At 38.0% G+C, this 144179-nt stretch overlaps 10 protein-coding genes and 3 long non-coding RNA genes across 24 annotated transcripts; 9 read left to right on the top strand and 4 right to left on the bottom strand.

Annotated features, from left to right (window-relative positions):
• Window positions 1-32089: 32089 nt before the first annotated feature.
• On the bottom strand, window positions 32090-33799 carry LOC6566288 (myb-like protein O). The gene has a single exon (XM_043215997.1). The coding sequence runs from the start codon at window positions 33797-33799 to the stop codon at window positions 32090-32092; it is 1710 nt and encodes a 569-aa protein (XP_043071932.1).
• Window positions 33800-39049: 5250 nt separating this feature from the next.
• On the top strand, window positions 39050-44748 carry LOC6566330 (transmembrane protein 132E). The gene is made up of 14 exons (XM_032738795.1): window positions 39050-39212; window positions 39377-39717; window positions 39778-40986; window positions 41056-41261; window positions 41506-41665; window positions 41743-42143; window positions 42237-42616; window positions 42676-43073; window positions 43161-43191; window positions 43257-43395; window positions 43468-43591; window positions 43747-44215; window positions 44287-44609; window positions 44681-44748. The coding sequence occupies exons 1-14, from the start codon at window positions 39164-39166 to the stop codon at window positions 44693-44695; spliced, it is 4245 nt and encodes a 1414-aa protein (XP_032594686.1). The 5' UTR covers window positions 39050-39163; the 3' UTR covers window positions 44696-44748.
• A 6344-nt stretch (window positions 44749-51092) lies between these two features.
• LOC6566329 (protein YIPF1) lies at window positions 51093-53517 on the top strand. Its single transcript, XM_001992020.2, has 4 exons — window positions 51093-51686; window positions 51762-51968; window positions 52057-52149; window positions 53067-53517. Exons 1-4 carry the CDS (start codon window positions 51234-51236, stop codon window positions 53364-53366), a joined length of 1053 nt encoding a protein of 350 aa, XP_001992056.1. The 5' UTR covers window positions 51093-51233; the 3' UTR covers window positions 53367-53517.
• Window positions 53518-55712: 2195 nt separating this feature from the next.
• Window positions 55713-56521, top strand: LOC116805636. 2 transcript variants are annotated; one of them, XR_004365312.1, is made up of 4 exons: window positions 55713-55827; window positions 55903-56047; window positions 56100-56210; window positions 56276-56521. It is a non-coding gene; the product is annotated as an uncharacterized LOC116805636 (long non-coding RNA). The 2 variants fall into 2 exon arrangements; XR_004365311.1 differs by having other exon boundaries at window positions 55899-56047.
• Window positions 56522-60251: 3730 nt separating this feature from the next.
• Window positions 60252-61178, top strand: LOC116805635. Of its 2 annotated transcripts, none has more exons than XR_004365309.1 (4): window positions 60252-60484; window positions 60559-60704; window positions 60757-60867; window positions 60933-61178. It is a non-coding gene; the product is annotated as an uncharacterized LOC116805635 (long non-coding RNA). The 2 variants fall into 2 exon arrangements; XR_004365310.2 differs by having other exon boundaries at window positions 60350-60484; window positions 60576-60704.
• Window positions 61179-89176: 27998 nt separating this feature from the next.
• LOC6566328 (ELAV-like protein 2) lies at window positions 89177-93920 on the top strand. 2 transcript variants are annotated; one of them, XM_001992019.2, is made up of 5 exons: window positions 89177-89883; window positions 90241-90285; window positions 90356-90613; window positions 90693-90936; window positions 93079-93920. In XM_001992019.2, the coding sequence occupies exons 1-5, from the start codon at window positions 89694-89696 to the stop codon at window positions 93401-93403; spliced, it is 1062 nt and encodes a 353-aa protein (XP_001992055.1). In that variant the 5' UTR covers window positions 89177-89693; the 3' UTR covers window positions 93404-93920. The 2 variants fall into 2 exon arrangements, with proteins under 2 accessions (XP_001992055.1, XP_032594646.1); XM_032738755.2 differs by having other exon boundaries at window positions 89177-89892; window positions 93079-93744.
• A 6580-nt stretch (window positions 93921-100500) lies between these two features.
• On the bottom strand, window positions 100501-107776 carry LOC6566327 (calcitonin gene-related peptide type 1 receptor). 4 transcript variants are annotated; one of them, XM_001992018.3, is made up of 10 exons: window positions 107758-107775; window positions 104028-104192; window positions 103398-103755; window positions 103085-103175; window positions 102919-103010; window positions 102720-102846; window positions 102365-102466; window positions 101707-101825; window positions 101407-101480; window positions 100501-101246 (listed from the first exon to the last, which is right to left on the bottom strand). In XM_001992018.3, exons 2-10 carry the CDS (start codon window positions 104155-104157, stop codon window positions 100867-100869), a joined length of 1473 nt encoding a protein of 490 aa, XP_001992054.1. In that variant the 5' UTR covers window positions 104158-104192; window positions 107758-107775; the 3' UTR covers window positions 100501-100866. The 4 variants fall into 4 exon arrangements, with proteins under 4 accessions (XP_001992054.1, XP_043071970.1, XP_032594689.1 ...); XM_032738798.2 differs by lacking the exon at window positions 101407-101480 and having other exon boundaries at window positions 101093-101246; window positions 107758-107776; XM_032738799.2 differs by lacking the exons at window positions 100501-101246; window positions 101407-101480 and adding an exon at window positions 101491-101620 and having other exon boundaries at window positions 107758-107776.
• A 2457-nt stretch (window positions 107777-110233) lies between these two features.
• Window positions 110234-110727, top strand: LOC122322825 (gamete and mating-type specific protein A-like; the record flags this gene model as incomplete). The annotated part of the gene is made up of 1 exon (XM_043215996.1): window positions 110234-110727. A coding segment is annotated over exon 1 (426 nt), but the record flags the coding sequence as incomplete, so codon positions are not given.
• Window positions 110728-119684: 8957 nt separating this feature from the next.
• On the top strand, window positions 119685-122192 carry LOC6566324 (uncharacterized serine-rich protein C215.13). Its single transcript, XM_043215995.1, has 4 exons — window positions 119685-119893; window positions 119956-121263; window positions 121459-121571; window positions 121647-122192. Exons 1-4 carry the CDS (start codon window positions 119686-119688, stop codon window positions 122097-122099), a joined length of 2082 nt encoding a protein of 693 aa, XP_043071930.1. The 5' UTR covers window position 119685; the 3' UTR covers window positions 122100-122192.
• Window positions 122193-123648: 1456 nt separating this feature from the next.
• Window positions 123649-127030, top strand: LOC6566371 (dentin sialophosphoprotein). Of its 3 annotated transcripts, none has more exons than XM_043216029.1 (4): window positions 123649-123870; window positions 123951-124097; window positions 124282-125146; window positions 125543-127030. In XM_043216029.1, the coding sequence occupies exons 1-4, from the start codon at window positions 123657-123659 to the stop codon at window positions 126906-126908; spliced, it is 2592 nt and encodes an 863-aa protein (XP_043071964.1). In that variant the 5' UTR covers window positions 123649-123656; the 3' UTR covers window positions 126909-127030. The 3 variants fall into 3 exon arrangements, with proteins under 3 accessions (XP_043071964.1, XP_043071963.1, XP_001992050.2); XM_043216028.1 differs by having other exon boundaries at window positions 124282-124942; window positions 125147-127028; XM_001992014.3 differs by having other exon boundaries at window positions 124282-127028.
• Window positions 127031-127048: 18 nt separating this feature from the next.
• Window positions 127049-129181, bottom strand: LOC6566370 (mucin-5AC). Its single transcript, XM_032738988.2, has 3 exons — window positions 128659-129181; window positions 128426-128596; window positions 127049-127858 (listed from the first exon to the last, which is right to left on the bottom strand). The coding sequence occupies exons 1-3, from the start codon at window positions 129005-129007 to the stop codon at window positions 127095-127097; spliced, it is 1284 nt and encodes a 427-aa protein (XP_032594879.1). The 5' UTR covers window positions 129008-129181; the 3' UTR covers window positions 127049-127094.
• A 744-nt stretch (window positions 129182-129925) lies between these two features.
• LOC116805638 lies at window positions 129926-130851 on the bottom strand. 2 transcript variants are annotated; one of them, XR_004365314.1, is made up of 4 exons: window positions 130588-130851; window positions 130400-130507; window positions 130165-130312; window positions 129926-130092 (listed from the first exon to the last, which is right to left on the bottom strand). It is a non-coding gene; the product is annotated as an uncharacterized LOC116805638 (long non-coding RNA). The 2 variants fall into 2 exon arrangements; XR_004365315.2 differs by having other exon boundaries at window positions 130400-130513; window positions 130588-130793.
• Window positions 130852-137191: 6340 nt separating this feature from the next.
• LOC6566369 lies at window positions 137192-138005 on the top strand. Of its 3 annotated transcripts, none has more exons than XM_032738893.1 (2): window positions 137192-137679; window positions 137811-138005. In XM_032738893.1, exon 1 carries the CDS (start codon window positions 137269-137271, stop codon window positions 137596-137598), a length of 330 nt encoding a protein of 109 aa, XP_032594784.1. In that variant the 5' UTR covers window positions 137192-137268; the 3' UTR covers window positions 137599-137679; window positions 137811-138005. The 3 variants fall into 3 exon arrangements, with proteins under 3 accessions (XP_032594784.1, XP_001992048.1, XP_032594785.1); XM_001992012.2 differs by having other exon boundaries at window positions 137789-138005; XM_032738894.1 differs by lacking the exon at window positions 137811-138005 and adding an exon at window positions 137744-137782.
• Window positions 138006-144179: the final 6174 nt, after the last annotated feature.

The raw sequence follows: 144179 nt of genomic DNA, 5'->3' as shown, positions 1-144179 counted from the left end.
AGCAACCCCTAACAAAACACACACACAGAGAACGAGAGAGAGAGAGAGAGAGAGAGTTGTTGCAGAGTTGCAGCAAGGTGCATCCTTGATCATCATCATCATCATCATGATGATGCATGGGGCATCATCAGCAGGAGCCTGCACCTGTCATGTTGCGGTAACTGGCGGCTGTTGACTCTGCCCAATGCAGTCTGGCCAACAAGCCAGCCAACAAGATCAAAAGCGTCAGCGGATCATTGTCTGGCATCAAATTACCCACCGCCGTGCAACACCGGCCAACACCGGACCTGCTCCTGACACATTTCACATTTCACAGAATCGCCAAGTCGCTGCATGGAGGGCATTGAGGAGGGTCGCTCAGCGTTTTTTTGGATAAAAGTGTTTAATCAAGTGGAAGGCGGCAGTTAAACTTCGTTGCGATCGACGCACACACAGACAGATGAGGAGCACACCACCGGAGGAGGGGTGTGGTTCTTGCGACAGTTTCACTTTAGAGGGGTAGCCCATTGGCATTGCTCACATTTCGGCCGTAATATGAGACTCGCATCGGAAGTCGGAAACGTGGCGTTCTTGTAATGCTTGATTGGACTTTGCACTTGGATGCCGACGACGGACTGCTTCCTTTTTTTCCTTTTTTTCGTTTATTTCTTTTCTCTTTTTGTTTAAGTCAACCAGCTCCAGGAAGCTTTACAAGGCTCATATCCCATGTCACACCAGCTGAGGCTGAGGCTGAGACTGAGGCTGCTTCTCAGGCTGACATCAGTTTTACAACTTGGCTTGAGCAAAAAAATAAATAAATAAAATCGAAAATATAAATTCTTGTTTTCCGTTTAAGTCTCCAATATTTTCTCTATAATATCGAGCAGTTATTAAATGATCGATAAGATGAGCATCGAAATTTATGCTTGGGTATCATTTACACTATTTCAAAGTAGAATGAAATCATAGATATTTCTACATTTAAGATACTTTCTGCTATCTTTTCACATTTCACATTTCGTTATGCATATTTCTGTAGATTACTCTAAAGCGTGATAAGATTTTAGTGCAATTTTATTGGCTAGAAGTGATAATCGGAATTTTCATTTTTCATTCATTTCTGGCATCGAATCAATATTGAAGTTTGTTGTCAACTAAGTAACTGGAGTATTAAGTGCTAGTTTCAGATGCATTTTATTTTTATTTTTTTTGATTGGTTGGCTTTTAGGCCCTCAATCACTGGCTAATTTCTACAATTATCATATTGAAACCACATTCAATCAGTGCTTATGTTTTTTGGGTCAGAATCGTGTGCAGACAACTTTCACGGTCCACCAGTTCGTTGACCATAGCCTCCATGGTCTCCATAGCCAATATCCATACCCATACTCATACTCATACTCATACTCATACTCATACTGATACTCATACTGATACTCATACTCGCACTCATACTCATACTCATACTTGTACCCATACATATCTCTATGCATGCTTAATTTCTCCGCCTTCGTCTCGCATAATGAATTTATTATTAAACAAATCTTCAACACGCCACACACCACAAGTACATATAATTTTTTAATAATGCATAGTTTGTCAATAAATTTCTTTTATGAGGATGGGACACAAAATTGAAAAGTAACTCGACTTTGTCACTATTTTTGTGCGTCGTCTGCTTTAATCGATTTGCCAGAGTTAAAGACTCTTAAATTAAATGGTTTCTAAATCGATTGCCATATAGCATTATGTAACTTAAAGGCAATAAATAATTATATATATATTATATAGTTAATATTCGTCTAAAGTTGAGCTGTCATATTGATGAAGATCGAGTTTGTTTATAAATCTGAAGACGATTTCGAATCACTTTTAATGTAGACCAAGAGTAAGTTTAAATTGCTTTTCTACTTTTTATTGATTTTGTGATAGAGCATTTGGATGCCGGTTTGTTTGAGTTTTAGCTTTCCATTCTGGTTTTCTCAATGCGCTGCTCAGAGACGCGTCGGACACGATTTCCAAATACATTAACATTGCGATGGGTGCACGATGGGTCTCTGTGTGGCTTGAGGGCCTCTGTCTCCCCCCCTCCAGCCACCCTGCTCACGATCGCCAAGCGACAATCGACAATCGACAATTGACAATTGACAATGGGCTGTGTGGTTTGTTGCTTTATGGTAGAGCTATGGCTGCTGGCCGCCGGTCTTCAAACGCCGCGCCAAATACGAAATCACATCCAAAATAACAACAACAACAACAGCAACAACAACAACAACAGCAACAACAACAACAAACACAACAACAACAAGTCGAATCTTACGGCTCAATAAAAGAAAATGTGCGGCAACGTTTATGGTCGTGCCCCGAGTGCCCCAGGTGCCCGGGCACCCCTTCCCCTCATCCCGCCGCACTCCGCCAAACTTGGTGATTCTTCATTAAAGATTCATGATGTGTGTTTTCTTTCTTTCAGGCAAACGTACGCCACGACAACCAACTGGGCCCCCAAAACGATGGCGAACCATTCCAAGCCGAACACCATTCCAACCATTCCAACGGCAACCATTAACCAACAGCTCCAACTGGAACCACTTGACGGTCTCTCCAAACTCGGTGTCTCGATGTTGATTCGCTGGCTGCTGCTGCTGCTGCTGCTGCTGCTGCGCCGCCAATCTTCAATGAGTGATGGGCTGTGAGCCGACAATAGTGGCTAACGAAAGCCAACCAAAATCCAATACCCAACCAACTACAACTATTAAAGCAGCGCAGCTCGACTGAGAGATGCCCTCTCCAATATAAATCGAACATTTCTAAGCTAACAAATAATGGGAATGTTTTTCAGGATATGCTCCTATATAGCAGGATAAAAATATATTTGTGATGTTTTTTAATGCTTAAATTATAATTCGGACTAGTTCATATATCTTTACATAACTGATTTTGAGTGCCAACTATTTGGCCTATAACATTTTTATCGTATTATATATATAATATATATATATTTTCAACTTTTTTTTTATGTTTATCTCTCTTTTCACATCGTGAAGTCATCCCAAATTTAAATTGAACCCAATTTGTGTCAACTTTATATTATTGCATGAGCCGAACCTTAAACGAAATCAATTCTTCAAACATCATAAATAAATCAAATAAACATTTATCACTTAATTGCTATAGATATTTGTTGTTTAGCTCTCGCATACCCGTTATGCTCGTTTTTCATTGCAGGGTATACACATACAGACATAAATACATATATACGTATAAAAGCAGCGACAATGCGACTTTCTTTTTGACCAAATTGTCGCCGCTGTCAAGATTCAACATTAAAACAATATTCATGCGCTAAAGGGGAGTTGGGGTGATGTGGTCGAGGGGCAGCCCTTCTATGGCTCTCTGTCTGCGTCTGGGAGTGGGACAGAGGGACAGACGTACAGGGGGACAGGGGGACAGGGGGACAGAGGGACTGGCCAGGCAGACGGACAGACGGATGGACGCACTGTCGATGGTCGATGGTCGATGGTCGATGGTCGACGGTTGATGGTTGATGGTCGATGCCTGTTCAATGGCTGCTTGCAGAGCGCTGTGTGGAGCTGAGCTTTGGCTTTTGTCTGATTGGCTTTGGTTGCGAGTTGGAATTGGAATTTGGAATTGGATGTTGATGTTGGCAATCGACGCAGACGCAGACACGAGACTAAGACGGCGAGAGACAGAGAGAGAGAGAGAGAGACAGAGGCAGAGACTGAGACTGAGGCCTCGGGGCCGTTGTAGGCCGTTGGCCTAAAATAATAAGAAAATTTCTATATTAAAATGCTCAGCCATGCCTCAGCCTCGCACGCAGCAGCAGCAATAGCAACAGCAACAGCAGCAACAGCAACAGCAACAGCAGCAGCAGCAACAGCAGCAAACAGCAGCAACAATTGCTGTTATTATTGTTGTCAACAGTTGTTGCTGCTGTCTTTGGAAATCTTCAGTTTGGTTTAGAGATCTTCGAGTGCGCATTACCTAATTGCCCGCACTGAATGTATAATATTATGTTGTGGGCCAAATTAAGATAGTCAGTCGGCAACCGGACAGCAGAGCATACCTCATAGATAAGGAAACAGAGTATAGAAATGGACGACTGACTATCTGGATGACGATGCGGTGAATGGCAAACGGAAGTCGAGCTCGAAGTCGAGCTGACTAATGTGCTCTCAGGTAGAGCCAATCTGGCTGATCCTTGTGCCCTTCTGCGGTTGACATCTTTATCGAAGGTCACGGGCCTGCATTTACATTTCTACATTTGGACATTGGACAATTATGCACGGGAGCAGGGGAGCGGGTGAGCGGGTGAGCGGGGGGACTGGAACAGGAAGCACTTCCCTAGCACGAGCACTTAACGCCAACATAAACCCAAAACATCAACAGAAAATAGATAAAGCGAAACGGAAATTCGATTAGCTTCAGACAATTGGCAATTCTATAATTTCTCGTACTCATTCTCATTCTCATTCTCCGTTTTGTGATTGTGATTGTGTTTTTTTTTTTTATTTTTTTATTTTGTTTTTGTTTTTGTTTTTGGTTTTGAGTTCGGTCTGGTCTGTTTTGGTCTGGTCTGCATATTTTAAATGTTCATACAACCTTACACAGCAGCAGACGACGCCTCGTAGGGTGTCGACATTGGGATAGAGGGTTGGTTGGGGGAATTGGCGAGGGGTGCTCAAATTGAGTGCGTATCTCCATAGGCCAAAGTGTCGTCGTTGCCCATTTGCATAGATCAGCCAGAAGCAAACAGCGAAGAGACCCCACCACTCAGTACCAGAGGGCAGCCAAGGCTGGAGAGCGGGGGGAGGGCACTCCTAGAGATGAGTACTTCGCTCGTGAGTCGCTGAATATGTCTTAATCTTTTTCTTTTTTTTGGGGAACGTAAAATGGCGCAGCTTGATGCAAGAACTATTCATTATACAATATAAAATCTGAAATTGAAAACTTGTTTTAAGTTTGTTTCTTTCTCGAATTATGTTCCTTATCAATTCATCGGGGGTGGTCCAAATTTTGTAAAGGAATGTTGGGCCTCACTATAATTGTGAGAAAGATTTTAATCTGCCAATCGAATATAATGAAATATAATATATATAAAGTTGAGATATATCTCATGCAAGAGTTCGCTGCGATTGGTAGACATTGATACAAATGTGAGGAAAAGAAACATCGTTTTTTCAAGTGCACATCTCCAGATATATTAAAATCGCATTTGCGATCGTCTCCCTGTCCCTTTCTTTCCTTACAGCTGGACAAATGGGATCTTGTGTTGATGTTTAAAAATTTGCACGCATTCATTTCACTTTTATATTTTAATTTACATTTTCACAGTCTCAGTTTTAGTGCTAAGGTCCAAGAAAAAAAAAAAAATAAATAAATAAAAAAAAAACTGGAAATGTTGGCTGATTTGGCATTGTGTGTGTGTGTGTGTGTGTGTGTGTGAAAGGCACTTTAGTCGCAGCTCGTAAATATTGAGACTTAGTCTCTGGCTTCAGGTCTCTCCCCCCACCCCTCCCTTCTCTCCCTCTCTCTCTCTCAACAATATTGTAGTTGTCTATCTGCGCACATCAGTCCCCTCTCATCAATATTCAACGCATTACAATTGCAATAAGTTGCCACATTTGCCAGCCAGCAAGCAGTTCCCAACCGTTTCAATCCGAACCACAATCCAATCCGAAACGATCCGAAACCGATCCGATCGGATCCGTTGAAATCACCAGCCCATCACATACGGATTTTTATGCTGATTTTGACCCAATTGAACCCACCAACTTTGCCAGTCCCCATTAATAAGCAGCGTAATGCGTCAGCTTAAGTATTAATCGTTGTTGTTGCTGTTGCTGTTGACTTTGTTGCTGATGTTGTTGTTGTTGTTCTTGTTGTTGATGTTGTTGTTGTTGTTCTTGTTGCTGATGTTGTTGTTGTTGGTGTCGACACGCGACATGCGATCGCACATTTATGCGCGTGAACACAAAATCTATGTGGTGTCCATAACTGATCCTCCCTTGCCAGTTTCAATTGATTTTCATATATTTATATATTGACATATTTGCAGTGACAAACTGATGCTACTTATATATATATATATACATTCAGACAGAAAATCGCCTAGGGGCAACTCACCTTATTATTTTTAATGCATAATTCTAAAAATCAGCAATTTTCTTTTCTCAATTTCTGTTTAATTTTTTCTACAATTTACAACAACAAAAAGTCCAGTTTTCAACGTGTTTTATCAGAAAAAGAAAAGAATTTTAGTTAGTTTATACATTTGCATAATTTAATATAAATAAAAGTTATGATTTTAGGAAGTTTCAACACTTTGTTCGTTGAAAGACTTTGCACTGAGCTACTCGGATCAACTCTTATATTGCATTTTAGAATTGCATTTCTACTTTTTATTTCTCCAAAAAGAAGGCAAGTTTTTCCAATTTTTAGAAAGAATAAAAAACTTTCTAGTTTTCAGATCTTTATTTGAATGAGTTGATCTTTATTTGAATGAGTTGATCTTTATTTGAATGAGTTGATCTTTATTTGAATGAGTTTCAGCTGCGGTTTCAGCATCGATTGTATTATTGCCCAACTCAAGCTGAACTTTGAATTGCAATTGGGAGAGTGATCTTAAGTTGTCAGTTTTACAGCATTCACAGAGCTGGCAAAGTGATCTTTCTGTTTGGTTTTGAGTGTGTTGTGCCAAACAGGAACCAACAGGCCATAAAAGAGCGTTTGTCGCGTCGGCCACGCAATCATCTTGGCATGTGACAAGTTCCGGCCATAATGATGATCAACATTAAGCTCAACTCATCTTTACGATCATTATTATGATGAATATGGAGCATCACAGTGCACACACAGAGATAAAGCACAACAAAGATGAAAATGCCGCCAAAGGCAAACACCGAAAACAGCAACAGAAACGGCAACGGCAACAAGTACATTAAACGGCGTCGAAGCTGCCCCAACAGAGATAGACTGAGACAGACAGAGAGAGAGAGAGAGAGAGAGAGAGAGAGAGAGAGAGATGTTTAATATTTGCTCAGACACAAGATGTGATAACCAGAGCAGCAGTTTCTCCCCAACTCCCCCCCTCGTCCAGCACATATATAGAGACTTCCCAGAGACCAAAGCAGCCGACGACGAGTGATCTTCAACTGAGATATTTATCAGTTGAGTATCTCTGATTTTGGGCCACCCGTTTAGACCCGACTCACCTCTCTCTCTCTCTCTCTCCCTCTCACTCTCTTAACACTTTGTAAAGCCGCTAAGGCCGTTGGCTCTTGTTGCTGTATTTTATGAGCTTGTGCAGCCTAATCATCTTCATAAAAGTTATGACTGAGCTGAACAATGTCACCAGCTAACCAGCTACCGGTCTATTCTCTAACCTCCTTTGATCCTACATAATATATATATATATATGTGTTATGGGGAACTTGTTAAACATTGCCACAGTTTAGCTTGGTTTTAGTGTCCTCTGTTTCAATGAACTCAACACTTTGGTGGTCCAGAAATGTATTTTGCTGTCTGTATTTATCAATTGATTGTCACCCCTGCTCACTCTCCCTCTCTCTCTCCCTTTCGCTATATATATATATATATATATATGTGTATATATCTGTGGAGCACTCTCGTTTTCGATTTCGCCCCCATTTCGGGCGGGGGCTTTCTGGGCAAAATCGCAGCAGCAAATTGGTATGCAAAGTGCGCAGTCCGTCTCAGCTACTTGGCTTAATTTGAAGTCGTTTCGTTTAATTGCTGGGCCACATTATGTGACAAGAAGCAGAGCACAGGCCCAACAGCCCAACAATCCACCCCCCTGTCCCCCTCTCCACAAACTGTTCTACAGTTTGCGTTGATAATACGCCGGCAGGGCAAATAACTCATGTAATAAAATGCCATGAAACATGAAAGCCAATGTCAAATGCGGCACACCGAACCACATTATACACTTTGATTTGTGTTGCTGTCGAATTGAATACAGCAAGAAAATCCATAAAAATAAGAATTAAGATTTTCTTGATAAGGCCAAAAATTGAAATGCAAAATTATTTCAATATAGAAAAAAAAAAATGTTTTTAATGTGATTCTAAAATTGTAAAATTATTTTGTAATAGTTTGCCATCACTTTTAGTTAGCTGCAATCTGATTTTTTTCATAATATTAGCAACAACTTTATATATATATGTATTTAAACTTGGAAATATCAGCACAAATTTAAATCGGCAAACAAACAAGTCGAATTCACAGTTCGCTTATCTCAGCCAAGAAACTGAATAAATTGTTTAGACTTGGTTTTTTATATGCCACATTGAGCATTATAAATGCGTCGTTGCCCCAAAAAGATAGGGTATATCGAGAAGCCGCAGCCGCTGACAAAAGTCACAGCCGCAAACGTTTTGATAAAATAATTAAAATAAAATTAATCTTGCCGTTTCCCACGGTCTCACACACAGCCCATTTGCTCCAGTTTCTCGAGTTTTGGCTTGGGTTTGGGGTTTAGGGTTTCCACAGTTTCTCGAGAGATTTTTGTTGTTGTTGTTGTTGTGTTTTTTTTTTTTTTTTTTTTTTTTTGGTTTGTCGCCGCGTCGACAATTGGCACAATGATTATAAGTTAATTTTATGCTAATTAGACAAAGCACTAAGCTGGGCTGCTTTTGTGGCATTTTCCATTTTCCAATTAGCATGCAGCGTGTCAATTGTTATATGGACTCGTATCGGCCATTTCTACATACCTAAGCAGATAGTCAACTAGGTCTGGGTTCAGGTTTGGGCTTTGGGCTTTGGTCTTTGCGCTTTGGGCTTTGAGGCCGGGTCTTATCGACACGAGGCTCTTGCTGCTTGTCACTTGGTTTTGCTCCAATTGCTTAAAGATATTTTCATAGCACTTGGCGTATTAATGTGCATGGCTCAGTGTAGAATATAAAGTAGACATCAGCTCTGTTTATTATCAATTACAAGCACAGACACACCACTGATAGCAACTTTTCCAAGAATCCTTAACTAATCGATTTAAATATATGAATCGATACACCTGTAAGCTTGGAATATACGAGTCAGTTTCGGTCAGATTGGATCAAAGCTTTATTTTCTTGCTTCCCAAGATGTTGTAGCCAAACAATTATCAGTGTTAAAATGCGTCTCAAACATCAACAACTCTCTTTTTGTTGTTGTTTTAGGTTAGGGATCGCAAATCGCAGTCCAGTCACACCTGATAAATGTGGAGAAGAAGGGGAAACCCTATGCTTGCAGATTCCCAAGCAATACCATGTCAAAAGGTTACATGAAGAAGAATAAGCAGAGATGAAGCAGAGAAATCCTGGGCTTATCAATTGAGATCAGGTGTCGCTAACTAACCACACAATACATGCTGAGCAAGGAACAGACGAGGTGAGTGTAAAGGGCAAGCGAAATCAATAAGTCGAAAGAAGAAAAAAATCATTTAAAAAGAGGCGACAATAAACGGAAACAATTAGGCACCTGACTTCCTCAGGATGGGCCTCTCAATGAAACTGAGCACGTCTCTCAGCTGGGATTTGGATTCGGATGAGTTTCGGGGGATGTTTGAACTCCATGGTATTGCTGTTGATCAGTCAACGATCCAAACGATCCAACCGAGTCTCTTCGTCGTCGTCGTCAACAAGCTGCTGATGACAATGGACAAATGGACAATGGGACATGGCGTGGACATGGAGATGGTTAACATCCAAGTTGAAGAGGGGTAACAGGGAAAGAGAGGCCACATACAGGGGACAGAGCATACGATCATACGATCATGCATACACAATGTGTATCATATTTCAACGGCGACAACAACGCACCTGATGAGAAAACACAATGAGATACTCACTGGCCAGAAGACCAAGGCGAAGAGCTGCTCGCAGCATTGGGCAATCACTTGACCTCTTTCAGGATGTTGTTGTTTCTCTTGTTGCTGCTGTTGCTGCTATTGCTGTTGCTGTTGCTGTTGCAGCAGCAGCAGCAAACGGTACTCGCAAGGTTCAAGTGCGTATCTGAGCTCTGCTTGCTGTGTGTGTTTTATTACCTTTTTATTTTTATAAATACCCTCTAGTCATTGAAGTAGGCATCTCCGATAACTATGTCTAGTTGTGACATAGTGTTAAATTTTTAGCTAGGCTTTTGTATTATGCGACCCGATTGGGAAGCAAAACTGCCGTCTGCCATTCTGTAGAAATGGACAGTTCTGAATTCGAAAAATGTTTAGCACAAAAGCAACCCATTTTTATGGACTCCAGCCACATTCTAAACATTCACTCCAACGAGTGTAAATCAGATCTTTATACAGAGTATCTTCATGTCAAGCGCAATTCAAGTTACTGTTGATTATGTCACATTGGCATTGCTGAAGCTCCGAATCTGAATCCGTAGCCAAATCCGAGTCCGAATCCGAATCCGTGTCTGAATTGGAATTGGAATTGAAATCCGACAGTGAATGTCAGTTTGGCATTATGCGCGTTATGAGGGCCATTGATGATCCGGCTGGCATATAAATAAGCCCAAAAAAACAAAAAAAAAAAACAATACAAAAAACAAACTTTGCCCAGCAGCGAGTGAGAGTGTGTGCGAGAGAGAGAGAGTGAGAGAGTGAGAGAGGGAGAGCAATAGAGAGGTTGAGGCATCCTCACGTTTAACACATAAAATACATTTTCGACCGAAATTCGGTTTTGCTGGTAGCTGTTTTGCCTCTTTAAGTGATTCCCACGACGAGGCAACGCTACCGAGCGTAGGCGGTCGTCAGAGTCGGAGACGAAGCAAAAATTAAAAAAAAAAAAACAACAACTAAAAAAAAGACATCTCGAGTTGAGGCCTAACGCATCGCATCAGTGCTGAGCTGAGCCGAGCCGAGCTGAGCGGATCGGATTGGAATCGGATGCACAGATCATGATCATTCACAGACGCAATCACAATTAGTATGCAGCACAGGCAAACGCCTCGCAGGCCATTAAATGTTGCTGCTGCTGTTGTTGTGCGGAGAGAGACGCAACAGCGACCTCAAAAATGGCAACGACAACATCAGCAGCAGCAGCAGCAGCAGCAGCAGCATTATGACTATCATGTTTATGATGATCATCATCTCCTGCCTCACATCAAGTACCAATTTAATGGCACAGACTCAAGCGTCCAACTCCATGCCATGCCCCATTCCCCCCAATTAGTATGCCAAGTGCAGCGTCAACACGACTAAGTCGCCAAAGGAAATGGCTTGCATAGCTCTTCCCGAGGATCATCATCGTCACATGATGCTCTCTCTCTCTCTCTCTCTCTCTCTCTCTCTATGTGTGTTGCTGTCTCGTTCTGTGAGTCTGCCCACGCCTTGACTGGGGCTGGTTCTGGTTTCTAAGGCTGGCTGCGTTTTATGTTTGACACGTTCGACGCTTCGTTTGCTTTAAGTATCTTCAGATGCTCAGCGATAGTTTGTGCTTGATGCATTTTATTATCCGCATTGCAAAGTGTTCTAAGCTGGGCCCACACATCCAAACATAAAACTGTAACCAAAACTAAGCCAAATATTTGCTTTGGATTTGATCTTAAGTTGACTATCTATCGAAACTAAGACTTGGACTAGGTTTCGTTAGCCAGATTCCAATTTTCAAGAGATCAACAGACCAGATCTACTGCGAGCTGTACAGGACAGATTTAAATACAGAGCTTCTCGTCTGGATTTGAGAGCAAAGAGTTCGTTTTTTTATATATCCAAAAGCAAGCAAACTGAAGGCTAGGCAATTTTATATTATTTTTATTTATTTTGTTTTTGTTATTTTGTTGTTTTTTTTTGGGCAGTGTTGGGCAGGCTGCCAGATACAAAATACTCTTAGACCGATCCGAACGAGCCGTGCCTAATCTGAAGAGCCTATTTAAAATTCTGAGAGCAAATCAGAGACCAGACAAAGCCATTGGGGTCTCTATGGGCAATGCTCAATGGGTAATGGGTAATGGGTAATGGATAATGGCTTGCCGCCAAAGTGCGGAGAAATTATCAAAGTGAAAGACGAGGTGAAGACAGGCCAAGCAACGAAGAAGAAGAAGAAGCAGAAGCAGAAGCAGAAATACAAGAATGACAAAAGATAAGCGCACTGTGCGTGTGTGTGTGTGTGTGTGTCTCATGGGTGGGGGCAAGTTGGGGAGGTACTTGCTTGCTACCTCTTAAAATGGACTTTGTGTGCACGCACAACGAGAGAGAAAAAGAGACAAAGAGACAAAGAGAGAGAGAGAGAGAGAGAGCGAGAGAGAGAGAGAGATGGAGCTAGAGCGAGCTGTGGCGATGTGACAATGGGACAGGAAATGCTCTTTGCCTCGATCAATTTCCATAATTAAACGGACGCAGGCAGCTCCGAAGACATTGGTTGTATTGTAGGTTAAATGGGTTTGTTGGCCCCGCCAATAAACATACTACTTAGCAGCTACTATATAAATATATAGTATATATATATATATATATATCTAATACATATATAGCTAAATATATTGTTTATAATTGTTTAATTGAATTGTCTTCTTTCGCAGCTTTAGCAATGACTTCGATTTACTTCTGCACTCTCAGCGCTCTAATAACTTCAACATTGATTCTTTTAAATAAACTTTTAATTGAATTAACAGCCAGTGCAGACAAACATTAAAATACTACGTGCAAGAATGCTCTATGGTGCTCTAGTGTATGCTAGACCAATAGATACCCTACACTCACAGCTCAGTGCTCCCAGCAGGCATTCAAAATAATGTTTCAGGCCATCAGAAATGACAGAAATAAATGCTTAAATATGTTATTGATGTAGGTCAGGATTATATGGGCTTGATCGTTGCAGAGATGGATTCAGATCGGAATAAGAATACCGAAAAGATTTCTGTTCTTCCTGGCTAATTCAACAGTCGCTTGTAATTCATTTCGTTAGCTGATATAGTCATAAATAAGTTGAATGTTCCAAAATAATATTGTTGACTCCTTGATCCTACATACAATAATAATATCCATAGTCATATTTTATAGGGTATACATCGTTATTAACTTTGGGAGGAAGGGTAGGAGGAGCGTAGACCCTTGACTTGAACAGCAGCAGCGCAAATCCATCGATTGCTTCGCTGGTTTCTCAAGGCGCCGGCAATGATTCACTTTGGATACTGGCAGCTGGTGCTCTCAAGTCATCGTTCTTCGTTCTTGGTTCTTGGTTCTCGGTTCTCGGGTGGGCGGATGTAGTTGCTTGTACTAGGTAGCTGCATAGCTGCATAGCTGCATTAGCTTTGACTTGTCTTGACTTCGATTGGCATTGCATGTGCAACGCGAAACGCGTTCAAGGCGCTCAATTCGAATTCGAATTCTGTGAGAACCAAGAACCAAGAACTAAATAATGAGAACCTTCGGCTCAATTAATTATAATAAGTGGAGCTATTTCAACAAGATTCCATATGAATATGGCAAATGACTTTGGCTCAGTTGACCCCAAAATGCTGACCTTTAAGCGATGAATGCACTTCATTGCAAACTATCGAACGCAATTTTATACATATGACTATTTTTTCCTTAATTAATTTTTGTAATCGACTGTAATAGCTGGAGACTTCCATTTTGGAAAACATGCTTCTGCGTGTCAAGTTGACTTCATTATTTTATCGATAACTCCGCTAGCAATCAAAGCCACAATTGTACAGGTATATCTTTCTTAGCGGATCTGTATGCACCATGACATAATATTGATCATCTGTCAAAATTTCAACTAGATTGGTTTGGAAACACGGGAAAAATCATGAATTCATCTATACCATCTCACTCAGCTTACTCTTATGTTCTCAAAGGGAATATAGATCTCTCTCTTTCTTATATCAACAGCGTATTTCATTTAAATACATAAATTTATAAATATTTCTCAATTTACATTTTGTTTTTTTTTTCACATTCTCTTACTAAACGAATATCCTTTGTTATCTTTGATTATTCTCAGCCCATCTGCCCATTTTGACCATCTGCATATATAGTGAATGGCTTAACTAACCCCTCGACACTCCCCTTCACCCGTTTATACAAATGTTGATCTATGATTCGAATCGCAGTCGTGTTTTATTGACACTTTGGCCCAGTTGCGCCAGTATTTGTGTGTGTGTGTGTCTGTGTGGGTGCTCGATAAGCTGGCCAAATATTGAATCAACTGAGTCCCGGGTCGGGGTCGCATCGGGTCTCAGTTAAGAGCACTCAGTACCCAGTACCCAGTACCCAGTACCCAGTACCCAGTTGCCAGTTCTCAGCTCTTCGGATGGGACACCTGCATGTTGTGTTATCTCTTATCAGCAGCGTGCCAGAAACAGAAAGTCAATCGAATTTGTTTGAGTTAACTCAACTGCAGTCTGTGGTCTTTCAATAGCACGATTATATATTGTATTATCTATGTATCCATGCTGCTAGGCATTGGCATCCCAGGTACACACATCTATATATATATATATATATATGTATACATATGTGTATAGCCTCAGATCGTGTGAATAAGGCAAAACCGAATTATTTTTATGGTCGGTTATCTTATCGTTATGGCTTGTATTTATGACGCCTTGAGAAACAGCTCTGAGCAAATCGAAAGTATTGAAGAATCTTCCTCTCCCTCTCTTTCTATCTATCTCTGTTCTCTCTCTCCCTCTCTCTCTCTGTCTCTATTTGTTAATCTTTGATTGCTCTGTGAAGATCGCAGCACACGAGCGCATTTCATCCGGGCGGATGTGAGCATTACTTTTATGGATATTTATGTAGGGAACGTGACAATCGTCGTCGTCAACAACAAAATCAACAAGGCAACCAAAATTGTATTCGAAACCAGTTAAAAGACTCTGGAGAACTCTTTTTTGTCTTTGAAGAGAGTTCTTTCATTGATGTTGTTGTCGAAACGCCAGGCGATTTTTAATTTCGAGTGCAGGAAATCCTCACCCACCCTCACAACATATCGGAAATCTAGCAAACCAATCGAGAGAAAGACAGAGACAGAGAGCGAGAGAGAGAGAGGGAGAGAGAGAGAGGGAGAAGAGATAGGGAGACGCAGATAGTAAGACAGATCGATTATGATAACTGTACAACACACACGCCTCGTGTGCACACCCCAATCAAAATGCTTCCCACCAAGCACCTCAGCCCAGCTCACTTCGACTGTCTCTTATCCAATCACAAAAAAAAGAATAGAAACGGGTATTCGAAGTTGACATACCCTTTTGACCAATTGTTGCTAAGGTAGTCAGTAGTGATATAGTCGTCAGATTCGGTCAACAGCAACACGGGTACTTCCTGCAGCAAAAGGCGAATAAAAGCCATTTAAAACTGACAGAAGGACATAACTGTAACGCCTCATCTAGTGATGCTGAACAAGAACATATATACCTTATGGGCTTGACGATCTACCCCTTCAATGTAAGTGTATAAAAAATAAAACTCAAACACAAATAAGCACAACACACTCGAACTTGAATCCCCTTTCCTAAAAGGTAATTAATAAAATATAAATGGTAATTAATAAAATACAAATGGTAATTAATAAAATATATAATTTTATGCCAGCAACTTGAAGAAGAAAATAATATGTGTTTGGTTGGCTCTCAGGCTCAGATATGTACATAAAAAGTGATAGTTAATCTAGTAGTAGAAAGTACTAGTTAAGTACACTCAGACAAAAGTCGACAACGTTGTCCGAATCCATAGTCAAGGCTGAAAATCCCAAATCTAAACTTATATATAAAGTTGAAGTGCTGAATACAAAATGGTAAAATGCAGCCTCCTGACGTAAGCATCAGCATCGTCTTACCGAAGCCACACGCTTCGTAATCCTAAGCCTCTCCCAAGGTTCTTCAGGTTCTTCAGGTTCTTCTTTTAAATACCCAGCAAAGTAAAATGCAAACTCAGCGAAAGCAAATTACCTGATTATGCAAGTCTAACATTGAAAATGATATAAATATACCTATATGAATAGCATATGTTTCATCCTAAACTAAAGAGCGAGATCTCAGCCCAGATTTTATTTGATATCCCAAAGTAAAAACAACTAAGTTTGTTGTCTGTGACTCTAGACTCTAGATAATAGATTGTAATTGAAAGATTCTTTGATTCTAGCTTAAATGTGTTGATATTTATATACATGTATATTATCAGTGCAGATCGGTGATCATTCGCAATTGTTGCAATCGTTTGCTGCGCAAGAAAACGCAAAACAAAAATAATAAAAAAAAATGAAAATGAAAACTCAAATGAAATCATAATATAAATCTCGCGTAAATGCAACAAATTTGTGGCGCATGCGCAACCAAACAGCAAAAAAAAAAAAAAATAAAGAAAATGAAATGAAACAGAAGCAACGAAGCTGCCTCCTCCGACTGCTTCAACTGACGCCCCAGCCCCCCGTCCCGCGGTTGCACCACCCCCTGCATGGCGGTGGTGCTGCAGCTGCCGTGTGTAATTAATAAAAACAACAGGCAGTGGCCGCTCCGCCCCCCCGTTTTAGCCACAATGTTGCCGCCTTCACAGTCGCGATGAGCTAACAATCATTGCTGTTTTTTTTTTTCATTTTTTTTTCAGTTTTTTTTTTCATTTTTTTCTGGTTGTTTTTTGTTCGCCTTTTAACTGCCGTTTGGCGCGCACGGCGCCGGCACGCGCTGCGAAACGCTGCCAGCGCCAGAAGCAGTTTGTATCTTGTAGATACAAAAATTGCATCGCAGCGCAGTTTGCAGTTTGCAGTTTGCAGTTTTCAGTTTGCGTTTTGTGTTTTATGATTAACGCTCGTTTCGCTTTATATAATCACAATCACTGCACATGGGCGCACTCCAAAGCCAAATAAAACCAGCTCAACATTTAAAAACAACAGCAACAACAATAAATATTTCATAATTGAAAAATGGCGCAACTATTTTGGCTGCTCTTTTGGGCCTAACTCCGTCACTTACCATCCATCCATCCATCCATTCATCCATCCATGCATCCATCCATGCATCCATCCATCCAGCCATCCAGCCATCTGTCTGTCTGTCTGTCTGTCCGTGTTGCATGTTTGATTTTAGTTAATGCAATGCAACATCTTGCTGTTGTTACTATTGTAATTAAACAGAAATGCAGCAACTCAACTCAACGTTAAGAGGAAGTATACAAAAAAAAAAAAGCAAAAATAAAATATAAAAAAATCAAATAAAACCAAACTAGGCAAGCGATGAACGTTGGCTAAAATAATGCAATTTTGACTACCGCATCGGAGTCTGGAACATGACCAAAGACTAAGCTCAAGTTTGCCATCGGCTGAAAACTGATTATTGACCAGATCTAAGACAAGCAAACAAAGATTCTTTGCATGACTTCCCTGATCACTTGTAAACTGGCAGTTCGAAGAACCTAATTGCTAAAAATTAAAAACTTATTCACATGATAAAAATATATATCATTTTTCTTCTCTCTCTGTCTCTGTCTCTTTCTATTTATTCTTAACATTCATCTTTTTTATATTACTAAACATAATTAGTGTTTTTCTGGCTCTCCTCAATCCATGCAATAAATCATATTTTTATATTTTAGCTTAACCATTTCTTTTAATTTTCAGCTAATTATTTTTAATTTAATCGTTAATTTTTTATGTGCAGTCTACATTAAATAAATAAATGTATTTCCTAGTTGAGCTCTCTCGGTTTGAGCATTTTCAGTTGTTTTATAATAAACACAATTTTGTTATAGAAGTAAAAACAATATACATTTTATGGAAGATGAGTTAAAATTATATAGCTTAATATGAGCAACTTAAGAGACAATTTTGTGACAGCTTTTCAAGTCTTTTGATTTATCTGCAAGCTTTTGCTTTTGTTTTTTTTCTTGGGTGTGCTGACCTTCAATTTGAAGATGAAGATGTTATCGGCAAGGTTCCCAGCGTTGACGCAGGTTCAAGTGCCAGGCAAATGGAAAACACAGACAGACAGAAAGACAGACAGACAGACAGAGAGACAGAGAGACAGACAAATATCTGACACATAATTAAATTTCTTTGTCATTTCATTAAATGTTTGTTGCTGTTGCTGTTGCTTTTGTTGTTTTATGGCTAAACGAGACGAGCTACAAGCGGGACAAGTTGGAGAGTGCTAACGGAAACAGTTGACCAAGCGACCGCCCAGTTGGTAGTTGGCCAGTTGGCCATTTGCCAGCGGGTAGCTGGTAGCTGGTAGTTGGCCAGTTTCAGTCAGTCAGTTTGGGGTCAGCTCGGCTAGCTTTCATCTACAATATGAGTATCTTAAACATTATGAGTATCTTTTTATGGCTATAAAAAAAACAAACATGTGAGCGCAAAATATGTGTCCGCTTCAGAGCTGTGCTACCTGGCAGTGTGGAAATGAAATGAAACAAACCAAAACGACACTACACACACTGGGTGGGTCAAAAGGTGCTGAGAAAGAACCACATCCGACTCAAGTCCATCAAGACCCATCCAATGATGCTGAAATGTTTTTGGTGCTGTGTCCCAAAACTTGTTTCATTTACTAAGCAATTGCAATACGGCTTTTGAGGTGGGGAGGTATGTTATTGCTGGGGTTTATGTCGAAATTGGTTGGCATACAGTTTCCAGGTGAGAGTTGGTGTGATACCCATTTTGCAACAACAGTTTCAATTTGTGTCCGAGATTTGTGGAAAGGTCCCGTTTGACTAATTAGGCATTAGACAGCTGTAGCTGACCCCCGTAGGTATTACGTAACCAAATTAATCGCATGGAAATCCGTATAAGCCACCACCCCAAACAAGACATTTTAACACGCAGCATCTTGTGGCCAGAAAGTGATGCAAGGGAAGGGGGTAAGCGCGATCTGGAGATCAGGCGATCAGGCGATCATCAGTCCAGCATCTTGATCTACTTTCGCTGCAGGGGCACGGCTCCTTCCTTGAGAGTGCCGAGTCAAAGGGTTGCGAACTCATAAATCAACAATTGTAGCAGGAGAAAAACCAGTTTAGCGGCTTAACCCTGCTTCCCTCCATGCCACCTTTGTAGCTTTCTTATGCCAGCTTAAGGGTTGTTAGCCAGTTTCCATCCTCCTTAGGTTTTTTATGGTTTTTTGTTGTTTTTTTAGTTTTCGTCACGCTGGACTGACGCTGACCAATGTCCAGGCAAAAAGATGAACTTTCTAGCTAGAAATTAATTGAATATGTTGCTTTTGAACTCTTGATCTGCATCTTGATCTTGGAAAACATTTCATTAAAAATGTCTTCTAAGTGATGGGGTGGCTTTTAAGCCCCGGCCCCGGTCACATCCCCGTGAACTTTGGCAACCTCCAGAGGGTTGCAAGCCCAAAAACAATTAAACATGGCACATTTTGGGTTAGAAAATGTCAGTTTCTAACCATTTAGCATTTAGCAAGGATTCTGGACCAATCGACGCTTGTCGAGAGTAGAAAATGGCGTATATTCAATTTGACTGGAAATTGAGTTTTGATTAACAGCAAACTTTAGTTATACTCAACATAAACTATTTCGAATGCTATTTTAGATTGTTATTTCTTTCCCTGTCACTCGATCTGTTCTTTGTTTTCTTTTCTTTCGGGCTGACCGTTAGAAATTTGTTGCTTTTTGTTAATCCGAAGGAAACCTGTACTGGCTTGATCTAATTTTTGTTCCTTTCACTGGACGACACGTCCCGTTTGGCACAGAAAACCGTTACTTCTTCACACAATGCCCCAGGGAACTGCCCTTGCGCTGTCTGCCCTACGCTGCCTGCCAGCCTGAATGTCCTGTCTATCCCGCACCTTTCCTTCTTTTTCTCCTTCTGCTTCTGCTTCTCCTTCTCCTTCTGCTTCTCTTTGCTGCTCAGTCACTGACCTTATTTCGATCGAACCCAGGCCAAGTCCTGCTGCTGCTCTTTAAATTCCCGACTGGCTTCCTTGCTCGAGAGCGAGCAAGAAAGAGAGAGAAGGAGAGAAGTGACTGAAGATCTGAAATGCACTCAAAACACATGCCATCAATTAGTGGAACATATACAGATAAAGAATACAATCAAAAGTTATGAAAATATTCGTAATTCAATTGCAATTAACTCAAAAATCTTCGACCAATTGCACATATTCTTCGATTGTGTTCGTTATATTCTAGATCAAAGTAACTTGAATCAAGTTTATTGTCTAATGAGTAACGAATATGAACATTTTTAAGAAAACTTTCTAGATTTAATATTGATCTTAAATTTTTTTGAATAGTGATAAATTATTGAAACAACTTTAAATGTAGTGTTCGACTAGAGTATAATTCAATATTAAGCGTTATTATCTTTGAATATCCGTTCAGTTTTCACAAAGTTAAGATAGTATACATTTTTGCATGATGTTGAAGTCTTAGCATAAGTTTATTAAAAATTAAGATGGATCAGTGAGGAAAAACACATTTATTTTTACAGATATTAACTGTCATTTAACCAAGACTTTGAAAGAGGTAAAGATCAAATATACAGTTATCTTTTAAATCTATTTGTATATGCATTAAAAACAGATGGTATCTTCCCAGAGTCCCAGATCTCAATTTTATCTAATCAAGCGGAATTTGAGGCGATAAACCAGAGCTAAAACGTAACCAAGGTTCAAACTCTCATTAACCCACAAGGTAAAGGCAGGCCCAAGGCAAGGGCCCATCATCATCATCCACATCTGACCGATCCATAAATTATAATTTTAACGGCCACACACACACACACACACTCACACACACACACACACAAACATCAGCGAAAAATTACGCAGTCATAAAACAAATTTTAATCAACTAAAGATTCACGGGATCAAATTGTAATACGCATGTTGACCAAACGCAACGCTTTCGAACTGGACATTTGCCATGAAATATGAGTTCAGGACAGGCGGGCAGGGAAGGGCAAATGCAGAAGGGCCAGCGGTTTGGTCAAGCGTGTAATGCCAAAGGATGTGAGATGTTTTGCTGCCGGCACCAGTTTCTTACGGAAGACGTCGGGGCAATTTCACAGCAGCAAATCAAGATGATCATTGACCAGCCCAACTAATATTCAAATGAGGTCGACCGGATCAGTTCCAGGAGGAGCTGGTCGTAAATTAACAGGCGACTTGACCAGTGAATGCAACTGTTCGCAGAATGCGAAAGGGTGAAACAAGCGCAACTCATTACAATGGGAGCAAACGGCAGAGGGCACAGGACATCGAATCGGGACAGAGAGCAGAGGGTGCAGAGAGCAAAAGGGTGCAGAGGGTGCAGGGTGCAGGTTTTAAGATAGGATAAGGCAGCACGCAACAAGGAAATTGCATTGACCCAAAAGACGTAGCAGGAACCACCCCATTCTCCTCGAAGAAGAAGCTGCTGCTGCTGCTGCTGTTGCTGGACAGTGGTCAGTGGCTGATAGAAGGAACCGACCCTCTCGCTGGACAGCTACTTAGTGGCAGCCGAGAGCCAAAAGTTCGAGTTCGAGTTCGGGTTCGGGTGCGAGTCCTGGCCTCATTTGCATTTGCGCCTTCGTCTATTTATTTATTATTATTATTTACTTAGTGATGGGAACCTTTTGCGCCTCGACCGTTGGTCAGCCTCTATTCTTCTATTCTATTCCTCTCCATCTCCATCTCCTTCTCCTTCTCTGTCTCTCTCTCACTCTCTCTGTCTTATGCTGATCCCTGCTGATTGCTGCAGTTGCGCTACATACATCTACATATATGTGGCTCAAGTGCGCATTGTCTGGGCGCCGCCTTTTGTTTTCATATGTCATGTCGGACAGGACACTGGAGCGGACACTGGACACTGGACGCTGGACGCTGGACAATGGACAATGGACAGTGGAGAGTGGCCACTGAAAGGGGACGGGGACAGCAGCCAGCTAGGCGAACTCGTTTTGCCTATTGCCCAACAAATAAGACATCGTATTTCGCGGCAATCAAGAGTCACAGCTGTGTTTAGATCTCAGCTCCTAGTCCTGCTCCTGATTCCAGTCATCCTGTTTCTTTTTTTTTTTGCCTACACACTAATTTTATGCTTTGATTCGATTTTGGCGCCAAAACAATATACATATGTGTATATATATTAGTAAATAATATGCTAGCAATTTTATATTATTAGCAACTTGGAAGAGTTCTTATTCAGAAAAACTTTGACTTTGGCATATTCTATTGAATTATGTGTTGTCTGTCGATTCTCTGGAATATTCCAATGATTTCATAAGGCATCTAACCAATTCTAATAGAATCGGTGTTACATGTCTACAACTTTCATGAATTTAATCAATTACATGTTCTTTGTTTTTGGAAAAGTTTACAAATAAAATTGGAATTTTCACTCTCATCAAATGGGCACTGATTAACATTATTGAGAGTGATCAATGTCGGTTCAAAAATTGGCTTATCAAATATCCAACTCAAAGTCTATTTAAAATGATTATTTCTATGTTATTTATGTGCACAGCCTCCAGCAATAATTAATTTCGTTAGTCAAAATGTGCATCATTAGGTTTCTTTTGTTTTGTTTTGTTTTTTCTTATGATAAATCTGAGGGTATTTATCAAATTTGATGGCTTTTCGCCACAGGATGCGACCTGAACTTTACACACAGTTAATTGCTTCATTTCACGCAGTTGATGTCCCAAAAAAAAAAAAAGAAGAAAGCCAAGCCCAACCCAAAACCCATAATACATACAGCAAAACACCCCCCTGGCCAGGAGTCAATAAACTGAAACTGAAACTGAAACTGAAACTCGTCTCCCGTAAGCTTGTGGGATGTGCAGCATTTACGGGGGAGGAGTGGCTGGCAGTGGAAGTGGGGGTGGATGCGTTTTGTGTTTTTATATTATTTTTTTCTTCTGTTTTTTTTTTTTTTTTTTTGCTTAATCGTGACTTTTAACGCTCTCGCCAAGGGGTAAAGGTAGTAAGTAAATGTTTGGCATTAGGGTGCCGGACATGAAACGTGGCACGGGAAATTGAAACAGGGTGTGGCAGAAAGCATCTGCTGCTGCTGGCAACTAAATAACCAACTACTTAACTGACTGACTGGCTGAGTTGAGTTGAGTTGCGTTGAGTCTGGGATTGGGCGTGGGCTTGTGATTGGGATTGAGCTTGGGGGTCCGACTGTCTCGTCCGTTTAATCCCCGAGGTGCTGGCATTTCAAAAAAAATGCAGACTTTGCATTGTAATTGCATTTAGCACGGCAGCTGAGCTCTACATATCTCTTGCGCTCCATCGTTAAGAGTATTCCACCTATTCTAAACTCGGGGATGTGCCAGACACAAACAACAACAACAACAATAGCAAGATGGGGAAGTGGATCTTCCGTCCAGCCGATAAACCCACAAGTCGACCAGGAAACGGTTTCCTCTTCGCATTTTTGCAGCTCACATTTTTACGCTACAGAGCTTTTCTATATATCTTAATATACAAAAACATTCACATACATACATACATACACACAAAATGAAAATGAAAACGAGATAAAAAACGCAGCAATAAAGCAGGAACAGCAACAAAAAAATCATATAAAATAAAAGCAGGCGGGCGGCAATTATCACGTGCAAGCCATGAAACTGGTGCACACCAGCGCTGCGAGGAGGAGATGCACATGGAAGGGGCTGGGGGCACCAGGAGATGCCACTCACACATACCTAAGTGTATGTCTATATAAATATATATATATTTATATATATATACATATATGAAATAAAAGGAAAAGTAAGAGGTGCTCGTAATAAGTAAGCAAATTACCAAACCAAACTAAACTGAAAGTAAAGCTGATGCCTGATTTAGTCTGCTACTCGACTGAACCAATTGAAAAACGTAAGCAAAATTATCCATAGAAATATAACCAGATTTATAGTTTATAGAGCGGGAAGTAAGGAGTTGTTTTACTGTACCTAAACTTAAGCCGGCTACTTCCGATTTGAATTAAGAATTAATACATAAATTGAATTTGGTAAATTGAAAATTGATCGTAATCACGCCTATTTTACTGTCCATTGAGTGTATTATTAACTTAAGACTTGAGCAGTAATATTTACTTAACTAACTATTGACCAGCAAGTATATCAGTTAAGCACCAAGGCAAGATCTGTTCTTTATTCACATTATTTTACTTAGAGACTTAATTCAGTACGCTCATCTCATCAATTGAGGCGAATATCAAATCAAAATCAAATCGAATGGACTTCAAACAAAATCTTGATTATAATTATGAATTGTCCTTGCGTTTGTTAACCTAATAGCATCTGACTCAGTTTAAAAAGGAAGGCAAACTCTAAAATAAACTAATACAGGGAATAAGCTGTTGTTCTTATTCCTTTGTGGAATTCAGAACTAGCCAGCAATATCTGTACAAAGTGGTATACCCACATATGAAGTCGGGGTTCTAACTTATGTATGCACAAATGCAGATAGGGAGTTTCTCACAAATTGGGCGTCTGATTTTCCCACGCGCCGCTTAGCTGCAACTATGCAGCCCCAAAAACTTATCGTTTGGAGCTTTCCACACCCGCATAAGCATATTCCCAGCTGCGTGCTTGTCACTGATAAGAAGTGCGGCTCTCTTTCTCTCTTCTCCCCTCTCTCTCTCTCTCTCTCTCTCTCTCTCTCACACACTGTCTTGTGTTGCTCTCTTTTCAGCCGCTTCGTTGCTCAAAGGTGCTGCTTTGGATTTTTCCCGCCATTTGCGCAACGAAGCGAAGACAACCGCCAAGACAGTTGCCAGCCCTCTCTCTCAGTCTCTCAGTCTGTCAGTCAGTTAGTCAGTCAGTCCGTCTGCCTGTTGATAAGGCTGCCTTGTGTAACGGCTACGCCTGTGGCTTATTAAACGGAGCAGCCCAGCTCAGCTCAGGTCATAACTTGTGAAACAGGAGCAACTCTTCCAGCTGACGCTGTGGCGCGTTCCAATGCCAGATTAGAAGCATGCCGTGACAAATCAACTGGATCACTCAAGCGTTCCTCCCCCCCCCCCCCCCTCCTCCTTTGGCCCGTGAAGACAAAGAAGAACAAGAAGCAATACAAATTACCCCTCATCGAGCCAGTTGACCAGCTGCAAGCAAGGCTCGCGACCTGAACTCATTTCTGGTAAGGCGACATTTGTGTCATCTTGATAATTAAGCGTCAACATCGCATGTGGGTTGCTTGCTGCTCTACCACAACCCTATAAGGCAATGTCGCATGTGGGTTCTCTCGCAAGTTGCAAGAGTCGAGTTGGCAAACCCTCTAAGCAGCTTAGTAGCAGCAGATCGCCAGCCCTACCACTATCTACCCCACTCCAGCCGTAACGAAAGACACCTGACCTCAGTCGCGCACCACAGCACCACAGGTCTATCGCTACCACCAGCAGCACTCACTGATCTCGATCTTGATCTTGATCAGGGGCCACTCACTAGTCTCTCTTTCGCTTGCCCATGATTGCTGCAGATTACAAGAACCCCCTCCTAGTATCAGCAGCAACCGCAACAGCAACAGCAGCAGCAGCAGCAGCCAAAACTGCATCACATCAAGTAGAAGCCGAAGTCGAAGAAGCCGAAGTTGAAGTTGAAGCTGAAGTCAAAGCCGAAGCCTACATCTGTGTGTGTGTAGCTGGCAAGACGCTTCCTCTTCTTTAGTTTAGGGACAACGGAAGAACAATACAAAAATGTCATGTGGGTTCATCGACGACGACGACGATCAAGCAACGGGGGCCAGTGGCAGGGCAGGGCACGTGCCCTCTCAAGCGCGAAATGCAGTTACGAAGCGAATGACTAGCTAAATGACGAAGATGCCTCAACGGCGATGGGTCGATGGGTTCCTTCTGTTTTTGGCCTCTGTTTCGGCAGACGGTATCTTTCGCTCTGTAATTGTGTGTTGAGCACGTGTCGTGACACGAACCCGAAGACAAGTCACGACATTTACCAATTCTCTATTATTTTTTCAATAAATTAATTTCAGTTACTTCTCTTCTTCTCAACAGTTAGATTCCTTAAAAGATCAAAAGAAAATAATTAAAATAAATATATATATATTTATTTTATTACTATAGTTGGCAACTGTGGTGCTCGTGAGTTGAATGCGTGCTCATCTCTAGCTGGTATTATATACAATATATATGCTGCTCGCATACCTTTTTCCACTACCAGTTCTTCTTAGCCAACTTCTGCACTCAGCGCCTGCACTTCCGGCGCTGCGGTTCACTGTCTTCCTCTCTCACCCGACTTGTCGACTTCATCATCATCATCATCATCATTATCATCATCATCATCATCATCATCATCATCATTATCATCGCATCGTAGTCTGTTCTTGTTGTTGTTAATGTTGACTTCGTTTTCTTTAATTGCTCTACACTCCATACACACACACACACACATAGCTGCCTCATTCGACTGTCCTGTTTGTCGTTCCCGTAGGTTTTTCCCTTATTTTCTTACCGCTCTTGTCTTCTTTATTACAATGGGGTTTCTTCGTCGTTTCTCGTTTTTTTTTTTTTTTGTTTTCCTATTAAAAAAACCCGGACACTGCAGCTAAATTAGATTAAGCAATCATGCACATGTCTCGAGTTGCATTCGATGGGGACACATTGGGCCAACAGGCAACAGCAGGCATCAACAGTCAAAGACAACAGGCAACAGACTGCAGAGTTGCAGAGTTGCACAGTTGCACAGTTGCAGTCAGTTACTAGTTGGTTTATCATCTGGGCCCAAAGGGTTGCCTGTTGTTACTCCATTAGATTGATAAGGTCTAAGGCCTGCTCTATTTTTGTATGATAGAAGTACTCCAACAGCAACAGCGAGGGTTACTATAAATAAGAGTACTGTTCTTGCAACATATGCAATAAGGAAAACTTGTGCCCTAACCATTAAAGAACTAATCAAATAATTAGTTTTAGGAAAAACAGTTCAATGGGATTCAACAACATATTTGATTCAAGGCATTTCAATCTAGAATCATACTCGCACCCAGGCTGATAATATTGAATAATATTCTTTGTTGTAGGTTGACAGTTTCTTTCTAAAACTCCCACTCTCTCCACAGGGACTTGGCGACTAACAGATGCTCTGCTCTCGCCGGTGACAGTGCAATGAACCTAATCGATGAACGCAGACTCAGATGATTGTTGTTGGTCATTGTGTTGTTGTTGTTGTTGTTGGTATTGGCCCTCTTTAATAGGCCTAACAGGTGCATTGTGCGGCGTCTCGACGACCCTCGCTCGGATGTTGCAGTCCTTTTGCATCCTTGCAACAACCAGAATAACAACAACAATAAACGAGAAGCCTCGCATCGTAAATAAAGGAGACACAGGTCGAGCGCAGCAAAAGGCGGCACGTGCCCCTTATTTCTGTTCATCTGTGCTCCCCATCCCTGCCGCGCTGTCGGCCCTGCCCCGTTTTCCCTTATTGTGGAATGATGATCTTAAAACTGCAACATCATGTTGCAGAAGGCATCATCCTATTACCTGTTAGCGTCTGCCTGTTTCTTACCTGTTACCAGTTTTCCCCCGTTTACCGTTTCTCGTTCCATTTGCAGCAGGCACGCTGCACTCCGGCAAGCTGCATTTCGACCAACTCCCCCCAACAACAACAATCCCCTAATGTCTCTTCCCTCCACTCGAATTGGGGGCATCAATTTTAGCGCGTAGCAGGATCAACTAGGTCCTGCCAAGGACAGCCAGCCAGTCAGTCCTGTGTGTGTGTGTGTGTGTGTGTTGTTTGTTGCCCCGCTTTATAATTAACTTCACGATCGGTTTGTGCAGCTTCTGCTGCCAACATAATATTCTTCTTTTTCTTCTGCTTGCAGCATCCAGCTACAGCAGCAGCTGCTGCCGCGTTGCACAGTTAATTCCAAGCCAAACCGCAAATTAATTGAAATGAACCAAGAAAGAGTAGATATCTGATGTTAACTTCAACATATAGTTGCAGACCTGAGCTATATATACATATATTAGTCTAATGTTAATCATTTATTTGTTTTTCAAAACGTCAACTGCTGAGTTTGGCTAAGACATCCGAAATAAAGAAAAACTTATCTCCACATCCAAGTTCAGTTAAATTCAACACAAAATTTGGGGAATCAATGGGAAACATCTTCCCAATCAGCAGATATATACTACAGCATATAGTATATATCTCGTATATCTTGACCTTAAAACTAAACAATTCATTCAATCTATGCAATTGAAGTACACATCTAAACTGCATTTAATCTATAATCAGGAAAAACTTACAAATTCCTATTGTTATTGAGGTGATTACTGGACTCAAAGAAATTTTCTACTTTTGATAACTTTTTGTAGTACAAGTTGGCAGTCTTCTGTACGATCCTTGAGGTGTAGGATTAAGAACTCTAAGAAATACAAATTGTGGATTTCACTCTCGTCCCGGCTGTTAGCTCTACTAATCCCTTGCCTAATCTTTTAGATATTATTTTTAATTTCTTTTAAATAACTTTCTCTTTGTTTTTTTTAAATTTTCATTATAAATATTAAAAGTTGTATCGTACAAAATACACAATACTCGCTGCGTTTTGTGGATTAGGGAAGCACATGTTGTAAGTAGCTAACTGAATCGTTAACTGAATTGTTCACACCTTTGATACGCGCTAATCCCATCAAGTTGAGAGCTCATAAAATGCCTGATGAACCACATAAACAATCTTTATCTGCCTTTATCCCTCTCGTTGTGACTCCGTCTCTCTCTCTCTCTATCTCGCTGTCTACATCTGCATTATCATCGTCATCAGTTGGCCAATTACGCATCCAATTATGACTAAATAGACGCACCTTTTTTTGTGTTTTTATATGTTGTTGCTGGTCCTCTATACCTGGGCCGGCGCACACGCCCACGCCCACGCCCTCGCCCCAGAACCCCTCGAACTTCGAACCGGAGCAGACCAAATCATTGCGTAACTAGGCGAGTCAGGATAAGAGCAAGAAGAGCGAGAGAAGAGCAGAGAAAAGTAGAGAAGTGAAGAGGACAACAACAACAACAAAACAAAAAAGGAGCAGCACGTTAAAAACCATCTGCCTGAAACATCTCATGCCTTCGCACAGAGCGACGAACCCTTCGGCAATCTGTCGACAGCAACTGGCGTCAAATGAAACTCGCGGCGAGGGTTGCGCCTCACACCTTGATGAGGAGCACTGAGCAACGGGGTTTGGCTAAAGGGGAGGCGGAGAGGGGGAATACCAAAATGAGACGACTTCGACACTTAATCAATACGCTGCCATAAATCAGTAGAAACTAACAGACTGTGCCGAAAGCAACTCGACTTCGACTTCTTTCTATATGGTTATTGTTGCTGTTGTTGTTGCTGTTGTTGTTACTGTTTTTGTTGTTGTTGTTGATCCTGTTCGTGGTTTGGTCTTTTGGCTCGTGCTCCTTTGCAATATGTGGGGCAACCGCAAGAGAAATCGAGGACCCGTTTCTTGTCCGCATGCCAATGACCCGCTTGCAAAAATAAAAAACGAAACATAAATAAAACAGAAACGCACAGCTGCGATGCCGTTCCCGAGGACCGTGCAAGGACCTCTCCGTCAGTTAGTAATTACAGCAAGTAGCGATTTTGGTAAAGTGTGAAGCCAACTGACAAACAAACTCCCCCCCTCTCCCTTCCTACACACGCCTACACACGCCTATGCTGAACGCATCGACCTCTTGAGCAAACGCACAGAATGCCGCAAAAGAACGTTCACAGTCAGAGCGTAAATATTTACTAAAAAACCACACGCAATATTAACGAAAAACAAAAAATGAAACGCGTGCCAATAGTGCAAAAGTAACGAATCATCATCGCACGATATCAATGACGCAAACCATCCAAGACACCCACACACAATCCACAACCCCAACAGGCTAACAGGCCAACAACCCACAGCCAGTCAACCCCTAGGAGAGCAGAGCGAGGCGTGAGAAAGGCAAACTAAATGGGCAATTTAGGTGTTTGATTTCCAAAAAAATAGGATTCACCAATTTAGAGCATAACTCAAAAATATTAAACACATGAACAGAACAGCTTAAATAAAATAAATTAAATATTTCACGATGAATTAAATATTTCAAAAGATAAACAGAAAAATACAGAATAAATTCTTGAATTGAAATTTGAAAATTTAGTTCAAGATTTCCTTTGAATATATCGACAACTGTCCCTGTTGCGAGAATATCGATTCAAACCAATTTCTGATACAAGTTAAAGATGAATTTGTCAAGATAAAGTACTCCGTTTGATATAATATTTATAAAGTATCAAAATTATGTGAATATTGGATAACAAACACACATTTTTCCAACTAAAAAGTATCTTTATATTGACTAGTTGTGGTTTTGGATTTATGAAACGTGCGAAAAGCATTTAATATATTCAACATTAGAACATGCCAAGTTGTTATTAATAATCCTGTGTGAGAAGAGCTTAAGGTTAACCAAAAAACATTCGCATGTCTTCGGCTGGTGTGCAACCTTGCTACATATATCCCCCTCCTCATCCTCACCTGTGAGGAACTGTGGCAGCAACCAAAAAAAAAAAAAAAACAAAAACAAAAGAAGAAAAGTTGATTGTCGCAATCCGCAGAGGCCCGCTTGCTACACTGCTCCCAAAAACAGATTCAATTCCATTTGTGTGCTGTATTTTGCAGTGTCCATTTTTCAGTTTACCTTCTTTGTTTTGACACCCCAACCCCCCTCGATGCCACCACGACCCCTTCGGTGTATTCTGCTCTTTTGTGTCCTGTGCGCGCACGCTTTTTATTATTTATACAGCAAAAAGCAGCAGTAAAAATGTGAACTGAAATGGGCGGAAGCCAAACTAAATGCGCCCAGCAGTCAGCACGGTTGCTTGCTGACATATGTACATATGTATGAATGTATCTGTGTGTTTTGGCGTGTGTATCTTGTAGATACATTTTTTGCTAGCCACAACTCGCACGAAGTGTTCCTCGTCTGCCTGGCTGCCTCGCTGCCTCGCTGCCTGGATTCTGTTGCCGCTGCTGCTGGACGCCGAATATCGATCGACTCCAACTTTACGCCTACAACTCGTAAACACATACACACACACACACACACACACACACACACACACACACACACACAGAGTAAGGAACTTTAGTAATTTTCAGTGCAGGAGCAGTTCCCAAATTCGTATTCACACAAAACTGTTCAGTGATTTCAATTTGCTTTTGCTAAACCAATTTTTTCAGGTCGTTTGGAACACAAAAGAATGAATTTTCAATTTGAATCATAATTTCGTAATTTCAAAATAAAGCTTAATTTTCTTAAACATATTCAAGAGTATATTTGACGATGTCAAACCGAAATTAGACGATTTCAATTAGGAAACGGCATCGAAATGAAAAACTTAAAATTTTTAAAGTGAGAAAACTGCAACTGGCAATTATTATAAACCGCTAGATACCCTGTTTTAGATATTAGATTAGCGAACTGCAAATGTCGTTGCAATTGTCGCAATATTTGAGTTCAGAATATCGCCAGGAATCACATTTTGCGGCACAGTTTATGAGTTTATGGTGGCAGCAGCTGCACTTTGCAAATACTTTTCTTACCCACTGTACAGAGATAGGTAATTGTTGGTAGGGTTGCCACCCACACGGGCGACAGGAAATGCCGCAGCGTCAGGCAGCGATTGTTGCAATCCGTTGACATTTTGAATTCCGATTGCTGGCGCCATCTAACGGCGGAAATCATAAACAAGCGCACACTACACACACTCCACCCCCCCACCCTCTCTGGTGCTCACTCATGCACATATCCTGCGCCTGACCTCCACCCTCCCCCCCCCCAAGCCCAGCCCAGCCCTTAAGCCAGATATCATTTGCTTGGGGTGGCTCCGTTGGCCACGTCAGTCTCGCACTCGGCTCGCGGGACGTGGGAAGGGCTCGTGTTACACACACCTGCATGTGTGTCGGGCGTAGGGGTAGGGGTAGGGATAGGGGTAGGTGTTGAGGATGACAGAAAGGACATGTTGCAAGCTTAGAAGAAACAAATTATTCAAGAAAATTTAATTGCCAATAGTAATACAAAAAAAAAGTACATTTAAATAAATAAATAATTACAAAGCTAGACAAAAAAAAAAATCATAATGAATGTGTGTGTGTGTGTGTGGTGTGGTGTATCTGTGTGTGTGTAAATAAATTATTCAGCGTTCGATTTTAGGCGACGAATCTGAGATTGGTGCGCTTGCGATTGCCAAATTCGGCATTGCGTCGAATGGCCTGGAGCAGAGCCTTCTCTGTCTCAAAGTCGCGGGTGGGCAGCTGCGTATCCTTGCCGCTATCATTGACGGAGCTCGCATCGCGTCCGAGGATGTTCCAGAAGGGACGCTGCGTTGTTGTCGTCGTCGTTGTCGGATCCTTGTTGATGTAGATGCAATTGATGATGGGCTCTTCGTTATAGTAATCCCTGCGATTGCCCTGCTGCTGTTGTAGCCTGTTGCGGCGACGACGACGTCGCTGCTCCAGCAAACGGCGACGCTTCTGCTGCTGCAGGCGGCGGCGTCGCTTCTCCTCGCGCTGTCGCTCGCTCTGCGGTCGGCGACGTCGATAGCCGCCCAAAGGACGATCGCTCAAGCTAGAACTGGAGCCGGAGCTGGAGCTGGAGCTGGGACGACGACGACGCTTGTTGACACTGCTGCTGCTGCTGCTGCTGCTGCTGCTACTGCTGCTATTCTTCTTCTTCTTCTTCTTCTTGTTTTTGCTGGGTGCAGACACTGATCCCGATCCCGATCCCGATCCCGATCCCAATTCTAATGGCTGCTTATCATTGTTTCCAAAGCTTTCGTCCAGTTGCTGCTGCTGCTGCTTCTTCTTCTTCTTCGTCTGCTGTTCCGTTAGTTCAGGACGACGCCTCTTCTTCTTCTGCTGCTGCTGCTTTCGCTTCTTGTTCTGCTTGCGCCGCTTCATCTGCTGCTTCTTCTTCTTCTTCTTCTGGTTGGGTCGCTGGTTGGGCTCATTGATGACGGGATGGATGTCATCGTCAGCGTCAGTGCTCCAAATGGCCGTAGTGCTAACGGGACTGTCCTCCGATATGAAATGATCCTTTTCCTCGTAGAAGCCTACTGGCTGATACCGATCGCCATAGTAGAATATATCATCTTCATCCTGATTGCCGGCCACATCCACATCGTCATCGTCATCCAAGTCCGCAATCTGTGGCCAGTAGGCCACGTTCGAGTGTGGCAGCTGTGCCAGCTGTGGCAGATGCGACTGGGACAGCGGCTTCAGCTCGAAGACGGCATGTGTGCTGGGATTGACCTTGGGCGGCTGTTGCGATTCGACGACCACAATGCCCGCCTCCCCGCCCACATTCGCATTGGTGGCCGCATTGGCCACAACACTGACGCCCTGCGACAACTGCGCCCGATGACCCTGAGCACCATCGTTCACATCCTGTGCCGTCTGCAATTGGATAAAGTGCGTCTGCTCATCATTGTCATTCTCGTCTTGCTCATCGTCTTCCTCAGCATCGCCATCATCGTCATCCTCATCGTCTTCATGGAGCTGCACTGTTGCCAAGGCAACATAGCGTCGCTTGCCGTTCGACTGTTCCGATTTAACGGGCAGTGGAATGGCGACACCATCAATGCCGGCAGCGGGAGTCAGGGTCAACTGCTGGGAGTTGACGGTGACGCTGGCCGGCAGTGGGGCCATCGCACGGCTGGCACGCTTGCGCCGGGTGACCACACACTGGGACTTGCTGCCTTGGCCATTCAGCTGGCGTCCCTCGATGTGAAAGCGTTTCACTTCGTACTCATTGCCATTCGCGTCCACCTCGATCCTCGTGTCGCCGGCAACGCTCGAGGCGATTGTTAGCCAGCAGACGACGGCAACAGAAATTAGCAGCAAGAGGCAGCGTTTCCCCATCTCGGCATGGAATCTCTTCGAATCTCGCGACTAAACTGAGCTGCCAAAATTTGGTTGCGGCTTATATTAGCTCGCCGCAGACCTATTGACCCACAGTTAATTGCTCTGCATTATTCATCAGCTAGATCTTTAGCCAAAATCTAACTAACACACACACACACACATAGATATATATATATATATATGCATAAACATACACTCAGAAAAAAAACAACAAATTAACCTGTTCGCTTTGTAGTCTAAAGTTCAACAGCTTCAATAACTATTCTCAGTTCATCTTGATTGCTTAGAGTTAAGGATATGCGCGGAAGGATATTTTGTGAACTGAAGTTCATAAATCAATCAATCATAAATCAATCAACTTTAAATAAAACTAGTTAGTCTTGCATCAAGAAAGGAACTTAATCGTTTTTTTTAATTTGGATTTTTTGCTTGATTTATTAAAATATATATTTTTACATAGATGAGACGATAATAAATAATAATGCGAAAATAGCATATGTTTTCTCCAAGTGTACATAGCATTCACACACGTATGTATATTTTAGCTATTCATAATTGGCTTTCTGACTTCTCGCTGCCAAGAACTTGTTTTCGCCAGCTTTCGGCCAGTCGATCGGTCGATCGATCGAATCTTGGGGTCAATGGTCAACTAATAACCCCGAAAAGAAATACCAACGACAACAATAGCGACAAGATGATCCACCAAAAAAATTGCCAAATAAGGCGGAAGAAAGTTTGTAGTCAAAGGGCAAAAAACAAAAAACCACCGCATCTAAATCATTTAACTAACCATCGAAAGTTCGTTGATTCCACGTAAAATGACTGTGTTGGCCCAAAAAGACCCGGTGTGCGGGTGAATAATGAGTCCTATTTTATTGATTTAAAAAAAAAAAACCTTTAAAAAGTATAAATATATATATATATATTTATATATATATGTATTTATAAATATTCATTCATTGTCTAGAACAACCCTAATTATTGAGTAGAAAAAGGACCTTCATCCGTTAGTTGAATGCTTATTAATCAGATCTAAGCGGTTTCGAAGAGACACAGAATTTTATCTATATATATATATATATACATATATATATAGATATAATTTTATCTATATATACTGATCATGGATATATGTACACTTTCTGGGGTCAGAGTCGCCTTTAACTATTGAAGAAGTTAAAAATACTCCTCTTTAGATACTTGTTAGTTACTGGGTGTGTCCCATATTCATGAATACATTTGTGCTCCCAAAAAGCTAGCAAATTGAATAGATTTCCCTCCCGTTGTTCGAAATGAGAATAAAGAAAGCGAATTTGACCTCTGACAGCAAAAATAAGTGGAATTTTGAATTTTGAAGATTTCTACGACGCTGTCTGCTGCAAAGCGACAAAACAATCAATTTATTGCCACACAATAAATTTCCATGGACATATACATATTCAAATGGCTATAGATTTAGATATTTGCTGCTGTATTTTTTGTTTTTATTTTGAGATTAACAAGCCTCAAAATAGAAGCAAGAATCAGGCCACAAAAAAAAAAAAACAATAAAATCGCTCTATTTGATCCGGCTTAAAAGGCGGTTGCTGCTTCAGCTCCATCCCAGCTCCACACCTACATATGTGTGTGTGTAAGTATGTAAGTATGTATGTAAATATGTATGTAAGTATGTATGTATGTATGTAACACACACACACACACACATGAGTCGCTTAGTCGTGGCCATTTGGTGTCCACTCTTTTTGCATGCTAATGATACATCATAAATTTCCATGCAGCCGAAGAAGCTTTTTTTTAAGACACACTCGGAAAAAATCAAGCTATGACTAATAGCTTATTTATATTTATTTAGTTTTTTTGTTTTACATATATTTTTTTTAAATTTCTAAATTTCACAAAAATTGCGTGGCATAAAATAATTAAGTTAAATATGTGAAATCAAAGCGAAGAACAAAGTTTGTGGGATTATTAAAATGCATTTTTATAAAATTGTAAGTAAATTTCCTACATAAATTGTACAATTACCCAGTGAAAGTGTCTTAAGCAAAAATATATATATTCTTTCATTAAGTGCGCTTAGGCTAGAATGAAGAACCTTAAATCATCTCTGTTATTGTCTTGCTTAAAAACACTTTCTTCTTGGGTTGGGTGTAAAAATACTTAATCTAAGAAAATGAACAATTTGATTAATAGAATGAGATTTTCTAAATACTAAAACACATTGTTTCGCTGAGTGCACCATGGAAGAAATAATGGACGAGCCTGGGTGCAAGCGAGACAGAGAGAGCGAGAGAGAGCGAGAGAGAGAGAGAGAGACTATTATCAAGAAAAGTGAACAAAAGATCAATTGACAGAGAGAAATGTTGGCTGGCGGCTGCGCGAGCACTTCTGAATAATAATAATGTAAGAAAAATAAAGAGGCCATTAAATTACAACACATCTTCAAGCAGCCGCAGCAACAACAACAACAACCAGCAGCCGCAACAACAAGAACAACAACCAGCAGTAGTAGCAGCAACCAGCAGCAGCAGCAGCTTCTATTGGAGTCTCCACATCCAGTTGATTTGGTATGGAGAAGGTGTCGCTGTGGTCGTCATTCAAGAATGGCCCCCACAATCCCCAGGCAGCAGGCAGCAAACAGCGAACAGCGGCAACAAACAGTGGCAGCCAGTCAAGTGCGTTGCGCGTGCAGACATGCAACAAATGGCCAACAACAACAACATGGCAACTTTTCTCGTCAATTTCTGACGATCGTATCTCGTTAATGTGTACCTAAGTAGAAGTGGGCGAAGCACGGTTGGGGGGTAACACACATACATATGCACATCAGCTACACGCAGAGAAAAAAAGAAGATTACAAATAGAAACCATCAAATACTCAAGAAATTATTTAGACTAAGTTAACTTTTACAACAGTTTTGGTTTATGGAATAAACAAAGAGTTGCTTCGATTTTAACAGCAGGCTTTTTTGCGCAGTGCATTCGACCCTTTATGTGTGTGGAAATTAATGCACGCCCACAAGTTCAACTGTGCATGTGTGCATGTGTGAGAGTGTGTGTGTGTCCTTATGCAATTAGAACTAAATAACTGTGTATGCACTGAATTTATTTATCGGTTGATTAATCGAACATCGACGAATGCGCAGTGTTGCCAAAAAACCAAAAAAAAAAAAAAACCAAAGCATAATTAAAGAACTTTCATTAATATTGCTCATAAATGAACAAAAGGTGGAGGCAGACAACGAAACGTTAAGTTAGACTTTGATATTATTATTATTATTGTTGTTGTTGTTTTTGTTGTTTTTGTTGCTGCTGCTGCTGCTGACTTATCAGCCTTTGCTTATGTTAACCACTTTCGCGTAGCGGGCACCAACGGAATTTTGAATTAATTCATGCGTTCACGTTTTGCAAATGTGTGTGTCTGTGTGTGTGTATGTGTGTGTGTGTGTGTGTTTGTGTGTGTTTTCTATTTATTCACAAATCAATAAAAAATTGCTGCTGCTGCTGCCAAAGTTTCTTTCAAAATATGCATGATTTGTGCTTAGCTCTTGTTGTTGTTGTTGCTGGAATGTGTCTGGTATGCGGCACGAAACGGTAGTTGGTCACCAAAAAATTTAATTTAAATAAAGCAAAAAGAAGAAGAAACGATCCTCTGTTTGTCTGAGCAGTCTTCATGCTGCTACTGAACATAATCAGTGCTTGAGCCAATCAGCCCAATCAGAAAGCAAGAACTGCTCACACACACGCACACAGGCACAGACATGCACATGCATTTGGATGCTGCAGATGCAGTTGTTGTGTTGCTAGCTCTCTCACTCGCACAATCGCACACTCGCAGACAGCAGATAAAATGGCGGCCATTTCAATTTCAAGTACGGTGTAAATATTTTTCTTTGTCTGCTTTATGCTGCCGAATTTACAGTTTCGTGAATTATTTTGCAGTTGTAATCGTGCAAAGTGGTCAGCATTAAAGCGGTCAGCGCATTGATTAATTTATTTGCTTATTTTGCTGTCTTGCAGGCAAATTAGCAGCAGCAGCTGGTGCCAACCTGCAAGATAAATCCAATGGGAATTTTGCTTCATGAGTACTTAATTGATGTCATTGCCCAATCTCGAACTGTTAAAACTCCTACAAAAGCTGTTAAATAAAACTAAAATGTTTCTTAAAGTGTTGTCTCTATTTTCATTTAAAATTAGTTTCTACTTTGAATTACGCGCCAAGAATTTCGAGTGACATGTGTCGCCATCTATATGTCAGCGTAGTCGTGCAGCAGCTGACATTTGGCGGGCTGCCACTCGTTTCATTTTGAACATAGACATATTTGTTAATATCGATGCTCAAATGCGATATCTTATCGAAAGCAAATATTTTACAATTAGCTGAATACATCGATAGTTTTCACCATCCCTAGTCCAAGGAACTATTGGGGTGTTTGGAAATGTTCGATATTTGGCTAAAAAAATTGTATAGTTAAACCAAGAGCAATGTATTAATGAACTTGTTAGCTAGTGCTAAAGAAGTGGCAATAACCATTTCAAACAGTGCGCCCCAATCGCATCAAGTGCATTGCTAATTCGACTTCTGCAAAAACCAAAACCAAACCAAAGAAAGAAAAGTAAAAGAGACTCCCCGAAGATGTGTCTATACCACGGCCCAAATGAATGAAACTGTGTGTGTGTATATGTAGATGTATATGTATATGTAGGCGAAGGCGATTGCGACCAAGGCACACCAGCTAACTGTGCATGTGTATGTGCTACTAGTATGTGTATGTATGTGTATATGTATACGTATGCGTATTCGCCTGTCTCTCAATGTGTGTGTGCGTGTGTGTGTGCACACTGAAAGAATCAATAAAGGATGTGCTGTAGATTTTTGCAGCTGAAACAGCAGCAGCAGCAGAAGCAGCACCAGCAGCAGAGAAAGGCAAAAAAAAATGCAACTGTTGTTAACAAATTGCATATATGTATAAAGTATAAATATTCGGTATAAGTTTCTGCTCAAATCGTAACGGTAAACGGTGTGCAAAATTTATAACTGTAATATGTGCGTGCGTCTGTGCAAAACAATTTGTGAACTTTAATTCAGTCCAAAGAGAAAAGAAAAACTAAAATAGAAAAAAAGACTGCGACTGCAGTGAAAATTAACAGTAAACCATTCAAACTTCCATTAACTGCAAAAAAAACAAACAAAATAATTAAACAGTGTGTACACAAATCAATTCAAAATAACTAAAAAAAAAAAAAAAACTATCTGAAAACGCATTTCAATCAACACACACACACACACACGTACAGAAGAGGAGTCCAATCAATCCAATCGGTAAACAAACGAGCGCAGGCGTCATTGAAATCCACACCATGAAGTGCTGCGTAATTATTACGATGCTGATGCTGCTGTCAATTGCACGTAAGTCGTAAAACTAATTAAACGCGCGTGGGGCTCGTGGAGGGGGGGGGGGGTGTGGGGGAGGTGAGAGGATGTCCAACTCTCTCTCTATATCTCCTTCCCAGTCTTCCACTCTTGTGTGATTGATTACATACAATTATCGATTGCACACTTATCGATTGCAGAGCACATCGCCACCGTCGAGGTGCACTTTGAGGCGCCGGACAGCGGTTTCTTTCTGAAGCACGCCAGGCAACCACCTGTGACGCCGGAGATTGCAAACGTGCAATCGCCATCGATGGGCTCGATGGCATCATCATCATCAAAGGCACGCTCCTCGTACGATTCGGTGTTATCGCTGGATCGCTTCACCGTCGTGGAGACAACACAGCCCGTCTCCATACGCGCCAGCTACGGTCCGTTCTCCACCAAGCAAACGGTGCCCGCACGCTACATTGTGCCGGACACAATGGACAACAACAATAACAACAATAATAATAATGGACAAGCAGGCGATTATGTGAACGTAAGTCTTGGAGAATCCAGATTCGAGAAACAAACTCATTCATTCCATTCCACTCCACAGAACTCAACGGCCACGCTGCTCGAACTGCAGCAGCCCAATATGCATCTGGATATATCGGCGCATTTGGTGCGTGGCAGCGTTTCGCAGGATTCACCAGTGCTGCGCGTCCTCTTCCATGCCGGCGCCGATCCGGGCGGCCATATGCAGCGGCAGAAGGTGTGCGTCCTGCTGCACGTGTCCATGGGCAATGAGCAGCCGCTCAAGGGCCGTTGTATGCCCGAGGGCGAGGATGGTGTCTGCGTTGCCGAGGTGGTCATTCCACTCGGCTGGTGGCCACCGCTACCAGCGCCATATCATACCAGGGAGAGCATCAGTAGCAGCGGTGGTGCCGGCGGCGGCGTTGGGTCTTCATTGCCACCAAAAGTGCCGCAGCGATATGCTCAGGTCTCGTACAGTGTGTTCGAGCCACCGCTGCGCAATCCGGAACAGTGTGAGCCCAAGGTACAAATCCAACCGTTGACGACATTTGCCCAGGTGCCATTGATGGCGCCCAAGACGGCGTTCAAGGAGCTGCGCGCCGACGATTCGGTTACATTCCTCCTGCCCCAGCATCCCCTGTATCCCATGTCCAAGCTGCATGTGCCCGTCTTTCTGCATCAGTATGCAGATCAGGAGCAGCGTATCGCCGCATTGACGGTGCGCGCCCGTGTCAAGGCCGGTCTGCGGATCATTGGCGCCAGCGCCTCCAGCGATCAGTGGAGCATCAGCATTGAGAAGGAGAATCCCAAGCATACCACAGCCCGAGTGACCGCTTTTCGTAAGGATGCCGACACCCCCTCATCGGCCGGTGCATCATCCAGCATGGAGAGCAGAGGCAACTACAGCAGCAGCAGCATCTTGACCAATGAAGTACATGAGATCTTCTCGTGGCTGCTCGAGGTGGCCGACGATAGCAATGACATTATGGATGGTGGCAAGATCGTGTGGTCCGTCACCCACATCTATGAGGCGCCCAAGGACAAGGACTCCGCTGAGGTGATGGCCTCCGATGATTCGAAGAAACGTTTAATTGCCAAACTGGAGATTAACAAGGATGACATACAAGCGGTGCTGCCCATGGCCAAGATCTGGGAGGTGATGAACACAGCGGTCCTAACTGGCCGACAGGTAGCCCAAGCCATGAAGGTCTTCATTGTCTCGCAGGCGGGCAAAGTGGCCGATGTAACCCTGCAAAGCTCCTGCCATGCCGAGGACGAGAGTGTCATCAAGGTGAAGACCACAAGAAAAACCAAATGCATAAATACTTGCTAATCTTTTATGTGTGTTTGTGTTTTGTAGGTATCCTCGTCGTGCAGCTCCGTTTATGTTGATGGGTCGGAGCAGCGGGGCTCATCGAATGCTTCGGTTATTGTCAAGTATGGCACCTATGTGGGCGTGGCCAAGTTCATTGTGTGGATGCCCGAATTTCCGCTCGAGGTTTACATAGCCGATTTTCGACTATCCCAAATAAAGGGCTGGAAAGTCAACGACGACAATCATTATCTGTAAGTAACGAGTAGCAAATAAGATGCAATGAGTAGCAAGTTGCAAAATATCAGAAGACTGATTAAATAGAAGTTTAGAAAAGTTCAGTTAAATAGTATGAAATGAATATTCAGAATTGTGCTAGCTACATTTATCGATTAACAAATGAGTAACGAGTAAATCAATATTGTTATTATTATTATTATATATATGTATATATTATTGTGCTCTAATCAATTCCATTCGAAATTCACGTTTTGACAGCAGCAATAAACAGTCGCGTCGCCGCAAGAAGCGCTCGTATGTGTGGAGCCAGCACGGAACCAGCTACTACAACAATGTGGGCGCCGATAAGAGCATCTGTCGCGCCCGCTATCAGCAGAGTCCCGTCGAGGTCTATGCCAAGTTTTTGGCCATCGATCAGGTGAGAATCGATCGAACCTTAAATCTAAAAAAATATGATTCAAGCAGCCCGTTGACATGTTGACATTTCATTTACAGAACTCGGGACGCATTAGTTACTTCATTTCACGGCGCACTGGACTGCGGGTTACGGATCTGGTGCAGCCGCTGTTGCGTGTGGCTGATCCGAAGATAGCATCGCTCAAGGGCCGCATACTGCAGGGCAAGTCAATGGGACGCACCGATGTCCAGGTGCTGTCACCGATAACTGGACGTGTCATTGGCACAAAAGAGATACGCGTCGGCAGCGACAAGGTCAACCTAAACAAACTGATTGTGCGCGTCATATCCGGCCTGCAGTTGACCATCACACCAGAGAACGCTATCGAGAATGGCTATTTGGCGGAGACATCCGTTACGCACAAACTGACGGCACAATACCAGGAGGGTCTGCTCGACATTGATCTGGCATTCAACGATGGCTCCAAGACACCGTTGCGGTAAGCATCTATTTCGATTCGAATTTTGAGATTTTCATGTGTATTTTATTGTTTGATAATCGTTCAATTTGCTTGCTTGGTTGCTGTTTGCAGTGATATTGCTGTGGAGGACTATATTCTGCTGGTGGAGAGCCTGGACACGGAGGTGGTGGCCTTTGCCCCAATGCTGGCCTCGCATCATCCGCGTGTCATCGCCGTTGGTGAGGGCAATGGTAATCTGTTGCGTGTCACGCTGCTCCTCTCCGATGAATGCCGGATGCGACGCGGTCCAGGAGCCAGCTCCTCATCATCCTCATCCAGTGGCAAGCAAAACAAACCGAATGCGGCGCCGCTCGCCAGCGCTTTGGCCTCCATTGAGGTGGACTTTAACAATGCGGACATTGTCAGCAAGCAGGAGTCCATCCAGAACGATGGCACCGTGGGACGCGAGCGCAAAAACTATCGCACTAGCGGAGATTTGGCAGATATTATTGGTGAGTTCAGTCGATCAATCAGTCATCCAACCCAATCCATACCAACTTTTGCCTTATAGTTGGAATACCACTGCGCGACTCGAGTCAACAGTACGAGCCGACTGTGCAGGCACGACAGCATCGGGCAAGCATCCAGGCGGTGCACAAGACGCACTACGGCAACAGGGCAAGTGGTTTTGGCAGCGGCAACATGTCATCCATGGAGCTGGGCATGTATGTGCTCCTGACGGCCTTCTGCTTTGCCATCATTGTGTTTGTCATCTCGTGTGTGGTTTACGCCTCCAAATTTCGACCAGTCATGATCGAATCTGGCCTGGATCCCCTCACCGGTGCCGGTAAGGGCAATGCAAATGGCGGCGTTGGTGGATTTCGTGATGTACGCCTCAAGGAGTCTACGACGAATGCTCACGACTGGGTCTGGCTGGGACGCTCGACCATTGACAGGCAATCGGTCGCCGCCATCAACGAATCGACGAACCCTCAGCAGCAGTCCCAACAGCAACCCCAACAACAGCAGCAGCAGCAACATCAACATCAACAACAGCAGCAACAGCATCAACATGTTAATGCTCGCGGTAAGCAGAACTTTAGATAATCATCAACATATGTCGATTATAATGCGAGTTTTGGTCTATCGCAGATTCGCGCATGCGCATCACCAGCAATCCCATAATTAACTATGACAACGGCAGGCGCATCAGCTCATTTGATCAGCAGCAGCCCAAGCTGCAGACGCACATTGTGCCCGCTTCCAATCTGCACAAGCTGCATGCCGATCAGTAAGTATCGCAAGTTACACAATGATGCACATGCCAAGCTCTAAACTCCAAATCTATTACACGCTCTCGCAGCTATGTGGCCAACGATCGCAAGGAAGGCAATGCTCTGGACTATAAGCCGCCGGTGCCGCCACATCGTAATGTGGGCACACGCGCCATGTTGCCGCCACAGCTACCGCAGACAGCTCCAGGCAAGGTAAGCAGCAGCAGTAACTCTACAACTACATTTGGACTACTCCTCAAGCGATTTTCATCAAGTATCAATTTCATATTAGTTTCAATGATTTATCCCCCATTTTTCTGTGGTGTATCTCAAACATGTCCTCTTTTTTGCTTGTCAACTATTTGCAGGATAAGGAAATGATTAACAAACGGCACAGTCAGAGCTACAAACGCGAGCAACAGCTGCACAGCGATAACAACAACCCAGCACAACAGCAGCAACAACAACAGCAGCAGCAACAACAACATCAGCAGCAGCAGCAGCCAGAACGTCAACATCAACGCAGTCACAGTCATAGCCACAATTTAATCCAAGAGCCAGCGCTGAGGTCGGCGCACTTGAAGCTCAAGCAACTGCAACTGCAACAGCAGCAACAACAGCAGCAGCAGCAGCTGCAGCAACAACAGCAGCTGCAGCAGCAGCACGAGGAGCTGCACAATGCTGAGAAGCTAGTGGAGTACACAAATCCGCATCAGAAGAATGCCTTTCAATTCGATTCGCTCACACCAAAGAGAGTAACCAAAGCAGCTGCTGTGGCAGCCACAACTACATCATTGGCAGCAGCCCCAGCATCGCCGGCCATAACACAAATAAAAGGTAACACACACATTCGCACACTCGCACACTCGCACACACACACAGACGCACTAATTGTGTGGCTCTTGCAGAGAATCACAACCACAGCATATTGAGCATCGTGGCGGATGCGGCCAATTCGAATGCCACCGATGAGATTGTCCGCCTGCCGACACCACCGGGCCACGCTGCCAACACCACCATCACCAATAGCAACAATAGCAACAAAAACACAACCGCAACCACCATCAGCAGCGAGCCAACAACGAAATCGTCGCGCATCAAGCGTGCCACAGTCGTTGGCAACCCGATGTTCTCGGCCACCGTGGACGATACGGCACCCGGCGAGCGTCTGGGTCTCGACGATCTGGACATGGACTACGAACAGATCATGCACTATTTTGATAACCTAAAGGTGAACTTGACTGCTTTGTTGACTTTTGTTCATTTCGGTTAAGCTACAATTTTGAAACATTTATTTTGCAGGAATCAAATGCCTGAGTACAAGAGATCATTGCTAAAATTCGCGAGATATTGTCAACATTTCATCAACGATATCAGAATGTCGTTACGCCCCTAACAACGCCCACGCGCAAACAGATCCAAATGCTTGACGAGCTCGTCGGCGTCGGAGTCCAGGTTGGCGTTGGAGTTGCGGTTGGTATTGGAGTTGGAGTTGGAGTTGCAGACGAGAGCAAGCATTGTCTAAAGCAGATGCAACAGCAACCGCAGCAGCAGCAGCAGCACTTTCAAATTCCAAATAAATGCAACTAAAGGGTAACTATGCAACACATATACACACATACATACACACACACACACACAACACAAACAACATATAACCGCAATTCTAGCAATCCAAAACTTAAAGAATACTCACATGGAAAAATCGATTCCCAAGTTAAATGAGACACTGAAATCAAGTCGAGTCAAACAAAAAAAACCAGAAAACAAACAAATATTTATTGCCTAGGTTAAGCTCATACATATAAAGCGTATATACACACACACACATACATATATATATATATATATATATATATATATTATATATGCAAATATATACATTAGTGTGTCGCCAACCAGCTGCAACCCTCTCCCTCTCTCCAGCTCCGCCTCTTCTCGAGAAGAAGAACAACAAGCACAAGTGGGCATAAAGCAAGGCGGAAGCAAGAGATTGTTAATTGAGTACACCTAGAGTTAAGAATATATATATACAAACATATATATATATATATATATATCGATATGTGTATATGTATATTTATATGCATATGTATATGACAGCATCAAAGCATAGCTTGTTCAAATTGCTTTCCAATTCTTCTGCTTAGGCGCTTTGCAATCACCCCTAAAACCATATATATATTTATATACATATACATATATATATATATGTGACTAAAAAACCAAACAAACTTACTCTAGTAGCAACAATTGCGCGTGTGTGTGTGTTTGTGTGTTTCATACTGCAATCAACACCGAAATCCAAGTATTTAAACCGAAAAAAAATTTAAAAAAAAAAAACAAAAATAAGTAATATTTTGTACGAGATCTCGGCTTCATATGCATATCTCTTATTAGAACTATAAAGAAAAACAACATTCATGCTGAATTTTTGCATTTGTTATTGTAACTCGTGTTTCTGCATTGTTTTTTCTTCAACTTTTAAAACCCTTGTTCCCCTATCCCCCCCACTTGTGCTTCAACAATCGAAAAGTATATATGCCCATCTAGAATGGAGGAGGAGAGTTGGGAGAGTGAGAAAAACGACACTTGAGAAAATCCATACACATATAAAATTGCTAAGATATCTAAGTATACAATAAATAAAACGCATACTAAACACGTATTAAACAAAACAGAAAACAACAGCAAGAACAAGAACAAGAACAAGAAGAACATCGCTTTATAACTGTATAAGTTGGCTAGCAAATGCCTAATATCGCAATCATAATATAATTATTATTATTATTATTATTAATGTAATCACTAAGAACGAACTACATACAACATTATAATAACAAAGAACGAATAATAATAGAGAGAGACAAAGAAGAGAATACAGAATACAGAAGGAATGGAATGGACAAATATCACAGAAAAGAACACGAAAAGTATATAGACGCTTATGAGCTTTATTTGATGGATTGCATAAAACGGACAGCAAATAAAGTATTGGAAATGTGTAACCAAATATTATATGATATTACTAAGCGATTAAGCTTTACATAATATTAAACATATTTATAGAGATACGCGCATATTTATTATTGCCATTACAATTATTATTATTATTATTACTATTATTATTATTGTCATTATGGATTGTCTTCTGATTACCGATTACCGATTACCGATTACCGATTACTGATTATATTTATATTTATGAAGCGACAGTTTTAACCTAGAGAAATGAGAAAGAAGAGATTAACAAAAAAAAAAAGAAGAAAAACAAACACAAATCAATTAGAAACATAACAAAAAAAATAAGTGCAAATTACAAGTTTTGAAATGAAAAACTAAAGAAAAAGCTGATGTGCAAATAATATGATAGATACGACAATTTCGCTATAGCCGCATATATATCGTGCAGCTCTTATACTTAAACAGTATGAATATATATTATGTGTAACTCATGCGCTCTCTCTCTCCCTACATATATATATATACATATGTATATGTACAACCAATTGCATCCCTATATGTATGTATCTGTCTGTCGTAGCGAGCTAACTGAGCTCTCTTCTTATATGATAGCACCCCGAGCTAATTCATTCCATTAGCAAAAGTTTTTTTTTTAATCATGTCTGTTTTTTTTTTGTCGTTTAGTGTGTTTGTTTTTTTTTTCTGTTGTAATTGAATTATAATTTTAGAGTCTCATTCGTAAGGCATTTAAGTATTACATTTTGTTAGATCATTAAATCATTGTTTCATAATCATATGTTGTAAATTGTTCCGTCCAACAAAAAAGAAAAAAAAAAACAAAAGTAAAAACAAATTAAGCGCGTAATGCAAAAGCAAAAGTAAAAACAAAATAATAAGTGATGCAATTAACGTTTTTTGTATACAACATATACTTAACTCAGCAGCCATATAAAAAAACTAAAAAGAAAAAACAAAAAAAAAACTACTACATAATATATCATTTTTATTACTTATAGATAATATACTGGTGTATATTTTAGTTATAGTTGTTTTTATTATTATGCATCTAACTCTGTAGTTCCTGCACAAGCAGCTTACTTTCCGATCAAAATTCTTGCTCTATATATATACATATATATATATATATAGATCTGCACATATTGTAAATAAGACGATTAAAATATCAATTTTAACTTTGTTACCTTTCGCCTCCTTAACTTTCTATCTCTGTCTCACTCACACTCCACGCGTTGCTGTCAGGTTTTTGAGTTGGTTAGTTGTGTAAGGACTACAGAGTGATATATTGATAACAATAATCTATTTGACACCCACACACAACACTCACTCAAACACACACACACATATACACATTAGAAACCTTTTCTATTTGTTTTCAATGTAATTATCAGTCTATGAACTATTATATTACTTGTATCCTTAGACTTTTTGGCATATCTTTTTATAAACACACACACACACACACACACACACATAGAGAAACACACGCACACATGCAGAGTCCCAGTGCTAGTTCCAGTGCCATATTTCAATCAATCATTAGGAGTTTATGTCAATCATCAATCATTTGGGGCATGCCTAGAGCTTAACACGAGCAAAAAACGCTTGTTCTCTCTCCCTCCAACAAAGTACTATAGAATGCGTAGACTTATATAGAATCATTTCAAACTCCGAATGCAACGGCAGATTGACTGACTCTGACTGACTGACTGATTGATGTTGATTGATGAAAGCCAAAAATCGTTCCGATATGCGCAATGATTGTAACAACTTAGCAAATTTTAACATATGTAGTACTAAACATAAACACACAAAAACACACACGCAACGCATACACACAATTTGAATGATGTACACCTGGATGTAAGGTGTACATACGTGCGTACACGTGTATCGATTCCAATGCAAAGACTTTATATTTTATTATGCTTAGAAATATATTTTAAATATGTATCGAATTATTTAATTATTGATTACAAATTTTGTTTAGCACGTACATCATGATTGATTGATATGATAAGACATTTTTCGAATTTCTAGTCAGTTCGAAGCGTACAAATCGTTTTGTTACATCACAATACACACACAAACACACACACACACACGCATACACCCACAACAAACATCATATACATCTTTTATACACTAGTAGCAATCCAATCGAACTATTTTTGCCATGCTTTTTACCAGGCCCAAAAACAAAGAAACAAAAACAAAAAGAAAAACAACAAAAAAATACAAATAAAAACCATAAACAATCCTAAGGCTAAGCTATATATGAATGTATTTGTATGTATTATCCAAAAATTTGAATATTACGAAAGAAAATCGATTAAAAAATAAAAAGAAACCGAATGCACACAAATATTAAAGAAATTAAAAACGAAAAATTGCATTTTCTGTTTGAGTTTGATTTTTTTTTAAAGCTAAACTTAATAAAAAAAATCATAATTATAATATAGTTAATACGAAAGAAATTATACATATATATATAAATATACAAATATAAAGAGGCATATGAGAATACAAAACGGAAATAATATAAAAGGGCAGCAACCAGATTTCTCGTAATACATCCAATTATATAGTATATATATATATATACACATACATGTATACCAACTACTATATAGAAAGCAAGACAATGCGAATACGAATGCAGATTGTTTAAGCTACTTTCAAATGCAAATGCAACTGATATTTGTATATGTATGTAACTATATAAAGTGTGTACACATGTATAGTTTACACACACACACGTAAATATATATATATATATATATATATATATATATATATATATATATATATATATATATATATATATTATGTGTATCTTTATATGTATTTCGATAACAAAATTCGCTTGGCACACCAATAACAAAAAGAACAAAATCTATAATCTAAGTATTAAATAAATAAACTCCTTCCTGTCCCCCACTCAGTCTCTCTATACCCATTTATCGATATCGATATATCATAATTCGTTATGTAAGTTCTATGAATGTCCCACCTGCCTGGTCATCCCGCTTCCCTCCCCTCGCTGCTAATTTGCACTAAAGCCTAAAACTAAAACACCAAAAATTAAAACAAAACAAAAAAAAAAAAAACAAAAATACAAAAAAAGAGAGAACGTTGGAGAGGTAAAAATTTAAAGAGCCACCGCCGCATAATTGTTAACATTGTATCAGTTATTACGTAGTTGTTGTGTATGTATCGTATGTATGTGTAAGTCAATGTAATCGATAATGTTGATTGATCGATAACGATATCGATTGCGCATGTGTTTCATTTGAGAAGCCAGCGTGATATATGATTTTACTATATTTATTTTTTGCAAGCAAACAACAAACCCCCTCCTTCCAAGGCCCAATATATATATATATATATATATATATATATATATATACATAAATATAAAGCAGTCCCTACCCTCCCACAAGAAAGAGATGCTCCACAATGCTTATAAATATAACAACGATATATATATATATATATATATGCAATATATATAAAGAATATATATAGACACATATGTATCTTACACATAGCGCTTTTACAATACTTATGCGTATGGTCTACGTACACCCGCCACCCCCTCGCTCGCCTAGCCACTCCTAACACTCCTAATAATAATAAGAAGAAAATTCGCTTGCCTTTTTAACTCTGCTCGGTTATAGAAGTGTTGCTGATCCTTCCGATTGTTTGTACCTTACAATAATAATTGATTGTGTGCTTCTTTATGTGTATTTTTTATTCGATTCTGTTATTAAAAAAAAATAAAAATAAAAAATAGTAAAAATGAGAACAAAAAAAAGTAAAACAAAAACGAAAATCCAAAAATACTGCAAAACGTATACAACAAAAAAGAAAGAATGAAAATGACACAAAACGATATGAAATGAAATTATAGTTGCCATTTAAAACACTTTAGTAGTTTATTATTATTATTATTATTATTATTATAATATTATTAAGTGGAACACATTTTGTTTAAACGAAAAATCAATTTTGAAACAAACAACAAGAACAAACAAAAAGCATTGAAAAAATATTATAAATATTCAAAAACTGAAATATTAATTTAAATAAAATAATTTATTAATAAACCACATATTATGAAATGACATAAATCCAATACACCATGCATTTCTTAATCACAATCTCTTTGGGGGTTATCTGCGGCTAAGCAATCTTTGCTGAAGACATCCCAATACAGGTATGATCTAATTATCTCAAAATATATCAAAATTTGGTGTTTTCAAGCTTAAGTGCTGAAGAAATATGGAGGAAAAAACCCTGCTTCAAAAGTGGACGGGTAAATGAAAAACCCAGCCTTTTATGAGCATGCGTGCGTGTAATCTTTCGAAAAGTGTGGGCTACTTTAACTGTCGCCCAATTCAGAAAAAACCTGATGCACTTTTTTGGGTGAAATGAGCGTATGGCAAATGGACGAAATTGGAATAATTAACCAAAGCGAATTTTTCACATAAATTAGAAGGAGAAATTTAAAGGAAGGTAGGATAAGAAAAAAGCCAGCACACAGATGTGATGATTGTTTTTTTTTCTTTTTATTGAGAATGAAGTACAAATTATTGCTCGCTTGCCGCCATGGGCACACAAAAGTAAGGTCACACGCTTTTGGCACGAACAATTTGTGATGGTAGCCAAAAAGAAAAAATGCAGAAATACCAAATAAAAATACCATTGAATTGTGATACGGTCACACCTACGCGCCAGCGCCAAGTAAACAGCTGACGTATGAGAGTAAAAAAAAATAAAAATTTAGAATAGAAGCATTGAAACGAAAAATCAACAAACTTTTAGTGCGTTAAATAGGTGTAATAAGCGAAAAAATACATATTGAAACGTGATGGAAACGCCGACCGCTGATGATTTGCTACAATTTCGGGATTACAGCGCCACGAACAGCGGCAGCACCCCAGCCCAAATCAATGTTAATTCGCCAACGCATGCCGGACTCAGCGGTGGCGGAATGGGAGGGGGACAGCGTCAACGTGGTGATCCCCTAGCCGATCTTATCTATGATATGAGCAGCACCGCCCAAACAATGATTGGCGGCGGTGGCACTGCTCCTGGTGATCAAGCTGAAGCTGGCGCTGGAGGTGGAACTGGTGGCGGTGGTGCACGCTTATCATTTCTAACCATCGAGTACTATCAGCAGTTCTTCAATGTGGACACGTACATGGTGCTGGAGCGCATCGTCAACTCAATGATACCAAAACGGGCCGCTGCCAACTATTTGCGCATGAACATTGGCGAAAATCCCGATTTATATGGACCCTTCTGGATAACCATAACGCTGGTAGCAGATTGCATCTTTAATAATGATTTCTGATTGATAATCTGTGTTCCGCTTTGTTTTCTTCCGATTTTTTAGATCTTCTCAATAGCGATAAGTGGGAATATTGCCAGCTATTTGCAGCAGGCGAGCGACAGCTATCACTGGCATTATAATTTCCATTTGGTTTCGTATGCAGCCAGTTGCATTTTCCTCTATGCCAACATTTTGCCAGCCATCCTTTGGGCCCTGTTCAAATACAGCCTCAAGCCGGTCGATGATGCGGATGCTGTTGAAACGGATAGCGTTAGTTCTCCTTCCTATAACTCATATATATACTGTTGACTCTCTCGCTCATTCGCTCAATCTGTCTCTGTCTCTGTCTGATTTGTAGGCCAGCTACACGCCCAGCTTGTTGTCGCTGATGTGCATCTACGGCTACAGCCTGGCCATCTACATACCAGTCTCCATTCTTTGGGTCATCAATGTGAGTATCGTTCCTATGAACACAAAAAAAGAAGACCCAAGAAAACTAAAGATATCTGAGATTCCAGAAAGTACATTTATATCCTTAGTCTTAGTCTGGACTAAGTTTATCTTTTAATATTAAAGAGATCAGGTTTCATTTCCATCACTTTTTTGTTTCTGCGAGAATCCACTCGTCGGGTTTATTTCAAATCCATTTTATACACTGAATTCATTGAAAATGGTTAAAACTAGTATTATAGTGTTGTGCATACGAGGTGTGTTCAAAAAGTATCGCGAATTTTGAATTTTCGCGGGTTCAGTATATTCGAATTTCGATTTTTTTGTAGCGTTATGTTGGTACTCATGTCTCTCACTTATGCCGACAAGCTCGGCCGTTGGCACAAGTGTATAATATCTCATGGGGATTACTTTGAAGGGGACAAAATAGATATTCATGAATAAATAAATAATATCTGAAAAAACACAAAATTCGCGATACTTTTTGAACACACCTCGTATGTATGTATCTCTGATCCCGCAAAGTTTATATATATTCTTGATCAGCCGATTCGATATAGTCATGTCCGTCTGCATTAATATATGCCTTTCTCTGAGACCAGAGACTAGGAGAATAGAAGTTGTCGATGTTTAATTTAATCGAGAACTGCCTCCGCTTAGCACATATCGATATATATCGTTTTCCGATACAATTTTGAAATTTGTGGCTTCTTTTTGATATATTACACATATTTATTGACTTGTTTTTGAGCAACTGATTATAAATAACATGAATTGCTTTAGTTTTCTTATCTTTTTTTGACTCATCAGTGCATGACTAATGTGGGGTCTAACAGGGTATATCGAAGTCGTCTAGGTTTCTTTCTTTCTTGTTACTTGTTTCTTGGTTCTTTCTAACTGTTTGTGCATTATTTTCAGATATCGTTGCTACAGTGGCTGCTGGTTATCACGGCCGCAATGCTGTCGGGCACAGTGCTGATTGCCGTCTTAACACCGGCGCTGCGTAATTCACAGTATTCGCTATTCCTCATTATTGGTATACTCGGTGCCCATATTGTGCTCGCCGCCGGCTTTCTCCTCTACTTCTTTCACAATCCGACGGATGTGGCGGCGAAACTCGTCGCGCCGACGCCTTTTCCGTTAGCCCATCAGCCACAGCCACAGTTGTCCACGCAGGTGGTGGCAGGCGATCTGCCGCCAGTCAAACAAACGAATTAACCGGCTAAACGATGACGGCCCCATTCCATTTGATATATATATATATATCTGATGTACATTAGGTTCCACACATATATATTTTATAATATCTTTTCTTCTTGACACCAGCTGCTGTAATTTAAAATAAATTAAATAAAATAAATAAATAATAGTTGGTCTCGTTATGAATTCAGGTTTACACGTGCGCAATATCGCAATATATATATATACATATTGATGTCTCGTTATTAGCCGTATTAACTGATAATTTACACTTTGTAAACTTGTTGCGATTTTTTTTGGCTGTTTTTGTTTTGTTGTGAAATTGTAAAAAACATTCAGCAGGACGAATAAACACTTGTATTTATATATCGGTAAACTTTGTTTCGTTTAAATGTGAGTGTAAACTTTAAAGCGTGCGTTCACTGTACCTGTTGGCTTATTGCGAATCGTTGCGAGTCTTTAAATTTGAATTTTCAATTAAAGCTGCAAAATTGGACCAGAGTTTTTTTTTTTTTTTTTGGCAATTATTGTTGTTGTTTGGAGCATCACTAATTTCCTAATGGGTGCAAGTGCACAGAGCGAGACACAGAAAGAGAGAGAGAGAGAGAGAGAGAGACAGAGAGAGAAGGAGAGAGACAGAGAATTTGGTATTTTTGTGTATAGATCCACATGGAGAGCATCCCCTGAGATGGGCTGCCTTTCTTTGCTTTTGATGCTGTCGATGGGGGTGTGGGTGGTGTATGTTGGCTAGGGTGTCACACACACACACACACACACACACACACACACAGACGCAAACATACAGAGAGTTGATTGTTTTCTTTGTGTTCGCTGAACGAATCCTCAATCGTTCCACATTCTCATTTTCCCATTTGCCGTTGTTGAAATGTGCTTTGGTGAATCTCGTTCGCTTGGTTTATTAATTCCAGCAATGTGCAAATTATTTGCATGGCAGCAACGTCAACGTAAACAGGGTATCTCAACTGCTACAATAAAATACATGAAATTGAAAATGGCTCAAAATGCTGAGGGCACAATGAAGTTGTGCAAAAGTACATACAACAGGCAGTGGCAATCATCTAGAATCCCCAATAGGAATATGTGTATTCTTGTTCATCAGTATATATGTATAATACACACAACTCACAGAAAGATCTTATTAGAGAATTGCCTTAACTATAACTAGAAGGAACCAGGGTATCAAACTAAAACTTAATTTCAATTCTAATTCCAATTCTGCTTACTTTTTTTTAAAAATAATTCCCCCAAAATGGGGTAATAATTGTATCATTGAAACACAATTGAAATATCATCCTTATGCCCAATAAATGAATACGAATCCCATCCGACGATTAGTTACGACAGTTGAGATATATCATAAATGTGTCAGGTGAGTATGATTGGAGATAAGTAAGGAATTGGGTTAAGGGTATCTGCTAGGGCAAATATCTCGGATTTCATTGCCAGAATAAATGTTATCTATAAAAATTTGAGTCTTAATTTAGCCCAATTTAAATGACACCCTGTATATTGTGTACATAGTATTCAAACGCTGTGTGAATAGACTCACTAAACGAGTGCGTTTGCGTGTTTGTATATATGTATATATATATTTACAATATAGATATATGTCTGTGTGGATAAAATTGCAGTGTACACTAACAAAATGAGACCATTTGCTGTCTGAATATTTTTAATTAATTTGATGTTTACCTTCAATTATAATTAATACTAGTAAAGAGAGGAGCAGAAATTTCGCAACTTTCGCCAGTTTTTAATTTGGTAAAGCGATGCAATTAAATAGAAAGCACTCTGAGAAAATTATTTCGAACTTGTGAATAAAATGTTAATTTTAATCCATTTTCTGGTATAAATCTGGATTTCCACGAAAATATTCGATGACTTACTCCAAGAAACTCAATATATATATATTTATAAATACCTTTGTATAGTTAAGCTTTGCTTAAAAGAACATTTCTGAATGAGTTTTCGTCGAAATAAATCCTTCAGCAAAGGTCAATTGTTAAGTTGGTGCTCTTTAATTTTCCGCAGTTGTACATACATATACATACATATACATAGGAGTTATTTGCTTTTGCTTCCTGATATCCTTCATTGAAGCTTAACAATACTAAAATAGTAGGCTTTGACCTCAAACTGAATATACCTTGGATTTCTGTTTTCCAATAATCCAAGTAGGCTTTCGATTCAGATTTTCCAGCTAGTAATGGAAACAGAAATATATTTCAGTTTGCTCGCATATCTCATCTGGTCAACAACTTGTTTTGTTCGGCTCAAAATTTCAAATTGTGAAAAAATAAGTTTTCGTTTTAAAATAATTATTTTCGGCACAAAAATTTAACATGTGAGAATTTTTTTTTTTTTTGGGAAAATATTCTATAATTTTGTCACGAATATGAGAGTCAAATCTGATTCAAAGTTGGAAAATAACGATTTGTTATTTTCATTTAATAAATAGGTGAGTATATAAATGTAAAAAATTAAAACATCATTACTTTAATTATCTACAAATAATTCTTTTTACTTTAGATAGCTTTCGTTATATTCTAGCACATTGAATTTTACATACTACATACCAACAATGTTGCCTAAACTATCTTGGAGATACATTGAGAAATAAGGAGATATATTGATATATATAGTTGCATGCCATTATTCGTGAAGACACTTCTTTTCTTGTAAGCTGCATTACTTTAATGATCTATAAATAATTCATTTTACTTTACATAGCGTTTGCCATACACTAACACATTGAACTTTACATACTATGATACCAATAATATTGCCTAAACTATCGTTGGAGTTACATGGAGAAATATGGAGATATACATATATAGATTGGTAAGCATGCTGTTCTTGAATACCCCTCTTTCCTTGTATACCCCATCCGCCTATTCTCCTTATAGAGGACGACGGTACCACGCCCTCTGATTGAAGGACGCGCAGTTTGCGTCGCATAACGCTGCATGCCAAAACAGAAAGAAAATACATCGATGGACTGAAAATAGGTTTCTGCCCATCAACAGAGATTAGGCACCGAATTTTGCAAATATCCCAAACGGAAACTATTGAAAAATGTTGTCAATTCAGTCCAGCCTGCCTACACCATTGAATATTATGTCGTTATATATAAATGCTGCTTGTATCCAATATTTCTTTTCACATTTTAATGAGCCCCTAACTACATTTATTTTCCAAGTGATTAGCACAGGGGATTTACATACACACACGCACACACACGTGCACACACACACGGGCACACACACACGGGCACACACACACGGGCACACACACACTGGCGCACACACACACGGGCACACACACACCCAGGGGCAGTACTCGTTGTCGTTGTCGTTGTCGTTGCGGAAACGGAAGTCACTCGACGGCTGCTGTAAATTTTATACCCTAAACCCATTAAAGATGGTTAAACCGGGTATAATGAACATGTTCAAAAGTATGTGACAAGCATATGTACTCTATATATATATATATATACATATATATATATATATATATATATTTTATTTAATTTTACTGATAATTTGCCCTGTTTCATGACAGATAATAGACACGATTCGATTTCCGATACTCTTCCCCTTGGGTGTGATTGGATGCAAGTTCGTCCAAATTTGAAATATGTTTGATTTTTATGTTTTATGTACCCCGACTGGCGTTCAACAGGATTACATGTGTATGTCAATTCGGTTTCAAATCCCAGAAATATCGTACATTTTTTTATATGAATTTATGAACTATCTACAACGTTTGTGGTTGTCAAATCTTAAATTATTAATGTTTATTGATATTATAAACAACAAAAAATCGATTGTGTGAGTAGCATTTACACAAATAAAAAAAACAAAAATAAATAAATGGAATTCCGAAACTTATGTTATTTTTAATGTACGCTGAAATGAAGTAAATAAACATTCTGATTTTATGAAATGTATTTTCTGAAAACAAGGTAAGTTACTGCTATCAGCCGATTCAAGCATTGCATGAAGCAAGCAGAGTATCTCATAGTCGAGAGCCTTCTCTCTCTATCACTCCCGACTTGGTTATAAATTAGCTGATGTGCAGCAGCTTGTGGCACATATTTTTTCCCTGTTGGGTTTTCTCTTCTTAAATTTTAGTGTTGTTGTTGTTGCTGTTGCTGCTGCTGTTGTTGTTGTTGCTGTTGTTGTTGTTGTTGTTGGTTTTTCGTTGCGCCACTCACTTGACAGCAATTAGTAGTCGTCATATGTGTGTGTGGGTGTGTGTGGGTTGGGATCCTTTGAGCCGCGCTCGTTCGTTACTCAACTGATGCGTTAAAATGCCACTTCAGTCAGGATATACTCTCATCGGGTTGCTTGCAACCAGAGGCGAACCATCCTGTGCTGGGTGGGGCTTTAGCTGAGTGGCATAAAATGCAAAAAAGAAATGTTCGGATGGACCTGTTGCAACATCAGCTAACAAAGCCTTAGCTAATTAGCTGGCATTTACTACCTAATTATATTCGTATTTGCATTTGATACTAATGAGGAAAAGCGCAGTTTGGAATTAAATCTCTCAACTTTGTCACTCTCCACAAAAAACAATTTTTTTCTTTTATTATTCATTGAATTGATAGGCATGTTTTTTTTTGTCCTTTCCCATTTTATGCGTCGAACTCGTTCCGGTGCCGAGTGTGCAGAGGAGTTCACGCACTGCGCAGATGCCAGCGATTACTTCGCCTGACTGCAGTCAGCCGGTTGAGGGCGGTGCTCCTCAAACAATACTGCCCGCACTGCCTGGTTCATCAGCACTCCGGGCGGTGGTTTCCAGCCACATCACTCCCTGCTCCATCTGCGCGAAGACGGCCAAGACGTCGGCGCCAAGCAGGAGGAGAAAGGTCTTCAGCAGACCGTCGCTTCTCTTCAACCAGGATATCCACGACACCGGTGCAAAAATCTTTGAGACTCGAGCGCACATTGACGCCTGTTGTCCAATGAGTCGTATCAATCATCGCTGTGCTCCGATCGGGGTCAACGGAGTTGAGTCGTGAGTTCGTACTCGAAGTCGATCCTCATCTCCAGCTGCAGAGGAATTTCAATAATGTCCTCCTTGCTGGAGGGATGTCACACCCCATAGACTATTTCGTTAATCCTCTGGGCCGATGTGTCTCCTCACATTATCCTGTCGGGCATTTATCTTCCGTGTCAAGGCGACCTTCCCGTTGGATGCTGACCTGCACTTGCCAGTTGCCTCTCTCAAAATGCTCCCTCCTCTCAACGCTGTAATTAGCTTAAGCTAGCTTAAATTTAACATAGGCGGGTCAATGGTAATTCAACAGCCGCAAGGAATTCAAGTGAAGTTTAGTTAATCAATAACTAATCAAGGATTTTTATCTACCCCATCGCCCCGAACACATGATATTAATAAATAAGCTTCAATTATATAAAATGGTAAAATAATTTGAATTTCGAATTCTAATTTAGTTTTGCACTTTTATGCACAGTCTAACCGTGTTTGTTCTAAAACTCGATTTATGCAAATTCAATACAATTTGCACAAATGTTGGCAAAATATTCAAAATACTATTCAATGACAATATTATAATGAAATTCTTATTTATTTCTGTAAAGCAACAATGAATATATAACGAGGAGGTGCATGAAAGAACTCAATTTTGTTAATGTATGTTTATCACTAAGTAAATAACAAATATTGTCCATAAGCCAGCTGGTCTTAACAAGTCAGTATACTCTAGTCGAGAGAGTTCAGCTAGGAGATACCCTTTAAATACATGTTCAATAAAATATTCGTGTATTACTCAATCTAAATGCAATTTCAAATTTTACTGCTGATCAATAATATGTCTGATTATACTATTAATCAAATCTATTATTATTGCAATCGGAAATCGATTTGTATCGGGTATCGATAAGCGAAATAAAGAGAGAACTTATATTGGCATGGCTTAAGCGACTCGGCTGCTGGTGCTGATCAAGAATCTATTTACTATTAAGATGATGCCTCGTTCTGCTTGTTGCACACTTTTGAACAACTTTATAATACCATTTCTATTCATTTTGAATGTGCTCTGTGTGAAAAAAATGTCATCGATAAAAAAATTACGAATTCTATAAGCAAAATTGTTAAGAAATTGATGAGCTGAAATATGGATATAGCATTAAATGAATTAGGCACTTGGAGTTCAGTTTGAGTTGTCTAGCAATACAATTTGATAAATTAAGCATTTCGTTTGGGTTTCATTCATTGTTTCTTTGGTTTGCCTTGGTTTGGTTTGGTGCATATTTGATTTGCGTATTTTTAGCTTGTTAGCAAGCATTCCGTACGCCAAATTCTATGGGGACATTTGTCTGTTTGTGTATGTATGTATGTATGTATGTGTGTGTGTGTGTGTGTGTGTGTGTGTTTTGCTGAGTTCGAAGCGATGGGGATTGGGATCGAGGGTTGGGCAGCTGTTGGAGCACGTGCCTTAAGGCCAACTGGCTTTAAGACTGAGCAGTTATTGTTCAAGTCAAGAAAGCTGTGCCACACTCAGAAAAATAGTCGTCCTGATTGTGCCGCTCACCTTAATACTAAGAAGTTATATTTCTAAAAAGATGGGTGCATCAATCATTACTTAATATAATTAAAGATTTTTCAGTTTTAGAAAATATATGCCTAAGTTTGTTCTATTGCACGGATTCCTCACATGAGCTTCTTTTGAAATATGTATTATTATTAAATATTATAATTTTCAGATTTAACACATTCAAACATTTTAGATTGTTTATTAATTCATGTAACTTAATTAGAAAAATTAATATGATTTTACGACCATTTCTGTTTTCCAATAATCCAAGTAGGCTTTCGATTCAGATTTTCCAGCTAGTAATGTAAACAGAAATATATTTCAGTTTGCTCGCATATCTCATCTGGTCAACAACTTGTTTTGTTCGGCTCAAAATTTCAAATTGTGAAAAAAATAAGTTTTCGTTTTAAAATAATTATTTTCGGCACAAAAATTTAACATGTGAAATTCGTTTTTTTTTTTTTGGAAAATATTCTATAATTTTTTCACGAATATGAGAGTCAAATCTGATCCAAAGTTGGAAAATAACGATTTGTTATTTTCATTTAATAAATAGGTGAGTATATAAATGTAAAATAATAATAATATATAATAATAATAATAATAAATAATTCATTTTACTTTACATAGCTTTCGTTATATTCTAGCACATTGAATTTTACATACTATGATACCAACAATGTTGCCTAAACTATCTTGGAGATACATTGAGAAATATGGAGATATATTGATATATATATTTGCATGCCATTATTCGTGAAGACACTTCTTTTCTTGTAAGCTGCATTACTTTAATTATCTATAAATAATTCATTTTACTTTACATAGCGTTTGCCATACACTAACACATTGAACTTTACATACTATGATACCAATAATATTGCCTAAACTATCGTTTGAGTTACATGGAGAAATATGGTGATATACATATATAGATTGGTAAGCATGCTGTTCTTGAATACCCCTCTTTCCTTGTATACCCCATCCGCCTATTCCCCTTATAGAGGACGACGGTACCACGCCCTCTGATTGAAGGACGCGCAGTTTGCGTCGCATAACGCTGCATGCCAAAACAGAAAGAAAATACATCGATGGACTGAAAATAGGTTTCTGCCCATGAACAGAGATTAGGCACCGAATTTTGCAAATATCCCAAACGGAAACTATTGAAAAATGTTGTCAATTCAGTCCAGCCTGCCTACACCATTGAATATTATGTCGTTATATATAAATGCTGCTTGTATCCAATATTTCTTTTCACATTTTAATGAGCCCCTAACTACATTTATTTTCCAAGTGATTAGCACAGTTATTGTTCAAGTCAAGAAAGCTGTGCCACACCTGATTGTGCCGCTCACCTTAATACTAAGAAGTTATATTATAATTTAATTGGAGATTTTTCAGTTTTAGAAAATATATGCCTAAGTTTGTTCAATTGCACGGATTCCTCACATGAGCTTCTGTTGAAATATGTATTATTATTAAATATTATTTTCAGATTTAACACATTCAAACATTTTAAATTGTTTATTAATTCATGTAACTTAATTAGAAAAATTAATATGATTTTACGACCATTCGAAACCGAATTGAGTTGCTTCCAGCTATTCGGTCTCTGAGACAGATGATAGCTAAATTCTGATATAAAAGCCGAGCCAGTAAATTTCATTAGATGTTCCTGAATTTAAAAAAGGATATTTTCTGAAAAGAAATGCTTGCATTTCTACATTTTCGAAATAGTATCCATTATTGCGAAATATATGTCTGACAAGTAGAACAAAAAACGTTCTAATTTTTAAAATTATTTTTCGTATATTTCGAAATGAAAATTTTCTAGTTTTCAGGGCAATTTTTTGAGTGCACAAAAAAATAGGGGGCGGAGTGGGGGCAGGCAGACCGGCCGGCCGGCTGCTTTTTGGGGGCGTATACCCCTCTCTCCCTCTTTCTCTCTTTCTTTCTCTCTTTCTCTCTCTGTCTGTCCTTCTCTCTCGGTTTTAGGCAGCTTGACACAATTTCGGATGCGTTCGGCGATTGTGTGTATGCCAAACGCCTGGCTGGTATCTGCGTCCTGCTCCAAATTCGCACTTTTTTTTGGGCAGGAACTCTACACGGGTTGCGAGCGTGTCGAACTCTACACGAGGCGAGGCGAGCTTTTTCCCGAGCTCTGGCCACAGTTGCATTGATTTTGCTTCAGAAGCTGTTGCCTGATTATGTATGCAGCTCAGCTTTTGGCTTGGACAAGACTGGCGCAACGGAACGCGGAATGTCCAATGCTGACAACTCTGGGCTTGGGTTGAGTTGGTTTGGGTTTTGAGTGGGAGTGCTGCCACACAAACCGCACATGATTTCATTATTTATTTTAATTAATTGAAATTGTTCAAAAAACAACTTGATTTCATTTCTGCTCCCCACCCTTAGAAAATAAAATCGAACTGAGTTTTAGAAATTTGCCACAGTATTATTGTCTTAAAAACTTGCAGAACTCACATTTCTAAATTGCTGGGTGGAGTTTTCTAAAATTAAAAGCAAATTACGACGATTAAAACCCGAGCTGAGCGACTTCCCACTGAGCTACTCATCCTCTAAGGCAGATGAAAGCTAAACTCGTATATAAAAGCCAAGCCGGAAAATTTCACAACTTATTTTCTTTGTTTTTTAAATTTCAGGGCTAGTTTTTTTTTAGTGTACCGGTCCCTCTCGCTCCCACTTGGTCCCCATCTTGGGTCGTTTGCTAATTGCAATTGGCAACCCTCCCATGCCGCCCACCCTTCCTTTTGAAGACCCTTTGTAAGCTGCTTACAACTAAATGTAGCATCTAATTAGCTAGAAATAAAAGAAAAACGAGTATGGGATGCGTATTTTGAATAGGTTTTCACGTGTGCTGCAAAATTGTAAAGAAAATGCATTTTGCTTTTGAATCCGAGATATAGTTTGAATTCAGATTAAAAAACGTTTTGATAAAGGCCAAGTCGAGTAAAATCTTTAAAAAAGAAGAAAGATATATGGGTTTCATCATCTCTTCTTGTGTATTTTTACAGGAGACCTTTAGTGGAAAGATAGTAAAGTCAATCTACCAGTCCAACTCGTCTATTAGATTCTGATACCAAGGGCAGAGTATGAAATCGATAACATCGATAAGTGTAAGTCGATAAGAGTTCATATCTTTCACTATTTTAAAGCAAAAGGATAAATCATTCCTACATAAAGTTAACTTGTTTGATTGGAAAGTAGATTACCAGAAATCTGTTACTAAGATTCTTAAAAAATTCTCAATTCAATATCTGCCATAATTTTAGAACTAGGTTTACCAAATTGGGATGGTAACTTCTAATAATCGCCTGCCACAATTTCCAAAGTTACTTTATTCACTGTCTTTTTATATGGTTGAGGTCACTGAATGAAAATGATACGTTATTTTCTAGTTTTTATACTCTTGTAGAAAGTATTATAAATTTTTCATGAAATGAATAAGTCGAAAGACAGAGAGACACACATATCAGACTTCCTCATAATATATATAATTTAAATTTGCTTTAATTTAACTCAAAATACAATATTTAAATGTCTCCGGTCTGTAAGGGTTTTTTAGCTCCGAAATAGCTCAGCATTTTCAAACATTTTTCGCAGCATTTTTATACGCTACTCCCAGAATTGTTATAATTGTCAAAACTTAACTGATCTGCGCTTTGGCTCAAAAATCTTGGAAAGCGTCGTAAAAGTTGCGCGGCTTGTACCAAATCTATTTGGTAATATTGTATGTACTTTAATACGAACAAATTAAGGTATTCGAAACGAGTTTCTAATAATTTCAAATCGTTCTTGTACGGCCATTACTTTCTTGGCCATAAACAGTTTATTTTGTGGCGATATTTTTGTGCAAGTGATGAAATTCTCTTTTTGCTTCGGTGTGGTTGCAATTAGTTGCAGCAGTTGTATTATTTGGTAGACCATTAATTAGTGGTACAACTACAACTATTTCCCAGTGTGTACTTTAATTGTTTTGAAGCGCTTGATGTGGTCACACCGCACTGCAAAACAACCGCGCCATATTAGAAAATGTACAAAATCACACAGATGTGGCCCCCTACAGAGTGACGTGGAGCAAGAGAGACAGAGAGACAGAGAGACAGAGAGACAGAGAGAGAGAGAGAGAGAGAGAGAAAGGGAGAGCAATATATATAGGTATAACTGTATGTATGTCTACAATATACTGCGTGAATTGGGTCCCTATTTGTGCCGAGCACAAATTGTAAATTATCCAAATGCATTTGCAAACATACAAATGAAATCAAGTTGTGCCATGTTGGAGACTTGGCCCAGTTGCAGTCGCTGCGACGCCAAGCGACGCGACGCGTTGTCGTGTAGAGTTCTGAAGCTGAAAGCTGTCCTAAAAGCTTAGAGCTTTAATGGCGCGCTGCCTGTAGGTTCCATTGCTGCTGCTGCTGCCGCTATTTGTTCTTGTTTACGTTGTTGTTCTTTTGCTGTTCTTTTTTCTTGTTTTCCTTTCGGGATTTTGTTTTTTTTTTCTTGGCTTTATTGGTTTGCTGAAGCGCAACCAATTCTCAACATAGGATACGTTGCGGCCACTGTTGCTGCCGTTGCTGCTTCTGCTGATGATGCTGCTGCTGCTGCTGCTGCTCTGCTGCTGCTCTGCTGCCGGCGTCGCGTTTGCAGTCGGTGTTTGGTGGACGAGCTTGGCTCTCTCTCTCAATCAGTACGAGTCAAGCAGTCTTCGGCGTATCCAGCAAACGCGGTTCTTTTTTAAGCGCGTTTTGTATTATTCTACTCATATAATTTATCATTTGCGTCGCTATATGATTTCCTCCTTGTTTCGTAGTACACAAAACAAACCAATAACAAAACGAAACGAAACTAAACTAAACAGCTGACAACAAAAAAAGAAAGAAAAAAACAAAAACCAAAAAAAAACAACAACAACAAAACCAAACGAACGTACGCAAAACAAACAAGCAAATAGCAATAAAACAGAAAGTATTTTTGTCTAGCAAGAGGAAGAACAATTTAATGCCAACTTCTAATTCGAGCTCAGGAGAGCGCCCCTCGTCGTCAGCGTCGCAGTTGCAGTTGCAGTCGCAGTCGCCTCAGTACGTCACAAAACAGTTCCAAAATCGAGGATCTGCTAAAAAAAATAATAAATATCTATATATATATACATATATACTATATGCATGCATAGGAATGTGTTTACATACATAAATACATACGTACAAAAATCAGAGAGCTTTTTTATTCGAGAAACGCACTCATGATCATTATTATCACATTGAGTAGATAAGAAAATGAAGTATTTATATATAGAGTATTATATACTGTATTTATTTGAATCTAACCTCACTTTAGTTATGAGTAGTTAAGTATCTGTATATATCGGAAATTCGATTCCAACCCAATCAATCCAATTTAGCTTACCATTCCTACGTTTTCTACATCCACAAATGAATAATATGCATTTTTATTTGTGATGAACTCAGGAAATATTTGATCATAATAATTCAGTATATATCATCTGACCAACTATTCCAAATAAGAAATATGTCAAATTTTGTCAACACTTCAGATTAGTTTTGCACAATACAATTGGGTCCTCATGATAAGCCATAGTTAGTATTTTCTATTGCAACAGTGTCCTTGGCAAATCTAAACTTTCGCAAGGTAAAACCCTTTAAAAGAAATTTACAGCCCTAAAGTAATGATCGAATATAATAAATATGAGTTTAAAGCTTGCAAAACTTTTTAAATACTATATTTAAAAATAATACGTATCCTTTGTTTCATTTCAGATAATTGCGAGTCTTAAAACAAAAGTCTGTAGCCAGCAATCACGAAATATATATATATATATATTAAATAATATCGTCGAATACTTTCGATTCAAAAATAAAAAAAAGTGCGAATGGAAATTTTTTCACGTTTACTTTGTGCATAACATTTTTATTCAATCTGAACAAAGCAAGAAAGAAAATTATTAGATAAACAATAAAATAATAATAATCTTGAAAAGAATATAAATATATATATAGATTCAAAACTAAGCTCGCGATTTTTTTGTGTGTACATTTTTTTAGGTGTGCTTATAGCTAGGTGAACAAACGAAAAAACGTGTTAGCTATATAGAAGATCTCAAGAGAATCGAAGGAACTAATCCAAGGGTCGCGGGTTGTTTTCTCAACGTGCTCAACATCTAGCCGATAAGAAGGCGATATACCACAAGGTTTTTTTTACAGAATTTACTGCGCAACAACACAGGTTGGATCATAAGTACATAAAAACATATATGTGCATATATACCTATGTATATTTATACATATATGTATATATGTATGTATAAATAAAAGCAAATGAAAAAAGCTAGGCAAGTGTTTTTTTTTTGTTTTTATATAGAAAACGAGTAAAAAATATATATTTACATTTTTAAACAAGACTTGAACTTCTTAAGGAAATATAATATTTATACAAGAAGAAAACTATAAACATAAATAAAACCAACGGACTTCCAACGATTTCAAAGAACGACGAAATAATTTTAAATCACACAACTAAAATAGATGAAAATTCTGGTTAACAACAACAATAACAACAAACAACAATAGCAACATCAACAAATTGCCAAAATAATAAAAATAAAACAGTTAAAATATAATTAAACCAAGCGAAAAAAAAAACAAAAATAAAGTCGAGCTAGAAGAATTTATACCGAAAAAAAGAGGTTGACAAAACACACACACACACAGAAAGACAGAGAGAAAAGAGAGAGGGAGACAGACACACATCGAGCGAGAAAGAGAGAGAAAGCGATCAGCTACTGAGTGATATTTTATAACCCAAAATATCATTTAAGGACAACAATTTATAAGGTAAGTAGGTGTACTATATACACATTGTGCATATATATGTCTATATACCTTGATATATACTTTAATGAAGTTGTGCAAACTATATGTATATATATATTCGTGATCCGGATCAACGATCAACGATGAGCCGATGTCCGTCTCAGAGCTAGAGACTTCAAAATCTTGAATAAAAGTTTTCGTTTATCACAAACAGTTGAAGTTTATTTAATTTGATAGCTGAGGCTTCCCTTTTCACGAATATCGAAATAAATCGATTAACGATAGCAATAAAACTCACAATTTAAAAGATATGTCATCCTCAACGTCTACACATATCTTAACGTAATATTGATCAACTGTATATACATATATATATACCAGATGCAAATACTTAGCTTTGCAAAGTTATTTTCAAAAATTAAGTCGTGTTCGTGTCACGAATGACAAGCACGAGACGAGGCCAACTCTGCTCAAAAGCAAACAATTTTCGCAGAAAGTATTCATCATGCACTGACAGCAAAAAGGGGTTCAAAAGATGTATGCTTTCCCTCTCTCTGTCTTTCTTTTTTTAAGCTGACATGCCTGTCACAGTCATGCACACACACACTTAAATTGAGAGAGAGAGAGTCAGAGAGAGAGAGAGAGAGAGAGAGAGAGAGAGGAAGAGAGATGGCGAGAGTGTGGGGCTTTCTGTTGGCATATTTTCACTTGAACTCATTCAGAAAGCAATTCGTGCTTTAATTGTAATCGTCGATTGCATTGTTGCTCCAATACTGCTGATGATAGGCATGAACGAGGCGGAAGCGTGGGGAGGGGGGTTGCTGTGGGGATGTCCTTGATTGGGTTGCTGCGCTATCCTGACCACACTCCCCCCTCTCACTCCCACACTTTTTATGCCTTGCGTATTTCCGTCTTGGCAATAATATTGTGTGCAATTAGATCGATTTTTAAATTGCTGGCAATAGATATTTAATTGAGTGGCATTTTCTAAGAATAATGCAATTACCAGTGCCAATTTAGATTTGAATTCAAAATGCAACATGATTTATCCATTAAGCAACAGAGACAGGGTCATTTGCAGACGCGATTCGAATGTTCAGTGTTCATTTAGTGCTAAACATATTCAGGTGTAATTCAACAAGAAAGGCTGTCAGGGTTAATACAAATCAAAATTAGTTTTAATATTATATCATTTTGTCAATACTAAATATAAAAAAGTACACAAAAAAAAGACTCTAGCTTCTGGCAGAAAACAAATCACGTAAGACTTCAATTCCTTGAAGCCACAATTCATAAATATAATTTACTAATCTTCGAAATAAATTGCTGAAAATAACCATTTTGAATTTAGGAAGAACTTTTCAGCTTTCAGTTTTTTTCTGAAAAAATAATAATAATATTTATAGAAGAAGAAAATCATAAATAAGAATAAAACCAACCGATTTACTAGTGTTAAAAAACACAAATAAATTGATGAAAATGCTGGTTAGAAAATGGTCAAGCTGTGAGCCGTGATTTGGATATAGACATGTGTACTAATGTCAATGTATATGTGTATAACAGAAAATAAAATGCAATTTAACTGATTAGGCAATTAATTTGACTTTAAAAGGTTTGCGACTTAATGAAACTTGCAACCTTGTTGCGGGAATAGTTAATCTTGTTGGACAACTTTAGAAATTGATCGCCAGATGAAAAGCTTTAAGGATTTCGCTGTGCAACTTTGTTTGCTTGTTTTTATGGGCAACGCCTACAAGCAGGCAATAAATGGTATTTGTCGTATTTTCTGTTACTATCGATAGAGAGCGAGAGAGAGAGAAAGAGAGAGAAAGAGACAGAGAGTAGAGAGAGAGAGAGAGAGAGAGCAGGATGGGTAAAGAGCTTGGTGAGTGAAGTGAAACCAAAATCAATTATTTAAATGTAACTTTGGTCAAAGTTCACAGTTCGATGCAGTGCACTGCAAAATGGGTTTGACTTGGTCAGCAATCAGCCACCTAAGCCCAAGCCCCTTCAAACTACCCCTCCCCCTCCCCCTTCCCCTTCCCCACCATCTCACTCCCACTCTCCTTTGACACTTGGACGCTTTTGCGCGTTGCCCATCAAATTAAAATGCAATGAAATGCTGGCGACAGTTTCTACCCGCTCCTCCCCTGCCCTGCTACCTTCATTGTACAATCAGGAAGCGTATATACATAGTATACATAAATATATATATATATATATATATATTCTATATACTTGCCTCCATATGTGGTAGTGTCATGAACATTTGCCATGACTCGTTGCAGCTTCCAAAAAAGAACATAAAAGAAACGAGCTGCTTTTGCTCTTTGTTACAATCTCTGCTTGCATGTGCGTCTGTGTGTGTGCATTACTTGTAGATACACACACACACACACACACACACACATATATACATGTATATATATATATATAGATATAGATGCAGGCACTTGCAGTTTCCCACCCCATTTGGAAATTTACTTTATGTTGACTGTGGACTATCATATAAAAGGCAGCAGCAGGCAACACCCACTTATTTAAACACCCAACTTCTTAACGGTAACCTTCTTAGCCCCACCTTCTTAAGCCCACCCTCTTAACGCCCATTGCATCCACTTACAACTTAATTTTCGCATCTACAGTTTCTCGAAGGGTTTCTTTTTTATTCCAAGTACCTGAATGTATGTGACAGGTGCATTAACAGCAATTGGAAACATTTGTGCACCTCAACTAAGCATAACTTATAAATGCATGAGTTTTCGCTGCAACTAGCTAATCCAAATGTATCTCAAAGTTTATATTAGCTTGCTAATATAAATATATCAAAGTCAGATAAAAGTATTTTAAGAATGGGCCTATGGACCTAAAGAGATGCATAGCTTTAATAAACATGATCTTTCAGATTAAAAGTATCTATCTATCTTCGTTTAAATAAATAATATTTTTAGGATTAAATGTATCTGAAATTATAAGTTTAAGTATCTTATCTTCCGTGTGTGTATTTGTATCGGTTTGTTTACCTAATAATCTATAAATACATATATTTATCTATCTATCTGTCTGTCTATCTATCTATGTATTAAATTTCTATCTTATAAAATTTCTATTAATCCATATATATCTATATATCTGTCTACCTAACTATATATCTATCTATATATCTGATTATCTATATATCTTTCTGACTATCTAGTTATATATCTCATTATCTATCTGTAAAATACCCAAGTTTAAATAAACTTAAACTTAATCTTTGAGATTGAAAGTATCTAAGAGTATATTTCTTGTGTATCCTAAAGATTGATCACTTTAACTATCAGTCTACCTATTCATCTACCTATATATCGATCAATCGAAATATCTATATCTATCTATATAAATACATATATGTATGTATCTATTTATCTTAAAATCGATCAATCTATCTACCTATCTAACTATATATATATCTATATATTTTAATCTTTATCTAACTGTATAAATGACAAGATGCACTGAATGCATCCTTTAAGTGCTTGACTAGATCAGCTTGAATTAGTGCTTTTTACGAATCCCAGCAGTATCTGTAACTAATTAGCACTCACAACCTAAGTATTTTTAATGCAGCACTCAAGACTTTTTTCTAGTTCTCCCTCTCTAAGGCGTTGTTTATCCCTACATTATGGAAACTAAGTACTGTTAAGTACCAAGAATTGGCTTTGGGGGTTTTTTCGCTTCTACAAAATCCGTTCATGGTAAACTCAGTTTATTTTTATTTTTTACTGAGAATAGAAAAAGGCACAGTTCTCTCTATCTCTCGGAAAGGGGGTGTGTTTGTGTGCCTAAGTGTGTGTGTGTGTGTGTGTGTGCGTCTGTGTTTGTGTGTGTGTGTGTGCGTTTTCCGCTTTCATTCAGCATTCTTGGAAAATGCGAGATGTATTTTCCTTGTGGTGTGAATGAAGATTTCTATCTTGAACTCAGTGCACCACAGTGGGTGGTGGATTGGGTGGTGACTGTTGTCATGGGGTTGATGCTGTTGATTGCTCTTGGCCTGCGGAATGCTATTATGAGCTATTTCTATTTTGCCCTGTTCTTTTTTAACAAGCAAACAAAATTAAGCTCGAGCATCAAAAATTAAATTACAAAGAGTTAATTTGCTGTTCTCATTCTTTTTGTTTTTTGTTTTATGTTTTTTTGTTTTCCATTGCTGCTTGTTGCTTATTTCTTATGTTTGCTTTCTTCATTGTGCTTTGTTGGCTCTTAAGACATACACAACACCCATCCATACTTCCTTTTGCGTCCATTTGCCACATAAGAGCTTATTTATTTTGCCTTTGCTTTTTATCGCTTGGCTGCCTCTTTTTTGCCCATTTACCATTTGCAATTTTCCATTTAACATTTCCCATCTGGCAGGCAGGCTTCCCTTCGTCATTTTCATCTTTCTCATCTTTTGCTTTCCTTCCATTGAATTTTGATGAGTTTCTGCCCATAGCATTTTTTTCTTCTGTGTTCGTTGGTTTGTAGCCAAATTAATAAAAATTCACTTGCATTCCAGCTAGAAAATGCCTCATTTAAGGCCGTTAATTTTAAGTGCTTTTCATTACTTCATACGCCAAACGCATGAACCGCTTCCGAATTATAACAGAATTGTGCTGAAAAACTGTTTTTATGTATATTTAACTATAGTTTATGTTGCCTTGGACCTTTTGAATATCTTTCGATTGTTTCACGTCCTGAAGATATGTAGGATACGATATTATTATATATTATAACATTATTTATGGTACTAATGACAAATTAAGATTTAGATTAAATATGGAATACAAAATTAAATCTTTCTTATATTATTAATTTAACTATCATCGAGTTCGCTTAGCCAACTTACTCAACCACTGGGAAATTTTGAAAATTGTCAATAAAATATTGTAAGAAATAATTTACATTAAAGTTCCACCAAACTTCGACCAATTCAGTATCAAAATAAGTATCGAAATAGTTCTAGTGCTTTTTTCATTGACTATCCATATTGTCACAAATGTTTTTGAAGCATTAAAATTGTATTTGTACTAGGTGTACTTAATCGAAACAAGAAAAGTCTCTAAAAGGCATTCCATTTTTTTTTCTAAGTGTAGAGTTCTGTGAAATCCAACAAAAGCTCTAATAAAAAGTACAGAACTATAAGCGAGCAAACATATTATTGATCAGAAGTGATGAAAACTAGCTTTACAAAAATTTGTATTTTTAGATGCGAACCTATCACAAATATGCGTATGCGTATTTTGCGCTGCTAGGTTCAGGTCGAGCTCTCTCGACTAGCATAAAACAAAAATTCATTGAATGCCCGTAATCTGAAATTGCTTTCATTATTTGCGTTTGAGTGCTTTGTAGATATGTGCAAAATCCTCAATGGTTTTGCAATAATGCAATAATGCCCCATTTGCGTGGCACTCAAATTCGCAATCCCCCTAACCCAAGTTCATCTCCCAGTAAACGTAGAGTGGTAATTTTTGGAGGCAGCCTTCGAACAGTATTTTAAATTGGAGATTGGATATTGATGTTGGGGGTATTGCATTTCACAATTCGTTCTTTGTTTAGTCTGTTTGTTTGATTTATTGTTATTTTGTTTTTGCTTCATTTTATTTTTTTTTGGCAAATTGGGGTTTCCTTTTTGAAGTTTTCTGCCCGGATGCGGCAAATGAAAATCAATATGACGCATGCGCTTGCAAAAATGCTCCAACGTTATTTTCCAATTCCCCAATGCTCGAATGTGCATGCGTGTGTATATATATAAATATATATATATATATATATATAAATCTATATGCATATATATAAATATATGTGTTTGTGTGGGTGTGGATGTGTGTGTTCCGGAGACACATAATTACAGGATGCTAGGGATCGGATAGCAACGACATCCGAGACATTTTCCAATTGCACTCTCTCCCTTTCACTCTCTCTCTCTATCTCATTTTCTTGCAATCATCAATTGCATTCGTTTTAACGACTAGGAACATGTTTATAGTCTACTTTTCAATGAGCTCATCCGTAGCATATGTTCACCATAATAGCATCATTATAAAAATCTGTCTTTTCATTCATACAACAGCTTTGCAATATAAACATGATATTATATGATAAGTAGTGTTGCAAGTAGCATCGTTACTCCAAGCAAATGATCCTGAAACCACTTGTGAGTTCTGTTAATAGAATGTTTTGGGTGTTTGTCCTGTTTCAAGACATTTCAACATTACATTTTTCCAGTTGTGCAAGGGAATTGGGAGTTGTAAACTTTAATCGGTATCAATCACATTACAAAAGAACTTCTTACTTTCGTCTGACCATCAAATATTTCGCAATTTCTCTTTGGTTAATTTAAGGGTCTTTCTTGTCAGTGAGCCCTGTTGCTACACTTGCCCACGTGGCAGATGAAACCCCCCATTCCTATCGAATCCGTAATTTCTCTAGTAAATCTGTTTTTACATTACGTACCCCTTTGTTAATCTTTAATAAACATTTTTCCTATCTTCTCTTATCAGGCCTACCTACTCAAAACTTATCTATTCTGTTATTCTGTTTAGTAATTAATTAAAGCAAATTTTCTTCTTCCATTTGCCTTTAACTGATGTCATTTTTTGGGTGTGCAAAACTTTTCAAAGGTAAATGGGGCAATAAAAGTTGAATATATTTGAGCGCTCGGTTCAGGGTATATCGTAGTTGAGCTCACTCGACTACAGCATTCTGACTTATATATTTATAAATATAGGTATATGTTTGTCAAAGTTGTTGTCATTAGTTGTTGTGTTTCTATTAGTATTTGATTTGCGTTCTTGCTTATTGGCATTTTATTTTGTTTTAATCAAGTTTTTATAATTAATTTTTAATGGGCAGAGTTTACAGTTAGTTCTGCAGAAAATAACTTTTGGCATGCAAATTAAATTTACTGTTATCAAAGGGTTTTTGTTTCTATTAAACATTTGCATTTATTTAATTAAATGCAATTGAAGTGCACTTTGGCGCAATGGTAAACAAGTTTTCAAACAGCAACCACCAGCAGCCGCCTAAGCACGGTCAGCCCCACCACCCAACCACCACAGAAACCACCGCCAAACTGGCAACTTTCATTACCTGCGCGACAGCAACCACTGGCCGTCGTTAAAGTGCAGCCACAGTCACCACCAAGCAGCAGTCGCAGCCACCCAACCACCCAACCACCCCACCACCCATTCCAACCACATAAAAAAATATCCATTGCCAAATCCATAGTCGCAACCATTATCAAAGAGTCGCGTAGTCGCGGATTCTTTCGACTCGCTCTCTCTCTCTCTCTCTCTCTCTCTTGCTCTCCCTCTGTCTTTCCATCTCTATTTTTGGCCAGTCCTTTCATCTGATGCGCTTTGAGCTGCAGCGAAATGTGGAGTGTTTACTGTAGCGCATTCAGCCAAGCCGAAAGACTGAATCGAATGTTTTACATATTTTATTATACCCTGTAGCCATTCGGAGCGGTCAAAGAGGGTTTCATTAAGTTGTGTAAATGTTTGCAACAAAATTGCACTGAGACATGGGACTTTATGCATACAAAGGTAATTCAACTTATTATTCAAAAAGGGTTTTTCTTTTCTTAATTACAGGCTACATTTTTCTCAAATTTGTGAAAAATATGTCAAGTTTCGGGATGTTTTTAAATCACCATATTTGCCTTTGACATTTTTATATTCTTATATTTAAATGTTATGTTCAAGAAGGAAAACCTTCTACTTTCCAGGACGATTTTCTAAAATTGAGTGCGAACTTTTTTCCAAGTGTAAAAGACAACTCACTTCTAAATTGCACCATAAGCTTAAATAATCGACGGATGTGGAATCGGAACCGGATTCGCCAATTTTGCCGATTGAGTATAGAAACAAGTACCGGAATTCAACAATTTAATTAAAAGCCAGTTACAGGAATCGATATTATTAATACAATAAATGTGGTATTAATTCAATAGCCTTACTGAAAGCTTTACATTTCACGTACAGCATTCAGTATCGAAAAATGATTTCATGTTTCATCAAATTAAAACTAAGGGACTTGTTCCTTGAGATACACATAGACAGACATTGCTCATCCAGAATATACTTATATATATTTACTACACATTTTTTTACAGACTTCAGGACAATTTAATAATACCCTTTGCAAGGATATTATTTAGTAGATGCCAGATTAAAGTGACGATATCTGTTTGCTTTAAGTATTCTCAATGGGTACGTTGAGCTAAGATCTAAGACCGATTTGAAATAGTTCAAGTGTAGAAGCCAAGCTCAGGCGTTTTGTTACAGAAAATCTGGTAGTCGAGCTCTCTCCGCTAGCGCGTTTTTACTGGCTTTAATTTTTGTATTTTCATTTTTGTAAACATAAAAAATGCATAAGCTGACAAACAACGACAACAACAACAACAACAACAATGGCTGCAAAAATTCAAAATTCAAGCACCACTCTAAAGCGCCCAGCGCACGATAATTGAAATGGACAGCATCCGGCTGGGCTGCAGTCTCCGCGCCCGCCCTTCTGCAATGGACAGGCTTAGGGTTAGTGGGGAGGAAGGGGTGGGGGAGAGGTAGGTGCAGGGGTAGGAGTGGTAGAAAGGGATGCGGGTCTGTGGGCAGCTGTAGTTCACATTTTGGCTTAGAATGACGTCTACCATGTAACTGGCTGTGTTTTAATTTCTTCGTTTTTTATGTTTTTTTTTTTTTTTGTTTGTTTTACTGTATGTTGTCGTATATAGTCAAAAGTCCTGCAACCTGGAGGAGCGGGGATCTTTTACATAACCAGAAACATACGGTTAGCACCGGAAAAATGATGACATCTGAATGCGCTTACAGAGAGCTCGACCAACAGGTCCCCAGAATTCATCTGTTAAATAGATTATTTATATATACTCGCCTTCATAGATCCCAAAGTTATGTATATATATATATTTACATAACTTTGGGCATTTCGCTTGATTTGATTCGATATTCGGTAAGTTCCATATGCGATTAATAAATGAGAACTTCTGTTCCAAAGTTGACGTCCCTATCTGTTATATATGGGAAAGGCACATTCATACAGGCAGACAGGCAGGCAGACAGACAGAAATGGGGATATTGACTTGGCTGTCCATGCTGAGCAAGAATATATATATATAAGTTAACATGATCACCAGGAAATGCGTCCCACGTTGGGCGCCAATTATGATAGCTGCTAATCCCGGGACCGGATTAATTTCACTTATACACTTAGCTGTTGAATATGCTTACTTCTGCCTACTACATATCTCTGTACAGCTCCGTTAAACCCATCTTTTGTTCACTATTTCCAATGGGTATTCAGGTTATTCAAACAAATCAAGCACCGACAATTGCAAGTCGGTCGGCGAATCTATGCAACACTATTTTGGCCTTAAGAGCATGCCTTTTAGCCAAAGACTTTCTCATCATCATTATCGCGTTGAACAGCATGAAGCTCAATCGGCTCGTAGTCTTAATTTCAATTTCTTTTTAGACATTTTCGAAACTTTTGCCAAGTTGCCAAGATGCCGATGCCGATGCCGAGTGGATGAAGTGCTAAACAATTAATTAGAAAAGTTTTTTTTTCTCTTCCTTATCGCTCTGTTTATTTCGTTTTTATGCTTGCTTTTTTGGACATTGGCTGGATTGACGTGATTGGACTTAAAAAGCAATTTCCTAAGTTGGTAGCAAATACAAAAACAAAAAATAAGAAGTGCTTGTACTGTTTTTACCTGTCTTACGCTAAGCGGCAGCTAAGCGAATCTTAATTAAAATAAACAGTTAGTTTAGATAGACAGTAGGACTTATGCACACATTTCCTACACAGGCTTTCAATTAATTCTACGCTATTTAAATGTGACTAATTTAAGTACCAATATTTCAAGCAAAAGTTTCATTTAATTTCCTAATGCCACCAATAATATTTCTTCTATTCTTGAATGTCGTCTACAGTATGTAATATGTTCCTGGGGGAACAGTCATACGACGATTAGTTAGGGAGGGAAGGGCTCAATAAAGAGGAGTCTATCGGTGTATGAAGTTAGAAATTCTTTTGCACAATTGTGGAGACCACACATAAAACCCGTGTTTCAGAATTAAACGCATGACAGAAGTGAATATTGACATGGTCGTTTAAGGGTCATCATATAGTTTTAGCTTCGATTTTCTCATCTTATCTATTGCTTAAAGCAGTGATTTTTAAATTAGATGCATTTTTAAAGGGTGCAGCAATCGCTTGTTGTGAACCCCCTGTTTGCTTTTTATCGAGTACACTTTTTGACAACTATTTAAATCTTTTACAAGAACTGCTCCCAAAACGAGTACACCTCAATTATTATTTCAAATTCTGTGTGTGGTGGGTGTGGGCGCCAAACCAAAAATATTTTTGAATTATTCTCTACCCTCATCCACGCCTCCCCCCTCACTAACCCACACACACACACATTGATATAATATATATATAGATATTTTTGCTACCCTTGGCTCAATAAATGTTAATGTGCAATTGGGAGTTATGTTTGCTGATGACAGGTATACTCCATAAGAGATAGATATATATAAATATATACATCTATATATATATGTATATATGTATGTACTATCACGAATGCCGTTTTGTTTTGCTATGTAACATACACACATACACACATACACATATATATAAACATGTATGTGCGTTTTTGTGCCTTTTCTATTGCAATTTATTACAACAACAACAAAAGGGAAAATTCGAAAAAAGCGCAAAAACATGGAAAACCATTTTATGTGCTAACGAAATAACAAAAGCCGGTTCCTTGTGTGACTGTGTGTGTGTGTGTTAGCTAACACTCTCTCAAGCATACACATGTACACATGTACTCACACACACACCCACACACACACACGGACACACCCTGCCGGCAGCCACGTCGACACAAACACATAAAATGCAATGAGGCAACTTTTTTTTTCGCTCTATGTTATTGTTCCTTGTCTGCTTCTTCTTCTAGGTTGCATACCCTGTATAAATCTGAATGCTTGAAGGCTAGCAAAACGAAGCTGTGCTCAACTTCAGATTGACACGCATCCCATTACATCTGATTGCACAAATATTACATAATATGTAAGGCGCTTGAAGTTAACCATAAAATTGAATTTAATGAAAAGGAGATCTAGTTTATCTAGGTTAGTTTGGTCGCAAAATGCCAAAAAACTGAAATCAACTCATACACTTAACTGGAAACTGAACACTTCACGTAGCGGAACCGGTACGGGAACCGGTTCAAAACATCTTTCTTTGCACCTATCTTTAACGAATAAAAAAGGTTAAAGATATCGGTTCTCGTTTGGCATTCTGTGTAGAATATCAAGAAGAATATCGATCCCAATTCCAAAATAGGCAGGGTATCTTCTAGTCAGGCACACTCAGGTTTAGCACTATACCGTTTTTATGCTTTATGCTTGCTGTTGCTTTTTGCTTTCTGCCACAAATTCAATTTCCGCACATTGTGCGAAGCTCCCCAAACGAAAAGTCCCCCTCCACATCCCCAGCCTCTCAATACCCACTCACCCACAAAAAGGACTCTCTCTCTCTCTCTCTCTGTTACAGACATGCGCAGTCTCTCACTCTCTCTCTCTCTCTATCTGTGTGTTTGTTTCCAGGATACTAGAAATAAATTTGTGTGCCGCGTAGATTGCGCAATCTATGAAAATCAAAACAACGCCCCACAAATACACACACACAAACACTGACAGAGACACGCATGGAGAGAACATGAATGAACAGCAGCGACGAAGAGAGCTCTACAGATTGAGAAAAGGAGAGAGTGGCAGAGAGAGATAGAGAGGGAGAGAAAGAGAGAGAGCGACAAAGAGAGACAGAGCGAAAGTAAAACGGAGGGTGTGAGAGTTGTAGGAAGGACCCCGGAGACAAGTTGGCCACCGGCCGGCATTTCAACTGGGGGTTGGTGTTTGGTGGTACGGGGTAAAGTGTAGGGGATAGTAATGGGGGTGGTGGAGGAGGGGGGGGGGAGTGGTGGTGGTTAGTGGTAGGGGGTGTCTGCCCATTTATGCTGCACATAACATTGTGTCAGAGTTCAATATCCTGCATGGACACAGTGCCTGCAGGTGGCAGGCAGCTTTTGAAGTCAGGTGTCACCACAGAGAATGCGCAGAATTGATGTAAATATATATATGTACGTGTGTGTGTCTATACCTATATAAACGTGTGTGTATGTGTGTGTGTGTGTGAGTTTGTATGTACTCGTTATATACAAACATAGCAGCTGCAGCATATCTGCATAAGTGATCAGCAGAGCGAGAGCTAGAAAGAGAGACAGAGACAGAGAGAGAGAGAGAGAGAGAGAGAGAGAGAGAGAGAGAGAGAGAGAGACAACAGAGGACTGCTTAAAAGCTTAAGCAAAACTCGCTGAGCTGTCTTAAGTCCAGCTTTCAACTTTTGTTGAGCGTTACGCATCTTATCTAATTATCTCTTATGCATAATGTATGCAATTGTACACTCAGCAAAAAATCGCCCTGAAAACTGGAAAGTTTTCCTTTTTCGTCAAAATAATTTCTAAATATACGAAAAAACATGTATACCAAATTATAAATGCTTGCTCTCAAAAAATATGAATTGAATTTTACGAACCTTTGTTTATGTGAAATCTTAAATGAATAATATTTATATTAATAATGTAAGCAAAAAGAAAGCTATGTTTTATAGTTGTTTTCAAACATTTGAAAGCACCCTGGAAAAGCAAGCAGCTTCTATTAGCTTTGAGTAAGCAGCTTAAAGTGCAACTTATGCAGCAGCAGCAGCAGCGGCTGGAGTGAAAGAGAATGAAAATTTCAGTTTATTGTGTCATCATAGAATTGAAAAATGTTTTTCTTCGTGAAAGTATTATAACAAAAGGTTTAACAAAAATTTTATAAGAGCTCAGTTAAGAGTGAATCAAACATTATTTAAAGCTCGATTCAGTTAGAGTTTTGAAAGCACAGCTGCGTAGAAAGCTTAAAGCCCCAACTGAACTACAGCTTGAGCTGAATCTTGGACTTTGCAAGCTGCTCTTGTCTTGCACTTAATTCAGCGAGAGAGTAGCTCAAGCGAGAGCATCTGGATTCGAAAATTGGTCAAATAAATTGTTAGTCAGGGTGCTAGAACTAATTTGAAATTTGTCTCTAATTATAATGGCTATCGAGGACACAAGGCAAGCTTTTATACCGTCTCATTTAACACTGGACACACACACACACACAGATGCGGATACAACCCTTAAAGTAGCACCCGAGAGACAGGAGGTAAGAAGCAGAAGGCGAAGAGGGTTGCTCACTTACTCAGCCGGTTCGACACAGCTGTGGCAGGCTTCACTGTACGTGGGCCACAAAAACAGCTGATCAGCGCTTAGCTGCCTGACTACCTTGTGGACATATGGACATCCTTTGCTGATTGGGCTGGTTGGGTTGATGTGCATTTTCAATTGATATTCAATTCAGTGTTCAACCTACCATTCTATGCAATTTCGGGTGCATTGAACTCTTATCTAATAGGAGCGAGAGCGAGTGAGTGTCAAAGAGAGAGGGAGACAGAGATAGAGAGAGAGGGAGAGAGACGGAATTTCGCAATAAATGGGACGCCCACAGGCGGTGTGTATAGAATATAAAAAGGGGTTGCTTCATCTCTAATGTTGAACAGCGTTGAGCTCAACAATACCTTTTGATGTGCCTATAAACGAATAACTTTAAGTGACCACTCTCAAACTATTGGTTTTAACTTAGTCTATTCCAAAATTCGCTTAACTATGCCTCAGCTTAGAATCAGAAGTATATGTGAAACTATCACCCTTTAAAAACAAACTAAACTGCGCCACTGCTCCAGCTGAAATGTCATTAGATTCCAGTTTTTCCGCAGACCCTGCTGAAAAAAGTCAATAAGTCGCTGTTTAACTAAAGATTTCACAGCTCTGAACCCCCATCCAGGTTGTGGTACACTCAGCAAAAAGCCGCTTTTAATTTTAGGAATTCGCCATAGTTTTGGCGTCAAGGGTCCTTGTCTCATTATTCAGAAAGTAAATTTCTAAAGTGGTTGAAGAAATATAATAATATATAACTTAGGGCAAGCGTAATTTTAAGGAAAATGTTTTCTTTTTTTCAGAACTTATTTCTAAAAACTAAAAAAAACTTTATAATTTGTAGGTCGGTTTTATTTGTCTTAGTGTAGAGCTGCTGGTGTCGGTACTGCCGCCGGTACTGGTAGTGCTGCTGGTGGTGTAATTGTTTTGTGTTGCCAAGTTGGTGGTGGATCGTGTTAGATTTCTCCTCTATAGAGGATCTATTTCTATCTCTCTCCCGTCCTGTGCAATGCAAATCGATTCGTTCTGGTTGCGTATTTGAGCCAACAAGCAACGAGTTAGCATTCAAACTGGTTTATGCGACACTCTTCTTTGACAGCGATCCTTTTTCCAAACTTTCCCTACTATTGTTTTTTTTTTGTTTTGTCGCTGTCAAAACTTGACAGCATTTTGGCATTTTGACACACATTCAAGTCGGAGAAACGCTTTGGAAAATGAAAGCACATGGCCAAATTTTTTGTATAAACCAAAATAAAGAGGGGGTTGCTGCCTCAAGGCTTGCTGAGTGAGTGAGGCGATCGTGAACCTGTTTTGACTTTTGTTTTACTTTTTAAATTGGAATAAGTCGGGTAAAATGGGAAATTGTCGAACTTAAGTAGAGGCAGCTTATGCATTGTTAGAAAATAATTGTAAATCTTTCATTTAATTTTAAAGGAGTTCCTTTTTGTTTACAAGATATCCTGAACAAACTCACCAGTTCTGCTGATAATGTTTCTTCCCCTTATGCAAGAAATCACCAACATCGGAATACTTAATCTTATAGCTCACATAGGATGGGATAGGATCGCTGGGGTTTTAAGATTTCTAGTTGACTTCGGTCTGCAAGGGTGTAAAATCCTTGGCATACCTTAAATCATATGTACTATGTATGTAGTGCACAATTTGAAGTATTTCAAATCATTTACCCAGATACAATATGCAAAATTGTGCTCGAAGATATTCAATATCTGTATTTGATCTGTAGAAATGAGTTATTTAGTGCACGAATACTCACAAGTATCCACTTGACACTCAATACTCAAGGCTCATTCACATATATACACACACACACACACAGACACAAACACACACACACACAAACACACACGCATACGTAGAGAAAACAGGCAGAGTGGAGTAAGGGGCTGACAACCACCCCAAAACACGGAAAATTATAGGAATTGGGTCAAAAGATAAACGGAATTATCTTCAAGAGCCTATGCAAAAAAAGAAGAAGAAAGAAAAAAAGAAATGCAAATGCTTAAAAAATGCAAACAGTTGCCACTCAAGCAGCAAAGAAGCAGCAACCACCCAACAAAAAAAAAAGCAACTCAACCACCGCCCGGCACCTCCCCACGGGGCGACCTTCTCTGTTCTCTCAATATTCTCGCTTTTGTTCAACTTCAGTGTTGTCAAGCTAAAACGTTGAAATTTCATTATTTATCATAAGGAAGCTGTTTCATTGCGTGTGTGTGCGAGTGTGTGCGAGTGTGTGTGCGAGTGTGTATGCGTGTGTGTGTGCGAGTGTGTGTAGCTCTGATTAATAGACTGTTTGCTGCAAGGTGCAGCGCTCTCCGCTTTTCCCGGTGTGAAGCGTTTACAAATCAAAGACAACCGGCTACCGGCAAAGCTGCTCCCTCTCTCTCCCTCTCTCTCTCTCTCTCTCTCTCTTTCTCTAGTTTCTCCATGGAAAGTCGGGCTCTGGGATGTCCGGGGGGGCTCTCTCTCTCTCTCTGTCTCCCTCTCTTCGTCGCGGTCGTTAGTTTGCGTATCCTTATTGAGGGTTGGGTGGGCGGTGGGATTGAGGGGGGGGTGTGGAGGGGGCTTTCGTTTTGTGTTTGTGGCTGTGTCTAAATTGTCCCATGTCTTTTGTCTCTTGTCGAGCTTTAATCTGGCCAACAATTTGGCTTTTGTTCCCTGTTTCTAAATATAACTTGGTATTATAAAATTAACTTGCTTGAGAATTTGTTGGGCAATTACAAGTACTTAAAGGAGTCCCTAGGGAGAGCGAGGGAGCGAGAGGGGGATGTCACATCTTATTGGAAATATTCCTAGAGTCCCTGAGTGCTTTAAGACTCTGATCTATAAGTTATACATTGGTTGCATATCCGTTACCCTTAAGTCACCCACTTATTCTTACTTTAGTTAAATTTTATTATTCAGATATATATATTCAAGAAGTGCCAGATGTCTGATTGTCTCTATGCAAATTAGTCTTCTTATTATAGCCGGAACTCGTTGAAAAACGGATCTCTGAGGCTGTAACAGATCCCTCTTGTTTCTGTTATTATATGTATATCTTTTAACATTTCTTTTGTTAATCCTTTTTTGTCATATAACATTCTAATAGAAACATTGATCAATATAAAATATTAATATTAAATACTAAACTTCATTTACAAGTTATGGCATATAATTAAATGAATAATTGTAGTTTCCTCTAAGTTAGTCTTCTGCCAGTTTCTATGATTAGCCGTCAAAGTATTTGTGTCTATTTAAGTGAATGTTTCTAAGCCAATTTGATTGATATTAATATTGAAAGAGCTGTGTTTACATTCATACACTGAAAATAGCATTTGGAGAGCTTCTTCTTGCTGCTTGCTCCTTGCTCCTTGCTCCCTTGATAAGCGCCAGATGGTGCTCTTAATCTGCTTTGCATATCAAAGTATATAGTATATACATACATATATATATATATATATATATATATATATATATATTTATATAGAATGTATATGTATTGTGTATATAAGTGTGTACACACTTGCATATCTTGCATATCCCCAAAAAAAAAAAAACAAAAAAACCCCTTTCCACATTGCCCAGCCACCCACATGCCCTCTCAGTAAACAGCGAGTGGGAGAGAGAGAGAGAGAGAGAGAGAGAGAGGGCGCATGCTTTTGTATTGCCAGCTCGTTCGCTCAAAAGGGTGTGTACCAGCTTGGCCCGAGCCTTGAGCCTGGGAGCGAGCGTGATAGCGCCAAAAAAGGATATGAATGTGAAAAAGCCCGGGTGGTTGCTGGCAAGCAACCATGCACGCATGTACGCTCTCTCGCTCCTGCTCTCTCTCTATGTGTGTCTGTGTGTGTGTGTGTGTGTGTGTGGGGGGTTAAAGGATACTACGTGTACGAGTGTGTATGGCGAGCTGTGGCCGGCGGCGCCTGGTTTTTCAGTTCAGTCGTACGTGTTCGTTCGTTGCTTTCGTTCGGTTTTGATTCCATTCGGTTGTGTTTCTCATTCGAGAACATTCATTTATAATTTTTTGACTCCTCTGCACCAGTTTTTGTGTTTTGTATTTGTATTCAGTTACGAATTTGTTGTTGTGTTCTCGGTTTTTTAACAAAACTATATAAAATATAAAACAACAACAAATACAACAACAACAACAACAGCTATAACTGTGCATAACTCTCTCACTGTCTCTGTGCAATAAAATACCAGAAGATATAAATATATATATTGTATATATATATATATATATAGACGCTTTAATTATCGCTACTATCGCAACTTTCGTTTCGTTTAAGACTCGTGTCGGGGCTACTAAAAAATTGCAATACGTTGAAAGCCAAGCTAATTGTTAACCAACAACAACCAACAACAACCAACAACAACAACACCAACAACAAACAACAATTGTGTTCAACAGTCCTAGTCAAATTTATATACATATATATTTTTTTTCGCTTTTTGTTACACTGTGCAACAAATTAAAGGAAATGTAAGCAACTACAACAACATGAACTGCAACAACAACAACCACAATCACAACAACTACAACAACAACGTTGAACAACTATAACTAACACCTAAACAACAACAAATACACTGTCACCAGAGCGAGATAGCAGCTGCTATTGCCTGCAACGACCAGTGTGCGAGTGCGAGCGAGAGCGAGAGCGAGAGCGACAGCGAGATAGAAATAGAGAGCGAGCTTTACAATCAATACAATTCAAAACTTTTATTTTTGGCTCCCTCCTCTTCTTCTTCCTCATCGTCGTCGTCTTCTTCTTCTTCATCATTTCTCCTTTTTTTTGTGTTTTGTTTTGTTTTTGACTTTGGCTTGTATCTATTGCCAAAAAAAAAAAAATATGTATATATATATATATATATGAATATATATACACACATAGAACAGTTATAACAGTGTATGCTGAATTTTTTTTGTGAGTATTTTCCGTTATTTTTTTCATGTGCCTTTTTTTTTCTAGTGGGAAAAGTGTGCGAAAAGTGTTAAGCAAATTGGGACTTGTTACAGTCAATGTTCCCCGTATGATCTATAATTGATTGAGAGATAGAAAGAGAGAGAGAGAGAGAGAGAGAGAGAGCAAGAGAGATACAGAGAGGGAGACAAATAGGGTGAGAGGAAGGGAGATACAGCGATGCAGATAGAGACAGTTATAGTTGATATCCTTGAGGAGCTGTCTAAGACTAAGTATCTTTCACTCCCTCTTTTTCTCTATATCTCTATTCTTTATTCTACATTTTTCAAAATCTCTGTCTTCCGTCAAGTTGAAAGCTTTTTCTTTCTTTTATCTCCCTCTGTCTTTCTTCCTGTCTCTCTCTCTCTCTCCCTTTCTGACTTGGGCCACTTTTAAGTCTGGTGTATTTGTCTTTCTTTGTTATCTTCTTGCTGACTCTTCGTTCTTTCTTCTTCATCTCTTTCTTTCTCTTTCTCACAATGCCTCTGATTATGTATCTCTCGCTCTCTCTCCCCATCTCTCTCTCGCTCCCTCTTTTCTTTCTCTCTCATTGGCACACGTCTTTTGCTGGCTCCTTCTTTTCTTGGCAGCTTGCTTCTCTCTCTCTCTCTCTCTCCCTGTCTGCTGTCTGCTGTCTCGCTCATGCTGCTGTCTTTTTGTATCCTTGGCCATCAATATTTAAGACATGTCCTGACCCACCTCAAGGCACTGTGGGGCGACACACATTTTAAATGAGGTCACAGATATCGGCGCAAAAGTCTCAATTACACATTTTCTTTCTTGCCTTCCTTCCTTCTTTCTTTCTTTCCCTCCTTTTTTATAACATGCACACACACACATATATATATATTCACACACGTACTTGGCCAGGTCGCTGGCCGTTTGGGGGTTGCCATCTGAATGGGGAGTTGCTGGTGGCGAAGTGGCTGTTGGGTGGCTGATGCGGCAGCTGCTTGCAATTTCCTGCTGAGATGCAGCTAGCTTAACTGCAGCCTCATTCTCTCTCTCTCTCGCTCTCTTTTCCCTTTGAGTGTGTGTGCTCTTTGCTTCCTCTTGAGCTTTTGATAGCTGCACTTCCTTTTGTTCTTTGGAGTCGTCTCCGCTTTTGCGGCTTTGACTTTGACTTGTTTTATTTATTTTTTTGTATACCCTTATCGATGGTATATTAAGATTTTGTCCAAAAGTGTGTAGCGCATGAATGAAACAACCAATTCCATAAAATATACATATATGTATATAAATACTAAGAACTTCTTCTTGTTTTTAGAAACGATTTCCAAATATAAGAAATCATTTCTCTTACTTACCCTAAATCGACAAACCCAAAAATTTGATGTTTTGTTTTATTTTTATTAGAAATATTTTTTATTATTAAAAAGTGCATTTTCTAAAAGGTAGAAATGCAAATCCTTAATTTTTAAATTTCAGAAACGAGTTAAAATTGTATAAACAACAAAAAAGCTAATGATAGAGTTCTATAGATATATCGTATATCTTAAAGAATCTCGAATTTCTAAAAATCTGTGTGTTTTTTTTCTGAGTGTAGACATATTTAACACAACCAGGTATTAGCAGTTGGACTGCTTTCTGTAAAGGGTATTTAATATTCGGCGTGCTGTGGATCGCTCATCTTTCTTGTGTTTCTTTTCGTTTTTCTTTTGTTTCTTTGGCCTTTCAAGTGCTCTTCGTGTGTTTGTTTTTATTTATTTTTATTATTGTTTATCTGCTTATGACATGCCGATTGTTGTTGCTGTTGTCGTCCTTTCTAGGTGCCTTTTCAAGTTGCGTTGCCATCGAGTTCATTGAACGCTGGCCGCAACAGCTGTTGAATAGCAACCGCAACCGCAACAACAACAACAGCAACAGCAACAACAACAATAACCACAACGGTCTCAACAATAACTAGAAAAGCCAAAAACCTAAATACAAAAAGAAAAACACTGGCCGCTAAGCGACGAGTTCATTGACCCATCGAATTTAAGAGCCCAACAACCGACAACCGTCCAAAATCCTACATCGAATGCACAGCCAACAAGCAGCCCATGTGTCCTGTGTATCCTGCATGTCCTGTGTGTCCTGTGCGCGACGTGCCGCTTCGTTTGTTTGTTTTTCGCGTCAAGTTTTTACCCTATTTTCATTTTCAATTTCTAGCCAAAAGGGAGTAACATTTTCCCTACCCCTCGCTCTCACTCGTCCTCTCTCTCTATATCTCTCTATCTATATATCTCTATCTCTCTCTCTCTCTCTCTCTCTCTCTCTCTCTCTCTCTCTCTCTGTCTCTGTCTCTCCTTGTCTATGTCTATTTTTCAACCCCTCAAAATGCTTCCTATTGGAACAATGTGCAGGCAAGCTATATATTCCGATTGGAGTTGTGTTGCACAGAATTATAATAATTTTTCATTAATGCGAGAGAAAGAGAGAGTTTAAGCATCCGCTTAGTTAGTTCGTGGAAAGCAAACGAATTTTAGCACCCTTGGCTATTTTGTAACTACATCTTAGCACAGGTGTTGAAATGCGATTGAATACTTAAACTTTTGACAGCTTGTATTTTTATTCGAACAATGCCAATATCAAACGGAATGATAAAATAAATGGAATTGCGTTTAGCCTTTATAATATTATCACATTTCTATCTTATACTATCGAAATCCTGTTAAGTTTCTGGGTTACTGGGTATTTAATATCAACTTGAAAGCTCACATAAAAAAATGCTGATCAGTGCAAAAAAGGAAAAAAAAATTATGTGTGCTCCACTTGAGAAAGATCGACTAGGGTTTGCCCTGTTAAATGAATTTCATCATTTAATAACTACATTTTTTTAACTGCTGATCCTTATCAATATTATATGCCTATTACCCACACACATTCCCCTAACATTACACAGGGTACAACAAATGTTAAATGTTCTTCAGTACTTTCTCATTGTGGTGCAGAACTGCTGAGCAAGCGAATTGTGCATTTAACACTGATAAACAATCTCGCATAACAGTAATTTAATTCAATTTCAAATTATTAATCCAAGATTTTTGCTGACAAGAAAGAAAATATAAAAAAGCAAAAGAAACTTGGTAAACTTGGTAAACATATTTGGGGCTTTTGGTTTAAGTTATGGGAGATGGGGGATGGGGTGGTTATTAAAAAGATGATGATGCCGAAAACATGTCAAAAATCTACATAGACAAATATATTTTTGGGGTGGCTTTTCTATCGCTTCTCGCTTCGCTTATCAGCGGGGGGGTTGTGTTGGCAAACTTGTTCTATATTTAGCTGCTTTGAAACTGAAATGATATTTTTGTTTTTACAATTTACTACTTGCAGATTGAGTAAAAACGGGCGAGCAATCGAACAGCTATTTATCATTTATCGGACACGAGAAACAAACAAGAAGAGCAACTGGGAGAAAGAAGAGAACGAGAAGAGCACAAATCGATGAGAAGATTTTGAAATTGCAACCGAAGAAGAAGCAAAACGTTAAACCAAACACCACCAAACAAAACCAACAACAACTATTAACATAATAAAAAGAACAACAACAACAAATATAACGAATAATCATATTTAAGCGTATATACAACATTATAATAAATACATATACCATATATTATATATGTATGTATATTTCGAATAAAAACACAACTAAGTTCCAACAACAACAAAACAAAACAAAAAAAAAAGAAGAAAAACAAACAACAAAAAACGCAAATTTAGTAAAAATAATAATAATTATATAAAACAAAAAATTATTGCTATCTTTTTGCATTTTTGCAATTTTATATATAAAGAATAATAAAAGAGAACAAAAAAAAAAAACGAAACAAAAAAATCAACAAAAGAGAGAGACTCGAAACAAAACCAGAAATACCAAAACCATTAGCAAAATTTACTCTTTTATCTAAAAATAACTAAAACAAAAATAAATTCAAACTTAAATAAAATTTTAAACTTTAAGCGAAGCCAAAGAACGGTTTAAGACACAGAGAAAAACAAAAAACAAAGAAACATAACATAAATAAAGGACTATTTTTTTTTGCGATCGTAGTTGATCTAAAAACCCACAAAACACAAAAAAAAAAAAACGAAAAGGAAAACAAAAAAAAAACGTCATAAGTCTAAAGCGAAAATTCGATAAAAAGAAAATCCTTGCGACAAACAACTTCACGGGACTTGTGCAAAGCGCAGTCAAAGAACTTTATAAATAATACTATAACAAAAAAAAAAAACAAAAACAAAAGAAAACAAAAGAAAGAAATTAAAAATTCAAAGATATAAGCACATATATTGTAAGCATAACCAAGCAAGCAGTGAGATTAAATACTAAGCGCAAACGAACAACAACAAGAACAACTACCGGGTGCAACTAAAGGCAGTAACAACAGTACCAGCAATAGTAACAGTAACAGTAACAGGAGCAGTAACAGGAGCAGTAACAGGAGCAGTAACAGTACCGGTAGCAGTATCAGTAACAAAAACAGTAGCAGTACCGGCAACAGTTGCTAGTATTACCGTACCAATAATAGTAACAGTTGCAGTAACAGTTGCAAGTACAATTGCAACATCAAAATCACCATTAGCACCATTAACGGCAATAGCAACAAGGACGAGAACATGACCAACGCAATGGACATTGTGAAGAACGGTAGCGCCAATGGATCCGTTGATGGCAGCAATGATGAGTCGCGCACCAATTTGATAGTCAACTATCTGCCACAAACCATGACGCAAGAGGAGATGCGTTCGCTCTTCTCTAGCATTGGTGAGTTGGAGAGTTGCAAACTGGTGCGAGATAAAGTCTCAGGTAATTTGGGTAAATATTAACCAACATTCTAATATGCTTTCTATATATATGTGTATTTATATTTATTTTTTTATTGCATATATAACACTCATCATTTGTCATACATCTAATTTAGTTATTTACTTCTTGATGAATTTATCATTCAACTTAGCATGTGGTACAGCATTATCTCAATATCAATAATTTATTACTATGTTTCTATTTAAATTGACTTAGCTAGCTTTGATTTGGTTCGTAGCTTGCACACTTTAGTAACGAAAGCGATTGATTGAATTATTATTTATTAGCATGCATAAACTGAACAATAGAATCAAAGCCCTTTATTCACATATCAAGAACTACAATTACTTTTTACAGTCTTGCCAGCATCATTGACCGCACTCAATCCGGCTCTGCAACAGGGTAAGTTATCAAATTAAATGCAAAACCTATCAAATAAAATATTTTATTTATATTCTTTTTTGTTATTTAGGCCAGAGTTTGGGCTATGGATTTGTTAATTATGTGCGTGCCGAGGATGCTGAGAAGGCTGTGAACACCCTGAACGGTTTGCGTTTGCAGAATAAGGTTATTAAAGTATCATACGCCCGTCCAAGTTCAGAATCTATAAAGGGTGCTAATTTATATGTATCGGGTCTTCCGAAAAATCTATCACAACCAGACTTGGAGGGGATGTTTGCATCGTTTGGCAAAATAATTACATCTCGTATACTCTGTGATAATATTTCTGGTACGTGACTATAACGCTAACGATAACGATATCTATAATTTATCGATTTGTCTAATTGATGCTTGTGTGCTTGTCACAGGTCTATCGAAGGGTGTCGGTTTTATCCGTTTCGATCAACGCAACGAAGCTGAACGCGCCATACAGGAGCTGAACGGTAAAACGCCCAAGGGCTATGCCGAGCCGATAACAGTTAAGTTCGCCAACAATCCAAGCAATAGCGCCAAGGCCCAAATTGCTCCACCCCTCACCGCCTATTTGACGCCCCAGGCGGCAGCGGCAACACGTCGACTGGCCGGTGCCCTACCTTCAGCCGGACGTATCAGGTGCGCAATATCAATTAATAAAATAAAAAACAAAACAAAAAAAAACCTCACTCAGTCACGGAGTAACGGAACATACTCTATATATACATATATATATATTTATATATAAGTATATAGTATATATATATATTTACTATTTACTTAGTCTAGTCAAAACACGAGTCCGAGTGTATATTTGTTGCCCCCCTTTGGGTGTCCGCTCTACGTTCCAGTTCTTAAGTTTAGATAAAGAAGTTGAAGAAGAAGAAGAAGAACTACTACCAATATTAGACATGAGTTTGTTTTATTTATATTTCTATATACATGTATATATTTGCTATGATTTCGATTTTTATGGGTTTGAACATAACGTTTACATAACTTTATTTCTATTTACCTACCTCTTATGTGGCATATTTCGGTTTTCTTTTTTCTTTGACAAAAAAAAAAAAATACAAAAAAAAAAACAAATTTCTCATCATAATTTTAGCATTGGAAAATTTCCCATGTTAGCGATTAACAAGGGTTTGCAAAGGTGAATTTTTCGACTTATTCATTTCTCACATACACACAATACACTCACACACTCACTGACACACATACAAATGTATTTATTGCTGTTTTTCTTTGTTTATTTGCGAAAAACAAAACAGGGTGTCAAACCGAAACGAATTTATGCTTCGAAAGAGCCTCAAAAAATCCTCAAACATGAAAATAATGGAAGCTGGCGCTTGGTATTGATATATATCTATGCATTTTTGAAACTCAATTAATGGGATGACCCTTACACGATCACTAATGACATCACTTCCGAATTTCGCCACCTTTGCCGGTTCTGTATTTCAATCGATCTATTTTGGTTAACGGGGCCAGTCTCGGTTCCAGTTTGACACCCTGAAAAAAAATAAATCATTTCAAAAATAGACAGTTTTGATACTAAATGTTTAGCTAAATGTTTGTGTGTAATTGTTCCTCATAAATACCCAATAATAAAAACAAAGATATTATTTCAAGAATTTAATATATATTTTATCTGTATTTGTTATGTTTTTCTATAATGGCTTTTTGTGTTTCAAACGTTCAATTTGAATTCCGTACGTCGCATGATTTCTGATTTGGTTCTTCAACAAGCGAAACAATATAATTTCAGTCAATTTCGATTGAATTTTATATAAAATATCACTGTGTAACATATATTCGTTGACAACCAAACTTTATTCCAAGTCTGCTTTGATTTTATAAATATACATATACATATATTTACATATATTTTCCATTTTGATTTTTGTACGAAACTAGCGACAATTACATGATTGTGCTTTTAACTGAACAATTGGGCAAATAGAAAAAAAAAATGCGGCACAAAACGAAAAAGGAAATGAAATCAAAATTTTTGCAGCACAGTGTAATAGTGGCCATGAAAGCATGTATAAAATAACTTATAAAACAGAATTAAATAGAACTTATAACTTTGGCTGGCCGATGTTACAATACCCTTGCAAATGGTAGAGTTGACAAAATATACTATGTATTTATATTTGTCTGATGTTTTGCAAAAATAAACAACTGTGCTTAATATTAATAGATAGATTATTATAGATTAATTTTATTTTAGCTTTGTAAAACTTAGATGGAAATTTAATATCGATAACATGAAGTTAATTTGATCTGCGTACGATGTACGAGAACTTATATTCCAAGTTTATTTCTGTTGCTCTTGTAGACTCTGAGAAAACGACATACATACAGACGGACATGGACCTATATACACCACTGCAAGGGTACACAAAAACCAAAAAAAAAAAAAGAAAAAACATAATAAATTAATAACATATTACCCAGCATAGCGTTAAATGGTTTCCTAAGTGTTTTACTCAAGGAGGGATTTGACACAATTTTGTTACGATATACTTACAATATATGTATCATAAACTGAATACAATGAATACAAGCTCAAGTATTTACTCTCTGTATATCTCTCTCTCTCTATCTCTCTCTCATGATACCTACACTAGTAGATACCCTATCATTATGTGTGCACTAATTCAATTTCATTCTCTACCCCAACCAATAACAAACCAAAAAAAAAAAAATATATCTATATATATATATAAAAAAATAAAATACAAATAAATGACCAACTGTTAATAATTGATAAATCAGATACTCACCGCTGGCTGGTGATCTGTTGGCCAATTCGATATTGCCGGGCAATGCGATGACCGGATCCGGTTGGTGCATATTCGTCTATAATCTGGCACCCGAGACCGAGGAGAATGTACTATGGCAGCTATTCGGGCCATTTGGTGCGGTGCAATCGGTCAAGGTCATTAGGGATCTGCAGACCAGCAAATGCAAGGGATTCGGATTCGTTACAATGACCAACTATGATGAGGCTGTCGTCGCCATACAATCACTCAACGGATATACCCTCGGCAATCGTGTGTTGCAGGTTAGCTTTAAGACTAACAAAACCAAAACCACTTAAAAAACGAACACTATCTATCTAATCTATTCGAGTTTTGTATTGAGAACAACAAACTGAATGTATTTTTTGATTTGGCCAACTCTATAATCTCTCTCTAGCAAAATCGAGAAAACCTCTTAAGGATATATATATCAAATATATCAGATTGATCAAACCAAAAATAACTACTATGGCATTTGACAGCGAGTTGTAGTCGTAATTGAAATGCACAAATATACTGTATATAGTCAAGTATATAGTATATATGTGTGTTTACCTATATATTGATTTGTATGCTAAGCGAAGTTATTGATCATTAATGAAATCTTAGCGAAAATTTTTATATTTTTTCTGTTTTTCTTTTGTGGGAAATTAAATAATTTACCATTTTTTTTTTATTATTTAATAACACACACGCACACACAAAAAGTACTATAAAATACTAAATAAAAAACAAAGCTTAAAAGAGGCAACAAACACAAAGAACAACAAATGTCTATACATCAAATACCAAATAAAGAAAAAAAGAAAAAAAAAATACTTAAAAGCCATATTTAAAAACAATTACTTAAAATAATTGATTTTTTTTTAAATTAAATTAAATTAAACTAAATTGAATATTAATATTACGTAACTAAATTATTTAATGTTTATTCATTTAACTAAGCAAGTAAAAGCCACAAAACCAAAAAAAAAAAAAAACAAAAAATCATAATAAAAATAACAAAAAACAATTAAAATACACTCATACAAAGTAAATGCTAATTTTAAACAATTTATTCAGAATAGTATGCCCTATAGCCAGTATGTGCTGCTATATATAATTGTATTGATATATTGTATTTGTATTGTGTTCGTTATTCAAAAACTTAATTCACTTAATTAACTTAATTAATCAATTAATTACATCATATGAATTGCATTCACTTAATCTAATGTTATAATATGTATTTACAAAAGCTTATCTTCGATTCAATTTAATTCGATTCGATTCGCATTGAGTTGAGCAATATTCCCCATAAAAAAAATAATTAATATAAATTGGGTCTGTTTTAGAAACGCTACAATAGATGATAAACATAAACATACATGCAACATACATACATACATCCATGCATACATCATGACATATTTATAACCATTATTATTATTATAAATATGTAATCGTTTTAGTCTTTTTTTTTGTCGTCGTCTAACTTAAATGGAAAAACGAAAACCAAAAAAAAAAAAAAACCAAATAAAAACCAAAACAAATATCAAAGTATATTCAATATTGTATGTGCAAAGAAACAATGAAAACTTATTATATTATATTCTATTCTATTATATTATATTATATATTATTATGCCTACTTATTATTCCATTTTTACAACTTATAACTTATAAATAAAACCAAAAAACGCGAAACATCAACAAAATACCTAAAAAAAAACAACACAAAAATAATAAAAAATCAAATATACATATATACGTACATATATGTATATATAAAATAAATGTGTGACTTATTAAAAAAAACCATGCAAAGAGAAAAAACCAAAAACCCAAGAAAAAATAACATTTTGTTTTCCTTTTTGCAAACCACAATCAGAACCACAGACAACAAACAAAGCAAAACAAACAGCTGGCCACAATCTGTTGATTGTTTGATCAACTGATTGATTGATTGAGCTATCAAGCAGATGTAAATTGGGCTGCTAAGCACAGCTTGCAGTTTGGCAGCGTTGCACTGGAAACTGACAACGAATCACGGCACATTGTTATCGCCAGTTTTCTGTTGTGCATTCCTTAATATAATTTATGATTGATTTTTGTTTATTTTTCCTTATTTTTTTTTTTCAATGAAACTCTTGAGCTGCTACAAATGGGTAACTGAAATGTGGCAACATTGCATGCAGTTTGAAATTTGCTAGTCCTGGTCACACACCCGCAAACAAAATACACATATACAGATATACTTACTTAAAATACAAACAACAACAGCACTCGCATTTTTGAACAAATACTGAATAATTGAAACTCGCTCAGTTTCAATCTGATCTACAAAGTAAATGCATAAGTTTTTTAAATGGTTTGTCGGATGCAAGAAAACTAACACTAACAAAATAGGTAAAAATACGTCTATATATATATACAGATATATACAGATATACATACATGTAAGAAAGTGAGCCTACTAAATACATGCATAGATGCCTTTTCCCATTTATTCTTTTCCCCCAATATATTCAGTAGCGCTACAGCAGCAATCAATGTGTGTGTGTCAGTAGAAATTAGCAATTGATAAAGACAAAATAAAATACTAACAAGAAATACAATTTTTAAAACGAGACTCTTTTTTTTCGATTTAGTGCTTAAAGTAAAGCCACATCTACATGGCAAGCAGGCACTCTGAAAAAAAAAAAACACTTAAGATAGTTAATGAAAAACTCAAAGAAAAACGCTAAAATAAAAACTTTGTGGGCGTTGCATGGGCAAATTGAAAACACCAAATTTTAAAAACTATATATATATGTATACATACATATACATTTAAAAAAGTATATATACATAAACGATGTAACATTTTTTAAACAAAGATTTATAGTAAAATTTATTAATATATTGAATACTAAGTATATATACATGCATATATATATGTATATGTATATGTATATATGTGTATATATACATGGCAAACTATGTAAATGCATGAGGCAAATAACGCAAATAAAAAATGTGAAATTCATTTAAAAAATATCAAAGATTGGACAAACATTAAAAGCCCGAGATTCAAAAAATAACATATATAAAAATGTTCGCCAAATGTGCCCGTCAAAGATCGAGCTCTTTGGATCCCAAAAGACAACCAGCATACAAGTCATGGGCAGCATATACATACATGCATACATACATAGAGATATCTATATGTTATTAATGTAAGCTCGATGTTCGATATACGATATTCGATATTCAATAGTAAAAACTAATACCTTATATGTATACATATGTGTGTGGACAGCTACGAATTGAATTTAGACAGCACAAACACACAAATACAAATACGAACACGATTCGATTCGATTTTCGTTCGTTGATTTGTTTGTTTTGCCAGTGGACTCAAATAATATAACCTAGCCTATAAAAATGAAAGTAAAGCAAAATCATAAATGGAAAATAGAAAATACAAATACTCACTATGCATAAACTAATAAGTGTACGGGTGTATAAAGTTAAACACTACAATGAACCTAATGGATTTAATTACATAATTACAATTACAATTACATAAATAAAATATAATAATTTCCATCACATTAGCCAGGTGCGGATTGGATCCCATGCTTCGGGGACGTTGCTACGTTGCTGGGTCCTCCCTCGTTATTCAAGAAAGCAATATTAAAATGTGACTCGAGTTGACTGTGGCCCAAAAACAAGTAGCCAAGTTGGTTTCATCGCTGTTAGCACAAAGGCCCTAGACGCATCAGAATCTTTCTTTCTTTTGAATTTTTCGCATTTCTTATACTCTCTTCTAAGTGAAATTGAAGTAAATTCAGAACATTTTTCACATTGTAAATCTGTTTAATAATGCTTCAAACTATTCATCTAAGTGATGTTTGACAAGATGTTTTTTGATTTTCCTTTACTGAGTTTTAGTATAAACCAGAATTTTTGAATATTAAATTATATTTATTCAGGAAGAGAAGTGATCTTAAGTAAAATTAAAGAAAATTCAGAAACCAGTTTCAAGCTGGATGTCTCGCTCATCTTGTACAACGATACTTTTTTAAAGAAAGAAACAAGACTTTGTTTGAGTACTTGGTTTTTTTTTTAGCTTTTTCTGAAAACCTTGAGGCCTAGAGGTGCACAGCTGTATAAATTCGAAACTCAGCGACTCGGTCATAGAATTCACAGCATGCATACATAAGTGCATACTCTACAATTACCTAAATATAGCTAAACAATATAAGTACATTTTAAAAGGCGGATTGTGCAGATGAAGTGGATACTGAGAAAGCAGGAAAAGATGGAGGCGTTGAGGAAATGGTACTTAGAAATAGACAAAGAACACTCCACCCACACAAACAAATAAACACTGAAACAAACACACATACACACACACTCACACACTGGCAAATGAATGGAATACTGATAGAAGGCAGCAAGAAGAGTTAAGAACAGGCAACCAAAAAATGAAAAACAAAAAAAAAAACCAAAAAACCAAAAAAACAAAGCAAATACTGAACCCAACTGAAAAAACACTTGTGAACGAATAACAATGAAAATCATTAACTAAGCATAAAATGCATTTACAATTATTTCAAAACATATATATATATATTCTGCTTTTAGTGTATATATGTATATATATATCAAAATATATATGTATATACATATATATATTTTGGGCTGTATACATGCATAGGTACTTATATAGAAATATATGTATATGTGTTAACTCAATTGGACGGACAAGCAGCTTGAGAAAACCATACAACCAACACAACAACAGCAACTTCCAAACAATTTTACATTATACAACACTTTACACAGAAAACACACACACACGACCCCGAGAAACACACAAATTAGTTATCAAATATTTAAAGAGCACCCGAAGCAACAGAGCTTTGCAAAAAAATAAAATAAGAAAACACACACTTCACTACGATAGATCGATAACGATAACGATGACGACATCGTTCGATAACTCAATTTAGCTAATAAGCATTTAGTCAAATACCAAAAAATAATAGAAAATAGAATGAAAGAAAAAAAAAAACGATTGGAATCAACAGCCAAAACGATGCCAAGGCGAAATAGGCGCTTAAACACGGTCTAGATTTAAGCTTTGCTTTAATTTAATTGCAGTTGCTAACCCGTAGCAGTGGGCAGATGAAATCGGAAAATATCAACTAGTTTGCAGCAGGCGCAGTAACTCGATACGAAAGAGAGCAACCACATGCAAATGAAAGAGAGAGTAAAACAAAAAGATAAAACAAAACACAATTACAAAAACCAAAAAACCAAAAACGTAAACGTAGCCGCTTTTGTCAAAAAAACGCGCCCAAAACAAACCAAAACAAATCAGTAACGAAAACCAAATCAATATCAATATTAAGATGGTACATTTTATCTATAAGTAATTGCTATTAGGTAAAAATGAGAACACAAAGACACTCCAATCGATTACTCTCTATATTTGATTATGTATGCCTACTTATTATTGTCTACGAAGATATATGTATATTACTTTGTATGCACTCACAATTTGTACTTATATACTTACATTGCATTGTATTAACTTAGTTTAATCACATCTTAACCAAACTAACCCAAAACTTACAAAAAAAAAAAACAAAACAAAAAAAAAACATAAAACAAAAAAACTTTCCACATATAATTATACATTATATTATATTACATTATATTATATTATATTATATTATATTATATTATATTATATTATCTTATATTGTATTATATTATGCTTAGAGCATTGAACATTTTCTGATTCATAAACTACTTACTTACACGTATTGGAGTGGTTCGAGCATTTGTTTCTGCTTTTTGTACCCACGGCATGAAAAAAAAGAAAAGAAAAAAATGAAATCCTTTACGAAATAGCAGCTAAAGTGAAAAACATAAGAACGAGATTTGAAGTATCCAAAGTACTATACTCAATTCTACCGTTCACATACCGTATCTATATCTAAACGCATATTTGTATATACCTACATCTAGATCCATGTGATCTATTTGAAAAAGAGAGCAAGTTGTTTAACATAGATAAAATTTGGGTATACTTACTACCACGGACAGATGAATCGCAAAGTAAGCGGATAAATGGAGCGTAATAGAAATACTCTACAAAATGTACACATTTAGATGCATATATGATTATTATAAATGAAAACTATTACAAGAATTTAACTATACTCGTACATACTTATAATTGAAATATAGATGTATGCATTATTATTAATTGTAATTGTAATTATAATAATAATTATAATTGTAATTATAATTATTATTGTATTTGTATTTTATTGTATTTACCATGTATTAGTTTTTGTTCTACACTCTTTTGCTCTTTCATAAATAAAAAAAAAAGCAACAAAAAAATACAAAAAAATAACATAAGAGAAATAACAAATATAAAGCCGGCAAGCAATGGTAAAAATAACAACAAATAACAGATACACTAAAATAAAACACAAGTAACAACGTGAAATAAAAGGAAATGAAAAATATGGGCAAAATTGTTCTTTGATTTAAATCGGGGCTGCTTTTTATAAAATCAACAATTTTTCGTCAGCCGCTATATTTCCCATGGATTAGACTAAAGTGCTGTAAGGTTTTGGTGGAGAATACCATTAACACCAAATTAAAAGCTTCAAATTACTTCCTTTTTATGTCTCACATATAACTCAAAATGTCTCTTACTCACTTTCTATCTCTTTCTCTCATTCTATATTTTATAAATGTTCTCTCTTTTTTTTTTCTCTTCTTGAACTGAATTTCCATACAGATGTCTCTCTCTCTCTCTCTCCCTGGCTGTCTGGATTCCCTCGTCAAAAAAATTATATAAAAAAACATTAGTTTTTGCAGACAAAATGATTTATTTGAATTAAATGTTCATACAATACATTAATTGTTTGGTATAACACTTTATACATACATGTAAGTACAATTAATATATAGATTCATATTCATAGATATTCAAGCTTCGCCCTTCCGACAAAATACATAGAAATTTATAAACCATTTCTTTCCTCTTTCCAAATGGAATATGGAACGTATAACAGAACATGTCTGATAGAACAGATAGATATATATATATATAAAATGTAAGTCCCAATAATACTCTAACAACATGTATATATTTATGTGTACATGGAACATCTAATATATATATATATAAGTAGTATTCAATATATATTGGTACAAACCTTTGTTACTTAGGTACATAGAGTACGTATGCGAATTATTAATAAAAAAAAAAAAGTATATATATATATATATATATTGATTACAACTACTTATGACACAGATAAGGGACACACAATCTTTGGTTTTCTCTGCAATAATGATATGAATACAAATTCCAATACGTTCTATAATACCATCTTAAATATGCTCTAAAACATTGTATTTAGGGTGTATTTTCTATTCAAATGAACTCCTAGATGGGGAAATTCGTCTTTGATGATCGATTTTGGTTAGCTTGAAGTTATGCATGTGTTTTGGACTGTTTTGGGATAAATGAAGTACGACGGTTCTTCTTTGAATACAGTTGCTTTCTGAAAGCATGTCCACACATTTCGTAGGCCAAGAATTTCATTACTTGGAGTAAGAGATGCAGTTTTAATTGGAACAATTTGTTTATGGGTACATGGGTACATATTTTTCGAAGTATTTTAGTTTTTCACTTTCTGATCGTCAGTGGCCTTGAAAGCGTAATTGGGCCATTTCAACTGTCTGCACCGTAATAAGTCTGGGTTTAAACGCCAAGTTCGCGACTGGGCGTCGTTGTGGCCATTTGTCCAGTATTACTCCCGGCCGGGGGGGCTGACACGAGACTGGGCATCCATTTGTTCAACAAGGTGCGTATGGCAACGATGACATCCTGATTGACGAAGCAGAACACAAACGAGACCACAAAGCCCTGCAGGCTGACAAGGACCACAGACATCAGCTGATAGAAGCGATCCAACTTGGTGCCAGCTTCCGGTCTATAGGGTAGCAGGAAGTGTTGCAGGCCGAACAGAGGCACCAAAATGATTGTGGCACGCACCGCTTTACGTATTGCCATCGGTGCCGGGTGAGCCGATTGTGGGTGCAACTTGCGCACAATCACACGCAGCACATTGATAAGGAAGACTAAAAAAGATAAAGTGCAAAAATTAGTAGTACACTGAGAAAAAACTGTCTGTCTGTCCGTCTGTATGAACGCAACTTTTTTTCATTTATGTAATTCTCAATCATACATTTTAAGCATCATTTGCCACAACTTCAATGGCAACTATTCTTTCTTACTTACTGAAACTGGCCAGCAGCGAGAGTGTTATGGGCACTGAGAGGATCCACAAATAGAAACTTTCACTTATCCAGCAGCTGATAATGGGTTTATCAAATTGAGAGTCATTATAAGCGGCGATAATCAAGTTAAATGTACAAAATGTATTATCTATAATTTGATGTGGTTAACACACTTCAGGCTATTGAAGTAAAGCTAAGCGAATGCAAATGAGGCGCTATATATTTTTAGTATTCATCAAATTTATAAGCTTGATTAGTTTATAGTTTTTATCATATACATACATATATAGTAAGTACTCACTGCTTATTGTCGTTGGCACTGAAATGTCTGACAACGCCATAGGGTATTATGAAGAGTAACGGGGACAGCCAACTGAAGAACTTGAACCAGCGCAACACAATCGTATCCTTGACAAAGACCTGCAAGTTAGAAGCATAGTTCCAAATTAAAGCTAACTTCGGTTGGCCGAGGTTTGAATACTTCATCAAGTCAAATTTGTGTCCGAGGTTGCCCATATAACAGTCGGATATAGGTGGGTAGATATGATATTTGGGTAAGTAGGTATATGTAAATACCTGCATCGATTCAAGTTTCCCATAAGCTGAAAGTTTAGTTTCGACTAAGCGTATATTTATGAATGCTGTCGTAAAATCAATCAACATCAAACTCAAGGGCATAAAAAAGTGAGTTGGCCTTACATTTGGCAGTTGGCATCTGGCATTTGGCATTTGGTATATCAATTTTGTAAAGTCTTCAGAACAGACAGTTGCAACACAGGAGAAGGAAAACTGTTTGCGGGAGATGCTTTCACATAAATTGTGCTAGCTGCAAATTTCATCACAAATTCACAGCATTTGGTCTTAAAGTGCAAATGCAAACTTGTGCACCGATTTCCACGTGGAAGAGAGAGAGAGAGAGAGAGAGACAAAGAGAGAAAGAGAGAGAGAGAGTAACATACCACAACCAAGACCAAGTGCAGATGCAAACCCTCGCAGAACATCCAAAAGTAGTTGACCAGCATAAAGTAATGCACCACCAAGTGGAGGGCAATGCACCAGTTCTGTAAAAATAATTAAAATCGATAGCAAATAAATTTATAATAGACAACAAATGGTGTTACTTCAAATTAAGCCAAGTTGGAATATTCTAGATATCTGTGTAGAGTCGAACTTTATCAACTAAACATACATTAAAAACAATGGCGAGTTAAATTCTTGGTTTGGCAATTAAACAACTTAAAATAATGCAATGGGTTAATGCATGAATATATCTATCTAAATAAACTAGAACAATTTTTCTTGGCGCTTACTTACTGGATTCTCGGCAATCCGTTCGGAATGCTCAACGACCAGACGATACCAGAGTATCCAGGTGAGGCAAGTGCAGGCCAGCGAGGCGAACAGATGCACATGTATCCTGATGCGATTGCAGCGCAGCGATCTGTAGGATAGAGCATCACCATCAGCATCAGCATCATACGTAAGCATTGCCAATTGACATGCTCGTACGTACTTAAAGCCAACGAATATGATTATCGATATTAGCAGGGCTAAAAGCGATAGAGCATAACCCTTCACATACAGTTCGTTAACGATCTGACGAAACTGCAAGAATTGTAATAATACTGTTTTGTATTCGATATTCAATAACTGACGACTTAGTAGCCTTGATGACTCACCTGCAAATCCTCATAGTCCACACAATTGGTATAGTTGGACCAGGTCTGATTGCTTACCGGATGTCGAAACCATGAACCAGTCTCCATACAGCTAAATATATATCACAAAATATGTTGTTGTTAATTAAACAGTTAATTAAATGAATCTTAAATCGATTGGAAGAAAATTACCATTCAAATCAGTTATATTTGTTTGATTTTTTTTCTTTCGAATTCAAATCACTTTCTTTGATTTGACATACAGCCTGCATACATTTGTGTGCATATGTATTTATCATGTTTGTTGTTGGGTTAACTTTGAAATGAAACTCACGTTTTGTGTGCCAAAAATTTGGTATTGAAACCCTCAACGAAATCTGGGCAATATTGACTCAATACGGTGCCAGCTGGTGTCCGTGGCCAGCAGAGATAGCCATCGAAATTCACCGGACAATAGAGGATTTCCATTTCACGTGTTGTATTCGCATTACTGTTGTTGCCATTGTATTGGATTGAATGCTGATTTGGTGCCATTGTTGCCGATAGGACCGTGGCATACAACTCATTCAGACTGGACGCCTCCTCATTCACATCCTGCATATCAATGGTGCCCTCATTGAGCACAGCCATCTCCAAGTAGTTCGGCATCCGCGTATACGGCTCCAACAGCTGTATATTTCCATCACCAGGGTCTACATGTGCACATATCGGGGGATATATACATATATGAGACATAGTTCACATATGAATGTATTCAAAGATGTGTATCGAGATATCGAGATCGAGTTTACTTTCTGAATAGTTAGATGAAAAACCCTTGACGCGAGAGAGAGATTGGCGAATCGACAAGATTCAGGACGATTTTTTTTTTCAAATTTAAAGAAATCTCTAGATATCTATCATGGCTAAAGTTGAACACGTGTCCATCTTAATGGTCCGAGCATTCGAAGTGTTTTCAACTGACCTGTTGCCTGCTGACCCGGTGACGTATCATTCTGGTACCGGTAGACGCACTCGGCATACAAATGCCACAGAAATGTGAGTAGATTATCCTGCGGCTGTGGCGACATCGACGCTGATGCTGATGCTGTCATCTTCAAATAGCAGACAGCGGCTGCCAAAGGCAAAGCTGCAAAATAAAATAAGATTAGCTTTGGTGGTAGTTTTGTGTCTGTGTAGGTGTGTGTGTGTGGGTGTTTACGTGGGTGTGTGTGTGTGTATGTGTGTGTGGGTGTGAGTGTAGAGGTAATTTTGTTATATTTTGAAAGTCAAAGAGTATACGCAAACTGTGAATCCAATTAGTGCATGTGTCAAAGGTTATGCTGCAAGTGTCTAAAGAAATTTGCAAATTTGAAGGGGGTTATACTAAATCAGTCTACAGTACAGTGCTTTAAGCTAACTATAAATAAGAATAAAAACTTAAAACTGATTTGACTTGGTAGTTCAGTTACGCTTCAAAAGTCAAAGAGTATACGCAATTTTTGATGTGATGTGGCTGAATTGGTTGCAATGCTGCAACAAGCAAATTAGCTTGCAAACTGATTTGAGGTGTGGACAGAGAGCACATGACATATTGTTGCTGTTGCCGAAGGGTTGTTAATTGCAATATGTGGCAACCTGTGACCTATGAGAACATGTCACTGCTCGCATTCTTGCATCCTCACTTTACGGGCCACTGGCTGGCCGCAGGGGCAGCAACTGCCAATGCATCAATTTATTGTCCAATTAATGAGCGTTGGCTTCAACGCTTGCCAGTTGCAGACTTGTAATTAAATTTCCTTGCAACATCGATCGAAAAAGCAGCACACATACCAAGAGAGCGCACACAACACACACGCACACACACCTGAGCTCAACGACAGGTTTATTCAATGCCAAACTTTCTTATATTTTTAATCAAAACTCATTCCGCTTGATTGAGTTTTAACACTAGCAAACTTACAAACATAAAACATAAAAACATACACACACACACACATAAACACACACACATAAACACCCCCACACACATTGGCAAAAGTGAAAAACTAAAATTTCCTCAACTGACTGGAAACCATGTCAAATACTTCACATACACTTTGCCATCCATGTAGATAACAAAGAAAATAACTCAACTTTTAAATAATAGAGTGCTCGATTAGAAAAGTGAGCGAATCAGAAAAACATAATCTAATAAAAACGTATAAATTACAGAACTTAACAATTATACGGAATATTAGCTAAAATTTAATATGTGAATATGCGGAATAGTTTTTTGCTAAAATGGAGCAAAGACTTGATCTAGAGAAGTCATTCAACATGCAAATCTTTGTAATTGAGTTTTATCAACGTCTTGTGGAAACCAGAAAGTGGGTGAATGTCAAAGTTGAAGTCTCTTCAAATCTGTTGGCTTGTTTTGCTTTGTGGCAATGTGTATGTCTTTTACCTTCCTCGTCACTTTATACCGACCACATTGTATACCGACTGAATGTATAAATAGTCTATTAAGACTTCAAACATATCTGTAAAGACCTCCATTGTCACATTAGTTGTTCAAAGTTTGGATTTGGATACGTTCACTTTGCTTTGACGCATTGTAGTCAATTGCATTTGTTGTGTTTTGTGTGGGGTCAGTTAATGAATGAGAGTGAACAATTTAGCAGTTGAAGAATTGATGAAGGGACAAACAACGCCAACTGAAACTAGCTGATTTATACACTCAGAAAAAGTCGCACTGAACTTAAGAAAATCTAGAACTAGCATGTTATTGTTGCTCTTAGAAATTATTCCTAAGTAAACGAAAAATATTTCTAAAAGTTAGAAATGCTTGCCATAAATCGTTAATCCCAAAATGATCATGGAAATATTTTCTATTATTAAGAAATGCATTTCTAGAAAGTAGAAATGCAAATCCTCAACATAAGAAAAAATTCTTTCTAAAATTCAGAAACAAATAAGTGTAATTTACTGGCACGGCTTTTATATTAGAGTTTATAGAGTGAGCGCCAAAAGTATGGCGAATTTCTTAATAAGAGGGTATTATTTTTCTGAGTGTACTCACGCCTCTGACCTACATTGGCAATTACTTTAAATGTCAGCTAGTTAGTTGGCTGCTGTTGTTGCTGCTGCTTCCCCTTTTGCTTAGCTAGCTTATGCAATTAATGAGGCAGAAATATTGTTGCGTATACGCCACGTGCAATGTACGGTTGTATTTCAATACGGTCTCAACTCAGTCACGTAGCGACTAATGGATCCTGTTTATATAGAAAGCTCGGTTTCTAATTGCATACTTTTGTGCTGTGTTGCGTTGGGCAACCAGGTTGTGGCTTCAACTAACATTTGTGATTGGGAAGTGGGCATGTAGAATATGCTGATTGAAAACATTGTATAGTTATAGATTTATTAAAAACGATCAAGATGATCACGAATACATATACTGCCTGTACATTATACTCTTTATAGCCATTACTTATGAATATAAATAAATTCGGTTCAGTTTTGTCAAAGTTACAAGTTAGAACCCATTCCTAAATTAATAGAATTTGTACATAAGTTTTGTATAATTGATGCGACCAAAGCAATTAACGCAAATATCTCAAAAAAATTACAATCAATATGAGCTGAATCCATAAATTCTGATAAATATATAAAATTTATGGAATGAACATGAGAAATTAAAATGAGTGTTGACTTGTGCCACTGCATAAATTAAACTGGTATTAAAATTTATGTTATGCCAACAATAAGAGAGAATCGAGAGCAAAAATAACCGGAAGACAAATGGCCGTCAGCGTTAAAAATAATAATAACAATATTTATATGAGAGCAAGGGGGACCAAACAGGAACAATCGATATTATGTAGCTGATATAATTATATGTACATATGGTCGTATACTGAATACTGATATTGCTGATGATGAATTGTTGCTGCCTGCTGCTTTGTGCTTGTCTTTTTTTTTACTGTTTACTGTTTGCTGTTTACTGTTTGCTGTTAGCTGTTAGCTGTTTTGGGGAGGTTGGCTGGTTGGTTGGGTGCTGTTCGTCGCCTAGTTAATGTCAATGTGCTTAATGATGCTGGCGGCGCGCAGATCGAAATATGCACCACACACACACACACACATACAGCAAACATAACCCGCAGTATTGGCAACAACACGATTTTCGTTCATGCAACAAATTTGGGCACTGTGTTCTGTGTTTTAAGCAATTATAATAATAAATGAGTTTAGCTATTGCCAATGCTGTCCAGTCCGTGTCCGTGACTGTGTCTGTGTGTGTGTGTGTGTGGTTCACCAAATGCAATTATGTGTGTGTTGTCACATTTTCTGGCTCATTGCCTACCAAATGACTTTCTCACAGTGTACAATGGAGCAAATTAAATTAATTTTTTTCTGTTACATGTATTTTTTGAATAGTATGTTGGAATTTGTACAAGAGATTGAAATAACTAATGATATTAAATACATATTTTAACCATTTAAATAAATCAGATGATGGTTAAGCACATTTTTGTCCTCATATCAAGTTTGTGAGACAAAAAAGTAAAAATATTTTATTTTTGGAAAACTACTGAATAATATATTTGTAGGGCTTTAAAAAAGCCAGATCTATATTAAGTTTAGAAAGTTATGAGTCAAATATCTACAGCTTCTAACTTTTAAATGTCCTTATAGATTAAAAGAAAGCTCTGATATTGAGGAAAACTGTTTCTTACCACAGTGCCACAGCGTATAAAGTTTTCCACTTAGCCGCCGTATTTGGCTGTTTGTTCAGTTGATTAGCTGCTAGTCTGGCACTTTTGGTTGTTGTTGTTGGTTGCAATTTTTTTTTTAGGTTTTGTTGTATTCTTTCATTTAGATGAAATTTCGAACATAATTTGCAGCTAATCAAAGTTAGTTAAGTGCTGTTCTTGTTCATCTTGTTCTTGCGCATAATACACATAAAAGAAAAGAAAAACAACGAAATATATTTTGAATTTTGTATACACTGTTTGTGGTAATCATTATAAATTTACTAGCTATCTGATTAAAAAATAAGTAAACAAATTTTGGGTGTGCGTGTTATTAAATATAAACTAATAATGAGAAATAAATCTGCAACAACGCTCGGATCTCACACGAAAGTCAGCCGGTGGAAAATCCACTTGAATTGCGTGAAAAATGCTTGTTGGCATCTCTTGATTATTTTCTTTTCGCTTTTGTTTTATTTAACGCACTAAGCGAGCTGTTCACTTGCCTCTTTCCGCAGTACTCCTCTGTTTGCTTATTTATACGAAATCGTACGAAATTTATCTGGCGCCAAAAACATATCACAAGTCCCGCACCGCAACTGAACGTTATGAGAACTAAAAACTCAAATCTCAATTATATATATGTATATACAAGCCACAAAACGCGACCGTTCGCCAGCGCCACAACTCGGCAAATGATGAAGCATTTTCACTTGCTAACGGTGAAGCTGTCCATCATTCACACATCCCACCCTCAATTCGCCCTCATGGCGCCCACTGTGCAGCAAACTGTACGAAAGGCGAACGCACTGCTTTGCCGACCTTTACAAAAAAGCAACCGGCAACCAGAAATGGCTGTGCAACAAGTTGCAACCAGCTAAAATATAACAGTGTCTATGAGTGGCTGCCATGGTGTATGTGTGTGTGTGTGTAAAACAGAAGCAAGCATCTCCAATAAGAATTTATAAAAATAATAATAATTTATTTGGTTGCTGATGACCAAGGAACATCTGTAAAACCATCTTTTTAGATTTATCTCCCCGTTACATTTATTGCAAGGCTTGAATGATTGCACTATTGACAGACAATAATAATTGCCTTAGTTCGAATCTTAAGATTAAATATTATTATCACATTTCTGTTCGAAATCTGTCTACGAAGTTTACTCTCACCTGCTAGAATATTAGAAACTCGAAATACTTTTGGCGCCAAGAGTAACTCGCCTCATTATTTCGAAAGCATATTTCTAAAGACCTGGGTTTTTCTTTTCTTAATTTTAGGTTACATTTTGTACAATAAATAAAAAATATCTGTATTTTTATATGTGTAAAGCAATTCAAATATTAGCTTTTTGTTACTCATATTATTAATAAACATTACTATTTTAAGATTTCACATGTACAAGCTTATAAATTCATATAACTTAATTGAATTAGTTAAATTACATTACAAAATTGTCAATTTGTTCAAGCCTTTCTAATTTTTAGAAATTTTTTACTTATTTTTAGACATTACTTCTAAAAGCAACAAAAACTTTCCAGATTTCAGAGCTCGCAGTGCCGGAAATTGTTGTTGCAAACAAGCTTTAAGAGTTCACTTAAGTTGACCTCCCTCCCGACAAGCTTGACCACACACTGCAAAGATGCCTGTCCAAGCACAAATGCTTGCAGCTCTTAAGGCTTATATCTTCTTCAAAGTTGGATGACACTAACAACACTAACAGCAACTGTCCAATTACAGACACACAGAGGGCAAGGGAGAATGCTAGAGAGAGTAGCTTACTTTCAAAATATATGTCATGTCGTAGAACTTTAAAGGAAATACATAATACAGTATCTGTATCAATATCTATATCTAGATTGTTTACTTTTAATCTCTGTCATTAGTCTGTCATAACATATTTTATAAATGTGAACATTAATGCTTCTGTTCAGAACTAAATAAAAATAAATAAAGCGTATACAAATAATAGCAAAATATATTTTAAACTCAAATTAAACATAGGTATATATGTTTTTTTATCGGACTGGAAAGCACTAGGGAAACTCTATTTGAAAATTTCACTTTGTTTTTATATCTATGTTTGAAGCCCAATTTTATTTCGCAACTAAAATGCATAACTGCAAAACCATTGGCTGTGAATGTTTATTCAAAATTGTTTTTCATTGTGTCATAATTGGCAAATGATTCGTAAATCCACGTATATGGCAGATAAGGTAACGTGCAGAAAGTAGAAAATTAATATGTTGAATGTCAGCTTATTGGACGGGTCTAAGAATCACAGCTGAGTCTGTTCCCGGCTTGGCGAACAATGAGTCACGTGCGCCGATAAATCAATTATGTGTGCTTCATGTTTGAGTGCATGGTAAAAGACGTCATCTGTTTGCAGCAGCGCTTGCCACACATTTATATATAAGGCAGCGATGCGGCCAACATAACTCGTCAGTTGACAGACACCCAACGTGGGCAACGAGTAACGAGCAACGAGCAACCAACTCCAACTCCAAATCGAATCCAAATCCATTCACAATGTCAGCTCTGAGCGCATTTATGATCGCCAGCCTGACGATTGCAGTTGCGGTTGCCCAGTACTATGGTGACTCCTTCGACTCCTATGACTACAACTACGGCCAGTACGACTCAGGAAATGCCCAAGGCACGCAGACCAAATACGTGTACAGCGATGCGGGTACCATCTACAGCAATTCCGGGAATAGTGACACCCGTTCCTATGCCTATGCTTCTGCGGGTGGACCCAATGGTGCTAAGGCGGTTGCCGAGGCGCCTGGCTCGAATGCGAAGCCCTATCGGACTTATCGGCCTGGATATACATATGCCCTGCCGCCTACGGATGCACCAGTAACTACTGCACCCACGACACCTGTACCCACCACCCCTGCACCCACAACCCCCCCACCCACAACACCTGCACCCACAACTCCTGCACCCACCACCCCTGCACCCACAACCCCCGCACCCACAACACCTGCACCCACAACCCCTGCACCCACCACCCCTGCACCCACAACACCTGCCCCTACAACCCCCGCACCCACAACACCTGCCCCTACAACACCTGCACCCACAACACCAGCACCAACGACACCTGCTCCAACGACTCCGGCTCCAACGACTCCGGCACCAACGACTCCTGCTCCAACGCCTCCGGGAGTAAGTACTGCAATTTGAAATGACATCTGGATTGGTTGTTTTTATTGCATATTATCTATATTTCTAATAATAATATTCCCTAATTTCCTCTCTCATATCATATCCAATAACTTTCATCTCTTGCAGCTCAATGTGATTACGATCGTCTTAAATGCACTTGGCCTTCAGTTGCTAAACGTTAATCTCGATACGAACTGTCTCATTGCTACTGCCCAACTCACTGTCAGTCAGAATGGAGTTGGTTTGCTCGGAATTAGTGGCTGCATAGTGTAAGGCCTAAGCAAATACCCATGATATGACATGAAACGGGAACATATCAATGTCAAAAAGTCAAGGCTCGCAAACAACCAATTTTTTATTTATTCAATGTCAACTAATGTCAATCAAAATTAAATGACAATTAAATTGTAATATTCAAATTTAAATTTAATTAAATAAAAATATGTGGCACGTGTTGCACGGTTGGAGAAAACTTAGAAAAAACTCACAATCAAACCAAGAAATAATTAGTACAAATGCATGCGAAAATGTTATGAAGAAGTAACGATAGAGGGAACAGAAAGACTAATTTGGCTCAACAATTATGGTACAATACCAAATAATGAAGCATGAATCTCAATAAACATAAGAAGGCGGTGCCAATTAATTATTCACAGCTGTTGCGGAATGGTTTATATATTGAAATAGGTTTCTTTCAAGACCTTGTCGAAATTGTTATGAAATTGGAAAACAAAATATTTGAATGTACAAAGATTAAGTTAAACGCAATTGGGACAATTGCTAAGTCAGTTGTCAGACAGTAATAAAATTATGTAAATGCCAGCTCCAATATAATAAGTCAGATAGGAAAACAAACGGATGATGTCAAAAATATATATGTATTTCGTGCATAAAAAAAAGAAGAAAATCCAAAAAATTAGCGTAGTTTTTCCATTTCAATTTAGTTATAAAAATATATATGTACTTAAAGCTCAGCTATATCCTTGCATATTCGCGCAAGTCCTGTGTCGAGCGATTTGGTTTTTGACCAGTGCCAATCAACCGGGGAAAGGACATTCAAATATCCCTCGTAATCGCCAAGAAAACAATGATATTCTAATATAGACTCACTATCGATTTCGAGCTAACAGTCGTTGAATGCATTGTGATTCTAAAGTATAACAATCTGCAAGGAAACTCGGACACAGGATACATATTTTTGAGCACGTACCTAAAATGATTGATTCTCAGTATGCAAAAGAGAAGAACACACTTGAAAGATGCACAATCTTTCTATTAAACGATCTCGTGAGAAGAGAAACAGATTTCAATTGAGGCCTCCACTTATCGCACACTTCCAGTATGAACAGGTGTCTGTTGTTGTTTGACATGTTCTGCAATTGTTTTTGTTGTTGTTTGTTCACCGTATTCCGTATTTGATTTTCTATTTTGTATTCCACTTGTGCTCTTATTTTTCCCGGGCATTGTTCGTGCTTATCTGCCGACAATAAATGGCATTAAAAAGCTTATAAAAAACAAAGCGAGACAATGGCGCTGCCCTCAAAAAAAAAAAAAGAGAAAAGTTTGGGTTTGGGTTACCCATTCATTTTCTCCATGGCGGAAATTAAGGATGGGCCAGAGACAGAGACATGGGCATAGCCATAGCTGAGATGCCGAAGGCAGCATTTTGCATTACACGCAAAACACATTTATATTCAAATTGTTTTATTTAATTTTTTCACTAAGGCTTTGTTGCTTTCTGCTGAATTTTGCCCTTATATGATTTCAGGTATCTAAAAAGATTCATTTAATTTTCTATTAACGGACGACAATATGCGAGCAATTGAGTTTTAAGCCTTATTTTGTTCAACAAGCGTCATTTACATATATTTATATATACGATTTGACTCTATATAAATATCTGTCTTCCATTTGTACTTTATTATTTTAGTTGCGTGTCAATTTTAATAAGATTTATTAATAATTCTGTCACTGATATTTTATAAAAAAGTATTGTGCCGAGAATAAATTTCAAACTCATAGTTTCAATAGCATTTCTCGAAGGCATATCGCTTAAATTGTACTTGACATTTAACTGCTGTATCCCATATTTTATTTTATTTTCTTGCATTTGTAACTCTTTTGAATTTGTTGAAAACGATTTTTAATTGAAATAAATTAAATTATGGCTTGATTTGATTTGTCAGTAGACTCACAACAACCGCGAGAAACTGCCGCATTCAGTAAAAGTTGGCAAACAGGCGAATGAAATGACTCAAAGTTGAAAGTGGCAAGATTAATTATTGAATACACTACGATGAAAGCCAGCATTAAATATTAAAAGCACTCAATAAACGCTTGTGCCAAATATTCAATCTTGTTCAACACATCCCCTTTTATTTCAAAGTCATAAATTAAACTCCATCGCAAGAATATTGATTCAAATCGCCATACGTTACATATTACACAAAGTAACCCATAAGACGCAATTGGTAGAGTGTATTAAAAACGGCTTTTAGTTTTCAAACACTTTCCCCCCCAGCACGGCTATCAAAACGCCAAGCGGTAAACAAGAAAAGGGGAAAAAGACCCCCGGATGTAGAAGCTTAAACGTAAAGTGGAAAAGTGTAGGGGAAATATATATATTAAAAAAGAAAAAAAAAAGCAGCAGCGCGAGTGAGTTTTGGCCAACACTGATAGCCGGCTATCAATTGGGCCAATTGTTCCAGCCATTGTTGTTGCTGTTCTTGTTGTCATTGGCAGCATCTTAAGCCGGTTATCGACAGGCTGGCAAGACACATAAATCAAAATATTCTCGCTATACTCTAACTAAAGAGAGCATTTCAAAATTAGTTGAATTAGTGTTGATTTGGAAAGCATTGTTAAATCATCTCTAAAAGTTTGAATTTGACTTGGATAGATCGCATCACTATATAATATATAATTCACTATAAACAATCGCTGCAGATGAGCGAATCTAATTTCGGTTCCTATTCCAGCTATCAATGGGCTCCAAATAAGTTTGTTCTTATTGGTTTCCATTATGGTACACGTTATGAACTACAAATGGTTCTTCAAAAAATACTGAATTTCAATTTGTTTCCAGCTTGTCACACTGCTGGAAACCAATTTACTTTCGCATATTTATCTCCAACTTGTTATAGTAAAATATTTAAGGAATTGAATCGAATACCTTATTTAAATATATATCTCTTAAGTAGTAAGAGTATTCGTTGTACAACTTTTTGAATTACACTGTGCATATTTTTAATAAATTTGCTTAGCTGGGCAAATATTTTATTTAAATTTCATAAGACAGACATACATAAATCAAAGCCAAGGAGACGCCGTGGAAAACACGTTGCTTGGCTCAAAGAATTTGATTTGGATTTTGATTTTGATTTTATTCTTTTTACTTTGAATTGATATTTATGGTCGTTAAATTGGCTTACACCATTTGCCTGTACACCTCCATAGTTGTTGTATTTGTTATTGTTATTGCTGCTGTTGTTTACAATTAATCCAAATCAGTGCGTGTGTGTGTGGGGGGGGGGGGGGGGGGTCAACAGTGCGTGTGTGTGTGATTTATTTTTATTGGCTTTGATTACTTGAACTTGGCCAAACGTCTTTTTGGCTTTGGACTCCGCGTGTGTTCGCCGTTGCCGGAAATCAAATGAATCGATTAAAGTGCCACAATCGTAACACACAATTTACGACACCTGCTAGCCACACTTTGGGGCAACCCCAGCCCGCATCTCCCAACTCAAATTCGCAAAGGTAGCATTTTATGAATTCGTAATGAGTCTTATAGCTACGGCATCAACTAGCTATAAATTGCTAAACACAATCAATTGATTACCTATTACTGGCAAAGTGAGAAGAACACACAGATATAAAATAGAGGCGGAGGGAAATATTGATAATAAAAAAAAGGCTGGCAAACCAATTAACATCTAGTTTGTTCTGAACTTGAAGTACTTGGATTGATTTCGAATAAGTAGTGAGGAAGAAGGCAGAGCTATGGATGCTGATATTATAACAACAAATGTCTTTCATTCAAGAAATCATCTTTTGGTCGATAGTTGCATATGAAAAGTGGAATTTTTATTTTAATAGAATTAATGCGGATGGTTTGATTGATTGCCCACATTACTGGTGCTGATTAAGAACATACTATATAATTAACACATTTGATGATTCAGGAGAATATGTAAAACGAGGGATGACTTAAAAAACAAACGTTGCAACACTGGCAAGGAAACAAATATAAACAGCAGATGTGGGAAAATGGGAGTTGGAGTCAAGTAAAATAAATTAAATATACATGAAGTGCACAATTACCAAATTTGTATATTTAGTGTGAGCCTGTGGGTGTGTAACAAAAATAAAAAGGCGATGTCTACATTTGCGGCAATGAAATTCAATCCAGTGTCCATTTCTTGCAACAGTCTCGTTGCTGCTTGTTGTTGTTTGTGATGGCATAAAAATTTAATAAGCGCCCAAAAGTCGGCTACAATAAAAACTGCGAGTAGCAGTACTGTGGATAAATTCATAAGCCTCCGCACAGACACGCCCCAAATTATGCTATTAAACCGAAACAAAAACAAAAACAAAAACCAAAAAAACAAAATGAGTAAATGACGACAGGACAAGAGAGCAGCTGCTAATGGAGGGAGAGACTGGGGGCAAATATGGGCGCCACTTGAACCAAAATGGCCACAAGTCTGATGGACAGGTCCTGCAGTCCTCAGGTCAACTCAGTTGCCAGTTGCCAGTTGCCTCATTAGTGACGCATGTCCTTCAAGCCTCAAGAAGTTGTGAGTTGCCGCATTGACTGTATTACTCGAATATTCACTTGTTGATTCAATCAACTATTCAATATTTTATTTTGCTGACGATAATTCGAATGATTAAATGAATGCATATTATTGTTTCGCCTAAAAATAGAATCAAATAGGAATAAATTCTTAGAATGAGCTCAATTATTTAAAACAGAAAATATATTGCACCAGGTCTGCGGTCTACTAACATTTCCTTTTCATTTTCATTTTAAACAACATATTCTTAGAAGGTTAATAATTTTCTTCGATTCTAACAATTATTGAATAAAGATTTGCAGTCATGTTTTTATTCTTGTCTGCATATTCTTATCCAACAGCTAAGTTTGGATGCTTTTACTCAGTTTACACGAGATATTTTAATGCTTTGTAATTTTCTGATCTTTCCTATTAACAGGCAAACACTGTATTAGAAATGCTCCCAGCGGAAGGAAGGGTATATGGGAAAAAGGCATTTATCACTCAGATTGCAGATGACATTTAGAATGGTTTTATCTAATGCAGCAACAACAACAGCCACAGCAACAAAAATAACAACGGACAACAGGCAACAAAAGTGTGACAAACGGTCGGAAAATGGCCACAAACAAATTTGAGAACAAAAGCGCGAACAGAAGTCAATTCAATTTACCTGGAACTTAATGGCAGCGAAGGGGTAGTTGAGTTGATGAAGGGGTGGGGGTGGAGGTAAGGGGGGTCTTACCACCACTGAATACAACTCAAAGTTATCCAGTTAGAAAATGTCGCCAGAGACTATTGAATTTGTCTACACGTGACTTCCCCAAGATGTTGTTTGCCCCAACGCATTGTCGTCTTTAATGAGTGGTCGTTGCTTAAATTGGGGGAAAGGACGGGGAGGGGAAGGGGAGCTCAGTTTGAACAGTGGAGGATTTCAGCATCGATTGTGCAGCGGTTAGGCAGCTAATCAAATCAGCAAGCCGCAGCGAGTCGCACAGAATAAATAATATGGTTTTGTTCGTGGCCTAAACGCAATGTTTCATAGATTTTTTTTTGGGATTATTTTCGTACCCCGTGCAATCGACTGGGTAGTGAGGCAGACAGACAGAGAGATAAATATTATGTCTTTATATCACTCTACCCTGTTTTTTGTATGGAAGAAGCATTTCCAATCTTAGATCGAGCACCTGCATATATTCACATAAATTTATATTCTCCTGATTAGCATCAAGACCCTATTTGATATAGCCGCCTGTGTGTCCGTCTGCCTTGTATAAGCAAGTCGATCTCATAATATTCATAATTGCTAAGTCCTATCTGTATGTTCAGCGGAACAAAAATTTGTATTTCCAAACTTATAAACAATCGATTTGAATATCAACTTTGCTATGTGCATAGGGTATCTTCTAGTTGAGCTCTCTTTAGAAATGAGAGAGTACCACTTGTTTATTTTTTAGTATTTACTCAGGCGTTCGAGAGGAATAGACACACTTCCACACAGAGGAAGGGAAAATTGATGGGGGTGTATGGGGCGTCGTGGCACCGTGTGAATAAATCATAAATGCATTGACATGAAATTTCAATTGGTTTTGAGCTACCCTTTTTGGATTTGCGGAAATTGCATTTGAATGCTGGGCAGAGCCCTTGATAAATATGTACACATCAATTTTGGCAAAAAAAAAAACACAAAAATAAATAAATAAAACGGAAGGCACAGATATATTAACTAGCTAAACAAAGCAAAGAAAGACAAAAAACGAATCAAATTCAATTTACTTGTGCCAAAGTGTGTGGGATTTTATGCAGACTATTTATAGAAAGCAAATACTTTCGCATTAGCTATATACACAGATCCGTTTCGGAAACTTACCTAGTCGCAGTAGGGCCATCTGTGGCAGGGAGACCGTTTTTGTGTTTACGCTCAACTTTGAAATCCAATTATTATATACAATGTTTCACTAGAATTTATCTAAACTTTTGATACACTCGAAATTCTGCGCCAAACATAACAAAAAAACAAATCTTGGTAAACACAGCAGCATAAGAAATCCTGAATAAATTGTGGGAAAATGCCGCGACGACCGCTCGCAACGGCTTCGAGTTAGGAAATGAAGTCGTCGTCGCTGCGAAGCTCCTCAAAACCGTTTCCCAAAGGAGCAGCAAGCAGTGCTAACTGTTATACGAGGGCTGTTTTAATTGACGCAGACCAAGGAATGATTTTGCAGGCACTGTGGTACACAATTCAAAAATCATGCCAAAGATTTCAAATTTCACATCTTCAGCTATAAATAAAATGGGGTTTTCTCTTCTTTTTTTTTTATTAAAAACTTACTATTATTATTCATTTTTTGTTGGTACAGATTGTTAAGAGTATAACTTTGTTTGGCATGCGATTTAATAATATGTTATCTCTGCATTCACAACTCACAAACTAATTAAATCTCCAACACGGTCAAACTTATGCCCTGGAAATTAAAATTTCTATTTATAATCAAAATAAAACCATGTCGAATGACTATAAACCTCATTTGCTTGAACAGGCTGCAAGTAAGTCCATAACGTAGAAAAAAATTTAAATATATATATATATTTTTTTTTTTCGACTACAGCAAATAAATATCAGACCACTGTGAGTTGCTTTTGAATATGGTAATATGATATTTGTTTGAGCTTTTTGCCCATAAATTGTATGTAGTGATAGAACTTAGTTTAAGGTTTATTTATTGTTAATTAACAACAGGAAGTTTCATTTTGGGGCAGCTTCAAATACAAAAAACAACAATTTATTGATTTCTTACAAGGTGTTGTGCAATCGACAAATTAAATCTGAGACTTCATTTAATTAAGCACTTAATGAATAAAATAAGTTTATATGTAGTGTACAGAAAGATAGAATTTTGATGAATTAAAATCACTTTACAAATCACCTTTACATAACAGTTCCATTGAACAACTGCATCGCTGGATAAACAGTATAAGATACTAAGCAAAACAAATTAAACCCGAAGACGAAAGTAACAACACTCAATTAATATATTTTTGGCTTGTAAATGTCTCAAGCAGGACTCGTTGCTATGTGTGGAACGTAATTTGGTGATGTGCACTGCTTTCTGTACTACTTGACCGCACGCTGTTGCAGCTTCAAATGGCAAGCTGTGTCAAACTGTGCGCCAAGCAGTGCAAAGCAATTCACTCCCACACAAATCAGAAATCACAAAAGCAAACAAACATATGCATCAAATTAATGAATACAAAATACGTTGCAGAGTTGCAGAGTCAAGGTTTTTCACACATACCCCTTTCACACAGAGTACCGCACAAACTTATTGTACTCTTTCTTCCTTGATTAAAAAAAATGTTGCCCATTTAACCCATGTCATACAATTAGTTAAGCTCTTTATGTTAATAAATTAATATTTTACGATTAACGATTATTTATTCATCCTCAAAGTCTTGAGACAATAATAATCATTTTTCTATTTAATTTTTTAAATTTTTTTCCAACGAAGATCAGATTCTACGATCATCCAAAAATCCTGCATAACTGTATAATTTTAATTCCTTACTCGGATTTCCGACTCGATCTATTATTTGACAATGCTGCACCGATTTTTAAGAGCAGTGCGATTTTTTCTTTCTAGTTGAATAGTACCCAAAATATTATATAATAGTGTTTCGTGCTAGGAACAAAGCACAATTCGCTAAGCCAGGCTGTTAATTAGTAGTTTGTTAAACCAGCTGCTAAATTGTAACGCCAAAAGCAAACGTTAAAAGCGCAGGTCAGGCACGTAAGCGTCTAAGATGATAAAGACGTAAGCGTCTCAGCTGACTGAGATTTGAGGCAGCAGCAGCAGCCGCAGCAGCAGCAGCAGCCGCAGCTGTAATGCGTAATGCCCCGTGTAGGTATAAAAAAGCGAGCGTTGGGTGAGTTGGACATGTCAGTGGCAAAGTATACACCTTCAACAAGATGTGGGCGCAGTTCATCAGTTTAATTTTATTCGCTTGCTTGGCTGAGTCTCAGCGTTGCCAGGACGAACAGCACCTTCAGCAGCCCATTGATTACACACAATGTGGTCGTCCCGTCTGTGCCACCAATGGCTATTGTTATCGCACATTTAACAACATCTGCTGTTTGGACGCCTTCAATTTGCAACTGCTTTTTGCGGGACAAAGAGGTAATTCTTATTATTGGAAAATTTCAAATCCTAAATTGACTATATTTTCGCACTGCTTGCAGAACTGGTGCAAGCCGATATGGTGCACTGCTTGCCGCGCTCAACGTGGTACGACTACAATGCATTCAAAAGGCCACGTCCACTACCGAGGTCCTATTTAAATGACGCTACTTCTGCTGTTGCCTCCGCCTCCGCCTACGCCAATGGATTACAATATCCATACGAATCGGAGCCCTATCCATATGAATCGGATTCGTATAACTACCACAATTCTCAGAACCTTTATTCCCCAGTTCCACAGAATACACATAGAGGCAGAAATGACTACGCCAGCTTCTGGGATCAGTATAGTGGTAGACAGGAGTATTTGACTCAACGACCAATGAAGCTATATACTCCGGCCCAGTATCCAACAACATCCACCACGCCATCCTCAATGCCGTCAACAACGCCATCCCCTATGAGCTCCACAGCAATCTCAGGAATAATAGCTGAGACAATAACATCTTCAACAAGTCCAACGAGATTATTAGGCAGATTACAAGTTATAACATCATCTACATCAAGATCCATAACACCGTCCACAACGCCCTCCACAACGACATCTACAACGCCATCCACAACTCCATTGACGACGAGCTCTACAGCAATCTCAAGAGAGAATAGAATAGCAATTGAAGTTATAGCATCATCTACAACACCATTCATAGCACCATCAACAACATCATCTACTACACTTTCTCCTACAAGCTCAACAGAAGACTCAACACCATCCTCAACGAGCTCTAGCGAAATGTCGAGCACAACAGCAGACTCAACACCAACCACAACACCATCCACATTAAGCTCTACAGCCACTTTAAGTTCCGAAACAGACTCTACTGAAAATTCAAGCATATCACCATCCTCAATGAGCTCTAGCGAAATGTCAAGTACAACAGCTTCCTCAACACCACCCACAACATCATCCACATCAAGCTCTACTGGTATTTCAAGTTCAACCGAAATCGCAAGTACAACAGGTGGTACAACACCATCTACACCATCTTCCTCAAGAAGCTGCAGTTGCAGTATTGCAATTCCAGACACAATACAATCCCCAACTAGCTCTAGCGAAATGCCAAGTACAACAGCATCCTCAACACCAACCACAACACCATCCGCATCAAGCTCTACAGCCACTTCAAGTTCCGAAACAGACTCTACTGAAAATTCAAGCTCATCACCATCCTCAACGAGTTCTAGCGAAATGTCAAGCACAGAAACTGCAACAACCGAATCAGCTTCTACTGCAACTACAGCAACGAATTCTGTCAACTCGGCAATGTCTATAAAGTTCTTGCCATTCGATGCACCGTCCAGATCAATAGGTATAACACGATTGTTCACAAGCAAACTTACAACATACAACATTAACTACACAATTCACATAACCTTCGTGAAAGACAATTGAGACAACTTTACAAGTCCACCTACGACATCAACCACAACACAGATAAATCATAAAGACATCACAACAAAATCAGTTAAACTAATATTATAATTTTCTGTGATTTCCACAACAGCGGCTACAGCAGAGGCTACAACAACATCCACAACAACAGAACCTACAACTGTAGCTGCAGACTCCTCAACAGCGGACTCCACACCACAGACAACAACTAACGATATGGATTCCGTAAGTATTCAGAGTGTTATGTTACAATAAGTTTGTACACGTATAACTTGTCTATCTTCTTTATAATGCGCGTAGAACACTCTGGTTTCTCTGGTATTTACATTGGAAAGTGGTAAAGTGTACAAACTTGCACTCAACTCCCAGACAACTGATCCAATAACCGGCAAAAAGACATGCGCCGAAGCGACCTCTCTGATGGTACAGCATAGGGGCATATCGGAACCGCTCAATTTTATCGGATGCCTGATCAGCAACTCTAGCAGCCCAGATAGAAACTATGGCACTACGACATATGACACCAGGCCTAGTGGCTCCCCATATAAATTGGTTAATTACATGCCATATGGTTACCTGTATAGCTTTGCCTACGGTTCTGGCTTTGGTCACTCCTATTATAATGGTAATGCCAATGGATATCGTAACCCTTATGGAAGTATTCCTAGTGCTTCCAGTGCAGCCTCTGCATCAGGCTATGGTTCTGCATACGCAGCAGCTGTGCCGCCCAACTTGTCACAATATTACGCTTAGCGACCTACCACAATAATATCATATTACATAATAATCGCAAAGACTTATTTATGCATACGTTTTAAGTAGACCAATCATTCACATATATATATATATACAAATATAAATAAAAAAAAAAAACAACTCAAGCAATTTATGTGTGTATTCAAATTTCAGACGTGTCGGCTTTGCTACTATCACAATCACATTAAACTCGAGTACTTGAAATATTTACAATTTTTATTCTCTGTGCCCAGAAGGGAAATAGGGTTTATTCATAGGAACACGTTCCGGAATTAAGATTTACCTATTTGATTTTAGAAACAATTTCTAAATGCAAGAAATATATTTTTGTTACTAACTTTTAGTTTTACTTGCAAAACTTAATTTCAGAGTCTATTTAGACACTGGAAAATTGCAAGTTCCTTCTGATTTTGCTGTAACTTTTCTTTACTTTTAGTATTTTAGATATTTGCTGATTTACGTAGTTTTTACATTAATTTAATAATAATTGATTTTGCTAGCTCATCGTAAAATTCGTATATATTTAAAGACGCAAAACATAGCGCAAGAAATGCTTTGTAGTATTCTGATCCCCTTGCTAAGGGTATTTGCCTTATAGATTATATATCCTTGATCAGCATAACAATATTAGACAATCGCCCTAAAATGAAATTCGCCTTGATAAATGGAACGTATTTCTTGTTCGTAGAATTCATTTCGAAATATAAGCAAGAAATTTAAAAAAAAGCCTCTACATCAAAAATTTTCAAAAATTATGGTTAGTTTTTTTTTAAGTTTTGCGAATTTTTTTGAAGAAAACATCCTTTTTAAAATGTAGAAATTTACTGGTCCGGCTTTTATATTCGAGTTTACTGTTGTCTTAGAGGTTTCAAATTATTTTCTGAGTGATATAAAGTCTGTATATTCTTTCAGTTTTAAATCTGTATTGATGTATCTTGGAGTATATAAGGTTCTGTTATGAAAGACTTTATTCCTAACCAAGATATCTGGACTATCTAACTCACTAGCGATGAATCATCAACTTTGGGTCATTATATCGATTTAAAGTTTACATATCAAAAGAATGCATAAGTGTGTTTTCTTCGGCATGTCTACGATTGCAAAATCGAATAGCTTTCCGTTATTTGCTGACCTTGGTAATTGTTAATAATACTCATAATATGCTGAGTGCTTGTCCAATTAATCATTATCATTGCCATTATTCATTATTCGTAATTCGTAACTCGTTCCGAAAGTGCCAAGTTTTAATTCACAAAAGTTCCCATGGCGCAAAGTTTACGTTTAACACGAATACCAGATATGAGTACAACTCGAACAATTTCATAAGCTAAAACAAACAAAAACAAAATGTTATGAAAAAATTAAAAACAAACTAAAAGTAAACTAAACGCAAAACGTCTGGCCTTAACCTAGAAGCGCTGATAAACTAAGTACCGAAATGGAGCTCTGGACACGTAGACATTGCAATGATATGAGGAAATATTGTTGGAACTCGTATAAAAAGCGCAGCCTTTCTAAGGCTACACCATATTCGTGGATAGGATTCCTTCCAAAATGGTTGATTTCTATTTGTTGTTGTGCTTGAGTCTGATAAGTGGCGTCTTCAGCTATGGCTACCAACCCGACCACTATGCTGCCACAAATTGTGACTACATTCAGTGTTCGACCGAAAAACAGGAGGTCTGTGCGAAGACTCATGGATTGCAGCAGCTGGCGACATTTGACAATAGCTGCGAGGTGCAGCGCTATAGCTGCCTAACGAGACAATGTGAGTTCTCGATATAATCTGGAATTATGCATTATGGAATACTTATCACATATCACATATATGACTCTTCCAATTGACAGATTGGCGCATACTTTTCCAGGGTCCCTGCGAGTGCCCGGTTAATTGTCCGCCCAAATGGAGTCCCGTCTGTGGAGCAAGTGGATATACACAGAGAACTTTTCAAAACCTCTGTGAACTGCTGCAGTTGAAATGCTTTTCGGGGGAACGTAAGTATTTCTGATATTATTTGATATCTATTCTCTACATTGTCAATTTCTTTTGACTTTCAATCTATACAGATTCCCATCCCAATATCTTTTCAACATTTTCCATTTATTTTTTCTATATTTTCATTTATATCTTTCGCTATATATATCAAATCATTATCATATATTTTTTATATCATTTCAGCTTGGAGATTGCAACGCAATCGACCATGTGTAGAGGATGAAGATTATGGATATGCCGGTTATACCATTGGTAACGGACCGTATCCAGCTTATAGACCTTATGGTTACGAGCCACAAGCTTATAGCGGAACATACAATCCCCCACCGAACCCCTATGCAGTATCGCAGTTGCAATCGTATCGTATATCGATCTCAAGGGACGCTTTGCCCACCGAGTCGAGCGATGCATATGCAACAAAAACAAACTCCAAACCAAATGGAACATCAACGGAAAATAAATCGACATATACTAAATCGCCTTCCCCAGTTGAAACGTCACAAACAAATTCTAATTCTTACTCGGATTCCAATGCGTATTCAACACAAGTTCGATCTGAATCTGAACCAGATCCTCAAAGTGGTAAGGAATCAGCAAAGAGTTCAGCACAATTTGTAGTTGGAATAGTGGAGGACAATATATCTACAACTGAATCGTCACCTACGAATTCTGATCCGGATTCCACAACAGAAGGTTCTGGGAGCTCGGACTCGGATTCCATTTTGGATTCAACAACAGCTCCATCTGAATCCACAACAGAATCGAACGTAGAAAGCTCAAGTGAAGCTCCAACTGAAAGTCAGACACCACAGGACGCTGGAAGTAGTGAAACTCCCTCGGATACATCGGAAAGTTCATCAGAAAGCTCTCCAATAGTTTCTGATTCCACAACAGAAGGTTCTGGGAGCTCGGACTCGGATTCCATTTTGGATTCAACAACAGCTCCATCTGAATCCACAACAGAATCGAACGTAGAAAGTTCAAGTGAAGCTTCAACTGCAAGTCAGACACCAGAGATCGCTGGAAGGAGTTTAGCTCGCTCGGATACATCGGAAAGTTCATCTGAAAACTCTCCAATAGTTTCTGATTCCACAACAGAAGGTTCTGGGAGTTCAGACTCGGATTCCACTTCGGATTCGACAGCAGTTCAATCCGAATCCTCAACAGAACCGCAGGTAGAAAGTTCAAGTGAAGCTGTAACTGAAAGTCAGACACCACAGGACGCTGAAAGTAGTGAATCTCCCTCGGATACATCGGAAATTTCATCAGAAAGCTCTCCAATAGTTTCCGATTCCACAACAGAAGGTTCTGGGAGCTCGGACTCGGATCCCACTTCGGATTCAACAATAGCTCCATCTGAATCCACTGTAGAAAGCTCAAGTGAAGCTTCAACTGAAAGTCAGACATCAGAGGACACTGAAAGTAGTGAAACTCCCTCGGATACATCGGAAAGTTCATCTGAAAACTCTCCAATAGTTTCTGATTCCACAACAGAAGGTTCTGGGAGCTCGGACTCGGATCCCACTTCGGATTCAACAGTAGCTCCATCGGAATCCACAGTAGAAAGCTCAAGTGAAGCTGTAACTGAAAGTCAGACATCAGAGGACACTGAAAGTAGTGAATCTCCCTCGGATACATCGGAAAGTTCATCTGAAAACTCTCCAATAGTTTCTGATTCCACAACAGAAGGTTCTGGGAGCTCAGACTCGGATTCCACTTCGGATTCAACAGTAGCTCCATCGGAATCCACAGTAGAAAGTTCAAGTGAAGCTTCAACTGAAAGTCAGACACCACAGGACGCTGAAAGTAGTGAAACTCCCTCGGATACATCGGAAGTTTCATCAGAAAGCTCTCCAATAGTTTCCGATTCCACAACAGAAGGTTCTGGGAGCTCGGACTCGGATCCCGCTTCGGATTCAACAATAGCTCCATCGGAATCCACAGTAGAAAGTTCAAGTGAAGCTTCAACTGAAAGTCAGACACCACAGGACGCTGAAAGTAGTGAAACTCCCTCGGATACATCGGAAAGTTCATCTGAAAACTCTCCAATAGTTTCCGATTCCACAACAGAAGGTTCTGGGAGCTCGGACTCGGATCCCACTTCGGATTCAACAATAGCTCCATCGGAATCCACAGTAGAAAGCTCAAGTGAAGCTCCAACTGAAAGTCAGACATCAGAGGACGCTGAAAGTAGTGCAACTCCCTCGGATACATCGGACACTTCATCAGAAAGCTCTCCAATAGTTTCTGATTCCACAACGGAACGTTCTGAGAGCTCGGACTCGGATTCCACTTCTGATTCAACAACAGCTCCATCTGAATCCACAACAGAATCGAACGTAGAAAGCTCAAGTGAAGCTCCAACTGTAAGTCAGGCACCAGAGAGCGCTGGAAGGAGTTTAGCTCGCTCGGATACATCGGAATCTCCATCAGACAGCTCTGCAATGGTTTATGATTCCACAACAAAAGCTTACGGTAATTCTGATTACGCTACAAAGGCTTCCGCGTCGAAATCACGTCAATCTAACTATACATCAGAGTATGGTCAAAAGAGTCAGGACACAGTTCCAAAAAGTTACGCTCCAGCACTTAAGTCATTGAAAGTCAGTTCCGTGAACGACGAGCTAGATCAGGAATCACCTAGTGAAGAAGATACAAAGGAAAGCCAAGTGATCGTTGAAGTGACCAATGAGGATAAGGGTCAAAAAATCAAAGTCACTAATCAAAATACGAAACAAGGTCCTTCATTTGTATTTGTATTCGTGGGTCCAAATAGTTCAAATCAAAAAGTCGAGACGCAACAGAACTGAAATAACTACAAACAATAACTAAAGACACTTAAAAAATTATTATATGTCATGCGGAACTAAAAACAGCCACAGCCATTTAACACCAATAAGACTAAATGTTAAGATGTAAGTTTGGATAAAATAAAAATTCACTCAAATTCTGTTTTTTTTTCTGTAATGATAAACTTTCAAATTTTATGGATAATGCTATTTCTTGAGAAAATCTGATTTTAGGTTTGGTTTAATTTCAGTGTCCGTTTCCGAGGCGGTTGCATTGGGCATCGCTTGAGGCGGTCTCAATGTGGTACCAACTGTGGTGGCAACTGTGGTGCCAACTGTGGTGGCAACGGTAGTGCCAGCGATGGTACCAATTTGCTTAGTTGCGGTACTTCTGGTGGAGTTCTCTGCACTCTTCAAATCGATGCTATCGATTGATCTCTTTGTGGTTGTGGACGTAGTGCCGAATGACATTATATAGAATTTCACTTGATTCTCCTGTGTGGTGGTAGGCGGTACGGCTGTTGTTGGTCGCGGTGTTGTGGTTGTTGTTGTAGTTGTTGTGGTGCTTGGTGGCGTATCGGTGACAGTACCGATACCCGGCAAATACATCGCCAGACTCGAGTCTATTATGGCGGCATAATTGAGACTGACATCGGGTATATTATAGACGCTGTAGGCATTCACAGCACGCGACACGGACACATCGGGGTTACCAGGACTTCTAAAATGATGGAATTGCATGGGAAACGGTGTGGTTGTAGTTGTAGTAGTTGTTGTTCCGATTGCTTTTGTGATAGTGCTGCTGGGCTCTGTGGGCACCATAAAGAATATCTGCTTGTTGTTGTTGCTGGGCGTTGCAGGTGCTGATTTGCTACTGATTTTGAAGCGACGAGGTTTGGTATGCTTACGTCTAGCCTTGCCCCGTGACTTTGACTTCTGCTGGCAGGGTCCTTTGTTCAGGATGCGCATTGCTGGATTTTGAATTAGATAAACATTAGCCAATTGACGGATAAACGCACTCAGAAGAAAAATTGTCCTGCATTTTAGAAATTCACCATAGTTTTAGCGTCAAGCGAAACTCATCTTATTATTTAAAAAGTATGTTTCAGAAACTAGGATTTTTCTATTTTTTTAATTTTTGAATAAAGATGTCCAATTTTTGTGGTGTTTTTTCATTAGTTAATTTTGTTTAAAATACTAATTTAAGTATGTTAAGACTTCACATTCACAAACATTTTAGATATTTTATAAATTCATACGCTTGTTGAGTATATAACAAACTCTAATATAAAAGCCGAGCCAGTTAATTTCATTACTTGTTTCGAAATTTTAGAACGGATTCTTTCTGAAGATGAGAGTTTGCATTTGTACTTCTTGGGAATGCATTTCTTAATGATGTTATTTATGACAAGCTTTTCTAATTTTTGGAATTTTATGCTGAGAACAAGAAAACCTTCTTATTTTCGGGGTGCATTTCATTTTAGGGTGATTTTCTAAAATTCAGTGAGATATTTTTTCTGATTGTATCTGCTACCTACTTTGCTTGGTAATGCAACCTCGTCGTTGGACCTCGCATTCATTCGCAAAGCTCACACCTTGACCCTGATTGGGTGTTTGCTCGGTCGTCGCACAGACAGGCGCATAAACATTATTGCAGCGAATGTTTTCACATTCCGATAGACATCGCTCCAGTTCGGTTTGCTCTAGCTCTAGATTTGGGCATTAGCATCACTCTAAAGAGCATCACTCGACTCGATCACATAGTACATACCAGTTCCGTGTTGAAAGAGCATTTTCATGTTTGCCGCCTCCAATTTGCACTTGTTCTCAAAGTGAAAGTGGTGGCTTCCGTTTGTTGCACAGACAGGTTCGCCGCCCGTTTTGCATTTCGGCTGATAGTCGACATATTGAAACTGAACGGGATCTAGTTGGTCCCGACTGGTATTCTTGCCATTTTTCTCACTGATCCTGGCAATTATTTTGGCGTACTGTGCAGTCGCTAATTGCGGATCATTGTATTGCCAGACAGGATGCGCAGACGCTGCTGCCAGGCTCAACACTTGACTCCAGATCAACAGTTGTTTGAGTCCTCTGCACACTTCGAGCATCTTCTCAGTCATTCACTCACTAATTAACTGTCTGGTATGCTCGCAGACGCGGTAAGTTTTATACTGGGTCCATTTGGCGATCATCAGTTCGCATCTGGGGACTTATCGGACTTTATTTTTCTTGACGCCTCGACGCGACGTGTCGATATGCAATGTTCTCAGTTCACAACTGATTCAATAGCCCAATCAGCGGGCAAATGCATTTCTGCATTTTTGCTGACGGGCTCAAGATGACTAATGGCTCAATGAATGGCCAAAAGAGATATACATATGCTAGCAAATATCTTAAAACCATCGAGTTATGAATGGGAACTTTGAACCCATAGACTTGCAACTATTTAGTTTACTGTGCCACACAGCTCAGGCCAATGTTGGAAGTGCGTCAAAATTTAAGTTCTTATCCAAGAAACTTGCAGCAGTAGTAACAAACCATTAGATTATTTAAATTGTTTTGTATATTTGAGTTTGGCGCCCTGCTCATCGTAATGTTGGTTGATTTAATTGAATAGACTATATGAAGTGCACATAAATTATAGGTCGATAACTTTTTTCGATCCGTAAACAGACTTTTTGCACAAATAAACATTATAATGTTGTGGAAATAGCTTTGCGTTATTATATCTCAATAAAGCTACGAAAAAGCTGATAACACAGTTTTGAACATGAAAGCAACCGGCTTTTATTTGTATATATCGTCGACTGGTAAAGCTGTTAAAAGCTGTGGTTGTCAACTGAGCTTTGTTTTCATATAAAATCATGCGAACTATGCTAAAAGCCACATACTGTTCTTGTGGTGAAAAGCTCGCGTATCTCGAGCCATAATTATATTTGAGCTTGCCATAATGCCATAATGGAAACGAAATTATAAATTATGTATAAGTAAAAAGAAAAATCTCGATTCCATTCGATATTACTAATAATACAACTGTGTTTTTCATTTAGTCATCGCATATCATTTTATATTTATATATATGTGTGTAACACGTGGTACAAATAATGTCTCAAATTCTGCTTGAACGCAAACTGCACGAACTCTTGGAGCGAAGGTGGCCAGGTTATTTATAATCGAAGTTTAAAGAACGCGGTACCGTTCAATACTAAGGCAGGAACAAATCATTTTGGATGATGGACGTAGAAAACTCAAGTAGAATTCGATAACTCTAACTTACCGGAATAGGTGTGTGGCTGAAATGGGATTTTGGCATAAAAATCTTTTGTACCTCCGTCTTATATACTTATATATAATATATGATGCAAGAATGTATGTATATATAGTGTTATGCACGCCCTTAAATCTGGGGGCATGGTCCCGTCGTGCTGTATTAAGAGAGAGAGCGAGAGAGAGAGAGAGAGAGAGGAAAATATATAGAGGTTGAAGAAGGGATTGTGCTGAAAATCACTTACCATTACTAACATCTGTAATATCGTTTCCAGAGATGTGTGTAATATTTGTCGGCAGTTCCGTAGTGGCCCTGCTTTGAGAGGCAATTGGCAGGCAAGTCAAGTAGAGGACTGTAGCTTGTATTTATAATACATATATTCTTTCAAACCCAAGTCGATTTTAAGAGGTATATTTTTACAGACATGCTCACCTGAATATTAGATTCGGAGGCAGATGGAGTCATATTACTTGGTGTGCATGTGTGTATATATTGCTGTTGAACAGAATGTGAATTTTGTTTTATTTTTATTTACATTTTACATGTACGCGCAGCGCTTATACTAAACACTTTTAAATTTCGATTGTGCCAAACAAAAACATTTTTAATATTTTTTATCGAACACTATTTTGTTACATTTTGGAATTTCGAGACGAAAAAAAGAGTTGTTAACTATCTGAGTTCTGAAAGTAAACTGAAACATTTTTATTTCATTTCATTCGATACTGAAAAATCTGAATCGAAAGCCTTCTTGGATTATATGAAAAAAGAAATACAAGGTAATTCAAAAATGTTCCAAAGCCTACTATTAGTAATTCCATTTAACTGAAATCAAAATGTACAAAATTTAATTTACTTACTCAAAGCTTAAAGTTAGACAATATTAGTAAGTCTGCAGAAAAAAATAAACAACAAAACAAGGACTGTGCAATTAGCTGCTGTTTCGATTTCTATCAAATCCATTTGGCAAATTGGCCGAACATTATCTCTCAAGTTACGCGACAACATAATCACATTTGGTATTTCTAGGCCACTTTGTCTCAACCCCATCCCAACTCCACCCACAATTCCCGTAAGGGCGCAAAGTCCCCCAACATGTTACATATTGTGTTACCAGGCTCATCTCATCATCTGCTCATCATGATGTTAACAACCCCCAAAACGAAAATGGAAAACCCAACAATCGATCATCATTGCTAACCCAAAAAGCACCCCAGCCCAGCGCTCTCAAATTGTATGAATTATTTAAATATTGATTTATTAGTTGAAATTTTTCATTTAATTTAATAAGGAGCAACGCTTGGGTAGAACACACAGGATACACACATTGGGGACACAGAGGATGTTGGCATGGCTTGTAGTACACGTTTAAAGAAATAATTTGCAGTGCTGGTAATTAAAAAAACGGGCTGAGCCACTTCTATATAGTGTCTAGTGAATGTAATGAATAACATAATATACACATATCTATCGAGAATAAGTGATGACAAAGAAGCTGTCTCGGAATTGACGGGGTAACAATGTGCCGTACCGGAACAAAGTACACGGCTGGAACGACCCATAACATACACATATACATTCCGAAATATAAGGAAATTTGTATCTCTTCAAACTTGCAGGCTTACAACGTATTTAACATGTACAGCTAAAAGCTTAATCTTTCGACTATGCTGAAAGACACATGCATTGAAGTAATTTTCAATAATTCAATGAAATTAAATACTTATAAATGTACAACTATCAAACACAGGTGCTCAAAATTGACATTCATTTTCAGCAGACAACAAAATCCAGGCTATACTAAAAATCTGATTTAATCTTATAAGCGATTGGCTATGTTAGGGAACTGAACAGTTGTGACCCGACCCTATAGACTTATTTAAAGATTAAAGATTATTTAGATTCTTCTGTATTTAGGTAGTCAACTTATGCTTATTTGTCTTTTCGTCTCCCATGTGAAGTTGATAAGCGTTTTATTCCGTGGCCAATCAATATGCTCTCGGGAGAATTACATTTTTCTTGGCCACATTTTATTTTCGTTATTAATGGCTATTTTTTAATGTAGCTTTTCCTTTTCGTGAGCATTCAAAAGATATCTTCCAAATGTATCTGATTGCTTGTGGGCTTTTAATGCCATTTAAGCCAGATTTTATCCTGACAGGACTTGCGTTTCCGAATATAATTCGAAAGCGAAAAATTGTGTTTTCACAATTACATCAATTAAAGCAAGCGCATATTGGCAATTGGCACTGTAGGTAAGGCAGCTTGCAGGCTCACCAATTCACGCTCCAAATGAGCATCATATGCAAGGACAGACACACACACACCTACGCACATCGGCACGTACACCTACACACACACACACACACACACACACACATACAAGCACTTGCGTGTATGCAAAGTTTATCCAGCGTGTGTTTTTTCACATTCATTTACTGACCTCTTCTGTGACATTTTGCATAGTGCTCAACCGGGTCTCAACACACAACCCACACATACACATCAAGCCAATTTCACCTGGGATGCGTTGCCTTGGAACCGATGCGTTTCGTATACCCTGCACCTATTCGAAGTGTCCAATGGGTAAGCACAATTTAAATTTAATATATAAAACAACTATTTTAAAGCGACTCTAAGATCTTGAATACATTAATTGTCGTATGTAAAGCACTAAATTTAATATGTAGGATGTGCTCATATATGTATGTATATGTGTGTTTGTGTATGCGTGCACTCAGTCAAACCCACTTTTAATCATTACGGGGTATTCAAAGTGTTATGTGGCTTCTACGCAGCAATTTCTAGTGAACAAGCATAATCCTTTTTGAGTTGACTGCGCAGCTATTATATCTTAGATTTCTTGGAATTTTACTCTTTGACAGACTGCCGAACAGGCCTGAGATATAAGTTAAGGTGGAAATTAAATTAATTCTTTATTCTGGGAAAATTATATATACATAAAATATATTTTAATTGTACAATTAACATAGTGTTGACCAGAGGGAAGAGCTGAGTCTTTGTACATACGCAGGGTATCTTGTAGTCAATAATCATTTTGCCTGGAGCATCCATTATTTTTTGTTTGTGACAATTTGTGACTTCTTCTGTTGGTTTGTTTATTGCTTGTGCTGATTTGCTTCCACGTTGCAGTTGCTGTCCGGCTGCTGTCCTTTATTAGCAGACAATCTCAGAACGCACGGATAACCGACAGAAAGTACCATTTATATGGTATATATGGTGTGCGTAAATTTGTCCGACTAGCAGCTACCCCTTAAGCATATTTCAAGTCGCTGCTTTCAAATCCAATTGTGAAATTTGTATGCACGAAAACTCGAGCATTTGACTCTCAAATTTCAAAGGTTTTATCTTTTTTTTTGTATGGCCAAAGCGAACTTTATTTATTTTAAGTTCTGCTTTTGCAAGTGGATAGAAATCAGCATCAACATCTATTAAGCAAAGTTCTTCTCTCCGTGCGAGAGATTTTTAATAAAAGTTCTTGTGCATCATGTGCAGATCAAATTTATATCATTCTGTCATTTTATCAACATTCACAATCTGATAAACAAAACTTGCCAATCCCCCCTTCAGTTCTAACGATTTCTCAGAATTTAGCACACTTTTTAATTAGTAACTGATACTGATAATGTTTCCAACTGTTTTTCATACTCATTCTCGTGTTGAGCACATCATGTATAAATTGCACTTTGTTTCTATCAGTAAAGTGAACTTTATGCAATATGATCCGTATTGCAAATATTCTAGGAGCTAATTAAAAGCGAAAAAAGAATATAATACAAATTGCACAAGCATGCTTGAGTTTATTCAAAAATATTAGTTACGATTCAGCCTTGGGTTTGGTTTCAGGGATTTTGTTTGTATTTTGGCATGTAACTGGTTAGCTTGTTTAGTACATTAGACTAAAAGCCAAACCAAAAAAAATATATTTAATACTTTTTTTTTTTTTACTATTTTTCTTAACATGGAGAAGACATCTCAAATCATCAGGTTTATATATTTTTGATCAGCATCATTCGCTCAACTAGAGTATTCTGGCTCATTGTCAGTTGTTAATGTTTCCTTGAGCCCAAATCATAATAAATACAAATATGGGCAAAGGGGCAACTCACAAGCCATTTAGCTTCCCTTGTCCTTTGAATTTGAATCATAATTTTACACGAAAACTTTTTGCTTGGCCCAGGCTTGGACTGGGAATTACTTTCGATTTCTCCCCCTTTTATATCCTTGCGCAGTGTATTATAATTTAGTCGTGAAGTTTGAAACGCATTGAAGGAGCGTCGTTCAGAAAGAATATATGAATATAATTTGTATATACATTTTCTAAAATTGCAGCTTGCATGTGAGTGCGTACATTGAAGAACTCTTCCTGAGTACAATACAGTAATAGACAGCTAATTTCCAAAATAGCAGAATTTCCTTACTATTTTCTGAATTTCAGAAATGATTTTTTGCGTTTCTACTCTTTAGAAATACATTTCTCAATAATAGAAAATATTTAGGGCAAGCCTTTTTAATTTTTAGGAAAATGTTTTTTTCTTATATTTAAAAATTCAAAGACGAAAAACATTACACTTTTCAGGGAGATGGTTTTTCCTAAGTGTATTTTATCTTCGGCGTGCGTAGGGTAGGTGCTCTTTCTCCTTTTGCTGATTGCCGGAACTTCTGTCGCCTGTTTATGAAAGTTTTGCTGTTGTGCATGTTGCGTCTTGTACTGTCATGTCATGTTGTGTCGTGTTTGCTTGGTTTGCGGTAAATGTTAATAATGGGCCAATGTTTGCAAAAGGATTCCATTTCACTTACTCCAACTATTGATGTTGCTGCTACTGCTATTTTGGGCCTATCCTCGTCCTGGCTCTGGCTTCAAATAATAGCCCTGACCGAGCAATAGAACGGCTACTTCTTCTTCGATTGCCCACCCCAAAGCTGAACGTAGAGCCTTTCCTAACAGCTGTCGCCTCTGTCTGTGTAAGCTGTAATTAAAGATTGAACTTCTTTTCTCTCCAATTTTGTATTTTCTCCCTCGCTCTCTCTCCCTTCCTTAGCAAATGAAGGAACTATTTATTTTGGAACAGTTCACAGCCTACAAAAAAGCTCAACATATTCAAACACTCAAACAGCCTTAAACTTCGAGATAAACCTTCTGTGGTTTATTTTTATACCCTGAAAATATTGAAATGCGTAAAAAGGGTATAACAGCTTAGTGCAAATGTATGTAACAGGCAGGAAGCATTTCCGAGTTCATAAACTAAACACCTTAACATTTGCAAAACTTTTTAAGGGTAAGTTTGCGAAAAGGACCATAATATATCTAATAACTGAGTTCAGGGTAAATCGTAGTCCAGCTTGCTCGACTACATCACTCTTACTTGTTTTTCTTTGTTTACTTAACATAGTGCTTTAATTAGCTTTCATCTTGGATGCTTTACTCTAAATTTAAGACTTAAATATGTTCTCTTGGGATTTCAATTTACAAAGTACTCCTTTAAGAAGCTTAATAACTTACGTAATTACTTTATGGTACACTTTCACTATGTAATAATAATAATAAATAAGATAAATAGTAACGTAGCATATCGTTATTGAGTATGGTTTCTAGAAAATCAGATTCCTATGAGATTGTTAAGATTGTAAATTGATGTGTTAAATGGTTGAAGATATTACGAAATTGAAATGAAGACCAAATTTAACGTGACTTACACTTTAACTTGATTAATGCTTATTAGTCACTTATACTTCAATATATACGATATACATTACTTTTCTATTCTATTCCATACTATACTATATATTACTAGATCTATTTGCTTAAATATTGCATTTCGTTGCGTTGCTGCAAGTGACGGAAGCCAATGTTATAGTCTGCTTTTGTTGTAAATGCGTTATCTGACAAAGTTGGAGATCAACAACAATAATAACAACAATGAAGCGGGGCAAGCAAAATAAAAGAATAATAAATAAACTGTTGCTTCTGGTCGATGTTGGTTCCAATTTTGAGGTCACTGGTTGAAGTCCACATATTGTGGCGCCTTAAGCGGAAAATATGCCTGACTTCGGCTTTCCTTTTATTTTCATTGCTATTGTTGCGTTGATACCCTATAAAATCAAAAGTGATCATTTTGATTTTCTAAAAATCGGAATTCGTCGACAGCTTCACGTATCTCTTGGTACTCATTTTAAGTCGCAGCACAGCTTAAGTATTATGTCGATTCGTTGTTTCTCAAATGGTATACCTTCTTCAAGAGTTATTTTCACGAACTGTACTGTCAGAACGATTTAAGATAAGAAGGAATGTTTATTGAGTGTCTCATAGTCGGGCTGTTGACTTCGTTGCTCTTATAAGACTGCCACCAAAATGGCTGACAAAGTAAAAGGAAGCCAAATGTATGTATGAGTATGTGTTTGGTTTGCTTAAAGTAACAGCCATAATATTTATGTACATATGCCTATGCACATTATTATATGTGCCTCAAAGCCAAACATAATGTGGGTGTGTCTGTGTGTGTGTGTGTGTGTGTGTGTGTGTGTGTGTATTTATGCATATGTTCTGTGAATGAAACAAAGCTCTGCACAAGCACTTTAACTTTTTGTTGCTAGTGATTTATGGCAAGCATATATCAAATTTTTTACAATCGCTGGGGCCTTTTTATTTATTTTTTATATGGTTGCTGCCTATACAGGAAATGTTACTAAAAATAATAAAAATCCAAAGCCGCGCACTCGTTAAAGAAAATCTGCTATGGATTTCCGGTTTGAAACAAGACTTCAATTTTGGGTTCGGTTCCAGACTTTTTTTTTAGTGAACTTCAGATGTCTCTAATCGTAAATCTAAATCTATAAACCACCTGAAGTCAGTGAAAAAATAATTCAAATTTAAATTCGATTTTCAATTTTTATTTTGTACAAATATTTCTTAAAAAGACTGGATTTGGCAAAGATTTTGAGAAAGTGTAATTGAAACAGAGTTCACTTCAAACTGGCATTTGTTATGTCATTTGTTTTAAATTCCAATATCTTATTGTTTAGTCTGGAAAAATATAGAAAGAATTTTAGCTGCAGCTGCCCCGCAAGAAGTTCGAAATCAGTGGAGTGAAAATGTCTCGATCTCGGGCGAGTATTAATATCTTCGCGCCCAGTGTTTGCCCGTTCCCAGAACTAAATGCTTTCGCCAGTGGATATAGGCGGCCGGAGATGATGCTGAAATCGCCGTTGCCCGCTGATAAGAGGGCGGTTGCCGCTGCCGTTGCCGAGGCTACCGTTGCAGCCATCGCTGAGGAGGTCGATGGCAGGGAGGGGGGCAACGGGCAATCCCTCTATGTGATCAATAGCCAGGGCCAGCTGCTTGAGCATGTCCGCTATCAGGGCAGCGACTATCGCGGCGCCCTTCTAGCTGCCATCAATGCCACACCCCCTCCGTTGATATAGTGCATTTTCCCAAGCGCCTCCTTTTCAAATCAATCAACAGTCAAAACAATAGCCAAACATTTAAAGGATTACCACAACAGGGTAAGTGATATGTTTACATAGCATAGCATAAGGATCAGTAGCCGACAACTAACAACTAATTAAGAATAATGTTTTACAACCCTCGCTGCAATCTAAATCCTTCTTATAGCTTATAATCTGTATATATACAGATATGGAGATGGAGGGGAAGAAAGATAATGCATTGGCTGCACTCATTCCTTTTCCGACAACTGTTTCCATGGAGGTTGGGTCCACATGCAGTACTATATCTTAAATAATACAACTTTATTTCAAATACACGCTTTTGGCCAGTCGAATAAGATTTCTAGAAAAACAAGTTTAAATAAAATCGGATCTAAACTAAAGTGCATAGTATATATAATAAAATTGTGAAAAATACTGAAGGAGACATTCATCTATATCTAAAGTGTGTGCGAGCATATTTTTGCGCTTCAATTTTAACAAACAAGCAACAAATATGAAAATATAACTTACATATGGCCAATTATGTGGATATTGGTATTGTTGTGGTTTCCACTTTTTAATTAAAAGTTTGACACCGCAAAAGCAAAAATCCCCCTATGCACTAATGAGGTTCGAGCATTATGCAGTTGCCTACTAAATACCCTGCAATTAGTGATTTTAGCCCAAATGCCATAAAAGACATCGATGCAGTCCACAAACTTTAAGGACAAATTCCACTTTTTGAATTTAATGACAAAAAATTTAATCTAAAGAGTTTAGACACAATTTCGAAACAATATCTTCAGAATTGATGAATATCTGATTTGTGTTTTTCTGTAAGGCATCGAGACAATTAGCTAGCTTTAAGGGCAACTCGAAATGAATTCCACATCAGAAATTTATTCACTTAAATTTCTCGTATTTTGTGTCAAAAATAACAAAAAAGAATCTCCATCGAAGAGTTTCGAAATAATTACGATCGATTTAGTGGTTATGCGCATATTTCTTGCCTGTTGCAAACATTTGAAAAAATATAAAAGAAATTTATAGAGATTGGATTAACATTTGATGCTTACTTGTAATAGGCACAAAGGCTCTTTTTCTAACATTTTGCGGCTAGAGGGTATATTGTGTATTGTAGATTTTACTATGTAAATGCATTATTTCTTATAATTAAATTGGCAAAGTTTGCAAAATGCAAAATATGCTAGACAGTTCAATTAGTCCCTACACTTTATTAGCAAACTGAAATTAATTGAGTTTGATTTTCATGCAATTTTTCTGCCTTTGAGCTACAAGCGTTGCCTTACTCGGCGGTAGGCAGCTGCTGGGTTGCAAGTCACAAAGTCACTTTGGCCAATATGGCTAAAAAATTGAGCCAACAACTGGCAGGGCAAAATTGGCTTAAATGGCAAACAGACACAAAGCCGCAACGGTGCAACAATGAAGTGCAGCGTGTCTCGAACCACGAACCACGGACCACGCACCACGGACCACGCACCACGGACCACCATGCCTCGTGTCCGTTCCAAACGCAATTCATGTCTCTCTTGCGTTTACGTTTCTGTCTCCATTTGCGCTTGGCTGGCCTGGCCCTGCCCTCCCCTTCCCTTCCGCCCATCCGCGATAATGGTGCATACATGACCTGCCACCCACCTCCTCCCCCAGTTCCAATGGCTGCCACACAGTTGATACGCCCCATAGCCATGAAACCCCATCGCCAATCGCCCACCCCCCAAAGACTTAACGTAATTTATGACTTTTGGCGTTGCCAACACTGCCAAATTACCAAATAAACCCAGCTCTACATCTCGACCCCCTGGCCATGGCCCGTATATCGGGGCTGGCCTGGCGGGCATTATGTTCAATTTTATGTACATACGCGTCTGCCATGGCAACAGGTCAACAAGCACCGCCACAGATCCGTAATCGGTCCACGTTTCGCGTTCCATGGGCAACTGGCAGCAGGCAACAGGCAACAGGCCAGTGGATTGAGTGACTTTACTGCGACAAAAAATCGTCCTGCATTTTAGGAATTCACCATACTCTTGGCGCCAAGGATTTCTCACTTCTTACTTCTCAAATTATAGGTTGTGGTTTTCTGAAAACCAAGGTTTGCATTTCTTAATTTCAGGAGCGTTTTTTTCAATGTTTATATATTATATTATATATAGAAGAATTCTTAGATTCGCTTTTTATGTTGCCTATATTATCATTAAATATTATTATTTTAACATTTGACTTATATACTAACACATTTTAGATGCCTTATAGCTTTCAGGCAGTTTTTTTTTTCCAAGAATCTGGGTTTTTATTTTGTCTTTTTAAAAATGCATTTATGAATAATAGAAAATAAACCTCGAAAAATCATTAAAAAAAAGAACACCGAAGGTAAAACAATATCTGGCCTAGGGTGATCAATCAAAGACCACAGAAAGACTTTAATTTATCATCATTTATTATTATATGATTTAAGTATGCTTGTTTTTCTTTAATATACGCAATGTCCAGATATATCTTAAAACAAAAACTTAATTACTTGGAGTATGATTTGTAGTCTCTGATTAACTATGATTATCCTAATTACATTTTAAGATAACATTCAATAAGTTTCAATCAATAATGTTAGTTCGTTGTTGTGGAACTATAGCGGAATACATTTAAATAGGAATAGGGTCTAGAAATGCTTGAAATACGTATTTGCAGTGTATCTTATATTTCTAAGCAATCAACTTCTGTTGTATTTAGAAATAATTCGAATATGAGTGTATAACACACACACACTCACAGACAGACACTTGAGTGTTATTCTTAAGGTGTGTATGACATTATTTGTCATAGACACAAACAAGCACCTGAGCCAAAAAAGGACAAAAAGCAATAGCAACAAGTGTGGGCCACTCAGATTAAATGGAGTTGAGAACGTGTCGCCATGGAGCATGCTGCCCATCTGGTGTCCTTTAATGGGTTTCAATGGATCAACTTATGTAAAGGCCGGGATGAATGCAATCGAGCTTGTCAAAGGACATAACTCACATGCATATCGAATGAATCTTAATATAAAATCGTCATTTGTCAAAGCAAATGCTCCCAAGCTTGGATTTTGCTTTAAACAATTTTTAACTAATAATTTTTAAAATATGCAGACTGAATATGATGAGGCAGGGTTGCTAAAGTGCATTGAGCACACTTTGAAGTACTTAAAGAACCTGTAGCTGTTGGGTAGTAATTTTTAATAACTATTACAATTTATAGTTACGTATTATGAAATGAATAAAATACATACAGCTTTTGCTTTATTTTCGTATTGCAAATGCATTTGTTTCAGAATTTCTGTGGTTAATATTCCTTAATCTTTTTTATTATTCATAAAGTATTTTTATCCAAGTCCAAAGTTTTTCTTTTCTCTATTTTATCGTAAATTATTTTAAAATGTAGAATATAACTTTGTCATGTGTTTAATGATGACCCCACATGGTTGTTTTGCCCATGACTTTGGTTATATAATTCGTGTACAGTTGCTCTTGACAATACATGAAGTATTCGAGGGTTAAAAATTATTGGTTGCGCGTTGCGCTTAAGTTAAGAACGCGCCCCGCCACCCCGTAAAAGGAGACCAGATTAATTACACATAGTGTGCAGCTGAGCGAAATGGGCCTTGCCACAATGGGACACTGCTGAATGTGAGCGGCCAATGGGAGCAGCAGATGAGCGGCGGCACGAAAACATTTGGAGGCGCCGCGGCGTCTCGAGCATGCGCTGAATGACTGAACGTACGAATGAAAAGGCAGTATGCAGCAACAGCTGCTAGTTGGCAGAAGATAGCAACAGCAACAGCAGCAATAACAGCAACAGCAGCAGCAAGAGCAACTGTGGCAGCAACAGTGGCAGCATCTAGCCTTGGAGGAAATGACAGCGACAATGGCAGTGGCAATGGCGGTGGCGGTGGCAGCGACGGCAAGGTTAACTTGTTGAAAATGCATATTGCGCATACGCCGCGTCGAACGCCAACGCACACACACACACACACACACACAGAGACCGAGATCAAACCGGTATGGCCTTGCCTACCAATCACACATTACATTTGGCGGTCATTCGATTTGACGATGTGTTTTTGTTTGTTGCTTCACATTGCGTATACGCAATGATGCAGCTCGCTGATTGGATGCAGAGAGTTGCAATTGCATTATATGCTGCACTTCGTTTGACTCATTGCATCGGATATAGCTCAAGTCCCAATGCTAAACCCACGAAACTATTAAGCCTCTCCTCTAAGTTATCCATTGCTTATCGCGCGAAAAAAGGAAATTTCTTGATATAGGCATTGGCACGAGCTCCCGATTGGTGGTCCATCATTGTGCACTATTTCCTTTATTACATACAAATTAAGTCTGGGAGGGGTACCGGACTCGACTTGCACCAGTTACACTCCTGTTCTACTCATCTCAGAAACTAAACCCAAATAATAATGCCTGCATACATATATCTCAGCTCTTTTGGCCAATAAGCCAAGCCAAGTGCATCGAAAATCTTAGAGTTGAAGTCATTATATATGTATAATTACCCCTCATGTTTAACTCTATTCTGCTTACAAATTTGCTTAAATAAATAAGCAAGTACAATATGTCGACTATACCAACAGTTGAGCTTTTCTAACAGCAAACACATAATGAAATTCGATAACAAGTTAGAGTTAGGTAACACTATAAATAATAGATATCTAATAAAGAATATCTGATCCAATCTCATCAAATCGGAACCACATCTGCAACATGACTGCTTGATTTTCAGAAACCGAACCGAAACAATTTTTGAAGAATCAATTACACGAAATTATATGATTAATCGATAGAGGATTGTCCATGACGGATCCGCATCGACTTTAGCGGACCTTTTACAATTAACAAACTAACAATTTTTCTCCGCCTGAAAGAAAAATGAATTCATAAAATTCAACATAAATATGAATATTTTATTGTTTTATTTTTATCTGAAATAGTACATTACAAATATTTAATTTTGATTTTCAGGACTGAGTGTTATGTGTCCTGGTTGAGATTGTGGGCCAAGGCAAAGGGCTCGAGTGTCGATTCCCCTACATTTCGAATACATATATACTAAACGGCTACATATATTCAGCAAAAGTTGATGCCCCAGTCAGCAAGCCAACGCTATCAGCATCAGCATCAGCATCATCAGTAGGCAACCGACACACTTTTGCCGTTTGTATAGCGACAGAGCGACAGAGAAAAAATCCCGCAAAATCCCCAAGTGTATTAAGTTACCTGGGTTGCCTGTTGCCTGTTGCTATATTGCTATCGCAGTTAGTGTCAACGTCGCTGCCAGCGTCGCAGTCGATGTTGAATGTTCTGGCTATAAAAGGCAGGCGCAACCGAACAGCAGCGATTAGTCAACTGTGGAACGTGGCGACTTCTGTTATACACTTTTTACAAGCAACACCAGCAGCAGCAGCAGCGGCAGCAGCAGAAGCAACATTATCCGCAGCAGCAGCCGCACTCTTGCCACAGTTGTTGCCACTTGTTGACAAGGCCCAACACGACGACGAGCAGCAAAAGTGGCTGCGAAAGTGTAAGAGAGAGAGAGGGAGAGAAAGTGCCAGCACGAGCGAAGGCGAGAGCGAGACACCAACACAGAGACGAGGCTGTCTCGTTAGTCGGGCTGCGTGCGGCGCAACAGATGCTGTTCAACATCCAAGCAAAAAGGTTGCGTGCCGCATGACGTCGGAGCAAGGAGCAACAACGGCAGCATCAGCAGCTGGAAGGGCCATAACCAACGACTATCCACAATTAAATTCAAATACCAATATACAAAAAGAAATTCAACCACCCACGTATAAGAGTCCCCGCAAAATTCGAAGCTCAACAAGTTTTCGGCTACATTTTTTTTCCGTGTGCATAAAATATGAAATGAACTTAAGAAAATTATAAAACATAAATTTGAAATTCAACAATTTTTCTTATACATTTTTTTTGTTGTGGTGATCCTAAAAAAAAATTAAGAAAAAGGCAAAAAACTTACAGAAGCAAAACCAAAACCAAAAAAAAAAAAACATCGTGTTAATCAAATTGTTATTGTTGTTGTTTGTTGTTTATGGATACAGTATTACCTTTATAAATAACACCAACCGTTACCTAACCTACAATAATCCAGTACCTTACTTAGCGAATCTCAAGAATTTGAGGAATATATCTTATATATAAATATATCTGTTGAAATCCACCTCACGTAATGAAAGATGAGCCGAGGAGCAAATGGAGCAAAGGAACAGTTAAGTACAAATGCATAAAAAGTGATAACGATTGGTAGAGAGGGAACAGAAAAGTACAAACCTTCTTAGACGTCTAAATGTACCCAATTAAATTAATTACCAAGATTATAAATATATTCTATACATCTATATATATACACAAACCGTTTATAGAATAATACATGCTCTAACCATAGAATATAGTTCCAGAACAACACCTTAAACTACAACTTTAAAAAAATATGTTAATATAATAAGAAGGACGAAAAAAAAAATTCAATGCGAATAGAATAGGCATTCACAT

The sequence above is a fragment of the Drosophila grimshawi genome, unplaced genomic scaffold, assembly GCF_018153295.1.
Source record: "Drosophila grimshawi isolate 15287-2541.00 unplaced genomic scaffold, ASM1815329v1 contig_848, whole genome shotgun sequence".
Classification (NCBI taxonomy): Eukaryota; Metazoa; Arthropoda; class Insecta; order Diptera; family Drosophilidae; genus Drosophila; species Drosophila grimshawi.
The sequence above is the reverse complement of the archived record's forward strand: the minus strand, read 5'-3'. Positions and strand labels throughout refer to the sequence as shown.

What these genes read in the sequence shown, in the direction of transcription:
- LOC6566328 (XM_032738755.2), top strand. Translation starts at nt 89,694, where the DNA reads ATGACCAACGCAATGGACATTGTGAAGAACGGTAGCGCCAATGGATCC. An exon ending in CAATCCGGCTCTGCAACAGG is followed by an intron (nt 90,286 to 90,355) that starts GTAAGTTATCAA and finishes TTTGTTATTTAG; the next exon opens with GCCAGAGTTTGGGCTATGGA. An exon ending in CCTTCAGCCGGACGTATCAG is followed by an intron (nt 90,937 to 93,078) that starts GTGCGCAATATC and finishes TTGATAAATCAG; the next exon opens with ATACTCACCGCTGGCTGGTG.
- LOC6566371 (XM_001992014.3), top strand. Translation starts at nt 123,657, where the DNA reads ATGGTTGATTTCTATTTGTTGTTGTGCTTGAGTCTGATAAGTGGCGTC. An exon ending in TAGCTGCCTAACGAGACAAT is followed by an intron (nt 123,871 to 123,950) that starts GTGAGTTCTCGA and finishes TCCAATTGACAG; the next exon opens with ATTGGCGCATACTTTTCCAG. An exon ending in GAAATGCTTTTCGGGGGAAC is followed by an intron (nt 124,098 to 124,281) that starts GTAAGTATTTCT and finishes ATATCATTTCAG; the next exon opens with CTTGGAGATTGCAACGCAAT.
- LOC6566370 (XM_032738988.2), bottom strand. Translation starts at nt 129,007, where the DNA reads ATGACTGAGAAGATGCTCGAAGTGTGCAGAGGACTCAAACAACTGTTG. An exon ending in GCTCTTTCAACACGGAACTG is followed by an intron (nt 128,597 to 128,658) that starts GTATGTACTATG and finishes GCCCAAATCTAG; the next exon opens with AGCTAGAGCAAACCGAACTG. An exon ending in AGGTTGCATTACCAAGCAAA is followed by an intron (nt 127,859 to 128,425) that starts GTAGGTAGCAGA and finishes TTCAAAATCCAG; the next exon opens with CAATGCGCATCCTGAACAAA.
- LOC6566369 (XM_032738893.1), top strand. Translation starts at nt 137,269, where the DNA reads ATGTCTCGATCTCGGGCGAGTATTAATATCTTCGCGCCCAGTGTTTGC.
- LOC6566327 (XM_001992018.3), bottom strand. Translation starts at nt 104,157, where the DNA reads ATGACAGCATCAGCATCAGCGTCGATGTCGCCACAGCCGCAGGATAAT. An exon ending in TGCACTTGGTCTTGGTTGTG is followed by an intron (nt 101,826 to 102,364) that starts GTATGTTACTCT and finishes TCTAACTTGCAG; the next exon opens with GTCTTTGTCAAGGATACGAT. An exon ending in CTCGCTGCTGGCCAGTTTCA is followed by an intron (nt 101,247 to 101,406) that starts GTAAGTAAGAAA and finishes TATCTTTTTTAG; the next exon opens with TCTTCCTTATCAATGTGCTG.
- LOC6566329 (XM_001992020.2), top strand. Translation starts at nt 51,234, where the DNA reads ATGGAAACGCCGACCGCTGATGATTTGCTACAATTTCGGGATTACAGC. An exon ending in ATGCTGTTGAAACGGATAGC is followed by an intron (nt 51,969 to 52,056) that starts GTTAGTTCTCCT and finishes TCTGATTTGTAG; the next exon opens with GCCAGCTACACGCCCAGCTT. An exon ending in CCATTCTTTGGGTCATCAAT is followed by an intron (nt 52,150 to 53,066) that starts GTGAGTATCGTT and finishes CATTATTTTCAG; the next exon opens with ATATCGTTGCTACAGTGGCT.
- LOC6566324 (XM_043215995.1), top strand. Translation starts at nt 119,686, where the DNA reads ATGTGGGCGCAGTTCATCAGTTTAATTTTATTCGCTTGCTTGGCTGAG. An exon ending in GCTTTTTGCGGGACAAAGAG is followed by an intron (nt 119,894 to 119,955) that starts GTAATTCTTATT and finishes CACTGCTTGCAG; the next exon opens with AACTGGTGCAAGCCGATATG. An exon ending in TGCACCGTCCAGATCAATAG is followed by an intron (nt 121,264 to 121,458) that starts GTATAACACGAT and finishes TTTCCACAACAG; the next exon opens with CGGCTACAGCAGAGGCTACA.
- LOC6566288 (XM_043215997.1), bottom strand. Translation starts at nt 33,799, where the DNA reads ATGGGGAAACGCTGCCTCTTGCTGCTAATTTCTGTTGCCGTCGTCTGC.
- LOC6566330 (XM_032738795.1), top strand. Translation starts at nt 39,164, where the DNA reads ATGAAGTGCTGCGTAATTATTACGATGCTGATGCTGCTGTCAATTGCA. An exon ending in AGGACGAGAGTGTCATCAAG is followed by an intron (nt 40,987 to 41,055) that starts GTGAAGACCACA and finishes TGTGTTTTGTAG; the next exon opens with GTATCCTCGTCGTGCAGCTC. An exon ending in GGCCATAACACAAATAAAAG is followed by an intron (nt 44,216 to 44,286) that starts GTAACACACACA and finishes TGGCTCTTGCAG; the next exon opens with AGAATCACAACCACAGCATA.